The sequence below is a fragment of the Brienomyrus brachyistius genome, chromosome 13 (genome assembly GCF_023856365.1).
Source record: "Brienomyrus brachyistius isolate T26 chromosome 13, BBRACH_0.4, whole genome shotgun sequence".
NCBI classification, from domain to species: domain Eukaryota; kingdom Metazoa; phylum Chordata; class Actinopteri; order Osteoglossiformes; family Mormyridae; genus Brienomyrus; species Brienomyrus brachyistius.
The window spans coordinates 18,682,814-18,826,992 of record NC_064545.1 but is presented as its reverse complement, the minus strand read 5'-3'; the positions used below and the strand labels follow the sequence as shown (position 1 = coordinate 18,826,992).

General features: G+C 42.7%; 1 long non-coding RNA gene across 1 annotated transcript; it reads right to left on the bottom strand.

The window, feature by feature from the left end:
* Positions 1-79,410: 79,410 nt before the first annotated feature.
* Positions 79,411-124,270, bottom strand: LOC125706342 (uncharacterized). The gene is made up of 4 exons (XR_007381976.1): positions 124,180-124,270; positions 101,365-101,414; positions 86,548-86,633; positions 79,411-80,552 (listed from the first exon to the last, which is right to left on the bottom strand). It is a non-coding gene; the product is annotated as an uncharacterized LOC125706342 (long non-coding RNA).
* Between the last annotated feature and the right edge of the window lie 19,909 nt (positions 124,271-144,179).

Below are 144,179 nucleotides of genomic sequence, written 5' to 3'. Positions count from 1 at the left end.
GCGGCGAATTAATCTGTAGCCCAACCCACATGCGGCAGCAGAAAGAACATCAACTTTCTCTCATCCTCTCCTGCTCTTTTTTAGGAGAAAGGCTTAAGATCCACCTCCGTCTATCCCCCCACTGAACCTCCGCCGCCTTGGCATGACGGCTGGCATGCCGCATGACCCGCCGGCCCTCTGCCATTCACCCCCGATCCAGCCCATTACATGCATTGCCTGTGTCCCGGTCATTCTTACATCTTTACATCCAAGCGGAGCGTGAGGTCATTACGGTGTGGGGCAGTGAGCTGAGCTGAGGCGCAGGTGCCTTTCCACACTGGAAACAGGAAATCGGATCGCTGAAGTGCTATCATTCATAGGAGAAGACACCCACGGGCACCCATAACAGTGCAAATTACTGCCCATATATAACCCATGATAGAATGAGTACAATATGCAGGGGAATGAGACAAATCCAGTTAGGCAGAACCAAAATCGGCAGGCGGAAGATATGGTCAGTGTCACTGGTCCAGTGAGGTCCAAAGTCAGGGGATTCAGTCCTACAGGTATGCAAGGAACAGGAAGCGAGCATACCGGGAAGGTCTGAGGGGAACTGCAACTAGGGCGGGCTGGGACAGGGGAGAAGAACAGAGAGAGGGCAAGATGGAGGACACATGTGAAGATCTCAGCGAGTGGGCCTTTAATGAGAGTGGCACAGGTGTGTCTGATTGCCTGGTGGCTCGCAGTGCATTCTCCTCACTCACAGCTGCTGTAATTGTATCAGCTGTGGCTGTATGCCACAATCTGACTACACTGCAGTTAGTGTAAGATGCCTGCCACTGAGATTAAAAAACAAAGGAAAAAAATAAAAATTACTTATTATTCTTCTTATTATTGTTAATAATGTTAATAATTATTTTTGGGGGGTGGAGGGCAGGTGGCACCTTGTGAATCCTGTTCCTTCTTTCGTCTTTACTATTGAAATGTAATTTTTTAAGGAGGTGAAGCCACTTTACAGTTTCCAGTTAATCCCAGAAAATGGAGAAAATCAAACAGACCTGCACTGCATTCATTCAAAACATTTTGTGTCTAGCAGCAGAAAAAAATGTTTTCTGGACAAACTGAAGGCCCCGGCAGCCCCCACCTTGTTGCAAACCTGTACACAATGGCACTTGACAAATGATGAATGATGCAAACCCAGTCTTACACAGCGGTTCCATTAAGACTGTGCTTTTGTTTCTCCAGTCAAAGTGTTACTCAGTTTCAGCAATTTGTGTTTAATAAAAAATACCAGCTTCTGTACCAATCAAATATCTTCACATCTGAATAGTACAGAAGTCCCTTTGGCAGAAGATTTGGTAAATGCTTAATTATTTCTGAATCTAGAAACATCCACATATTCTGAAAGCTGTACTACATGACGTGACGTAATGTCAACTATCAGTATCAGTGATTAATACTAATATCTCAGTACTTACGAGCAGCTGGTCTGGTTTTTCCACTAGTCTGGCAGTTTTTAATTGCAAAGTTCGTTTTCCATCAGATATAGGTGTTTTGTACACATAATGTTTGTAAAACCCCATCTAATGATATCTGTAATCTGACCTCTGCCTTAATCATAAAACGCTGGAGTTTATAAATCCTAATCCTTATCTCCTTCTTCTCCTGATCTAATCTTCTGATATTTTTTTGCAGCAACTGTGTGTGTGTGTCTCTGTGTGTGTTTGTGTCTGTGCATGTGATCCAGGTATACATTACATTGTGAGGACCAAATGCCCCCCCCAATGTGATAATAACCTGTTATTTTGACAGTGTGGGAATCATTTTTTGGTCCCCACAAGGGGAAATTCAATTTTATAAAAATGCGACTGCATTCAAAGAACTAAAAAAGTCTTGTATTTTGTTTGGTTACTTATTGGTTAGGGCTTGGTAGGGGTTAAGGTTGTCACTGTTGCGATTATGGTTTTTCCCATAGAAATGAATCGGCGGTCTACAAATATATGTGGACTGCGTGTGTGTGTATGTTTCTAGTCTTGTGTTTTTGTCTTCAGTGGATAAGAGGACAAAGTAATCATATTATTTTCTTTTTCATATGAATAATTTATCATTATAATTTAGGTACATAGGTATATATCAAATATGCTATGAAAAACTGCAGCAGGCATTTTGACTTTTATATTTGCTTTAATATTTCTTCTGGCAGTCACTTAGTTTGTAGTGTGACTGGTAATAAATCATTCTTGGATTGCATTCATGCTCATTTGAGGTAGAACTTAAAAGAGACCAACATTCCTGTTCTGCTCCTTGTGTGTCCATGACTATAACAATTGAGATTTTTCTATATTAATGCAGACAGGGTCACCAGCGTTATATATAAATGTTTGATATTTGTCTGAGCTGAGAGGACTGGATGCTACAGAGATTCAATGGAGGTCAGGGCATACAGGAACCGAGCTGGAGGAGAACTGTGTGATTCCTGTACATTAAAAGCTCTTTGATCACATATTATAGTCTGTGGTTCTAAGCTGGGCTGCTAACATTGTATCCAACCTATTCCCTTAACATTGACAAGAGTGTGAAAATAAAATAGATTTTAACACATCCTCCTGATGACTTCCTGCCTGAAATATCCAGCACGCATGTCATTTATATAAGCAAGTTAAATCTGAAGTGCCAATACATTATTAATGTCTCTCTGCCATATGAACACGCAGTCCTGTAGCACAGAGATGTTCTCACCACAACAGTTTCATTATTTAATTTGAGATCCAGATAAAAAACAAAAAAAATTTAAAATTAGCCCCAACTGTCTCCATTTAACAGTGGACAGTAAATAACAGCTGTTGAGCAGTTAGGGGTTTTACCGCCTAGATATAAATGCTTTCCTCATTCCTCCCTACATTAGAGCCTGAAGATAAAACAAGGACTTAGGACTTTTGTAATGTTTTGGCTCCCCCCCCCCAAAGGACCAAAAGCGATATTCTCAGCAGTACAGTAAAGCATTCCTTGGAGGTTGGAGCAACAGATGCATGAGCAGGATGACACAGAGGATGGGAAAGAGAGTAACAACATAAATCAAATAAAACAGCCGAGTGTGTACTCAGTTTGTGAATAGCATAGTGAAAAGTGGCTGATGGAGATGCACAGGTCTCTGACCCCCGCAGACCATCTCCTGCGTCTGAATTATCGGCCGCGACACCCCACCTGACCCTGCGGGCCATACTGCCTCCATGTATCTGATGTGCCATCGGAGCACACTTCATTCAGATGCATGATGTTCCAGGAGCAGACCTGTGGAATTCCCGTCCATCTATCTTCCACGTCTTTATCCAGCACAGCCCTGCAGTGAAGCTTGAACCTACCCAGGAAACACAGGGCATGATGAAAGGTCATTATTATCAATACTGATTAATTCAACTCATTCGAGGTCCAGCCCATTTTATTATCATGTGTGTATAGTGCAATGGAAGTCCTATTTCAATGCTTCCTATAAGCTATATGGCCGGAAAACTGCAAGAAAATATGAAACAATAAGATTGGTTGCCTATAACAATAGATAACACAACAAGACAAGCACTTAGAGTGTATTTGTACCATTAATGGTAGAATCTGGGTGGTGTGTAGAATCTACATTATTATCCTGTACCCACGTCTGGTCGTGGTTCAAATTTCATGACCGGCAGAATAGTCATTTCACGGTGATATGATGGGACAACCTCCTAAACTCCATTTGCTCCAGAAACTTGCTGACCTTGTTCTCTGAACTTATATGGCACTTTGGATAAAAGCCTCTGATAGATAAATGTAATAAAATGGCACAGTGCGTTTGGGGTGCAACCAGTCTTTAGGGGCCTGAATGCTGCCATTCTCAAAATCTTGTTAATATTTGAAAAGATTGCAAAATGTTTTGATATATCTGTAAACTAGCCAAAGACTTTGCCGAAGCTCCTCTTCTAAGTGGTAGAAGTTCTGGTCTCCCTGGGCAAACTGCCATGGATGCGGAAGTACTGTGCCAACTATGCTAACATACATTACCAACTGTGCTAGCACTGGGCATTATATCTGCCTCTCAGGATTTATATCTGCCTTTCAGACATTATATCTGCCTCTCAACCATTATATTTGCCTCTCAGCCATTATATCTGACACTCAGCCATTATGTCTGCCTCTCAGCCATTATATCTCACACTCAGCCATTATAACTGCCTTTCAGCCATTACATCTGCCTCTCAACCATTATATCTGCCTCTCAGCCGTTACATCTGCCTCTCAGTCTTTCAGCCATTGCATCTGCCTCTCAGCATCTCAGTCATTAATAGTTGCCTCTCAGCCATTATATCTGCCTCTCAGCCATTATATCTGCTTCTCAGCCATTATAGCTGCCTCTCAGTCACAGGAACATGGATCTACAGTAGATTTCTGGCTGTTACTGTGCCTTTTTGGGGGCCCCGGGCTGGGGGTGAACGTGACGAGGCCAACCCGCCACTTGCTCGGGGGCATTGATGGCTCCCCGCTAATCTGCCTGTTGCCGGCATTGGTCCCGTATTCTCAAGTCTCTGCTTTGCAGCTGTTAACCTCGCTGCCATGTCCGACAAGGACCTGTTTTTATCCCAGAACCAGCCCCCCCCCCCCCCACAACTCCCACCACTGCCGGATCCTCACAAAAGAAATGTCACAAGCTGTGATTTCTCCCCCGCACTTGCTCATTTGGGCTGACCTTCTCCTTTCCTTCTTTGGCTGGGAAGGTGAGGAATTAGGGGAATGGGGAGGAAATTGTAAAAACTTAATATCTGAGCTGAAGGTTGAAGGTCGCTGTGACTAACGGAGAAATAAAGCAATGTATCTGTGGAAGACAGGGCTGCAATCAGCGCCCGCAGAAAACTCAGGGAAAACGGTCAGTGTGAATCCTATCATAAGCTACACATGGCAATTAATTCAGAATTAAGCTTTTTAAAGACCCAATGAACTTCACTGCTAATGTATTACACATATTTTCCACTATATATGCAAAAGAATATCCTTGTTCTTATGACTCAACATATTTTACAGAGACACGTTTATTGAGACACGATTACAATATATTCTGACTGCTAGCTTGAGGGGATTGGAATCACTTGAAGGGATTGCAGAAAAGGGACTTTACCGCTTGAACGGAGCAGGGGGAAAGTGTTATCATGGTAGCCACAGCCTTGGCATAGGCCTAGCAAGTACCAAGTATGAAGGGTGTAAACCGAGGGCCCTTTACTATTCAATTCATTGCCGAACAAAGGCCAATTTGTCGTTTTAATCAGTGTTAGCCAATAGGAGAATAGCATTTAATTATTGCTAGCTATCTATATTTTTATTCAGAGAATGATTGATACACACAAATCCATTCCATATTTTAATTATAATCTTATTTCCTGGTGTATCCTTATGTGAATTCACAAAGCGTGATATATCAGCATCTAATGCATGCTCATGAGTACATGCTTTGTTTACCGAAATTCCACATTCGTCCACATATGGCAATAAAAATTAGTTTTATTCAGTTAAGAATCTCTGGGTTACAGGTAACACAGCCAAAAATCATACTTTGTGTGCACGGTGCATTTCGGCAGTGGTTAGTACTGTCGCCTCACACCTCTGGGACCTGGGTTCATGGGTATGGAGTTAGCATGTTCTCCTTGTGTCATCGTGGGGTTTTCCCTGGGTACTCTGGCTTTCCCCCACAGTCCAAAAACATGCTAATTGGAGCTTCTAAATTGATCATAGGTGTGACTGGTGTACCCTGCAGTGGGTTGGCACCGCATCCTGGATTGTTCCCTGCCTTGTGCCCATTGGCTCCAGACCCCCCATGACCCTGCATCAAACAAGCAGTTACAAGATGTATGGAGATAAAATAGGTTGGAGGTGTTAAAGATGGTCCACGTCTGTGAAGGCTGTGTGAGACTCACAGCTTAAGCTGCCTGCTTGTACTGCCAGTTCAAGTGATTAGTAGCACAAAACAGACTTGTTTAATTTAGGAGGTGCATGTTTGATGCATGCATCTAATTAAATGGCAAGCAAATAGTAAGTTCTGCAAACTTCTCCCTGAATGCTGTGTTTGACTAGGATTTTAAGGTACTGGATATTAAAACCAAAAACACAGTGACTGCCATTTTCAGACAGACTAAAGGTCATTTCAGGCAGCCTTACGATCTTAAATCGTATCATTGCAAACGGTTATCTTATAACAAATGATACTCTACCTCTTTAGGAGGTTTTAACGACAGCATGGAATTCTACGGCACCTTCAGAAGAGCAGTAAATTAGTATATGAATAAAGAGAAGAGCAACATAACAAGGCTCCAGAAGTCTGCATGGTTAACAATGCGCTTGTCTTGTTGCTTTATGAAACATAACACTTGTAAAGTCCAGCCAACACTAAAATCTGTACTATATACAGCATGAAGAGCTTTTCTTCTGTGCTGCCAAACACTTTGAAGGTAATGTGGGCTCAATAAATGCTACCACTGGATGTACCGCAGAGGATCCCTTAACACATCTGTAGGTTCTGTTTATGACAAAGGTGCTGGATAAGGCTGACGCCATGCACAACATTCGCTGTCTTCTTCCTGTTTTATTTGCATGAATTGTCTCATGCAACGTTTTAACATTAATATCTACCTGTTCCTTGAAAATGAGAATTTCTATGTGACACTCTTGAATATGTTACAGGGAAATTTCCTTTGAATTCACTTACCTTTTCGACACGGAGCCCATATTAAGGATGCTTTCACCTCTTTGTCTGTAGGGAATACCAGGGGTAACTCTGCCAATTATGAATTCCTTTGTTGTAATATTTGTACCTGCAAAAGCATATACCCAAAAGCTGAATGCACAATATAAATGATTTTACAGTTTCTCATTAAATTTAAAATTTGAAAGTGTTTTTTTTCTTGTGGATAAAATTCTGAAGTCGTAGTAAATGGAATTGTGCTGGACGGGTTATGTTAGGCTCAGGGGTGGAACCTGCTACTAGCCTAGTTCAGTAAAAAATGTATTTTGACATGCAGCTTTTAAACTAATCTGCAGCTCAGTGTTGAACATCTTATGCTCGCTTTGTGGTGCTGGGCTGTGTTTGACTGAGCTGGGCTGTGTTTGACCTGTGTTGGACTGTGTTTGACCTGTGTTTGACCTGTGTTGGATGGCGTTAGACTGTGCTAGAAGCACTGGACTGTGTTAGACAGTACACCGAGGAGCTTACACTTACTAAGCAGACAATCTGGCCTCTCAGATGAGCCCAGTGAGTTTTTTTTCAATGTCATATGTAAACCTTTACAAGAGTCTAGCTGTACCAGGTCCTAGGATCAGCTATAGCCGCTCTGCTCAGCCAATCATATGGCAGCTCACGACCGGGGGCGGGGTCAGTCTGATACTGTGACATTTTAGGCGTGTTTAGGGTGTTTCTCAATAATAAGAATGCAATGATCATACTTGTGTTTATGGCAACAGGGCTGGGCGTGTGTCATAAGCAGCATCGCAGTCGGCAGGGTTACGCCACATACTGGTGAGACGAAGCTGCTCACTTAATAATGAATAATGTGAAAATTAGCCTGCTTGATCTTCAAAAAGCCAGACGCTTTATCGCAAACTGTCTTTGAAACTCTGAATTAATATATCATCTGCACGCAACTCAAAACTGACACTCGCCAGTTCCCACTCAATAATGATGCTTAATAAATGAAATTGCACTACGATTCTGTTTAAGTAGATAACACTGCTCATTTTCAGTAAAGAGTCCATTCTTAGCTTGAACGTTACACAGTCAAATGGAAAAATCCAGAAGGATTCCGTGGTAAGCAGTGGTCTTTAACACAGATGCATATATGTTACCTTAATTTCACGGACAAGTACCTTTATCCATCAATATGCATGAAGAATGTGAAAAGCAAATGGCCGAAGAAATTTAGACTGTTTTTAATTATGTCAGCTGTGACATTATTCATTTCACAGGTGTACTTGTCCAGAGAGACTTGCATGACAGTTAAGATGGCAGGGCGGGAGGGGGGTGGGGGTAATTAAGCTTTCTGACCTGGATATTATTTGTGTGACCCGCTTGATAAACGAAGACGAGGACAAATGTTGATGTGTGTAGGCGTACTGCTGTGAGCGGATGACTTTGGGGACACTGTGGAAGTTCCTTAGCAACCAAAGGTGAGGGCATGGCAACCTGACAGGATCATTCCCTTGGTAGCCGGAGCGAGTGAATGGCAGACGGTGTCAGTACTGTAAACGCCAGTCTCCCCAGGCCTCATCAAGACAGGCACTGATCACAGAAATGGATGTTGCTATAGTAACGGTCCTGTCAGTTTTCTACATTCCCTGTCTGATGGGAGGTTCTCTCACCTCAAAGCCCGAAACAGTTTATCTGTTTTTATTTTTTTTCATTACTCCCAGTGGAATATTAAGGTTTCAGTTTTTTTTTCCTCAGTACGACCAGTATAAAAATAGTCCTTTGTTTCGATGACAATAGGTGCTTAGCAAGCAAAGGTAAACCATGCGATAAACTGTACAAAACAGACGTTAAACAAAGTCAGCTGGCAGATCGGGGTCTTCTGAGTTGCATTTCTTGAGGAATAAGTTCCTTGCCTCTGGTTTTCGTATATAAATTTCTGCCACTGTTTAAATTTTTCCAGTTTCCATAACTTATCCTTACCGTCTGCAAAATGACTTAAGATTCATTCAATCAGATATACTGTAATTATATTAAAAGTCATTCACATCATTTTTTAAGAGGGAATTTGAGCTTATTATTATCTTATTATTCAATATGTAATTGTATCCTATTTTATGCTAGCTGGATGAAAGAAATTGTAAACTCATTTTACAAACTTTTTTTTAACTTACAGAGAAGTCTCCAATAATGTTATTGAATCTTTCCATTTCAAGCAGAATTACATTATTATTGCATAATGTTGCTGCCAAATACCTTTGAAGGGCACGGCCTTTTTGTATATTATAGACATGGCTGCTGAAGCTCACTGAGTGGCGTGTCTCCCCTGCTCTGATCGACAGCCACCCAGGTGGGTCTCCATAATGAAACGTCTTCTCCAGCATGGACTGAACGCGGACAGAAAAAGGCTCGCCATCCATCTGTCCATCCATCCACCCACTTCCCATAGCCCTCATTATTGAATCAGGGTTTGCAGAAAGTCCAGAGTCATATAAGAAAATGCAGGGCCTGAAGCAGGGTGTCTGACAGAATTCCTATCCGCCTGCAGTCAAGGGTGGGTGGCAGTGGATATGTCCAGGCTGTCTTGGGATTAAGGAGACAGTGGCTTTTCCTGACCGCTGAATCATCCATCCCCAGTTTCCCCAGTTTATGCATGAACTGGCATGTCCAGTTCTTTCAGGGTCATTTGCTTGCACGCTATTGGATTTGTGGGTTAAGAAAAACTGATATAAACAAGCGTTCCACACGGACAACTTTGATGATGTCATGTTTGTCACAGGTATATTAAAAATGTATGAGAGCTGTTCAGCGGTGCGACGCTAATTGCTACCAATGGACCTCAAGTTGACAACTATTTGATTTCCCCAGAGCATGATGTAGAACTAATTGCTCACCGCCTAACTTTTTTTATCTGCATCTGTTTGCATGTCCTCTGTACAGCCCAACCCTCTGCTGTGACCATTGACACCCATCATAACACCAGGTTTCCAGTTCAGGTCCCAGAAGAGGTAACTTTGGCAGAGCCCAAGCCCTTTCATTTCAACTGCTTCATTACACATCCAGCTGTAAAAAGCAAAAAAACGCCTAAAAGGTTGTCACACTGATGGTCCATAAGCGTTAATCTGTGGTATGGAGATAATTTCTGAAAAAAAGCCATCTGTTAAACACCTCATTTAAATAAAACGTTGAGGTGGTGGGAGTTTAGAGCTAAATAAACAAAAATGCACATTTTTAGGCATCGTTCGCTGGCAAATTTCAGATTTTATCGTCACATACTTAGAAACCTCAAAACTGTACTATATGGTTATCATCAAGCTGGAATTTGCAGTGTGCTTGGTTTTGATTTAAACATACTTTATTTTAGTTAGTTGGGTTACTACATGAGTGAAAGAAACTTTATATACTGCAGCGTATCCCAATTCAGTCCTCGGAACCCACAGACAGTCCTGGTTTTTGGTCCTGGGGGCTGGAAGGGAGTAAAAATGTGGGCTGTCTGAGGGTCCTTGTGGATCGGATTGGGAAACACTGGACTCCACTGAGCTGTAAGGTTCTAAGAGCTGCAAGAATCTTCTGCTAAAGCAGCCTTGATAGAAGAGTGAAGAGGAGCCGTGTCTGTGATCACGTCATCAGTGTGAAGTACTCTTTAAATAGTTTTAATCTCTTTTTATTGTTCCGTCACAGATGAAAAAACGTCTTGTGTGACACATACTTGAGAGGAGACAACAGCAATTAAGCTGTAGAGGAGGTCTTTGCTTATTTCTTCCGGATTCTCGGTGGAGGATGAAGGGTAATGTGTTGTTAATACCAGGAAATAACAAACATCAGTCATGGATGGGGCTCTTCTCACCACGACACATTTCTGGTACTTTGCTGGTAATTATACCCCGGAGAGTCGCCCAAAATGGCGAAGGAGTCTGCAAGCCGCAAGACGGATGACGGACCAATTAGAGAGTTGCTTCAGCACAGACGGTGCTAAGCATGCCCCCCCCCCCCCCCCCAATGCACCGCCCCCCACACCACCAACAGCCTCGCCACCTCTGAACTCCCTCGGCAGACAGTCAGCTGCTCTCTGCCTATGTGTTCCCAAAAAAATGTACTTAATCGTTAGAGACAACAATCGTTGGATAGGCTTCTATAAACTTAAGCAACAGTTCTTTCTTTCCATGTACATAAATGCAAACGTGTGTATGTGTATGTACAGGCTCTTGCATCCTGGGTTGCTGGGCCTTTCGATCACATCATACGGAGAAGCCCGTCTCGCACTGAACTGCAGTTGCCCTGGCGGCTGGCCGGCTCGGCGCCTAATTAAATGGCAAAAACAGCACATATATTTGCTTACTCCTTCTGCTTCCTGATTATCAAACCGCATTTACTTAATTTGATTCTGCTTATCTGCACAATGGCAGCGATTTATCAGGGTCTATCGAGTGGAGTGGGCCTCTTGTTTAATGTTTAATAGTGAAGTAAATCGCTGGAATGCCCCCCCCCAGCTCACTCTGTTAGTCTTTCATTGCATTCCGATAAGCCTAATCATCCCTCGCACTGGGAAAAAGAATTGAGGAGGTGATCCTAAGATTTGGTGATCATCACAGATATAGTACCTAAGTGTGGAACGTGTAAAGGTCTATCACACCATTAGATACATCCGAAAACGGCAACTACCAAGAAAGATTACAGCACTCTCAGCCTTAACAGGCGGTGTAGGCACATTTAAAACTAATTTTAAAAGAAGAGTGACCATTTGGGACTTTTAATTTGTTTGCCACCAATTAGAATTCGAAATCAAATTACGAATGGGCAACGATTTATTTTCGTTAAAACTCGTCAGATTTTTAGACACCAAGAAAATAAATAAAACCATCAAAGGCATCGAAAAACCCAATGCACATTAAAGTTTATTAGCCTTAATGCTATAAAATCTTTACGAAGTGCAACAAACATTAAAAGTAGATGCAAGTGTGTGTCTGTCTGTCGGTGTGTGATGAATGCTATTTATGTCTACTCAAATTAGTTATTTAAATTATTTAAAATAAATTATTAATGGCTTAGTCCTTTATGCATAATTTGATGAGGTGGAGCAGATGTCCACGAGTAGTGGGGGGAAAGTGATGATTTAATCGTCTTCATCATCCTGAAATTCCAAGGCCATATTAAAAACCAAAAGGTGGATCTCTCTCTCTCTCTTTCTCTCTCTATATATAGAATTCTGTCCTTCCTGAGACACTGATTATGAAAACAACAAAATCATCTAAAATGCCCATTTTTCTCCAGCAGGAAGTTGCAGAAAAAATCACTTAAGCTGCTATAAAATTGCCAAATCATAAATTGCTGAAGGAAACATTTTTCCCCCCAGACGTCTGGTGAGTAGTGGGCCCCACGTTGTACTCTCCCTCAGTGATGTGTGAAATTGTTCCAAGCACAATAGTTCCCCTGCAGATCATTTCAGCCCAGTGGGCCAGCTTACCTTGGCAGAGTCCATCGGCAGTGTCACCTGGGCCTCCTCACCTGCCCTCTCTGACTAGATTGTTGCACTAAATCCTTCCCAGCTTGAGGACAAAGCGACATTAAGGGCTGTCATTGGCAGCATTTATTGACACAGTGAGGGGACACTAAAGTTTGTGACAAATTGACCATCTGGTCATATTTACTAACTGAAGCCAACTTGCTTGGGGCAAGCATGCTCCCAGACCCAGTGGACCGGCAGAAAGGTCCCTCCTTTTGACTTCTTCAGCAGAGAAGCTGCGAGAACAGCTGCTGTGGGTCATATACAAAGGCTTTTGTCTGGATCTGAAGGGGTGACTAGTCAATGTCTGTGTCACTGATTTACAGACAAATAACCTTTCACTGAAAACAAGGGCTGGTATCTATTAGCCAGAGTAGATCGAAGTGCTGGTTTCCCTACCGCAGACTGAAATGATAGGGTGCTAGACACTTAGCCACACCCTCTGTGTCAGTCCACCAACCAGAAGGTCACATCCGTCATTGAAAAGCATTTGATTGGTGAGAGTAATAGCAGCTGAAAATATCAGTGACAGCATGCTGTGGACTTCTAAATTAAATCATGAATTGAGTTGCTATTTGTTTTTCGGTCGAACATTGCCAGAACATTTGTACAGCTTTTTATGCACTTTTTATGTGGCTTGCACATAAGGTTGACTATATTTATCTAAGGTACAAGAGCAGGCCTTTCTAGGGGATTTAAGATAAGCGCCCTTTTCTGAACCATCATATGAAATTACATTGTTGCTTCATCGCATTCGGCTTGAACACCCACTCATCTTAGACCATCTACATTGTTTTTAGGCTTTTTCCTTGATGTTCTATAAAATGTATTTTTTTTCCGTAGCCTTTAGCTAAAGTATGCTGTTAATTAAAAACTGTAATTAGAGCCTGTCATGTTCATGGACACAAGTTTGCAGTGGGAACATTGCATGTAAACCTTTAAATGTTAATCTCTATTTAAATCTGAACATAAGCTGTAATGTAAAATGTTTCCCGAAATCTCACATCCCTTCTCCAGTTACTGAAGTGGTATTACTGTGCATCCATTGGCTGAATGTTTAAACCCAGTAATTTGTCGCTCTGCTGTCAATGAAACTTGCTAAACCGTAGGCGTTGCTGTATAATATCCAGCCTGCGTCCCGAAACCCTATGTGCGTGCACTTTGGAAGATATTAGATTATACGCCTATGCACCCCCAACTCCCCCCCCCCACCTGTGTACTCTGCAGCGCTTCTACACTTGTGTACCAGCTGGATGTGCAAAAGCTTTTAAACTCACACCTAGTGATAGTGGCGACAAGCATGCTGCTCCCTGAATCCCCTGTTCCCCTCCCAGCTCCATTCCTGCAACATCCCATCCATCAGAGCACCAGAGCAGCTGCAAACCGGTCATGTATCATCTGACCTTGTCTGCGAAGGATTAAAATTCTGTCCACTCACGCACGCTAATCGGGTTGCTAGCTTTGTCATTTCACCACAGGCCTTCTAAGACCAGTGTTTCTCAACCCGGTCCTTGGGGACCCCCCATAAGGGGCTGGGAGGGAGAAAAACTGTGGACTTTTTGGCAGGAAGGAGCAAAAATGTGAACGTAGATGATAGGAATTATCCATAGGCCAGACCATCCCATTGGACAACGCTTTCTGTTGGACCTTCGAAGAATGCAGCCAACAAAGGCTATACCTCCATAGACCTTGTCCTTCAAAGGATGCATCCATGAAATCCAGACAAAGCCTATTTGAGTACTACACGCAGAGTCATTGCTGTATCTAAGGCCACTTAAAAAAAAAATATTGGTTCTCGTCCCCTCCCGACCCGCCGAAATGCCTCCGACCCGAATTTTTTTTTTAATTTTATTTCGTAAAAATCGCATGGAAAACGCCCAAGAATGACGAAATTTGAATTTCCCGCGCATTCCACATCGTCGATTCGGAACCACTCGGGAACCCTCGGCGCAGATGCCGTTTTCCAGCCATTTTGTTTGCACTTATTTTGAGTGGGGAAATTCTCAGATGTTTTAGGTCTTTTTCTCCATGCCATGGCCTTTATGGTGGCCAGTATCGCCCAGGAAGGGAGAAGGGTGCTCCTGAAGGACTGGTACGGTGTCAAGATCGGCCACGATGTCTCGCTAGCCGATTTTTACACTGAATTCACTGATGGTGTGTACGACAACATTCGGCTACCGGACAGGGCCCGACTGTCATTTGTCAGAGTTCGTGTTGGTGAGTTAGCAATGTTTTTATGAAATCATAACTTTATTTAGATCATTCATCAATTATGAGATGTATCATTCGACATGATGGCAGAGGATCAGGATGGGATGCTTTTTTTAATAAATATGAAGCCGATGATTGATAATTTTTTTCGAACCATCTTTAAGTCATCCCTGCATTTTCTGGGTCAATCTTGATCACGTGATATTTTCTGATGATCTGATTGGCTAGTGAATTTGTGTTTACAAAACATTGCCATGTGCGTTTCCTTATTTGGATCACGTTAGTGTTTTCTCTGTGTTCTATTGGTTCCTGGTGTTTCAACATGTTTTAATACACTTTCTTTCTAGATATATATTTTAAAATCTTGGTTGTTGATTTAGAATGGGAATGAAAAACAGAATATTGGTTTCAAATAGTATCATTTTTATATTCACGAATGAAACATCAGCATAAAGTATCCAAATCCATAGTTGGGAAGGCATTTATGAGATACACATGGATCAAGGAATTTACATTCTTGTATTTTCTTACATGTAATATATTTGAAACGCAACAAACTGGAAGAACTGAGGAGGCGTACTAAGTAGGTCTGCTCTCTTCGGTATGTATTTTCAAATATGTATTTTCTTATATATCTGAAAGTCCAAACAGTCAATTTTGTAGAAGAAAAAAAAAATTTTTTAATCCCTCCCCCCATACCCACCCCCCTCCAAAAAAAAGGACGAGAACCAATTTTTTTTTTAAGTGGCCTAAGATGGCATTTCTACATCCAAGTCTCTCCATTTTGAGAATAAACTCAAAATGTCCTTTCTGCTGGTGGAATGAGCTCACGCTGTCCATGTGGTTGAAGGACAAATAGCTAAGGTCTTTGAAGTTTGTTTAATGATGCCGATATTTACTGAACATGTAGACCAGGCAGTGTATTTACGCCTGTACAAAGAAATTAGCCAACATACTTGTCTTACTTTCCAGCCTTGTGCCCTATGCTCCCTTGGAGAGGGTCCAGCCCCACCGGCCAACACGAAACACGATAAGTGGTTAGAAGATGGATGATTGGATGGATTTTTCTTACTTTCCCTACAAGAGGACACACGAGTGCTATCTATATTTTCTTCTTTTGTTCTGTTGTTGAATTAAATATCAGAAAATTCTCAGTAGAATGAGAGGGCTCAATTTCACTTCAAGCACCTGAGGACATCTTGAAAGGAATTGAACCCTGCATCACTTTCTACTTCTGGCCTTCAGAAGTAATATATCTCAGTTTGAATCTACATTGCATTTCGAATATCCCTGAAACCATATCCAGGAAAAGTACACAGAAGACAGATCCTGATTCAGTGCCTTGTCACAGAAAGCCTTGAGCCTCATCCAAGATGCACAGGGCACAGGTCAGGGGAGAATGGGATGCAGGTATAAACTCACTTACTATTGGCAGCTTAGAGATACCTTTGTACCTTACTGCATGTTTTCAGGAGAAACCAGAGAGGACCTGGAGGAAACACACTCAACACAGAAGGAGAAGTAAATCTCCAACCCCATGGGCATGAGCCTACAACATCAGCTACTGAGCCACAGCGTCGCTCTACAGATTAAACATGTGAACCAAACAATATATATTCAGAGATAAAAGCTTAGGTCTCATATAGGGCTTTGTATTATGCCATGCCTGGAAAATAAAGCAGACTTACAGTACCAACTGCCCAAGTCTGCCACAAAATGGGGAGCCCACCTTGAATCAGTAATGGATTTCTAGGGACATGGGATATAAGGTGTACCTTAAACGGTGTACCTGAATTAGTGTACCTGAAACAGTGTACCTGAAACAGTGTACCTGAATTGGTGTACCTGAAATGGTGTACCTGAATTGGTGTACCTGAAATGATGTACCTGAATTAGTACTCCTGTGTACACAGTGTATATATCACTTCCTCACTTGAGAACATGGTGTTTCATACCATGAACCAGCTACTTTATTTCGAACATATAGTGCAGTGTGTTGTAGTGAATCAGGGCTCTGTTTAAAATGACGTATTTGCAATGCTTATGATTTCAAATTATGAGAACTGTTTATTGTGGGATTTTCCTTGACTGCAGTAATCATTCATATTCAGATAAACAGAAGCAAGCCTGGCCTGCATTACCATACATTAAAACTACTCATTAGCTTTATTTAAAACAAACAGGCTGGCTGGATGTTGGGATATTGTCAGGCTATTATGTAAATACTCAGAATATGAGATGGCATGACGTGGAGTTTTCCTGATTCATGTTCCCAGAAGTCCTGGGTCATGGGTAACATCAGATCTTCAAACGTAGATCATATGGTCCAGTTCTGAATAAACCTGTCAGTGCCCCTATTTCTGTTAAATTTGACAATTCAATGGTGTTATAAATGTTGCTCAATTGTAGAGCAGCACTTTTTAATTCGAAAGGAATAAGACTGGGGAGAGCAGTTGGCTGCGAAATCTACTAAGTGTTTTTCCACTTGGAGGCTTTCAGCATGTCATTGTATGTGATGGGACTACACAAAAGCTGGTTTTTGTTCCCTAAGAGCATACCAATAGACTTGGTACCAGGGCTGGAAGCATCCATCCTGCTGTTCTTAGGATCAATGGGGTAAGTAATTTCAAATGGAGGCACCTACTACATGTGAGACAATGTTATAATGTTACCTATAACCAACCCCAAGTAGAACTCATCGAGGCTGAACACAAGCTGAAGCTGAGCTCAATGCAGCTCTCAGAAACACCTAAAACTGAAGGCTGCTCACATCACAAAACAATCATTTAATACTTTATCATCACTATTAATCTTCGAGGTGTCACTTTCTTGACTTTTTAGCAATACTCTCACTTTTACTGTAGGTTGGACCAGGGGACAGAAGAAGAGATGTTCCTCCAAACTCGTAGTGAACGGGAAGTCATTTGTATATCCTAATATGCACAATGTGTAAAAGAAAAACAGCCATTTACTATAGGTGAAAGCCTGATGGCTTTCTTGTACAATTAAAGTAATGTACAGCAGGTGGCGAATGGGGTAGTCAATTATCAAGATTCCTGCTGTTGGTGTATCACGCACCAGAGGCCTCATGGCATGTCACAACAGCAATTATTACCTAGATAATGTTCACATTATATTCCATTCTTATTAAATATCACGGTGTTTTATATTTCATATAAAAAAAGGGTTAAATATAATGTGACTATGCAGCTTTATTACAAAGCATCCATGCCTGAGTATTTGTATGTATACATGCATTATTATTAATTTATATATATTGTAGTTATTAGCAGTATTATTGTTGTTGTCACTGTTATTATTACTTGTTTGTTTGCTTATTTGTTTGTTTATTATTTTCTTATCCTCAACTTTTGCCAGCAGCCACTGGGTAGTTCGTGTCTCGAGCCAGCACCTAAGGTTATTAGCTTGGTACTTTGCGGGGGAACATGAGCAGTTCCCATCATCGCGACCTTTTCACCGCTCCTCACAATGTAATAGCAGGTAGCTATCTGTTGCTGTTACCATATTTTCTTTCTGCAGAAAAAAACCTTGCCTGAACAGGAGGCAAATATGTGACGTTCGGTGGAAAGTAGGGCCCTACTTCAGGATCTGAGGCATCCACTTCAGGTTTATGAACTTCAGAAACCCCTGCAGCCACTTAACATTCTGAGATTTAGCCCATTCCTTTTCTGCCTCAACTTTTACCTTCTTCATTTGAACACCTTGAGAATTTGTGGCATAATCAATTACCTGGGTTTCAGTCTTATGGAATTCACATTCCTCTGACTTCACAAAGGAATTGCTAGCTAGGAGCTTCTGCAAGACCATGCTCTTCAAAAATCAGATGAACAGATTAAAATGTCACCAATAAAGATGATAACAAATTCCCTGGGATATTCATCTGAAAACTCATTGATAAATGCCTGCAATGCAGAAGGCGCAATGGCAAGACCATATAGCATAACTAAATATCCATAATGTCCGATTTTTGCATGAAAAATGGTCATCTACTCATCTCCTTCAAGGATCCAAATTAGATTGTACACACTTCTTACAGTAAGTCTAACTTTTTGACGAACTCAGTTTTTTGAGAGGTGCAGGAAGCAGGGGCAGTTGGGTTATGGTACTTATTGCCTAAAGCCACCATCTTTCTTCTCTGTAAAGAAGAAACTTACAGAAGTATTTATGGCAAGAGGGAAATATGATGACTGCGTATAGTAGGGACTGAGGCATGCGAGGCTGTAATTAATAATAATAATATTTGTTTGTAGTAGTGGTGTTGCTGTTGTTGTTGTTGTTACAGAAATGTATTTTCCATATGGGACTGGGAAGTGCAAGTAAAGTCCAGTTCACTTATTGAAATATAGTTCTTTTTAGTCGGTTCTGAAGGGAACACATAGTTATAAACGTGAAGGTCTGAGTTTAGGCACACGAGTGAGTGCTCTTAATCGTACCTGTCATCACAGTGATTCATTTGAAGCTGAACTTGCAAGTGGGAAATAAAAGAAAAGTTTTACTAAAAGGTATCAAGCAAAGACGACACATTCTGCCTGCAGAAGTGACTCATTCGTCTTTGTTTTCTTAAATCCAAAATGCTTCCTCAAAATCCCAAAGCTTTTGTTGCACACTGGCAGCAAATAAAAGCCTATTGACTCATATACAAAATTATGAGAGACAATCAGTTTATAAATTTACAGACATTCTGGAAACAATTTATTCAGCTGCTGGAGTATTTTGTGTTGCTTGTGGAGGTATTCTGACAGATTCATCCATAAGTGGACATGTCACCATGAATTTGCATACATCATTAAATTCAAATATAATTCTTATACATAAAATGGCCAAAACCTAACACCTAACCCCAACCTATCCCAAACCCCCTAACCCTAACTTCTGCCCTAATGCAACCCAAGAATAATATAAGAAGCATTGGAGGCGGGAGGGGGTGAATATTGATGACAACAGTGGAAAGGAAATAAACCGTCACATGGTAAAGAGTGAACATTCATTCATGATATTTCAATAATAATATAGGTATGTGCCAGCAACCTGGATCATATAATACAGGGGTGGGAGGTGGGAACTTAGGAATTCATGCATTGGAATATAAACAGATACATAAAACAGATGGAATGAAGGGAAGAAAAAAAAACAGAATAAACCCAACACAGGGAAAACAAAACAGTGGTTGGGCTGTAGATTAAAACAAAAGTATTACAGATGAATAGGTGGATAGGCTCTTGCCGAAACATCACCCCCATCTTACAGGATAAATGTCATATGGTCATATGGTCTCCTTTGTCATAAACAGTGGGGGTCTGAACTGATCATGTAGGAGGACAAACAAGCCATACATGTCAACCTTCATGGTTCCTTTAGACAAGTCATCAACATTATTACCCCGACACTCTATCCATCACCACAGAGGCTTCTCTACTTTCGGGACAACAGAAGGCTAAAAGTAAACCGCAGAATTGCATTCTGGGTAAGTAAATTACGAAATAATCAAGCATGGATTTGGTATGAATCTGAGCCCGTTGTTTAATCTTTACGTTCAGCTTGTAACAAACTGGCAGCAGATTATTCACAATGTAGGTGTCTAGTGATCATCAAAGTAATGTACCGTATCAGACTGGGTCTAAGGAATGGTATTCCTGCAGCGGAATGCTATTCATGTGGAAGGTTATTTCTGTTAACATCATATTTATATGGCCTGTTTGGGGGGGCGGGTTATATATCTAACTAAAGGTGGTACTAATGTAAAATCATGCCTTCAGGATACTTGTCTTTACACACCCCCCAGATTTCACACACTCTTCCCATGTTTGAGCGTATTCTGGTTCCAGATGTCCCCCTCAGTCTGAAGATGCACTCCATCGATGGATCACCGCCTCGGAGAAGGAAGCAGCGTGCGAGAGTCTGTTTAGGCAGTACATCTTAGTGACAGCACTTGGATAAGTGGTTATTGAAAGAGGAAGAATGGATATGAAAAAATAAAGGTTGAGAGGCAACTTTTAAACTTACCGTAAGCTTTTTGCTGTCATAGATTTGGGAAAGTGAAGCTTCAGCCCATTGTACTATAGATATCTCAAGGTTCAATCGAAATATTTTTGCTACAAACATGAACCATGAATCCAGTAGCCATAGCACAGCAGCCAATCACATGCATGTTAGTGCATTACATACTAACAGGGTGGCTTGGAGGATCACTAAGCAGCACTGTGGCCTCAACACCTGCAAGCTATAACTCTCTGCTGCAAAAGCATCTTTGGAACATTATTGCATGATTGGTTAATAACCACATTAATGTCACCATCCATTTCATGAAAGAAGACCTACCCCATTACGTCCACCTTCTACAGAGGTACCACTGAGTATGTTCTCACAAACTGCATTATGGCCTGGTTCTAAGACCACCAGTCCCTCAAGTGGATCACTAAATCCGCAGATTTCCAGGACCTTCCTGCCTTCCTTGCCTGACATCTACAAAGGACACTACATCGAAGGGGCTTCTGGCATGATCAGAGACCTGTCCCACCACTGCTGTTTGGTAGGTGGTCCTACAACCTCAAAGACAGAACATTGAGGCTTAAAACAGGTTGTTCACCAGCCGCGCACTCTGGCTCCTCCCAGTGTGAGACGGGGTCTGCTAAAAGAACTCACTGTCCCCCACTCTATACTGGACTCACAGCACTGGCATTAAGATCCATTTTATCTGTTTATACTATTGTTCATTCAGTTCCTTTTGTTCTTTTGCACAATCATTCTCACTTAATCAGTTTTTTTATGGTATTTTTTTGTTGAGTTCCTGTCTGTATTTTAGTTTATCTTACATTCGTGTTCTGTTTATTTTTTTACTAATGAGAAATGAGTTGACAAAGTTCCTTTGACCTCACCATCCATCCGTCCGTCTGTCTATCCAAATGTTTGTCTTAATGTGGCTGCAGGGAAAATAAGGAGGAGCTGAGATTACTTAGTTCCGTTCACACAGAAATAACATTTTCTAAAAAAAACATCGAAAACATCCTAAACAGTTATGCAAAGTTATAAATGGTATCACCTTTTCTGCTCGTAACTGATATATGGATATTCGGTAAAGTAATATTAAAAGTATTTTTTTCCAGTCTTGCTTCTATTAGATAGCATCCATCGTCTAATTGCTTGCCCTGGTCAAAGTTAAGGGGTGGGTGGAGCCCATCCGAGGCAGCAAAGCACATGAGGTTGTGATACACCCTGGATGAGATGCTAGTCCATCATAAATCACACTCCCACCCACTCTATAAACGCAATTATCAAGTGTTCTGAGTAGAGGTGAGTACTTCAGATCCAGAGAGTAAGTCCAGACCCAAATTTTGTTTCAACCAACCAGTTGAGTACTCTGTGACTGTCACTCTTTATACTCAGTTGGTTAGTTGAAAGTCTTGCTCTGGACTTTTACTCTCTGGACCTGAATTACCCACCTCTGATTCCGGGGCAAACAGTGAAATTCTTAGACTGCAGGTGCAGGTTGGCGCATTGGGACATACAAACTGTAGTGCAATGCGAGATATGACGGTGCGAGACAAAGTAGCACAATATTGGAATGAAGCAATAACGGGTCTCATATGTCAGCTGAAAACACTTTTAATGACGGTTAATCAATTACAGAAATAATAATAAACAAAAATAGAAGTCAGAGTGTATATTAAAAGTACAGTGAACTAAATGAATTTCCCCAAGATCAATAAATCCTATCTCATCTTATCTCATACTATAGTATGTTTGTTGTTTATTGTGAAATATCACGTTATTCCAAAAATGTAACTAGTCTATAGTTATCTTTTATATCCGTGTGTGCATAACCAACTGGTTTTCACTCTTAATCGCTTTATGGTTTTAATTAGACAAGAGACTGGTTCACCTGGTGTTTTCAGGCGCAAAACAGGTGTTAATTAAAACATTCGCTGAATATTTTAGGGCCTAATTTTTATTGAACTTTTGTCCAAAGCGTCAGACGAGTAAGGCAAACAGCACATTATAAGCATATGTGCTGTGGGTTCTAAAGAAACCCAATTTTTTACAGCTTGTGGTCTTGCCTCTTCCAGCCACCAAAACCTGTTCACACAGAATGCCGAGCTAGATGACCTGACAAGCTTCTTAAGCCTGGTGCAGAATATGGTGGGAACAGGGTGAGAATTCATTCTGTTAATCATATGATTAAGGTACGGGTGTCAAGGTGATAGATCATGAACACCTAACTGGTTAAAGATTATTATTATAGCTCTGGAATCATTCTTATATCTTATATCTTTATACGTTTGAGTAGCGTCCGCTTTTGATAGGAATGTGTTTTTAACATATGGACTTCCTGCTGTATGTTTCAGCTACAAAGGATTAGCTGAATAGGTTGCTAAGCAGGCTGATCAGATAATCCAAGTCAAGGAGACATTTTGAGCTACTTCAGGATTTACGAACTACTTTAGGACTGAAAGACTCCTAAGTTCTGCTAAATAGTTCAGTGCTTTGACTGGTTTGTATCCTTGACTGAAAGACTCACCCAGCTGTTTCACATTCACATTAGTGACATACGAATGATTGTAGGAGACTGACCAATCAGCACACAGCAAGATCTCAGGGCTTAAGTGAAATCCAGGTCCTTTAGATCGAAATGGTAGTTTACAAATCCTGTCCTAGCTCAAAGCGTCCCTCCCTGACATGGATTGATAAATGAGCCGCAAATGCAGGTTGATGTTAGTTGCCTCGGGAAAAACACGCTTTAAATAGCTAAACGATGCAGGGAAAGGCAGTCGAGCAGCTGCTTAACTATAGTTACAGTAAGTTATAGCCAACTTGTTAAGCAGCCTGAGTAAATAAAGTAGGACAGTCAGACTGACTTGGTCTGTTTGAAGTGGGAGAAATACGAATGTTATGGATTTTTCTGTCAAACTCAAACTGGGGAGGGAAGTCAGGGGAAAAAATAGATTTAATGCTACATTCAGATGTGCAAAGTCTATACAGCAATGTTAGTGTCTGCCTGTGGGAACGCAGGGAAGGCCTCGCTATGCTTACACAGTCAATATTTTTGAATAATACATTTCACTGCATAAATATTTTCAGCTGAATGTGGAAGGCGGCAGAGAAATCCACGGGTTCGTAATTTGCGAGATGCCTTTATTGGCCCTTTGAAATGGGATTGTGCTCAGATAGGACAACAGCACAGGGTGAACAAGCCGGAGGGTTGAGGATGCTTTGAAGGAACGTAAGTAACACGGTGCATCGAGATCAAATTGGATGCGGGTATCGCAATTCAGCAGAGAGCAGCGTTTCTCTTCAGGTTTAGGTAAACAATCAGCCGTCAGCATTGTGGTTGTCTGTCCAATGTGCCGCCCTTTTCCTGGTAATAGGAGGATCGATGTCCCATTGGTATCCGACCCGCCGGACGGAAATGCAGACTTCAGGAAAGCTTCTCACTGAGACCTGGCCTGTGAAAGATAACAGACAGAGCAAAGCTGCATGCAGTAGTCATGGCCTGTAACTATTTTCACTCTACTCTTCTGATCGGACCATTAGTGCTTTTTTGAGATTTCGTTGTTAAAGAGTTGTTCCTAATGAGTCAGGTCTTTTTTGCACGCACACATTTTTGCTTGGACATCTAATTGTGTTTGTGTCTTGTTCCCTACCCTCCATTTCAGCACTCAGTGGCATTTAACCTAAAAGCATGTGTGTGTCACACAAAAGGCAAACAAGCAGCAATGAAGAATCGTCTGAATCAATATTGATCCCCGCCACCCCCTTTGTTTAGTTGTTTCATAGCAAGTTGGGTGGGTGGAAATTATATAATGGAGACACAGAAATGGAGGAAGTATGTAATGTCCCATGGGATGCCTTCAGGCAGGGCTCCTATAAACTTGCCACCATTAGATGACACGATCCGACCCGGACTGCCGAGCTGGATTCAGGAATAGGTAAACCAGGCAGCTGTCAAGGGCTCCTGGCACAAGGAGGCCCAGACTAAGCTGTGAAAGTACAAATCCAGACCTCGTTGCAATTTTCTTTCAACCAACCAGTTGAGTATAAAGAGTCACAGAGTACTCAACTGGTTGGTTGGAATAGAATCTTGGACTGGATTTTTACTTTCTGGACATGAACTACCCACATCTGAAAAAATATTTGCTTTATATACAAGGCCGATTCTAGCAATATTCCAAATAGGCAGGTGCCTAAGGCCCCTGAATTACCTGTGATGCGGAGGAAGTGACATGACAATCAGTTTTCTGGGTGAGGGAGGAGGCTCCCAAGTAAAGCTTTGCCTAGAGACCCTGAAAAGGCAGAGCTGGCCCAGCCGCCAACAGGGCAATTAACACATTTTGTAGCGTGTTTGAGATGCATTTCCAGGAAGACACACAAGGCATAAGAGGAGACGCGTGCGTAACTCATGGCAGCGAGGCATTTTCTCTCAAGTGCTTTTCACACAATCACATCCTTTCCTGGATTTTAGACATTTTTGTTGCACTAGGCCACTGTTCCTTAACACTCTTTGGAAACTTGTTATTTTTCGTATTTCACAGTATTTCTAATTGTGGGTTTCATTCTTTTGCACATTATCCTTTATTTTTTATACATCATTCGGTACCCTTCCAATGCCCTTTGCACATCATTCTGTACCCTTCCAATGCCCTTTGCACATCATTCGGTACCCTTCCATTGCCCTTTGCACATCATTCAGTACCCTTCCAGTGCCCTTTGCACATCATTCGGTACCCTTCGAATGCCCATTGCACATCATTCGGTAACCTTCGAGTGCCCTTTGCACATCATTCTGTACCCTTCCAATGCCCATTGCACATCATTAAGAACACTTCCAATGCCCTGTGCACATCGTTCGATACCTTTCGAGAGCCCTTTGCACATCATTCAGTACCCTTTCGAGAGCCCTTTGCACATCATTCAGTACCCTTCCAGTGCCCTTTGCACATCATTCAGTACCCTTCCAGTGCCCTTTGCACATCATTCAGTACCCTTCCAGTGCCCTTTGCACATCATTCTGTACCCTTCATTGCCATTTGCACATCATTCGGTACCCTTCCAGTGCCCTTTGCACATCATTCGGTACCCTTCGAGTGCCCTTTGCACATCATTCTGTACCCTTCCAATGCCCATTGCACATCATTAACAACACTTCCAATGCCCTGTGCACATCATTCGGTACCTTTCGAGAGCCCTTTGCACATCATTCTGTACCCTTACAGTGCCCTTTGCACATCATTAACAACACTTCCAATGCCCTGTGCACATTATTCGGAACACTTCCAATCTTAAATAACATTGCAGTTTTGACTGTATATTTGCACATCTTTTGACGATCTCGCCATATACTCCTGGTTCCAAATATGTTCCAGAGACCTACATTTCCACTGATAGATTCTTATGCATTGGTGACATTTCAACACTGAGGTCACCCCCCCCCCCCCATATAATCTCCCAGTGAGCTGTACAGAGTAGGAGATGACTGTAGGTTGATCTGTCACAAAAGGGATCAGGTTATAATGAAATCTGTGTTACATAATGCCAGAGTTGCACGGGTTTGCACCTTTTACAATCAATCCTTGGGTTTTGTATTAATATTATTTCTTTAACCAGCATCACGGAAGTGAATTGTGCTGAAGAATTTAGAGTGCAGGAAGTGAGAGACTGTGAGGATACATGCCGCCAAAAGGGAGATAAAAACGCAGGAAAGCACATCAATGTTATTAAATGTATTAAGGGAGTAATCCGCCATATTTAAATAATAATTACTTAGATATATTAATATATATATATATATATATATATATATATATATATATATATATATATATATATTGAAATTTATGCACAATTCCCTTTTAACCATAAGATTAACATGGTTGTACTGTGGTATAGGAGTCCCTATTACGGTTTTATGGTGTCAAGTGTGTTGTATTAGCAAAAAGTCAAATGTGAAGCAGGTTCAATGTCCAGTTCAACTTGATACCATGATGTCAGAGTACATGTGAATCTGTCAGATCCTCTTTCATCCATTTCTTTTCAGCCTAGTAAATGCAGCCAGACTATATCCAGTGGCAGGAAATTACTATTATTGTCTCTTTGCTTTAGGTGATGTTTTTAGAGTTCTGCTGCATCATGGTGCCATATGCATTTGTTTAAAAAAAGCACGTTAAAAACATAGAGAACGTCATCCTTGTTCCACACGTCTGTGGCATAGCCTGTCTTTCTTTCAACATGTTCTTGGTGCAGGTTTCCCAGAAAGTTAAATTGGATCACATGGAATTTCCAGGGATGCCCACAAACGAGCAAACTATGCGTTTGGCCAAGTGAATGTGTCTGTCATACCAGAAGGACATTGGTTCAGATCTTAGATACCTCATACCATGAACTTCTCCAGGTACCACCTTGGTAGACTTTAGTCAGAATTATGGTCCCAGCTATTGTCTCATCCACAATGATGTCCAGAGGAGATAGCAAGTGAGCCCACTTTGGAATTTAAGAGACCCCGACTTGTACATAGTCTGTTAATTGGCGATTAAAATGACTTGACATTTTTCTTGTTCCTTTGAAGCGCTTGAACAACCACCTACATGAAATTTATTTAAACCTGAAGTCTGAGGCCAGAAATAAGTAGTCGAATATTTATGCTTCAGGAGTGTGCAGAAAAGACCGGGATCCAGGGCTCAGGGGGCTGAGGGTTGTTTTTTGATAATGTAGACAAACGCCTGTGTAAGACCTAAGGAATGTACTAGGCGGAGGTGATGTTTTTAGTCATGCTGTATCATGGTGACATATGCATGTTTAAAAAGACACAAACACATGTAATATTCGTGTTTCTCCCTTCAGGGAGGAATGTAGCTTAGTGATGGTATAACTGAGGTCTTAACACTCATAAAGTGCGGCTATCTTCATCATTTTTGTCATCATTGTGTATTATTAAGGAGTCCTAGAGTATGGCGTTAATTTATTTTCTATGTGATAATACAATGTAAGCGAGATATAACTATGGTAACCATGTACCCCGTCATCACTGGGCTATATGGAATTTGTTACCAACTTTCCTGGGCGCATAATCTGTTATAAAAATCTTACTAATGTAAAACACTATGCAATATGCCTCTGTATCAGGTGATTGGTTGGCAGGCTCTAGTCTTTGGCCCAGAGGAAATCCTCAAACCAGCCGGTCCACTGGGTTATCTGTGAAAAGCAGGACGGTGCACATTTTACACAGAGGATTCCACTCAGCAGTTAATTCCCAGAAGTGTTCAATGTGTGAAATGCACCCGTGTTTTCATTTAGACAGTGTGTTTGGCAGTGCGTTCATTTATAAACCAAGTCATTCGTAGGCTGTCTATTGCACAAGGTCAGTGGGTCTGTCTGTGTGAATAATCGTCCAGTAGGAGCAAAATGTAGTCAGACCCAACTACTGTTTGATAGACCACTACCAAATGGAAGCCTAATCCTTAAGCAGAAAAAGGCATTAAGCAAAATGGTCCAAAGAGTAAATTTCCACTTATTGATGTGGCTACAATCTGTAATCAGTCCCTCATCATTTTATATTTTCATAAGGCTTCCAGCACAGTGCATTATAAGAGGTATGGCCTCGGTGAGCACACAACACTTATTTTGTGCTGAAATTTTCCACTGCCATCCTGACCTGGTGCGTAGCCTGAAGCTTGGAACGGACTCGCATTTACTGGAAGGCCAGCCCACTGCACTGGAGCCGGGGGGGAGCTTATTATCACAGGACTTGTAATCAGACAGTCACTTGTGCAGCACGTTCAGATACTGCCTCTTAGTAAGGTCATCCACCCCCACCCCCCCACATCGGCCCTGAGGTGACGAAGCAGATGTTTGGGCCCAAGCCCTGTCAGCTTTAGGTTGCCAGACAGCAAGTCTCTCTGACGATGGCCGTCCTCCTGGTGTCCTTCTCAGTGGCGGCCTATGTCCAGACACAGGCCACCTAAATGAAGGCCTGCCTATGGAAAAATAGCACCTGGTACGTGTCTTAATATGTGGGGACGAGACATGTGACACTGGCACATACTGTATGGGGGGGGGACTACAAATAATACAAAAAAACAACAACTATACATATATTTGTATAGCAGATGTGTTTATCTACAAGGCAGGAACAGACATTTCCTGAAGTAGCTGGAGGTCAATGGTCTTGCTTAGTGGCCCAATGGTGAAAAATCTGTCATCTACACGATTTACTCTGGTGATCTTCCAGTTACAGGAACAACAGCCTAATTATCTGAACGACACACCACTCCTGCTTCTTCCATTTTCATCATTATTATTATTATTATTATTATTATTAGTAGTAGTAGTAGTAGTATTGTTATTGTTGTTCTGTTTTGTTGTGATTAAAAGTAATCAATTAATTAATTATAATGATAATATTAATAATAATAAAACCAATAATATTAATAAAGTAAAAGGATTCTGAAAGTAAATATGAAAAGATAATAAATGAAATAACTTCTGTGTCTGTGTGCTTTCGATTTCCATTACTCTTCATACCAAATTAATATTTTGGGTATCACAGGAAACTTCATCTGTGCTATAATAACTGTTAGCCCACATCTGAAAGGCTTTGATTTCGACAAATAACAGCTGACATATGACATCTTGCCTGCTGACACGTGTCAGAAATCTCCCTGAAAGATGGACCGGGATGTGCTTAAATGACACTATGGTGATTTGTTTGAAAGCATCGCTCTGCGTATGTCATGTCACACTTTCACGAACCTAACAAATGCAAAAAGAAAAACCTATTTAGCGCCTTTCTATGTTAATTGGCCTAATGAGGGAAGTTTCCACAGTTTCTTGCAAAGAATGTTTATTAATAAACTTTCTCACATATAATGTGACAGACTGTGATTCTGACCTGTTAATGTCCATTCTTTGCTCCACTTCCTGTGGTGCTGGGTCAGACGGTGCCGTGTTTTTTCATAAGAATCTAAGACCACCTGAGAAATATGCAGGTCAATTTGTACTTACAACCATGGGCAAAAAATAAGGTTAATAACAGAAAAGAGACTTAGGGGGACAAGAAAAAAAATTCAAATCCATTAGAGGTCAGTAGCTCTCTCGCCGAGGGACACGCCTAGACTGGAGAAGCGCTCGGCGCTGACCTCGGGGTGATTCTCGATGACACTGCAGCGTCCTGCTTCCCTGCTTTTCTCCTCATGTTGTATTGTCCCCACATCGCTCTCCTTTTATTCCAGTCTCCAAAGACCTACTGAACAGTAGGCCTCCTTTCATGATACATCAATAACTTCTGCACGTTCACAAATTGACTAACCTGACTGGGTCTAATTTTACTTTTAAGGATGTATGTCAAAATTACTGTTGTACAGTTGTTAGTAAGGGGCATCAGGTTAGCTGGCGATTAGATGCAAAAGCTCTTAAGCTATGTAACCAGAAAGCCAGCAAAGAAGGGGTCCAGGGAATGGTGCACATTCTCTGTCAAGCAAACCTTCTGCAGAACATTGGTGGGGCTCTGGACTGTTTCACTGCTAGGCTGGAGGTCCGCTGAAACCTGGACCAAGAGTGCATGATCTAAGGTTGACATCAAGTCATTCCTCCTCAGAGTTTAGTTGAATGCTACAGCCTGCAAAAATGTTTGATAAAGGATTCATTAATTCTTACAATGATGAAGACTAAAATGACAGACTTTGGGGGGGGTAAGCTTTCCATTGAAGCACACCTGCAATCAACGCGTTTAATGAATTACTCACAATGGCACAGAGGCACCTTCCACTCAGCTAACAAGTTCACCTTGATCTTTTTTATCACAGCTGTGTTTTGCAAACGTGTGCTGCTTTTTAAAAATGATACTGCATCGCATAAAACACAAGGCATGGCTGTGTATGATAATGAGATTTTAATATCAGATTTAAAATATCGGATAAACTTGTGAAACTATCTTGCCATATTTACACCTTTCTAAAATGTACTAAATGGTGCACTGCAAGAGCAAGATACAAAAAGAGAATCATTAATACAGCATCATCATACATCTGCTTCTTTGGAAACTGTGTGTGTGTGTGTGTGTGTGTGTGTGTGTGTGTGTGTGTGTGTGTGTATGTGTGTGTGTGTGTGTGCGTGTGTGTGTGTGGATTATGTTTATATTACATCGTGGGACCAAATATACCCCACAATGTAATACAAACCTGTTATTTTGACAATGTGGGGACCATTCTTCAGGTCTCATATTTTGTTTGGTTACTTATGGTTAAGGTTAGGGCTGGGTGGGGCTTAAGGTCGTCATGTTGGGATTAGAGTTTTCCCCATAGTAATGAATGGAGAGTCCCCACAAAGATATAATTACAAACCTGTGTGTGTGTGTGTGTGTGTGTGTGCGTGTGTGTTTGTGTGTGTGCTGGCCTGAGACTATAGTTCTTGTATATATCCAGTGTGGATTGCTAGCGTGAGCTCAGTATACAAGGGCAGAAACAGCTTTTAAGTAAGATTATTACTGTATAAATAATCCATCCATCCATCCATTTTCCAAACTGCTTATCCTACTGGGTCCGGAGCCTATCCCGGAAGCAATGGGCACGAGGCAGGGAACAACCCAGGATGGGGGGCCAGCCCATCGCAGGGCACTGTATCAATAATATGGTATATTATTAGTACAAAAACGTAGTCTGTTTTGTTCGTGAGATCTCTGTAAGCATACGTGGGAAACCAACCACTACTGATTCAAGTTTAAAATAGTTTGATTCTGTGTCAAGAGAAGCTTGGATTCCCTATGACCTTGGAATCATTTATTAAAGACTGTTTCAACATGTCATCAAATCTGCAAAATAAACATTTTGAGAGGGAAAATGGAAACGCATTTGTATTCTGTTCTTTCTAAATTCAATTTAAAATTTCTCCTGAAAATACACTATATGCATAACTTATTTAACTGAATTTATGAACTCCATTTCCTTCAAATAGTGCAAAGCATACAATGGTTTTCACAAGGTCCATTCCTCAACTCTTCTTAATTCCCAATATGCATTCAAATATTTATTTCCTGCCTTGGCTTTTTGTGTTTCTTTCTTTAGCACATTGACATATTTATAAATCTATATTATTATTTACATTGGTTTATTTAGCAGATGCTTTGTCCAAAGTGCTGCGTTTCCAGTAAATGGCCTGTAACAAAGTTAAGTAGCACTGGAGTAACTGCTATACAGGTCATGATGCGAAGAACGCAACAAGGAATTCATAATAGAGCTACTCTGATCAGCACAAGAGACCACAGCAGGTCAGTGGTTGGAAGGTTTTAAAGTGGTTCCAGAAGTTATAGGAGGATTCTGATGACCACCAAGAAGGAGGAGGATCTCCATGTCATGATAGCTGGCTATTTCTATAAATCTGTCAGATCAAGGCACCCAGTTTTATTGTCATACAGGTACCATTTGACGGACAGTGGCTGGAACGAAAGCTTAGCAGAGCACTTCTTCATTGGAATTCTGTCCAATAAACAGCGCTGATATGCGCTATGATCATTTCGTTTAATTACTTCATTACTTTAGTCTTACTAAAAAAAATCTTTAAATATATTGCTGCAATTCAGCCAAAAGTAATTCATACGTATGCAGATTATCCAAAAAAAGGGGATCATTTTGGAAATAGGAAGCTGCCTGCTTTCCTGTAATTCACTAACAATGCAGTAACTGCCAGTTCGCCAAAATAAACAAACAGGTAAACAAACAAAAAAAGAAAGAAATAGACAAATAAATAAGCAAACAAAAAAAAAATCTTGTTTCTAACTCTAAAAGTTAATCATTGCAGGGAACAATTTTCATAGCGTTACCAAGTGTTTGGTAACACTTGACAAATAGTAGTAACTCAATTAATACCGAAACACAAATCATGAACAAATACAGTAGCTACTTGAGATAAAAGGTGCATCATAATTCATTAATGACGAGCAAACATGAGATCAGTATTTAAATTTGGAATTCATTATTTGTCCCTTCAGTACATCACAAAGGTTCACAGAATAAACAGATAGTAGTAACAAATAGTAACTGCTTGAGATAAAACATGCGTCACGATTCATTAATGATGAGTTAACATGAGATCAGTATGTAACTAAGACTTAGCCTGTGGTCAATTAATACATAAAGAATAGCATAATACTATAGTATTTGATCCCCATGAAGTACAGTGTAACCCATTTGTTTTGTATGTTCATATTGAATTACTTTGTTTAGTTATATGTTTGTATGGGTTTTTCTCTCCCACTTCCTCCCGCAGTTCAAGGGCATGTGATTCAGTGAATGGTTGTCTCTGAATTGGCCACAGTGTGTGATTGTGTGTTGGATTGTAATCCTGTCCTTCTGCATGTGCTTTCTGCATAGGGCTGGAGTTTGATGTTTGCGCTTCTGGGGGGCATCTTGCATCTTATGTGTTAATGTATGTATCTGAGGCACACATAGCCTGTCATTTTGTCTACCTATAGGGTACCAACAAACCACTTGTGCAAACGTGCAAAGTGACAGAGAAGAGCGTGTGCAGAGCGTGTGCAGAGCAAGTGCAATTTCCCCTGCCCATCCCTAAACCTGCCCACACTCCAGGTGCTCCATGACTTAAAAAGAGAAATGGAAACTTTGAGTTAATGACCTTAATTAAATTACCTCGTAATTACTCTTTATTTTTGGAACAAGCTGTTAGGGGTGTAAGTTGGACTGTAAATAAGTGTATATACCTAAGGTTGTGAACCAAAGGGTTCAGTAACCATGCCAACTTACTCACTTCAGTGTGAGGAATGTGTATTTTTAATTGCTGGACACGAATGACTGTAGAGTGATTCGTAAAGATCAATTCGGAGCATTAGTAATGGTGTTTGCACCTAAGTGCTCGTTAAGAATTCTGTCCTTTGGGTCATTATACATTGATCTGTGCCATTAGCATCACTGCCAGTTCGGTTCCCTCAGTCCATCGCAGAAAGTCACTCTCACGAGTGATCAAATACTGACCCGCGGGTCTTCTGGCCCACCGAAGGGTCAGTATGTCTGGCCTCGTCTATGGTTGTCAGAGGGTCTATTTAGAAGCAGGCAGTAATGCGGGTTAGGATGTGGGCTGGTGAGCAAAGGAAGATCTCCGACAGAAATCTGCTTACCTGGATGGACTCAGGAAATATCAACGCTTATAAGTATGGATCTGCAAAAGGATCTGATAAAGTTTCATTGGTTGAAATTGTGGGGGAAAATGATATGTCATTGTAAGACAAGTTGGTTCATGTTTATTTTCTTCTTAAAAAGGATTTAGGAAAAGCTTATATTTCATTTATTTGATTGTTTACCTGTTTGTTACCTGCCATGACCTCTAAACTGTACATATTTTGTTTTCAAGATGCTAATTAATTACCTACTCTATGAATACATCGGAACTATTAATTGCAAACTCTGATTTAGCTTCCATCCGTATCCTAATGGGAATGTGTTGTTTCATCATAAGAGGCAGGAATCTGCATTCCCTCACCACCTCCTGTTGCCTGTTAGCAACTGTCTAATGAGTCTTAGTTATTAAATTGGGTGAGTTGCATGGTACAGTACAGCCAGCCTGAGCTGGTTGAGTCTGGCAGCCCCTTTGTATAATTAGAGGCTTTCTTTTGAAAACGGAGCCTGCTGTGGGATCCGTTGAATGACATCAGGCCGATATAATCACCAGTTATGTTTTTTTTTGTTTTTCTACCCTCTGCTTTTTTCTCCAGTTATTTCTTAACGAAACAATGTAAAATGAGCTTGCTGCTATTTTAGAATCTTTCATATGTCAAATTCACAGTTTGTCAACCTTTAATTTTAACAGTGCATTCCCACTTGCAATGAGTATGAACTCCTGTTTTGTCTTAGGCCACCTGGAGATTTCACATTGCATTCAAAAAAGCAATGTACTGTATCAGCAACACAAGAGAAAAAGGTAGCTAGATATTCAGGTAACACTTTACTTAAAGCAGTCATCATAAAGCATTATAGATACCTTCATAGTGCATTATAATGCATTCTTAAAGTATTACAAACATGGCTGTAACATTTTATTATAAAGCAACACATTATAGCCATGTTTATTGTCTATTATGCATGCTATATGAAGCTCTCATCTATAATGCACTATATATACATTCATAATGTATTATAATTGCAAATGTGAGGTATCACTAATGCATTATACGTGAGTGCTTTAAATAAAGTGTTACTGATATTTTTTGAGGACCACATCCACAACACAAATGATTTTTTTTTTGTCATGGTTAAGGACAGAAGACGCCTTTCACACCATAAAGCCAGTGAATTTATTAAAGACAGTTTTTTTACCCCTTTCAAGAACATAAAATGTTTCCAAGAATTTCTGATGAAACGTATTTACCTGACCTGAACATTTCAGTAAATTTGACAACTCAGGTCCCCAAAGGTTTTATTTTCCTGAGGCATTTTCCCTACCTCGTCTTTAAATGCTAGATACTCATAACTGCATAAACTGCAAGTATTTGCTTACAATTTCTATTCGTAGTGACATTCCTTATTTTACATTTATTAAATGTTTCTGTCAATCACACTGACATGATTAAATACAGAAATTTACAAAAAAAAATGTTTTGTGACTCTTCTGTACTACAGTGGCTCGATATTTACCTCAAAAAGTGATAATTTAATACATGCAGGCTATCTGTTCATACCAGGCCAAATTATTTCAAAGTGTTAGTCAATAGAGAAAAAATTGTCGACAACAACAGACAATGCTAAAATAATGAATAGCAGTTCCGGGAACCAATATGTAATTATGAGGAGTTGCTTCCATATGTTATAACAAATCAAATTAGCAAGTTCACCTTCAAGTTCCGTCCCTCCCAGCGTCCAGCAGCACAAGTGAAGTTCCTGGATTTCCAGAGAGCGCCGTAAACCACAGCTTGCTTATCGGACGATATTGCTGATGCGTATTTTTTTCCCTTCCGGAAGACTCTTACTCCAGTGGCCAGTCATAAATCCGTGGTTCAGGGAGAGGCATAATTATTTCCCATAAAAAAAGGTCTGACAGTTCACATATCTCCATCTCCTCGGGCGTCAAAGAGGCTGTGAAGGGCATCTATACAGAGATGGTCAGAAATAAAGGCCTCAGCCCCTTTTTAAAGAGTGGTGTGGGGAAAAGGGGCTTAGTAAATGTACTCGGGCTTATTGCAAAGCCTCTCTCCATAAGTTAAAAAAATAAAAATGGTATATGGCCAGCCTTGGAGGAAACACACACTGTCAACATATACTGAGAAAGCTCATTTCAAAACCCCATCACTAGATGCTGCCCCCTATAGGACGCAGTGGCAATAACCCCCCCCCAAATTGTTTGCTTTCTGCTGTAAACATTAGATCTCACTGCATAATAATGTGTTGACTACATTAACATAATAACAAAGGCGGGTGCATCTAAAAGTGATGTTCCAGCCTTGCGATCATGCGACTCCTCTCCCCGTTGTGTATGCGCGGCTAGCAAACAGCCACTGACTGACATCGCTTCTTAAACTAATCGCCATGACTCCCCACGACTGACGAGCCACGACCCCTCATTGCCCCGGCCACCAGAAGCTGTACCAGGAGGTCACGGCGAACCTGCCACAGCACAAGGCGAATATGCAGATCGCTGTTCACCCCCCACTGGTCCCGGGCTTCGAAGTATGACTGAGATGGACGACAGCTTTCTGAGGCTGACTGATTCAGGTCGAAGGCGCTGAGGCGGAGCGTGTGAGGAAACGGAGATTAATACGTGCATTAATATCTGCAACTGCAGAAACATCAGGAAAAACTGGGCACCACCAATTCTCTCCCCCCACCCCGCAAATAAATGCAGTAAATACATGAACAAATCTCCTATTATTATTTAGTATAGTGTTTGAGTGTATATAGTATGTAATTATTCACAGCAAATCTGCCAGGGCATCATATTATGATGCATTGCATGTCTAACAAACTTGTATAAAACTGGTTTTAATGAGATCCCATGCGTTACGATGTGTAACATATAAAGTGAATCTGTGATTAATCTTGACTGGCTTTCCCGTTCAGCTAATAGATTGTGCCTTGGGAGCCGGGCAGCTCGGTGCGTGGGTTCTCCCGGCCCCCTCCTCAAAGATCCAAGGACCCCCGGCCGGAGCCTGGGCATTTCCGCGGACACGAACACTCTAGCCAGCGGACTCCTCCGACTGGGATGGGTGCAGAGAGATGCACGAGTTACCGGCAGCTCTCTGGGAGTTGGCAACATGGCGCTCCATGTTATGCCAGCGTTACTAATACGGGGCTAAAAATACAGCCTGGCTAAAGTGTTCTGCCAAGCCCAGCGGAGGGGCGCTCCGGACCCCCAGTGGAGAGGCTCGCTGCCCAAACACCAGCGGCCGCTCAGTCAAGAGCCGGATGTAGCATTTTGTACTCAAAAGGCACGACCCACAATGCTTAGCAGCTTCGGGGAAGTTGGGAGTTATGATGGACGTCTGTGTCATGTGAGCAACATAGAAGCATCATGAAATCGCCATGAGAGCCGCCCATCCATACTTTTTACAGTAAGTGTTTATTCGCTGCAGGGTCATGGTCAGTTTGGGGAGCATCCAGGAAGTGCCCCGGACAGGACGTACAGATAGGGGACATCCGGGATGATCCTGAATCCAGCGATTGCGTATTCAAAGTGAAATAACCACAAAAAGAAAACATAAAATATTGCCGAAAATCACTGCAAAGTATCCTTGAAGATCAATTGTAGCTGAAGTCCAGTATAAGGGCCCAGACCGTGGCAGGGCTGGAATGGCAGATTAGCAAGGGGACAGCTAAGCTAAAGGGCAGCTGGGTGAAGATAGCAGCATGACAGTCCAAACACAGCAGCATGGCTGAATACGGCAGCATAGAAGGCCTTTGCTGTCAATGTGCAGGCAAAACAGAATTCCAGACAGATATATATAAAATATGTATAATCAGGAGCATGAATAAATATGAGACATTAAGTAAGGCCTTAATGATATGAACAGTGTTATATCAGAGTGGCTCAGCAGGTTAAGGGGCAGGGGCTGTGATCCGAAAGCTCAAATCCCTGGATTGGCTGAATGATGTCATCATCAGCCCTCTGCCAAGGGCTCAAGGGATTGGCTGATTCTCTCTGGATAAAAATGTATGCTAAATAAAAAAAATGTAAATGCATAATAAAGTTAAATATAATGAGTATGAAATATGTTTACTATATAGATATATATAGTTTAGTCAATATCCAGATCTGAATCTCTAAGATCTTCTTGGGCAGACATGGTTCATTTTACTTCTGCTGTCTCACCTCTGGGGGGCGCCGTGCCACGAGCAGCTCCACGCTGATTAAGAGGGATGACAGCCTCATGCTTCGGTAATGAGCTCTGCCGCTTATTTATCTGATTACAGGCTTGATTAATAACTCGTTGGGATAATAATACCCCCCCCCCCACCCCTCCAGCCAGTGACAAAATCAGAGGGGACAAGTGATACTGATCCATTTGGAGGAGGGGGGGCAGGAGTTACATTCAATTATTAAGCAGATGCTCCAGAGCGATGCAGAAGTGGAGAAAACTTAGACTCAGAGAAGAGGGTCAGGCAGCCCTGGAGCAGATTAGGTTAATGGTCCTGCTCAAGGGTACAATAGTCATATGACTACACAGCTGGCCATGGAACTTGAACCCACAACCATCTGAATATGGGCACTGATCCATAAACCCTGAGTGACGTACCAACAGTCTGAGAAAGGTACCCTTTTAGGTATTAAAGTTTCACTGCCGAAAGCCAATTTTAACCAGTAGTTAACATGTTTACATATGAAGTTGCATCACCCAGTTACACTTAAAATATTGTGCTTTAGTAGTGTATATATTTTGTTCTACAACCTTATTTATCTGTCTATGTATGTGGTTGTTTATGTGCCTGTGTGTCTGTTTGAGAAACATGAACAAAGCACCCTCCTGGGGAGCCTCCTGGGGGTGTTTGAACCCACAGCCCTGTTGTTTACATGCGCAGATCCGCCCCCCCGTGACCTGTGAAGTGAGAGAGGGTGAGCTCACGCCCTGCAGGTCCCCCGTCAGAAGCGGCCTGGCCGTCACCCACGGATCCTGCAGCCGCTGTTCTTACACGCAGGCAGCGAGTTTGCCTCACGATTGCGTCACCCGTCCAGCTTTTAACTCTCTCATGATGGGGGACGAAAGAGCCACTTCTCGCAGATGCAGGAATAAACCAGGGGCGTTTCGCAGGGAGGAAGCAACCTGCCAGTGCTGAGCACGGGGGCCTGGCCTCTCTCTCCCTTTTCCCTCCCCTTCGCTGGTTATTTTCCTCGTTTTCTGACCGATGACTGCGTGTCTCATATGAGTGCCATTTTAACCGAGCCAAGGTGGCGTGATTGCGGATGAAAAGGAAATTTAATTAGGTGCTTAAATATTCAATTAGCACGTCCATTACTTAAAACGGGCAGCCCTGTGATGCCTCTGAATGGGGGCCAGGGGCTGCGCTGTGGAGATAGCGTGTGCCATTTGTTCTCCCGGGCATGCGGGGGGGGAGGTAGGAGACAGGGGATGGGGTGCAGGCTCGCTCGGTTAACGGACCTCAACTTTGTTCTACGGCCAGGAGCACTTTGGATTTTGGAGCCTGTGTACGTGTGTGTTTATGAAAAGCAAATGGCCAAACAATCTTCTGCCTTATGATACACGGTCTCATTTCACCTGACTACAAAATACTCAATTGACACGAATATCTAAGCAATATGGATGAGATGGTTAATATGTTCAGGACCACAGAAATTCAGCACGTAGCACTGTGACCTCAGACCTTCACAGCACAGTGTTTAATTCTTGCCATGTTTCACGATCATACAAGCCGGGCTGGCATTCCCCCTTTCCCATTTAAACTAAATAAATATGTCAGTATAGCAATCCCCCCAGAACATTCTCATAAAGCTGAGTGAAGAGTCATAAATACTCATATAAGATTGAAAAAAAACACATATTCTGCAGCCAGCATGACAGTGAGAATGGAAAGGCGATATCTTAGGTCTGTCCCTGAATGTGAGACCCACATGTCCTAAGGGGGGAGGAGCCCATTCATTCATCTGATCTCGGTTCTCGTCCAGGTGCCCTCAGAGCCAATAATCTGGCATTCCCATATTTAGGACAGAAGTCATCAAAGTTTTCTGACCTCCAGCACCACACATGCAGAAATATCCGTGGACATGTAAGTGTGTATGATTAGCCAACTACACCGTCCAGCTCTGCCCTGGTGGCATGTGGCTGTTGTCGGTGTCACCTCTGAACCGTTTATGGGCACAGGGCTAGATTTCCATCCATCACAATCGATTACTGCCGGACTGTGGGGATGTTCGCTCCATCACATGGTGGATCCGGAAGCCCAGGTAATTAGTCTAGTCCTCCTTGGGACCACATAAGTCCGAGAAGGAGTCTGTCACCATGGGCTCTTTATTAGATTTCCAGGCAAACTTGTCAGGCTATGCTGTAAAAACACACAAATCACAGGGGTACAACAAATTAAGCAGAACATGTCTGCGCAGCCTGTCAGGTATCTGTTAATTGACAGGATTCCTTTAGGTTCTGTTCGGCTGGAACAAACGCAGAAACTCATGCGTACTGTAGAGGAATCAGAGGGAGCAGTGAGTTTAATAACACAATGGCAGCCTTCTGAACAGTCATACACGTTAACTGTTCTACACTTTTACTCTGGTAGACAACCATGTTTATACAGAAGCGTTTCTGGCTGGCAGCTACAGCTACAGCCACCCTGCGCCGCAAATCTGCAGAGGTGAAAAGTTCAGGTCCAGAAAGTACAAATCCAGACCAAGATTTTGTTTCCACCAACCAGTTGGGTACTCGATAGCTGTAACTATTTATGCTACCCTGGTTGGGTGAAACAAAATCTTGGTCTGGATTTGTACTTTCTCTGTTATAAAAGCACAAGGCTGCCTGCTTTTATTTCCTGATAACTGTATCGTTATTGTTGTTGCTCATTTCCGGCAATAATGCTTGTGTCATTTACAAGGAGATTATCGAGAAAACAATATGAAGTACTGTATGTACTCCTTAAAGCATTATTCTGACAATTTTCTTGCTTCCTGTGTAGCTTCCTGTTCAGATGAAGAATTTTGTAGCCCCAAACACGCACTGCGATCAGTAACCACAGACCTTGGTTAGAAATATGTCTCATTGTCAGCGAACCAGATTACCAGTTTTCTCTGAGACTTCTCTGTGACAAAGACCATTGGTTTTCAAGCAGCCTGTCAAATTGGCAGCTCTTCCCATGCAGCTCATAGTCCAGACGCATGTCTTGCATATCAGTGAGACATAAGAGAGATGTATATATGTGAGTATATAAGTAGGTCAGCTTTCCTGTGCTTGCTTTTTCTGTAGACGGGAGCAAAATGCAGGCTAAGGAGTGTCTGTAGTGGTGTTAAAAGCCACTTTGCATGCCACGGTTTTGAGGTAGTGGGATTTCAACAGAATTGGTGTCATTCAGGGTTAATGTGACTCTATCAACAAGCCAATAAAATCTGAAGGATCATGGGACATGTAAAACAGTCTTAAAAAAAAACATCCAACCATGCGTGTCATTCAGCAAACTCCAGCAAATATACGACAGATTGTCCCATAGCCTCAGAGTTTGGGGATCTCCTGATTTCCTGAATGGAGTATTAGCTTTTAAGACCTCCTAGAATGACAGACTGCTAAGTGCCCACTTGTACTTATGACTGACCCATGGCAGATCATCTAAACATCTCCGTTGCTGTTCTAAGAATCCCAGCTGAATCGTACAGCAATGCATGGGTTCCTCTCAAACTTACAGCCCCGCGATTCAAACGGAATGTAAACCAGCAAAAATGCCCCATTTCATTTGCTGTTTTGCAGGTTTCTTTTTCAAGGCTTACGAAAATCTCATGCATGCTTCCACTATGTCGTGCTGCCATATGAAAGACATTTATTTATACATAACATGCCTTCTGTAGAGCTATAGATGATGGTGGACAACAGTTGGATAGGACCATGGTCAAGGCCATGGACCTGCACACCAGACACTGCAGATCAAGTGCAGTCCTTCTGTTGGACCCTAAAACATACCACGTCTCTTTAATTGCTTCACTGAAACTAACCAACTGTCCGAAAAAGGGTGAAGCTGGTGAAATGTGTCCATAAAACAAGATAAAAGCCACCGGTTATAACAAACACAAAACAATAATGCACTAGCTTTACTGCGTGATCACTAAACCCAAACAATGATTCCGTTTTGCTCATGAAAAGACACCGTGGTCTCAGGGTTCAGGCTATAACTTTCCTTCCATGTATTTCTAGATGTCAGACAATAAGTTTCTGTTGCCCCAGGCAACCATTATTTTGGGGCCCTTTATTATAGATTTCTGAGAGATGTGTGTGTGTGATTGTGTGTATGTGTGTGTGTGTGTGTGTGTGTGTGTGTGTGTTTTTCACTCCCTCTCCCTCTATCACATTGTAGACAATCATGACCCATCTCTGTAAAGATCAAAGCTCCTTGGAAAGAATCTATTGTCTTCTTCCAGAGGATTAGGTGATGCTGAGTGTCACTGCCAAAAGCAAATCGAGGCCGAACACAAACGAGACCTGCCACGTGTCGTCACGGAGATGAAACGTTTTTATTTTTTTCTTCCCCCCACAACGTCTCACCCCCGGTATCAGTTCACCCATCCCAATAAAAAGGAAAGACCTGTTCAGAGAATGTTAGCATTTCAGATCTTATGCAATGTCCCCGCAAACCAGGGGCATTTCTCTGCAACCACACCTTTGTGTCTTCAGCAGCCTCAAGGCTGTCAAGCCCTTCCAAGGCTGTTTATTAATAAGGAATGTCATATAGGACCATGGAATACAGAGAGAAATGTTTCATGACCTCTCTGTTCTGGAAGCACCTCAGCTCGCCTTCATTGCTCTATGTCCATTGAGAGCTCTTTGGGTTGCGCTTTGTCTTCTCAATTGAATAGTTGTCCTATTAATAACTTGCAGTTTTTCAGCACTTTCATATAGCTCTTGCTCCAATACTGCTTACACTTGTCACTGACCATGCATGGGAATCTCACCATAGCTGCACTTATACCTACTTGACTCCTTGATAGTTGTGTGTTAGCAAGGTGCTGTTCACCTCACTTGTACCTCTCTTTGGACAAAAGTGTCTGTAAATAAATAAAAGTAAATGTAAACTATTCTTTGCCATCCTTTTCCATGGTCCCATACTCAAAAAATAATAGGACATCAGTCACAATGTGTGGACTGATATTACATTTCTGCATTTAGCAGTGACATATAAGTGAGGAATGCTAGGAATCAAAGGGTCAGCAAGCATCTAAGGGCTCAAGGGCACAACAGCGATACGTTTCTACTGTCAGCCATCGGATTTTAACCCACGTCCTTCCACGCACAGATGCCCAGCACACTGAGCTACCTACCACTGATACAAAGATTTTGTAAAGCTCGTCTTTTTATACTCGACATTTAAGCTGAATGCTCTTTATTACACCTCCTTCCAAACAATGACATCCACACCAAAGAATAATGAAAAGTGGGAGAACCTGAAATGCTAATAAACCGGTGAGCCTACTGACTGGTAAGCAGTAATCAAGACTGCGATTGAAGGCACTTCAGCGGCATTGCTGATGAGCCCATGCCCACAGACATCCTGTAATCAAGGGCCTGTAACACTGATAAAGGTACGGGGTTAGGAGCACGTGCTTGTGTTTCACATTAAAGTCACATAGTTGTCGTTGTCTGGTGTATTTTACTGGCTCTTCAAATTGAATGCTAAATCATATGACAGATCAAACTGCAGGTTAAATCGGTCTGCACGGCTAAACTGTCCATCGAGGCAGCGTTTTAATTGTCGATCTTAATGGCAGTGATGCTTTCTGAGGAGACCTTTTAAGTTTGTTAAGGCGGCGCGTGGTGGAAGCAGAGATCCACGAAGCGACTCCGACAAGACAAGGTTTTATTAACAAAATGGAACATCAAGACAGAAACAGAAGACAAACCAGGAACAGTCTGAGGAACAAACCAAGAACAAGCACAATACTAACAAGACACAATGCAGGACAGGTGAGAACCATAGCCAAATCAACCAATCACTAAGGGCACGGAGCAACAAGGAACAGGTGGAATGAATTACAATTCCCAGCACTGAATTACAAATACCAGTGATTCGGAAACAGTAACAACACAGAGAGCTTATACATAGGACAGGGTCAGATTGGCGGCAATCCTGGCTCAGTTGTTGCCAGTTTTTACGCTCTAGCTGGTATAGCTATCTGAAGCTGAAATTATTTGATATGAGGCAATCCTGTGATTGTACTTTACTAAGGATGGACCTCAGTGCTCATCCTTACCTCTGTGTGTGAAGTTTGCCTGATAGCCCAGGTTTGTGCCAGGTGTTCCTATCTCCTCAAGTAGACCATGACTAGGCATTAATGCAGGCTGCTGTAGCGGCTGGGTATGGGCTCTGTGATGGGCTGGCCTCAAAATCAGCACATCCCCTGAGCTTCCGGGGACGCGCTGCAGGCTCCCTGTCACCCTGCACTGGGCAAGCTGTTATGGAAAATGGATGGGAGGGGTGTTAAACACGAATGCCGTGGAGCTTATCCAGTCAGGCATCTGTGCCCATATCCTGCAGGTCGTGGGTTCAAATTCCTTGGCTGGTAATGTAATTCTTCTCACTGTTGAGCCACAGAGCAAGGCCCTTACCCCAAACTCTCGCAGGGATGCTGGCTGACCCTCAATTCTGACCCTTTCTTGGTTTATGTGTAACTTTATACAGAAGCATTTGCTAGATTTATAAATTAATTTTTAGATGGGGAAAAAGATGGACATAAAGCACCTGACTGGCTGTTAAACGGTACAAGGCCACCTGAAGAGCAGCTGGCCAGGCGTAACGGGGGCGTCTCTCAAAAGACACAGGGTTATACGGGATTAGCGATTGCTGCGTGTTTATACACTAACTCCCTGTTTGCAACACCTCTCCTAGAAATTGAAAGTAGAAAGTGTCTTTTTCATAGACTCTGTACTTGGCTGCCATTGTTTCCGCACACCAGCTAACACAAGAAGTGGTTGTTCACTGGGGTGCGTTTTTAACCACACCCCCCCCCCATTGCATATGCACGTGTGGGCAGCACTCAATCATCCAAACGGCCTGGCGATTGACTTTATAAACGCCATGTATTTGTTTTGCAGGCAGCTTGTCCTGACGCACCGTCAATAGCGACGCTCTTTGCGCGAAGCTCCTTGGTTGGGGTTCAAGCCTGGTGCTTTTATGAGTCTCCATTTTTGCACATTTGTGTGTGTGTGTGTTTCTGTGAAACCGGGTCTGCCCTAGCATCTTGATCAGGCTGTAGACGGCCATGTGTGATCTTTTTGGATGGATGGAAGGAAGGAAACGATTGTTTTTTTTTTCTTCACTCATTTTTAAATAGTGGATGCGTATGTGTGCCTTCTGTGATTTGCATTTTCCCTCCCTTATTGTCTGTGTAGTTTGCACCATGGACAATACTGCTATTAATAATTCCACCATTCGTCACTCTCTCAGAGACCCTAAGCAGACCCTAAGACCCCCCCAAAGCATCTCCTATTACATTTCTCCAAGTCCAGTAACGGTGTCAGACATACGGTGCTCATAGAGGCCTCGGCAGTCGCTGGACTGGCCGTGAACCTATCTAAAGCCTCCCAGATTGAATGAAGACATCTCCATTCAGGCAACGGGGTTGATCTCTCAAAGTGGGTCATGCTAAACCAACTGTAAAATGAAATCCACTGTTCCGGACACTTCTCTGAGACCCCGGTCCTACGTGTCCGGTCAGCCTTGATGTGGTGCACGCAGACTGTCGGACGGCATTGATGATTACAGGAAAATAAGACCCAGCCATCTGAGGTGTGGGACCTTCACATTGCATTAGCCCATCCAGCAGTACAGGGCGTAATTACACTGCCTCACAGACCCTTTGTTCTCTCAAGTATGCAAATTAATGGCAGAGATTCAAAGTTCAAAGAAAGTTGAACCTGTGCACTGCTTAAAGAGTGTTTTTGTAATTTTTACAAACACTAGCCTTACTAAAAAAAATTTTTGAAGCAAATTTTTCTTTGATGCCATCCATCATGGTTCACCGTGGCTTTGGAGACCAATGCATTACTTACATTGCATGCATACTGGATATTCATCTCTGCAAGTGTGAACCAACTCCATCTAGCTTTGCAACTAGTGTTCAAGGTGTGAAAACAGACATCATGAACACATTATGGGCATATCAAGCATTTTAAGATTTTATAAATGAGTTTATAAAATATTGCACAGACATGTCCTATACCCTCCGTATGTGACAAGATAAAACTGTCACCCCTTCATAAGTAAATCACAGAAGGCGTCTCCAATATTTTTTTGCTGACCTCAGCTTCTGGGAAATTATCCCTGGAAGAAAAACCCCAATGAATGTTTCACAGCACCAGTTATGGTTTGGAAAAAACATTATTTAAAAATCAGAGTTTTCCAGCCCAGTTACTTTGGGGCACCCCACGCGCACGGTGGAGGTCTTTGTATTATTTTTTGCTCCATGCTGTTGGAGACACACTTTGGCCCCCATAATAACTAGATGTCAATTCCACATCATCAATCACAGTAACTTTCATCCAGCAATCTATTTCCGTGTTGATCTGGAATGTCATCCTCAGAGGGAAACTAATGTCCCCTGCTGACCCCATAAATAATTACTGCTCCTAAATATATTCTGCTTATCCTCTGAAGATGGATTAATTTTAAGGGCTGTGTTGGTGTCCCTGGGCTTCTTAACACGTGACTCAGTGGAAATCACTGGTGTTCTGAAGACCGCTACTGGCTATTTGAGTTTTGCTAAACCCTGTGGGTGAGAGTTGACATTGACACTAGTTTGTGTAGAGGGTTTGCATGGACGTTAACCAGCCGAAACGGTTCATTGGTTGGTGATAGAAATACAGGCATAGCATGTTCCCCCATCACACCGTAGTACTGGGCAAATTGGACCAAAGCTACTCATTGGGTAGGATCACATTATTTTTTCAGTGTCTCTGTCTTCAGGGGCAGAGTTGGGACATGGATACTGTGGCAGATTCATGGGGCCCAGTACAGAAATACAGGCACCCCCTGGGTTAAGAATATTTGACTTACATTGCTTATGCTTTTGAATGCACTACTGTAAAGTCTATCATATAAAGAAACTTAGACTAAATACAACGGTGCATAATAATGACCTTACGCACTACGTTGTGACACTTGTGAGAACATTGCACGGCTACAGTAACGCAAGTAGTTAATTGTATTATTATTACTTGCATTATTATTATTGTTATGTACTGTATTATTTTTTCGACTTGACTCAAATTCGGCCTAAAGACAGAGTTAGAGAACAGATCTTGTTCGTAAACCTGGTCACTGCCTGTACAGTATGTAGCACTATTTTTAAGGAGGGGGGTCAAGGTGATGTTCTAGAATTTTTGGCTATGGCCCTGTCTATAACAAATTCTTCTATAGATTAGGCAAAAAAAAAAAAAAGAATCGATACTCTTGATAAAATCGATATTCTTCTGCCTGTAATGCCTCTACAAGCCCTCACCCCTGAGAATCACATCCATCCAGTAATCCTGGTGATTCATGACTTGGCAGGACAGACAGTATGTGTCTTTTTACCTGACTTTTTAGTCCTGAAATCCATCCATCCATCCATCGACCCATCCATCTTCCAACAACGGATCGGGGACAGGGTTTACTCACTCAGCAGACTGCAAGGCTGGGGTACATCCTGTTTGTGTACTCCACAGAGGTCTGCAACTCTGTACTGTTAAGAGCTGATTAATTTTAGATTTATTTGTAAGATATTCTAAGTTACTTTATATGTTGATACATCTAATACATATTAAAAATCAAACAAGATCTTGAGAAGCTTCCTGTTGGTGCACCAGTAGAGCTCCATGTAGGTTCTCCAGTACGGAGGTGACACCATGGAGCCCAGAGACCACAAACCAGCTGGCCTCGGCTCGGCCCCCATCTACCCATCACTGTCCAGTGACACTGCCTATCAGGGCATCCCTGTCTCAGGACTGAGGACGTTCTCCTTCAGGTCCACCATATCACTCACTGAAACCCACAGCACAGGAGACAGAGGGCAGCCGGCGGTTGACGGAACTGTGTGCTGCTTGTCCCTGTCAGCCCGCAGTCTCACTGGGACCCACAGAAAACACAGGATTTCGATTCCAAAGCTTGGCTCTTGACAGACTTCAAAGTAAACTAGTTTAAATCAATTCTTTCAATAGTCCTAGACTGGCGATTTTCCCTCCTATTTTCTTTCACTCATGTTATTTTAGGCTCAAATTATTATAAAGTTGTTTTTGTCGTTATAAATCGTCCCTATTGCCTTCACCAGAAGATGCTTTTATAAAATTGATGGCTGGATGTTATATATTGTATCTGATCTGCTGAAGTAATCTTCACTTGATCAATTTTATTAATTAGCCTCAAATGTCACCCTTTCCTTTGTGTTTTTACTCAGCATCGCATTAATATTCAGAGCAAAGCAGCAGAATCAAAGGGCTGCTCTTTGCCAGTGTCCCAGCTTTTCATGCACCTTTGTTGTCCCAGTAGCAAACAAATGCATTTGTTTATTGTCACCAAACTTAGACCCGTCACTCAATAAAAAAAACATGTACATATGTACAAAAACACTGTCCTTCCACAGCACCTTCAAGTGATGGTAATCAGGTCTGAGTACAGAAGCCTGTGGTACCAGTATAGTACCAGTAGACAGCCAACAGAATCAGGGTGGAAGCTCTGGAAAAGGATCCTGCCCATTTTGGAGTTCCACAGCTATAAGTACGGTCAGCATCATGGGCAGCAACCAGATCCAGTCAAAACTGGGTTAATCCCCATCCTCAGCCTAGGGCAGTTTAAACTGGGAAGTGTGGGGGGTAATGGAAGCCTGGTGTGGAACACTTTTCATGTTCTGAAGAAAGACAGTCGTCCTGCCGGTGATCTGCAGTGTCACCTGTCTCACGTCTGCATGTTCGCATCACTGAGGCTGCCTGAGTGCTGATAACTTGAAGGGGAAGGAGGAAGTCGCACTACAGGGACAGGACCTCAGGGCCTTCGAGTCGGCCTCAAGCCTCCTGACAGCAAGGAGCTGGGGATTAAGCTGGCAGGCCCGGCCATGTTAGAGTACCGACAGCGAAGCCCATCCAGGGGCTGAATGCTCAGCAGTGGAGTGCTGTTCTGCTTTCCAGAACAGTCTGCAGCACATTGAAACAGGCACTCAAATTTTCTTTGAAACGGATTCACGCTTCCACTTCTTGCTTGTGATTGGTCCCGGGTGAATAGATTAGGCAAAAAAAGGGCGAATCTATTGGCAAATTACAGGGACCAGATGCACAATACAGGGATGGGCATTTTTATTCCTACAACATCAAATAATTTCAGAAAATTAATGCTGATTAATACCAATATTGATCATTCCCTCATTAATTGCTACTTTTGTATATATATGTGTTTTATTAGAAACCATTTCTTTTTTTTTTCAAACTACTATTTTGGTTGCATACTTCATTTGAACATATTTTGCTTTTTTAATGAATTCGAGTTCTAGTTTAATGGGCTTTATCTGGCTGTGAGCTGAAAGCCGTGGATTCTCTGAATGGCCTCTTAGCTTGTGCTCCCTTTTTGAAATTAATACTAGCAATCAGACCTTCCTGAAATAAAATATTTAAAATAGCTAAATAACTTGCACGAACATGTTCTAGTTTGTTAGCAGCCAAACCACCTGCAGTTCAGACTAAGTAATCCATCTGAGCAGGTTTAGGCCTGACCAAAATGGGAAAGCTGGGTTGCTGCTGGAAGAGGTGCTGGTGTGGTTAGCAGTTTAGTCCGTCCTGTGGTCTGTGTGGATCCCAATGACCCAGTGCAGTGTGGGGGGCACTGTGCTGTAAAAATGGTGCTGTCCTTCAGATGAGATGTACAACCAAGGTCCTGACTCTCTGAGATCATAAAAGGTCCCAGGGCATCATTTGAAAGAGTAGGGGGGTACCCCAAAGTCCTGGTTAAAATTGCCCCCTTTGGCCCTGTCAAATCTGGCCACCTAATTGGTGAATTCTCTCATGCCCTTCTCCACCTTAGTTACTGTGTGGTGAAAGTACTGGTGCCGAATGACGGCTGTCACATCATCCAGGTGGGGGCTACACAGTGGTAGGGGTTGAAATGGGTCCCAATTGGTTCTGTAAAGTGCTTTGGGTGTCTTGAAAAGTGCTACATAAGTGTAACATCCGTTCATAGTTTAAATCCTGACAGTCACGAATTGCCAACCAAACACAAACCAATTTCCAAAAGTTTTACTTACACTAATAAACTCAAACTGTAAACAAACTTGTGTTCACAAACATGCTAATACGGGATTCCCTTGGCATTACAAACGTTCTGGAGACTTCTGCCCTTGCCCTTTTGAAAGCTCTACCCCTTGTCAAGAATCGATATAAATCTTGTCTCAAACGATTTAGTGACGATGACATTTTATCAGCTTTTTTCACCACACATCCGGTCTTCAAACAGCAAATAAAAGTGCCTCACCTATGTTTAATTGTAGTTACATCAGCTTACTCCCATTCCTGGCTTTGTATTCCAAGTTTAAAAAGTCCCCCCCCCCCCACACTGGCCATCTATGCCAGCCAGGAGAGTGACCCAGTACCATGATACTATGAAACAGTCCAGCTTAGAACACATTCGGACTTCTTATGTGTTATTGAACTCCATTTTTTCTGGGCTATTCATTCCTTTTCATTTTATGGAGCTCTAGGTTATTGCGTGGCTGAGATGTCTGTTATAAAGGAGGGTCAGTAGACTTCATGTTGCTGTTCTTCCGTATACCAAAGAGTTATATCCTGAATGCTGTGAATCATGTGTATATGCAGCGCCCATGCTGAAATCTACAAGTGAAAACTGATGACATCATGTATACCATATTTACGGAGGTATTTTCAGGGCACAAGGTTGAGATCCATCAGGGTGCAAAACAGATGCTTACAATTAACATATAATGTTGCTCTTATTTCTACTTTTCTTTTAAAAAAAAAGACACGTATATGGATGAAAAGGTTGTAAAACGTCATCAAATGTAACCTTACTGAAACCTTACATATTTCAATATTTCAGTTTTTCCAGCATTTAACTAGAATTGACACTGAGGATAGCATAACTGCCACATGATTTTTTTCCCCCCAGGTAGTCAGTGCAGTTTTCCAGCATGTTACTCTGCAAATATTTGTTGCAATTCCTCCCTAGAGTAAATCTTAGCTCAAGGACAACGTTTACTCAAGGCTGTACTGCAATAAATTAGCGTCTATGTCTAGTTTGTTGTATATCAAATAAAACATCGATAATGGAGGGTAATTTTGAATTTCCTCACCAGGAAATGATAAACGTATTAACTGTGGGCTTATCAAAACTCATTTCCCTTATAATGACCACTTCCTCCTTAATTTAGTATATAAATATATTTGAGCCAGTTCTGTTAGGCAGAGCTGGGTCCTTTCGGTCAAACTTGATATGCAAAGGGGACAATGAATATCAGCTGTATAATGAATTGTATTTATCCAGTTGAATGCCTGCCAGAAAATGGAGATTGCTTTTATTACATGTTTATTTCCACCTGTAATGTCAGTTGATCAGAATATGGTTCTTTACGTTGCCCGTATTCCCTGATAAATTGGAAGGTTATGAGTAACGTTCCAATCACATTAACATTTTCATTTAATGGGCTGTTAGATCCTGAATATAGGAGTAATTAAAAGGGAAAAAAATGACAAAACATCCATCAGCTCTGGAGAACATCCAGATGCAGTTTACCTGGTCAGGAAGATAATTAGCATCTAGTACTCCTGTGGGTGTCTTCCAGTACCCTGCATGGAACTCTCAAGAAGGCACCCGTCTCTGGACTGGTGTCGGTTTGTGTCAGAGACTATCTGAGACTTACCTCTCTGGTGCCAGAAATGTGAGGATCTTAATCAGGAATTGCACTGGAGAGTGGAGGATCCTATGCGTAAAAAGGCCATACTCCCACTGAAAGAAGAAAAGCTCCGAGAGGAAGTTAGAGGTGTATACCCTTTCACGGTGTTGCCATCACTGGCTGAGGAATCCAGTTCAATTTATTTCTGCGCATCGTAATTCCCAGCACAGTGGTGCCGAAGCTTTTAATGGAAATTGGACAGAGCGGCATCGTGCATCGACAGTTAATCTTAAAAGCAAGAATTTGATGAAAAGGGAATGGAAAAAAAACACTTTGGTAGTAATAAGAGAGAGGAAAATCCCTCTGGGCGCAGCCAATTTGCTGCTTAACACTGCAAGTTTTACTGTATACAGTTCGAAAATAAGTATATCGGCGTTATTTACAGTACATGGCAAAGCTTGCGATTCACACGATGCCTTTGGCTTTACCGCATTCCGCAGCCATGAACCAGTGCCTGTGCTGTTTGATCTTCCCCCATGTTCTATTTGAGTCGGGTTTAAAGCGAGATAAAACATTCTTTAGTGAGGTAAAAGGGCTCTGTGTTCCCCAAGCAGTCAGCATACAGATGCAAAGATTTAGCCCTGAATGGTTCCAGTTACAAGCTGGATTCATGACATTACGTTAAGCTCTCCCCCTTCCCTTATTGCATTTTATAAAATAAATTACTTTTACTCTTTGATTTTTTTTTTTCCCTTAATAAAATCTGACCAAAAATGTATTCATATTAGTGGTATTACAGAGAAATTTCCAGGAAGAATTAAATCTGTCAAGCTGCAAATCTTAAATGAAAACAATATGGTGCAATAACCTTTGCATAGTGTGCAACTTTTACAATAATCTGTGAAAACAGAGATGGAGCGTAAGGAGAAATGTGAGTTTGGACATTAGCGGATGCAGGTGCACAGGAATATGATAAACAGTGTCTTGCAGGGTTTAGTCTGGAGTGGAAACTCGCTCAATTAGCCGACATCTTGTTTGTTTGTTTGGGTTTTAACAATCAATCTTCTGGCTGATTTAAATACATATTTTATAATATGCCAACCTCCTTTAGAGAAAAGGCTGGAGTTTGCTACAACAGGGGGTGTCACATGCCAGACCTTATGGAGAGTCCCAGAGGGGGCTGATTGGTTTGGGGGGGTCTGTATTTCCTGTGTACCAGAGATGAGGCTTTGCTCACTTGAACGGGTCCCACAAGGCATAACAGGGACATAAGATACTGCCATTTGGTCCCCACAAGGTAAGGTATACCCCGACCACATGCACACAAAGACACACACACACACACACACACAGTAACATTATCTGTGATTGTGTTGTTTGCCTCAACAAAGAATACATTTGTCAAATAAAATAATTTTGTTTCTCTCAGCCTAGGTCTTAGTCTTAAATTTCACAAAAGAAAAATATAAACATGAAAATGAAAGTGTCATACACTTATTTCTGTGTTTATAGTATTATGATGTGTCACAATATAAGATTTCAAGATTGACTACAACATTAGGAACCATCCTCCATGATGTATAACAGCAATCCATAGCCCAGTAGTCACGCTCACACTTGTTATCCATTGATCAGAGATTCCCGCTCCTTAGCCACACTGCCACCTGCTGGCCAAATATTATGCACAGCAACATATATTGAGTAATTGAGAAATAATGGATTTGTTAGGGGTTTCTGCTTGAAGCTAACAGTAGTTGACCCTTAGCACTAATGTGTTTGTAGTAGGGTCTTCCTACATACATGACCCGTGAAAAGGAAGACGCCTGCTCCTCTCACCACACATCAGGCCCCAGAAGAGACGCCCCCAACCATATACCTGCCCACCCAGCAAGCACATCTCAGCTCAGACCTCTGAAACAGAAACCACCACTTTCACAATACAGGATCTCTTCCTGTCAGTCTGTCACATTCCAGCAAATAATATTACTGCAAATTCTTTCGGCAATTAAAAAGTGATTACAATATATGAATGCTTAAAAAGGAGATTAACATTTTGTTATTGCAACATTGAAATGGAAAAATCGAAATGACTGCATTTTTTTTGGCATATACACAAGGAATATTTAATTATTAATACTGAAGCAAATGTAACAAAAAGGGTTATAGCAGCCGATTAATTACTTTTTGTGTCCTTCAGATTAAGGCCTTTGAAGATGTTTTTGTAGTTATTTAATTGAAGAAAAAGTTAAGTTTGCAAAATGTTTTGCATCTCTCTGTCTCTCTTTCCGATGTGTGCGCATGTAGCCATGAGGCAGTCTGTTTGGGTGGCCCACCTAAGATGTCGGTATCGCTTCCCTCCTGATCGATCTTTCATCATTCTCTGTTTGAGATTCCATGCATTATGCAGAAGAGGCTTCCTGGCAGGGTGGGGTCAGACCGTGCAGTGGCCAGTTGTAAATGCAGGTGCATTTCAATTATTTACGGGGGCCACTGAGAGTCCAAGGCATCTGAGGAGTTCTCTCCTTTGGAGGAGATTTTTATGAAGTACGGTTTGGTATCATGCTTTGGTTTTTCCCCACCAAGTGCATGACTGGAAATGGGGGGGTGGGGTTTTAGAAAAAGATAAGAATTGTGATGAATGGAGGGCTTGAACCAGTCCGATCTCCCTCTTATATATCACTGTTCTGAAACAATGCCATGGCGGGGAGAGGTGATTCAGTCTGACCAACTTCAGTGGAAAATGAATCGGCGCTTCCCTGAGGGAGGAAATTGTGAGATGTGAAGCTGACTTCATAGGGGCGACTCTCACGATGTCAGACCGGTCCAGGGGCGACTCTCACGATGTCAGACCGGTCCAGGGGCGACTCTCACGATGCCGGACCGGTCCAGGGGCGACTCTCACGATGTCAGACCGGTCCAGGGGCGACTCTCACGATGTCGGACCGGTCCAGGAAGGAGCCAAACCTCCCTCATTGCCCAGTGGCCCAGGAAGCATGTATGAGAGCTCATCACTTTATATTGTTTGTTTGTTTTTTGTTTATGCTAAGAAACAATTCAGCACTGGTCACAGGGGCATTAAGGGACAAGGAGGAGTCTCACTAAACATCACTGGCAAAGACAGATCTTACCATTTTACGAAATGAATGACAGTTCTGATTCATTAATACCAACACAATACGTGGAAGTCGTTACAGTACCCAGTACTGCAGAGGGGGCTGGTCATGAAACAAAAAACAGGAGGAGGAAGTCATCAGATACAGAGTGGCAACAGACTCTCGATCAATGACAGGAAATTAGACAAAGCCTTATAATGACCTTGGCTTGAGAGATTGATGTGGCAGAAGTTAGATTAGGATGATAATGGTGGTCTGAAGCCTCACTGTCTTTCACAGGATGAATAGAGACTCTGCCAAGCGCTGCAAGGAACCGAGAACTAATGAGAGTGAGGGGCTTTCGCAGGCGTCCCAGAGTTTGACAAGTATTCACGGGCCATCAGAACTTTCTAGGAAACAACATAGGTTTGAATTCCTTAATTAGTCGCTCCTACTGTAAGTCGAATATGCAACTAGTGAGTGTCCCGTTACGGGAATGATGCATGCCCATGGTTATGAGAGTGTAGGTTTCAGATTTCTTAATATGTTACAACAAGCCTCATTCTAAGATGTTACATTCTCTGACCTGCTAGAATGAGTGTGCAACCTCCTGTTAGAGGGAAGTCCATATGGGAGGGTCTGTATTTCACGGACAGCAAACCTCACATGCCTCATGCTTAAGGGGATTGTCCATGTGGCCCAGAGGATGGAGAGACGGGGTCACATGACATCTCGTGCTTTTCTTCTTATTCAGATTAAGCACAATAAATAACTAGGGTGAAGCCGCATGTATAGTGGAGCTGATTTCGTTGAAGACTCAGACTTCACTCCCATGAGCTCTCAGCCAGATGATTGTGTTCTTTGGGGTAGGATTTTAATTGCACGGAAAATGACATTCCAGGCCCAAACTGTAAAAGACCAAAATGAAAAATCCTCCACGTAGTTTTTGCTAGACTGGAAAACATTAAGTAAAATTATTTTGCATGCCTTTCCTGCTTTTCTACTGGGTGGATTTGATGATTGTAGGCAAGACATGATTTTAATGTTTTCAAATTATAGTTAAATGATCTCACCAGTAGGTCTCATTCTTGTATTTTAGCGGGTATAATTTTAAATTCTCTTGTTATGGAAACCTCAGTCTTTCGTACTTTATGTCTGGAATAAGGAAATTGTTCTGGGAGAAGTAGACAGCAATATAGCAATACCAAACAAACAAACAAACAATCATAACCCTCACAAAACCCAAACTGTAATGACCATCTAAAAAGTGTGATAGCAGCATGTGGACTGACCAGTGCTTTTGGGGGAGAGGTGTTTGGGTCCAGACTTCAATATTCCTGAGATTAGTGGTATGAGCTACAGAACAGGCATGTAAGGCTATTAGATCCAATGACAGTTTTTTTGTTTTTTTTAATTTTATAACCCTGCACTGAGATCCATAAATCTCCCCTTTCCTGCCAGAAGCATGGTAGAGCTTGTGTGGGATCATTTACTTGAGCAATTTTTAGTTCCTTCTAAGGAAAGCCTCATAACATCTCAGTAAACTCACAGTACTACATGAACCAAGCAAAATCTTGGCTGCGTGGAGACTAGTGCTGCAAACCATTCTTATAAATGGACAGAAAGAAACATGAAAGCAATGAGGATTTCATCAGTGAACATAAGTGGAGCTTGAAGCTGGATCTGTGTAATGGTTTAGAGTAAGGGTGAGCAGAAATTCAGACCTTATCCAGAAAGGGCCGTTGGGTATGAAGGTTTTCCATGCAACTCCCTAATTAGATTACTAATTAGAGGACAGATTGGATGAAGAGTCCTCGCACCTGGGTTTGAACAGCTGACCTAAAGGTTATCCCAAAAACCTGCAAACACACCAGCCCTTTGCGGATACGATTGCCCAGCCCTGGTTCATAGGATCCAGATGGACTGGTAAAGATAGTAAGATAGTACGGACAGCTGTGGTCCATAGAGAATGTGCAGCAAAGCTGCGAGTTACAAGATGGTGGGAGCATATGGAGACCATATGAAAGCCCAAGTCATTTTGGATTAAAGACCAACCCAGGCGGGTCTCAAAAAAGTGCCCTGAATTGCAGGGTGACTCTCATAGCCATGCTATAGTATATAGATTATGCATGATAAGTGATCAAGTCAAACCAGTGGAACTACATGCGCTTTTATTTGTTTTTGAAATGCTTAATTAGCAGAGGAAATAAATTCCATTTTCAACTGAAAAAAATGACATTCTGTATTATTTCAGGAAAACAGGGCAGAATTCTGAAGAATTCTCATCTACACTGTCAAGCTTCCAGGATGCAGTTTGACAGACTCAGCCAGACAGACTTTGTCTCTCTTTTCTTCTCAGCATTTCCTTCTGACCTTGTGCAGCTTCATTTTACTGTGTGTCTGAGAGAGTCCAGCATAACAAACACCCCAGCTAAGAGCAACTCCCACATCAATCACAAAACGATTCTGCTCTCAGTTGTCTGACTACGGGGAGCGGTTCTTTAAACAAACGTCTTCACTCTTCTGAATATTCCCTTTCTTTATTGGAAGAGGAACACAGCATCTCATTCTTTTTATATCGTAGAAAACTTTTGCAGAAACTGTTTACTGAAGATGTATTGTTATAAAAAGTTTTATTTGGACCAAGGATGGAAATAGTGCTCAGTGACATGAACAGTATTTTTTAGGAATTATTTTCAGTTGTTATCCCTCTTTTAAAACTATTAAAAAAGTCATTTAGCACATCTGAACCAGTACGGATTTTTCATTGAATTCGGGCTTCATTATTATTTTGGCAGATGATATTTGCACCCAGTTGTCAGTAGCCAACAATGCTATTTTCACCCAGGGTGAATAGCTAATGTGGCTATTTGCAACCAGGTGTGTATATAAAGTACTGGAGGTGTTATTTGCACTCAGATTTATATAGCAGGCAGGTGCTATTTGCTCCCAGGTGTATATATATATATAGCAGGTGCTATTTGCACTCAGGTGTATACAGCAGGAAGGTGCAATTTGGACCCAGTTGCATACAGCAGACAGGTGATATTTGCATTTTGTCAAGAGGAAGAGGGAAGCAGATTCCACAAAAAATCCCATGCCAAATGCTATTGAGTCCACGTAGTTCTTTTTATTTCAGCCCCCAAAAAACTAATATTCCTCCCCAAGGTGCTAAGCATTAGAGGGGAATTCTCCCCCATTGTGAGAAATAAATTGCAAGCCCTGTAGCTAGTGCTAGTGCTAGTTAGCAAGATTACGGTTTGCCTTCGGCTAACTCACTATTGCAAGGTCAAGGGTACATTTTGTGTTTAATGGATCCTACCTTTCAAATCCGCCCCTCACTTTGGCACCTTCTGCCACTGAAGTGACATGCAACCATGCAAGACACACAGTGTTTACGTTTTTACGGAGAGAGAAGGTTGGGGTAAAAATAACCAAGTAGATGCTGTGTGACTCTTCACCCGGATTCAAACAGACACTTCGTGTTGTTTTTTAATACAAGACATTAACAACAACTTGTGTGACATACATAAACAATTTAGGATCTTTAGATGTATAATATACAGTTTGTGTCTTATGATGCAAGGGGATGCTGTATCAACACAAACATGGTGTGCATGTAGTTACATAGTTAAATTTAGTTTTCAGTCTTTCTTAAACCAGGGATCCCAAATGAAAATAACCTTGCAACTAAAGTATTATAATATAAGTAACTTAGAACTGGGGGTGCTTTAATAGTTCTGTCTCTGGGGGGTCATACAGATATAACTGGATGATTATCACAATTGAGGGCATTTCATTCACAGTATAGCATTAATTTTGAATTTGTTTCATGAACAATGTTGTTCGGTTTTTGCAATTTTGAAAAAGGCACGTCGCTTTTCCCGAAACGGGCTTTCTGTGAACAAAAAAAGCACAAAATGACAAAGGTGAACTGGAGGACTGGGAGCACAGCGATGGTGATTCTGATTAATCCCGTTAATGGAAGTGTTTAATCAAAGCCATGAGAGTTGGGTGGTCTGTTGCTGCTCGTTGAATAACTGGCTGGGGAGCAGCTTAATTTTTAACGTGCCCTTGCCACTTCTTTCTAGAAATATTGCTGCTGGGAGGGAAGCAGGGCTTTCTGCTGCCATATGAACTTAAAACAATGTTGGACACACCAGGAAAGAATCGATTATTTATGGAAAAGAAACTGATAACGCAAGCTAAAATAGGTTTGATAAGAAAACATCCTAAATTGATTATGAATTTGTTTATTTTCATTTATTGCTGCAAGAAGGGACAGAATGGTGTAGTGAAGATGTGATTTTCTGAAAGCAATGGCAGTTCCTGTTGGATGGTGTGTTCCTGAGTGAGATTGGAATCTATGCATGGATACTGAAGGTTGTGGGTTCACATCGCATGGCTGGAAGCATAATGTTGGGGCTTTAAACACCACAGCTCCAGGCTGACTATGTTTTGGATGACTTTGGTCTTTGACTCCAAGCCTTCCTGACATTTACATTACTTTGGACAAAAGTGTCTGCTACATAAATAAGTATAATAGCATTTGGGCTATCGGTATTGGTAATCGTTAGACAAAGACCTTCCGATTAATGAAGTCACATTGAGCAAACTGTGTCATAGTGTTCCATGGACCAGCGGACAAAACTAATCTAACAGGCAGTCAAGCTACCAGCTTTCAGTCCCATGAGCTTTGAGTCTAAGCATCCATCCTTCTTAGACACAAGACGTTTAATTGGTGGTGTTAATGACCGATCTGCTGAAAATGGGGAGATATTACAGTTTTATTCCTTTTAAATAACTTTTTCTTATTAATTTCAAATATGACCTTACTTATTCAGTGTCTGACCCTAGCAGAGATTTCTTCGACTAATGAGAGGTGTACAGGGCAGTTGATTCCTCTATAGTTCCGCATGTGCTTGGTCCCAGAAAAATCTTCTTACGATCTTTTTTTCGTGTATTTTCATGTTCACTTCTGAACCCATGGGCATATCATGAGTTATTGGAAGCATCCTTATAGGGGACCTCAAATCATACTATCAAAAAACAAACAAATCAGCTCTAGCACCCAAGATCATATCTCTCACTTCATGGAGAAGTGCAAAGACTCTGCCCCCTGTTACAAGCAGAAAACCACTCTAGTGCTGTCAGGAAACCATGCTATCCATGCAGTCAATGATCCTTACCCCGCTGAGTCCTTGTACTGAAGTTTGCTTTAGGATGCAACTCCACCACAGCATGAGTCAGGGTGTTACAGTCCAACTCTGCTGAGTGTGTCCATTATTATAAGGAGAAACAAACTGTCCACCTCTGACACATCACCCCCTCCAGATTCAATCAATTCAGGCCTACCATCCCAGAGAGTTACGTGACATGTCTGTGTGCTCATCTGGACTGCACTGACTGCAATAATCAATCACCACTCCCCCCCCCCCCCCCCCCCCCCCCCCCCGCCAAGCAGCTGGATGTCACAGGCGAAAAATAGGCACAGGGAGGTGACCTGAGAAACCAGAAGGTGACATATTTGATGTTGGTAAATAAACATTGTTTGACACGCCTGCATGTTGACTGTAGCACCACATCCGATGGAGATCAATCACAGGAAGAACCGGAAGCCATGGAATCTATTTATGGGTTTGGTCAATATGAGTTTAATAGACTACAGAAGGCTCTTTACAAACAGAGCTAAGCTATGTTTTCCCGCTATATTGAGAAGAGCGGTGATGTTTGGGCATTAAACCGCAACATCAAGCTCTGGAAAAGCTAGTGGACATAAAAAAAACACATCATTTGGTGCCAACACAGCAGCGCACATTTCACCTGTGAGATGTAATAATAGATGCACAATGGATCCATCGGCATCATTCTTCATGCCTGTGACATTTGTAGATTCTTCAAAAAAAAAAAAAAAAAAGTCGAACGCTGAAATCAGGGAGGTGTGTTTAATCAAGGAATAACTAATTAATTGCGGTTTAAATATGCCTTTGTTTGTCATTCTTCTCCTTGAAAAGAAAGTGAACTCGATGGGAGGGAAGAAAAAAAAAAGATGGCAAAGATCTCAAGATAACTGCCTCGAGTGATTCGGGATTTATTAATATCCAGAGTAATTAAGGCAGCTGGAGGCCCTGTACAATTACGAGCCTTTCTGATTGAGCTGGAGTCAAGGAGGGGAAGACACGCCGTAAAGCCGTCTCTTAAAAATCATCTCAGCTGTGATAATGCGATTATTCAGATGGAGGGCATGCCGAATGAGCGCATGCGAACTCGGGGGGGGATCTGAACTCAACATTTAAGAAAAACACGCATTAACAAAACTCTGATCCTGATCCTGCAAGGCTTTGACAGTGCTGCTATGTGCAGTAACACCATGTCTTTTCTGGTGACATAAAAATTAAATTTTGCCCAGAAGGAAATAAGCAGCACAGAGAGGAAGCCTGTATGTCAGAATCATCATTATAAGCATTTGAGTCCCATTCTCTCACCTCTTCGCACAGGGACCCAAATAGTGCGTCTTATTAACGGAGCTTAAATAATGTAGTGGAACCAGTGACTGGGCAACTAGTTACTGGGAAACTAATGCAGCAGCTGCAGTCTAGGAGTATGGAAGTAACATACCCAGTGCGGTGAATGGCTGTACTCCTTATTAGCCTGGCAGCGCTGAAGCCACAATTAGCTACAGTACTTAGTAGTAAGGTTTCCAAGAATGTGAGTACCCGCTACAAGATTAGCAGAGCTAACGATCCGTTAGCAACGGTGGCAGTGTAGTGGAAATGATTAGCTTATTAGCTGAGAAATGCTAATGACATAGCGGTGAGAGACAGCGCAGATAGCCGGATGGCATTCGTTTCTCGATGGCTACATGGGAGTATTCTATAGCTGGAGGCAGTGGAGAAAGGCGGAGACATCAAGCAGGGGGCGTGTCCCTTATTCTGATTGGTGGAGGGGCTATGTCCATATATGGTATCATACATACTTATGTCACGTGTTGCTATTAAACATTAATAGAATAAAAACACATTACATGTCATTATTTATGTGTTACTTTTAATTCCATTAAGGAATAATGAAACATATAGCGGGATGAATGCAAGCTAGCGCATAAACGTCCAGCAGGGGTCCGTCCGGCCGTAGCCACGGGTTGTTAGGAGTAAGCACAAGCGCTACGGCGTATTTTAAAAGAAGAAAGCACCAAAATGTTTTAAAGAAGAACAATTTTTGCGTTATTTGGCAAGATAGGGGAAAAAAACATATATATGAAAAACAGAGCAAACAAGCATAGTCAGCGTGTGGCACTGTAGACTATGCCTCTTTATCTGTGGTCAGGTGGTTGCTGATTCAAGCCCAGCCGTGGCCAAAGACATAGGTGTTACATGTGTGTGATTCCTTTATTTGGCAAGATTGGGGGAAAAAAGGACATATATACGAAAAACAGCACACAAGCAGGGCTGCCGAGTGGTGCTGCAGGCTAAGCCTCTATATCTGTGATCAGAAGGTTGCTGGTTCCAGCCCAGCCTTGGCAAAAGTGATAAGTGCTATGTGTGTGTAAATCCTTTATTTGGCAAGATAGGGGAAAAAAAGACATATATACGAAAAACTAAATACAAGTAGCGATGGAGAGTGGTGCTGCAGGCTAAGCCTCTGCATCTGTGATCAGAAGGTTGCTGGTTCGAATCCAGCCTTGGCAGAGTAGCCGCATAGATGGTGGAGGGGCCACAGAGATAGAGGAGAGGCAACAGAGATGAGGAGGGGCACCGAGAGATAGGTGGGAGTGTGAATCGCAAAAAAATACTAGTATTTCATTTTTCAAAAAAAAATTGTTACAGGGCAGGCTCCTGTTCCTGCTCTCCTTCTCACTCACTCACTCACTCTTTCTCTCACACTCACACTTTCTCACTCACTCTTTCTCTCACACACACGCACACACCCTGTAACCACTCTGCTGAGGGAGGATTCGAACCACCAACCTCAACTCTCCGATCACCAGCACAGCAACTTAGCCCACTGAGCCACTCACCAGTCGCTTTCAGGTTTGGTCTTTTCGTAATTTTGACTCTCAAACACGTACGCGAACGATAAAAGATGCTACTCTGCCAAAGCTCGAAGCGGGCACCTCTTGATTGCGGCAACAGAGGCAGAGAGCCCGCCCTGTAACAATTTTTTTTGAAAAATGAAATACTAGTATTTTTTTTTGCGATTCACACTATCTCTCGGTGGCCCCTCCACCATCTATGCAGCTACTCTGCCAAGGCTGGATTCGAACCAGCAACCTTCTGATCACAGATGCAGAGGCTTAGCCTGCAGCACCACTCTCCATCACTACTTGTATATAGTTTTTCGTATATACGTCTTTTTTTCCCCTATCTTGCCAAATAAAGGGTTTACACACACATAGCACTTATCACTTCTGCCAAGGCTGGGCTTGAACCAGCAACCTTCTGATCACAGATATAGAGGCTTAGCCTGCGGCGCCACTCGGCAGCCCTGCTTGTGTGCTGTTTTTCGTATATATGTCCTTTTTTCCCCCCAATCTTGCCAAATAAAGGAATCACAACCATGTAGCACCTATGTCTTTGGCCATGAACCAGCCACCTTCTGATCACAGATGCTTAGCCTGCAGCACCACTCTCCATCGCTACTTGTATATAGTTTTTCGTATATATATGTATTTTGTTCCCCTATCTTGCCAAATAAAGGGTTTACACACACATAGCACTTACCACTTCCGCCAAGGCTAGGCTTGAACCAGCAACCTTCTGATCACAGATACAGAGGCTTAGCCTGCGGCGCCACTCGGCAGCCCTGCTTGTGTGCTGTTTTTTGTATATATGTCCTTTTTTCCCCCAATCTTGCCAAATAAAGGAATCACAACCATGTAGCACCTATGTCTTTCGCCACGGCTGGGCTTGAACCAGCCACCTTCTGATCACAGATACAGAGGCTTAGTCTGCAGTGCCACACGCTGACTATGCTTGTTTACTCTGTTTTTCATATATATGTTTTTTTCCACTATCTTGCCAAATAACGCTAAAATTTTTCTTCTTTAAAACATTTTGCTGCTTTCTTCTTTTAAAATACGCCGTAGCGCTTGTGCTTACTCCTAACAACCCGTGGCTTCGGCCGGACGGACGCCTGCTGGACGTTTATGCGCTAGCTTGCATTCATATGTTTCATTATTCCTTAACATAATTATAAGTAACATGAATAAATACATGTAATGTGTTTTTATTATATTAAAGTTTAATGGCAACATGAGGCATAAGCATGTATGATACCAGCTATGGACATAATCCCTCGACCAATCATAATAAGGGAAACGCACCACTTCTTATGACATCAGCAGCGGAGCCAAATTAAGCTCCGCCCCTTGTACCAGGTAGCATCTCTGCCGCTTATATGCCATTGGTGCTTTGGAAGTCACACATCCAGTCAGCAGACATTTTTAGATGGACCTGAAGACCAGACATGTGGACTATGAGGAACACATTACCTTCCACTTCCCCAAGGCAAACAAAGTGTGGCACTTTTACAAATACTGTGTGCTATTGTATAACACAGCCCTCCACTATCGATAAAAGAAACACTCATTAAAAAATCAGTTAAACTATGCTGAAAATGTTGAGGCTAGGTGGGTAGGATGGGTTGGATTTTAGATTTTGTAATTTTATCAAAGAAAATAGCACATACTTATTGAAGATGTTCTCAGGTCAAAGCAGTACATTTCACGGGTCATCACTGAGTGTTCAATCAGCCACTGCAAACTGAATATGCTTATTATCTAACTCTTTGGTAAGCTTGCGACTGAATGTGAAGGAATAGGTTGATCATAAAGCTGCATGGTCACATGACCAGGTGTCAGAGCTCGGCCACTCTTTAAAGACAACTGGTTTAAACTGACTTTGGATGCCTCCATTCATGGCCACAGGCGGGCAGTGATTAAAGGAAGTGAGCTCATGAAGAAAAGGTTAATTCGTGGAACAGAATTCCTGTTAACAAGGGACTGATGTCAAACACTTGCGTAGGCTTGTACAAATGGGGACATCAAAAAGTAAAATGTGCCCCAAACAGAAGTATCTACTACCCAAATAAAAACATGTTCGCACTGGTTCACATGTGTGCCTCTCTTTCTGTAGGGGGGTACCTGTCCACACCATTCCATCTGCTGATTTGTACTCATTATCAGCGAGCGCTTGTTGGGATTCACACCCCCAACTGTGAATGAGGTTTTCTCTACTCCACCCCCCCCCCATCCCTACTCATCCCAAGGCCAGCTGCACATTTATCTTTGTTGCAGTATTTCTTCTTTCCCCTGGCTCAAAAAACTAAGATGAAAGACTTTGTCTGCATTGCGTGAAGTGGGACTGGGCTCTAGGGTCCTCCCCCCTCCCCCCAGTCTCTGCAGACAAACAAATCACGGCCCGCATTGCCACCTGTATCATGCAGGGCCTCCTGCCATGGGAGAGGCCTCCCACAGTGGGCGGAGTCTTCTTAACCGTCATGATGACGACAGGCAGATTTTTAAAATATAAAATGCATGCGAGGATTAAAGGCGTTGGATGACTGCAAGTATCGTGGGTCACTCACTCCTCCTGTTTTGCCATCAAAGAGGAATTAGGACCACAGTAGATTTCCTCATCAATCAAGTCTCCAAAGTCCATAACCTGGATTTTGAAACAAGGGTGGGGAAGCTGGAAGATGCCTTTTCAGCAAGGCATTCGAAAAATTGCAGGATGTAATTCTTCAGCCTGGCTGTTATCAGGACACCATCCCTTCAGAGATATTATAGAGATTTACCCATTATATCCTGAGGTGCCTGAAAGGGGCCACCACCCCATCTGACTCCTGGATGTCCATCAGTAGCATCTACACAGATGCCCTGGAGACTGCCTGGATCAGTTCCTATGCTTAGCCTTTAGACTCTCCAGCGAGTCACCCTATGGTAACCAACTGTCTGAATGGGCGACAACCACTTAGCTACATCCACAGAACATTCATTCATTTATTGTGCGATGCCCACTGTGCAGAATTATTTTTTTCTGAGCCGTTACTATAGAATTCTGTCCAGGGCTTCCTCTGACATTCCTTGCACTGTTACTGACATCTGTTATTTACTGTTTCTGTCTATTAATGTCCAAATGTATTTTGCTGTGTACATGTGAGCAACCATAAATCTGCAGTCTGCTTTTGTATCTATCTATCTATCTATCTATCTATCTATCTATCTATCTATCTATCTATCTATCTATCTATCTATCTATCCACTTGAATTTTCCCCTGTTTCCATGATGGGGCCTTGGCTGGTCCTTCGATAGTCCTTAGCTGGCCCCTGCTGGGTCCTGGGTGGGACCTTGACTATAATGAGATCTCCCACGATGATGTAATGAACAAGGGGGCCGGCATTATCCTCCCCTTACCTCTCTGTGTGTAAAGTATTTGCAATGATTTATCCATCCACCAGGGAGAGCAGTGATTATGAAAGCTGAAGTGACTTACCTGAAATCAGGTACAATACCTGAAAATGAAAATTAAACAGATTTGAAGCCCATCGAGCTTGTTTGGCACATGATGAAATACTTTATCCGCAAGGAGGCCAAGCCAGGTACAAAGCAGCAGCGTGTCCAATAGAGTTATTTTGTTAGAGGAGAGTGACCCAAGACATGTGTAACAGACTAATTACAGGCCTAAAGAAAGTAATAAGGTTGATTGTGGAGAATAAAGGTGGACAGAGTGGAAAATGAAAATAAAAGTCTTTCTGTCTGGCTAACTGTCTGAAAGGCTGCTGATGGCTGCATATTCACGGGGGGGGCAGTCACAATGACAATGTGAATGTGTCATTAACTTCTCTGCTTGGCCACAATGAAAAGACATATGATTGCAAGGGATCAAGACGAGGTTGTTTTCTTAACCTAAGAACACTGAACCAGTGGTCAAGCAGGGTGGTGGTAGTATCCTGCTGTTTTGCTGACAGTACTGTACATTACTACACTGCACAAAGAGGATGGAATGATGAAGTAGCACTAGATAGATAGATTGGGAATTTTTTGTCATAGTACCAGACTCAAAAAGAGGAACATAAAAGAAACATAGCATAATAAGTATTTATTGTGACCCTTTGGAGTCTGAGGCCTCTCACCCAGTAGTCTGATATGCCTTGACATTTTACAGTTTTTCTGAATTGCTAAAACACATTTCCTAAAATGTCCTCTCCTTTAATCAAACCACTAAGCACAAACCCTAAAATTCAAGCTAAACTCACAAAAAAATTAAAACACTACCAGTCAAAATAGTTGTTGGCATGTAAATTAGAAACTGTAAGACTATAATAAAAAAAAAGTATGGTCGTCTACCAAAAAAAATTGTATACTGTACAGTTATGACTGATAACGAATATGTAACATTTGCCGTATTCAGTACTCCAGAAAAGTTACTGTAAAGAACAAAGCCAAAAAATAAACAAATGAGAGGCATATTACAGTAAAATGTTGTGCAGCTGCCAAGCCAGAGTCACAGAAAGAAAGAATCCTCTGTGTAACCCATTTGTACCTTGACATCGAAATTCAGCTCCTATTCACCTATGGCACATATTCAGTTATGGTCACCTTTTGGCTTCTTCAAATGTTTAGAAATGTGTGTGAACAGTTTTGAGTCATTGTGATTAAATGACTACTGTGTGCTGGCTGCGCTTAACCTCTGCGGCCTGTGTTTTCTATTTTGCATCAAAGTTCACCATAGCTCAAAATGTGTTTTGATGAATGAGAATGTGTTTCGAGTTTTGCAAAAAGGGTGACTGAGATCTGCAAATTGTGTCTAACTAGGTGAGCATGGTTTAAAGTTTTGCCGACTGACTGATTCAATAAATGACTTTTAGCAATTGGCATTCAGTTTTGTTCCCAATATGATTTTTAATATTTCAGCAATTCAGAAAAACTGTTAAATATTTCACTTATCTAAACAACATTTATCCCAAAGTGTTACAAATGATTTTATTCAGCACAAACTCAGCACCAATAATCTGAGATAATTTTGAATGTGCTTATTCTATTTTGTTAAAATCTACTTTAAACATACACTTTTCAAAAACCTATTTTCAGTGGTGCTGACAGATTGTAAAAAAATCACATTATAAATATTTCTAGCCAAGACTTTTGAGCTCTGAAGCTTATAGACATAGGGGCTGGCTACACAAAGGTGAACGACACATTCAAAGAATTGTATGAGGTTTGATTACTAAAGTGTTACAACTTTGAAGTGACTCTGGAGTCACCACACCTTTGCATACTGTCAATGGCCCATCAGTCTGGACTGTCTGTCACTGCTCCTCACACTAATCAGTTTGGAAAGGCAGTGTGAATTTTACAGTTTTTTTCAATTGCTAAGACAGATACTGCAATACTGAAGTTGCTTTCTCAAAACTCTTCATACATGTAGTCACCACAACATTAGCTTATGTGGGCTAAACTGTTAAGCATTTTGCTTTGCTTTCATACAAAATGCAATCAATAACTAAATGCTAAATGTAGTGTGTGTCTGTCTGCCTGCCTGCCTGCCTTTCTGCCTGTCTGTCTGTCTGCCTGCCTTTCTGCCTGTCTGTCTGTCTGCCTGCCTTTCTGCCTGTCTGTCTGTCTGCCTGTCTGTCTGTCAGCTATTCCCTCTGGCCCTTTCACAGCTCCCCATTCTGACCCTTTCATGTGCTCATTGCTCTTCCCACCTCGCTGCAATTCTGTGATGTCTTTTATCTTTTTAAATTTTACTGGAAACAGTGTCCCTCCATACAAAATGTTACTTACAGGTTTCTTATAGTCTCTCATGTTGCCTAAAATCATCTCCATAGTTATTTCTGTGACTTGCTAGGACATAATTCAGGCGTGCTGCAGAAATATGACAGCGCGTATAATCAGATTTCTATATCCTGTCACTCTGTCCAGGATGAGTTGGAAGATGGATGGATGGATGATTCCTTTATGACTTACAGCTCTGTATTGCAAACCATTCTGATCTTACCATCACCCAACATCACCCCTTGCATCATCACATGTGGGCAGCCAGTCCTACTTCCTTCTGCAAAACCCTGTCATACCCCATGTCAGTTTACTTTTGCAAGCACAGGCGTCTGGAGTTCATCACTGATTAAGACGGTGAAGAGGTCAGAGCGCTTATTTACATAAACTAAATCTCTGCCTTTAATGAAGATAAGTTATAAAATCATTTTTGGGTATATCCCATCTGTTTGCTCGTCCTTTCATTTCTTGAAATTTAAGTGCCTTTAATTGCCCTGGACATCTGATTGGTCAAATAAATATGAAACCAATGTGCCGATTATTTCTTTTCTTAAATTACGAACAAGGATGAAATGGATACCTTTCATAAACCAAATTTAAGTCCTTGCTCCTCGTATGGAGATTTGAACCACGAGGGATGGATTCCTATTGGGTTAAATTCCCTCTATGATCTCGAGCGACATGGCAAAGCATTTCTGTTAATGTGTAGAAGAAGCTGTCTTTAATGTGTCACTGGCCTGTCTGTTCCATCCAGACATAAGCACATTAATAAATAATTCCCAACAGGCCATATCACAGTTAAATGCAGTTGTTAGGAATGATGGTAAAGCAGCTTTGCATATTAAGCAATATTTATCCAAAATTTTAACATATGAATACATACCTACATAGACCAATCACATTACAGTTTCTAATTATACTATTTAATATACCTGACCGTGTATGATATAACCATGAATATGTTAAATGATAAAATGTGTAACGTAGTATAACATATACATTTTTCTCCTGACTTTGGGGGCTTCTATAGTTTAGTCTCTGTGATTTCTTGCTGCCATTTGTAAACACAGAAAATATGACAGGAAGCTGTCGACATAATGAGCAGCCAATTCCTCCTAGAACCCCTATTTGTAATAAAAATGGAAATTGTTTTTAGCATTGCTATTCAGGCAAGCACGGCCGGGATATTCTGTGCTAATTACAGGTGTAAAATCAAAGCAGCGACATTGATATGACCGGTGAATGAATTCTTATTGAACAGTGGCTGATGCCACGAATAGAATTAAATACCAGCATTTATCGGCGACATGACTGCACTCTTTAGGGAAGTGTGTCATCCTCTATCGAATGCAGTTGTGATTTTGTACTCTCAGGCATAAATTACTGTGTTTATGGGCAGCGCTGAAAGAGGCATTCATCAGGAATCTTTGTTCTAATTTACGTGCAGGTAACAAAAGGGAAATGCATGTTATTGCCGGGAAATGTCAGTGAGTAATAGCAAATAGCAGCTTCTCAACCATCGAGGTATGTGGCTTAATCAAAGCTCTGTCACTCTCCTCAGAAGTACAGTTCTGTAAACATTTGGCCTCATTACAGATGCCTGTGAATCTTGGCTTGCTGAGATAAGTAAATTACATATGTGTCGGTGACTTAATTTTGGGAAATATTTTTATTTATCAAAAATGTTGATGCTGAATGGGAAATTAAATGTGGGCATACTATAGCTGAAATATTACATTACCTTGCGACTGAGTAGATTATTGTATCCCAGTGGCTCACGTAATTAATATTGTAGCACTTTTCCCCAATTATGCAGCTGGATAATCGCTGCAAAATGAAATCTGCTGAGCGGGAGCTACCATTCTCATTACTTAAATTAGTTTAGCGTTGTGGATCCAGCAACTGATAGTCAACAATCCCAAGGCTACTGTGTCACTTGTGGCTGTTGGTTGACTGGGCAAACAAGGAACCAGCTTTCTTCATTTTTTAATGTGAACGCTCAGTCTGTCCCACCAAAGCAGCTACTCTTGTTTATATAGCATGTAGAGTGTGTCATACAGCAGTATGGATTGTGATGCATTATTACAGCTTGAGTACTGCATAATACACCTATGCCTTCTTCTAAATGATGCAGTTTGCCGTAGACTCTTATTTCGTTTTGGGCCATTCCTTTCAAATTTATTACATAACCCTGTGGACTGAATAACTGAAAACCTTCTGTGTTTGAGTTTTGAGAGCACAACAGGAATCCTCTTTAGAATCATGCGGTACATTAAAGTTTGCAAACCCGCCAACTCTTTATAGATCACAGGCACAAATACTGTCCTGGGGCAATTTGTGTCACAGAACTCCAGACCAAAAAAGGGATTTGAAGGAGATTGACCTGTTAGACACCGGCCTCTCGTCGCAAATTGCCTGGTGGATTGGGTTTTAAAGGAATGAAAGAGATCACACATGAGACTGACCTGAACGCGAGAGAGGGATTTAGCGATCTCAAATCTGAGCCGATCTCCCCGCGTCCTGTGGTCATCTGACCACACGGAGCAGCGTTTTTTTTCTTACTGTGCTTATGCCCCAGATCTCAGAAAGGAGGCTCCTCTTTCTCACCACTTTGACTTTCCTGCATATGGCTTCACTTAGAGTGATCACGAGAACTCAAAAAAGCACACGCACTGCCATAGTGTGAACTTCCGTTTGTGGCTGGAATAACTGAAGTGTCCGTAGAACCTTTCCAAGGGTCTCTTCTACACACATACTGTAGGAAAACCAGATCCGCCTTCCATAATCTTTACTCCTGTAAGTCTCACAGTGACCAGTCTGAAGCTTGTCTGTGTTGACTCAAAGGTAACCCTGAATCTGCAGTTAAATCCCAGCTCTTATGTAATAGCTTTTCCTTATAGAGCTTATCAGCCAAGCAGCAATAAGGCCCCGGTATCAGTTTCAACCACTCAATTTCTGACAACTGTAAGAAATATTAGGCAATAAAAACCAGCCAAATCATTATATATCCAACCGGCATCCCATCCAAGGAACACGCCAACCTTGTGCCAGCAATTTCAGGGTGTTCCGAAAAAAATACGGAATGTAGATGGAAATGTAGTTCATGAGGACTTCCTGGGGAGTGCTTGCAGCCAGGAGTTCTCGCATTCCACTTTGGCTCTGTGCTCTGCTACTACAAACAGCGATGACGGAACATCCCATTAAGTCAATCCGACATGTTCACTTCCTGTTCATTTACACTTAAGCAACCCAGAAAGTTATTTTTAATGTTTTAGGGGCTGTACGTCACAGCGGGAAAATCGAAACAGTCCGCGTCAAGCGCGGCAGCAGCAGTCTCGTTAAGGATAAAGGCCTTCTTAACTGTAGAAGTTTTGCATCCAGCAGTAACGGATAACATCCCGTCCGCTCTGTCGATATTGTGAGTCGATAGTCTGTTCTGACATGCATTTTCAGTTTTTTTAAACGATTTTTCTCTGCAGCGGACTAATACGGAATCGTTTGAGGAGTGTTGCTTGATTTCTCATGCCTTTGATTGCATGTAATACAATATGCTAGTCACATCCTAAATAACTTCCCTATTACCACACACCTGAAGTAGTAGCAGCTTAAATACGTAACGCTTTCCTGTGTCATTCACCTGGACTTGCTCAGACCTATAACAGATAACTTTATGACTTAATCATAGATAAATGATGACCTTTATTTGGAGGTCATCCTCTTGAATGACACGCGCTCATTAATGGAAATGCAGCCTCTCTGACCACCTGGCATTTAATCCACCTACGATGCAGTTAATAATTCGAACCTTCTTCATCTTATTTACCAGCTCTTCACCGGGATTCCGTAGGTCAGCTGCCTGAGACTGGCATCCTACAGGACAGTGCGCACACACATCCTCCATCAAAAGTCTATTATTGTTTTGTTAATTGGATGCATCATTCTCATATCTACTTTTCTTCCGAAAGCAGATGAATATCGATGCAATTTCGGCCTCTATTTATTTGACCGTAGTTTTTCTTCAGCGACATGTAGAGTATTCTATAAGCTGTACAGATAATGAGCTGTTTTTACACATTTCGAACAATTTAGCTCGGGGAATTGGATGTAATGAAAGCACTTTAATGTTTGAGTTGGATGACCCTGCCTGAATCATGCTGTGGTTATTCACTGTCAGGATGACTGCCAAGTGACAGGGCTACCAAAAAGTGGACACCACGGATCCTGAGAACTGTTCCGAAAGACATTCGCTAGTTTTTTTCCCCTCTTTGTTTTATTTTGTTTTTATTGCAAGACCTGACTGTTCGATACACTGGTCCAAGTCTCTCTAGGGCTTATGGTTAATCAATGTGTTAACAGACTGGCCATAATTAACTGTATTTAGAGCTGAGAGGCATAGTGATCATAAACTCATTCATACATCAGAATATCCACGTCCTGGTGATCATCTACTCTGTAATTCACATGACAAATTGTTTGAAGATGTTTTGCAGCTCAAATAGTGTCAAACCATTTATACAAACAAGCAAACAAACAAAGATGCTCTATTTGCTATTTGCACAATAAGTACAGGTACATTGGAATGCTTCTCTTTGCCAACCCCATCTTGTTCTCCATAGCTTGGGGGTCGCAGTGCAGGGTCAGCCAGCATGCAGAGCCCCCAAAGCTGGGGGTTAAGGGTCTTGCTCAAGGGCCCACGGACATGTGACAGTTCTGCTGAGGCCGGGGCTCGAACCGATCTTCTGATCATAGACACAGAGACTTAGTCTGCTAATATGGCGACATTGGTCAACCATGACTCCATAGCCCTCTCTGTTTTCATCTCCCTCTCAATATTTCCATATTATATGACGTTCTTTGCTTCATGATCTTCTCCTTCTCCATCCATCCATCCATCCATCCAACAGTGAATGACCAGTTCAGAATGACTTATTTTCATGTAATAAAAAAGAGGGACTCTGCGTGTCGGAACAGTGGTCCCGTACTTGGACCACTGTGATTTGCAGTTAGAGTACAGCTCCCCCTGCTGTCATGATCTGCACAATGGCCGCAAGGCTGTTCTTCTGTAGCAGAGGACTCCTGCCTGGCCAGGCGCGGATCCCGCTGCCCCTACCTGATCGCTGGTGACCCCTGTGGGTTCTCGCTCCTTCCTCCCGTTGAGCTTTCCGCTCACATGAAAAGCAGACGGCCCACACAGCCCAGGCGCCCTGCCAGGAGCTATTGAACTGTTCAGCCATCGAGTGGCAGGTGAGCTCTGGACTAAATGCTTGTTTCAAGTCACTGCTACCTTCCATGTAATTAGTGTGTTCAGCCTTTTTCCTTCTCCCATTCACGAATCACACCTGTCTCTTTCTCTAGCTGAGTTCTGCACCTGGCTTAGCTGCAAGCCCACTGTGTCCTCACGCCCCCCCAACCCCCCCCATGTGAGGCTCCCCAAAGAGGGCCTCAAAGTTCTAAAGAATTTTGGTGCCTCTGAAACAACAGTTGTGGTCCTTTCTGGCAAACTCCTCCTATACCTGTCCTGTCCCTTTAAAATTTGTTTCCGAGAGTCCAGCATCAGTGCGTGGTACTCTTCAGCTAAACGCCGGCCATCTCTGGGAGCCTGCCATCCTTCCAGATGGAGGCTGGCACTTCCTGGTGCTCAGCTGGGCTGTTGTAAGGCAAAGCCAGTAACAGTTCACCCTTAAAATCTCTAAACAGTGTTTATAGGATTTGCAAACTCTTACTCATATTCAGTAGATGTCTAGGTCACCTATGGTTTCTTCTTTGTGTTTTATACACACTACAATACGTGATTTATAATGTTTTGTAGCCATTTATATGTGCATAAACAATCTGCAGCCAGCCTGTATAAACTCTAACCCATTTATATATTGTATCTGGTTGATGTGATTAAGGTAAACTTGCAATGGTGATGTACTGTTCACACCATCCGTGTGTTTAATCATTATTCATGAAAGCAGCTTGTTTACCTGTTTTTACTTTTGTGGTATTGTATCTTCCACACAACTAGCCACAGAGAGAGAATAAAAATTTACCCTAAAGGTTTTTTGTTATTATTATTAAAGATCAAATGAAAAAATATTCAAAAGAGGTTAAGGAGAACAAAGCTCAGTGAGTTTAGGGATCTCCGCCTGGAAGGTTGTGGGTTCAAGTCCCGCGGCCTACGCAACAGCCATATTGCTGTTGGTCCCTCGGCCTTTTACTTCAACCTCATACACTAACAGCATTTTCCAGACGTAACCGCATGGCTTTGCACTGCAGGAGGAAACCAGATTCCCCAAAGGAAACCCAAACCATGTGGGCTGAACATGCAATCTCTACACACACGCTGTGTTTCCTACCTTGGAGGCGTGAGGCAGCGGCCCACCCCACACGTCCTGCCGTGCAAATAATATATATGAATTATTAAAAACATTTCCTCTTTTTCGCAATTCTGGTGGCGGTTTCAGCTTTTTCACGCTCCGTGAGAATTTGGCTATACTTGCATAGTTTAAGATACCTTTTAAACAGCTGGAATCCCACTCACACTTATAGATGACCTCCTTTAACTGGGTACGAGTTGAGATGTACATTTTCCAAAACCTTTAAGTGAGATAATTCCAGCATAATAAATGTGCAGTAAAGAGCTCGATATCAAGTCTTTTGGGAAGCAGCTCTGGAGCCGTGTGTGTTTAGCACGTAGCAGATATTAGTGTGACAGAGGTCACACCAGGCACCGAATCTACGGGGCTTGTGACTCATTGAAGAGGATGTTCAAATGATCGTTCTGTCCCCTTTTTTCAATGTGTAGCAATCCGTGAAAGTGCCGTTTGTTGGTTTGCTTTGCCACCCCCCCCCCCCACCCCCGAATCCCTGACTCTAAGCAGATTGTCTAAAATGGATGTGCAATTAATCATACAGGATTACAATTTACAGAATTTGTTTGAATTTTACAATGTAATTTTTAATTTGGTGACGAAAGCAACAGCACTGAGGGTAGATTAATCGTGGTTCAATGTTGATGATTTGGTCTTTTTTTCCCCTTAAAACTATATAAATTTCAACATATATAATTACACCAGTACAAAGTGCTTTAGATTAATTATCTCAGAGTACTGGAGTCTGTCCCTGACATAGAAATCTGTCAGGCCAGAGAGGCATACGCCCCCTTGTGGCTGAGTCAGGACACAAACGATCGCGGTTTAACGAGCCAATACGAAAGCCACAGCCAATTAAACTACCCCTCAGCTTCATACAGTACTCATCTAACAATTAACCCACTGTGAAGGAGTTAATATTTCATGTCGTGGTAGATCATTATCCATCCTTCCAATTCCTTCACTTGGAGACCAGCCTGGCCACTTTGGGGTAATGTGACTTTGGCATGGTACCCCCACTGCCTGGCCTGATGTATACGATCAACGGCATGTGCCCCAACATACTCATCCCATACTGTATGTTTACTTAAAGGCAAAAGCGTGACACTCCATCTATCAGGCCTGCGGAGGGGGAAGCGGAAAATGGATTATTTGCTCAATAAAAACGTCTTGAGTTTGGCTGGCCCACTTACACTAGAGATTAGAGGCAGTGATCCCAGTCACAGTGGGGGCGGAATTGTAGAAAGACGTGGATATGGGACATGTCGAAGGACGGGACCGATGCCCCCTACAGGTCACTGGGTGAATCTCCAACCCAGTGATCGTTATCCGTGACACGCTTTTATCTGACGGCCCACATGAAAAACAGATCAGCCGATGCACTCACACAATACCAAATATCATCCAACCTCTAATCAATGCATCTCCCGTGCCTCTACGCTCAACCCATAATGAGCCATCATTAATTTCCAGCAAAGAGCTGCCCATAACAATCATAATAATTAAGGGCTCCATCGGTGTAATTTCGCCGTAATGAGGTGGGTGGCCACCACTGGGAGATGACAGAAGCCACGTTACCACCCCGTGATTCACCTACGATGGTTATTTTATTCAACTGACAACTGGAACTTGCGAATTTCAGTTCATTAATTGATGTATTTGTAGATACCTTCACAATATTTATATATGGCTATTTTATAAAAATATAACACTAAAAGTGAACCGATTACAGTTACGCAGTTGATGTACAAGTGCCCTGTGGCCAGTCTTGCACCATTCTTTATTAAATCGTGCCACACACTAAAGATTCCCAAGTGCATATCCTGCTTGCATCAGAGGCAAACGGTACCCATTTGTAGAGAAACTCGCCAGTGAGGTTCTACTGTATGCCGACGCAATCGTTATTCTCTCTGCCATACGTTCTGGAGTCCTGTCTGCACAATGAAGAGCCCCAGAGCTCACGGCGAGTGGATGTGGAACTGGAAGACATGCAGCACCAGAGGAAAACTGATGGAGGGCTTCATGTTAGGTTGCCGCTGTCCATGGTGCTGACTGGCTGCGTCTGTCCTGGGGCTTAGGCAGCACACAAAGAAACAATGTAAGGAAAGCAGCCCAGGTTCTTATTACCCTCCAAAGGCCTCGCACAGTCAGACTTTACTAGAATAAAATACCTTATTAATTGAATATTTTATGCTCTCTCTGGATAGAGCCATTGTGGTGTACTGACCAGAACGGTACCATAACGTACAAACAGAATGTACAGGAATAACAAAATAACGGAATTTTTTTGTGGGGGCTCATACTACAAACAAAAAGATATATATTAAGACATATCTTTATTTAGCAAATGCATAATTTAAAAGGGAATGACTCACATTTTTGTTCCTAGTTTCGCAAATAGGAGAAAAAATAAAAAAACTGGATTAACTGTTGGTAACAATTGGAAACATCAATAATTATACACAGTTACTTCTGGCCCGTGGTCAGAAGCATGAAGCTCTGTGCAATATGAGGCAGAGAAATAGGATCCTTTCTGGAGTTAGCAGGAATTAGATGAAGGAACGGGACTGAGCAGGAACAGAGTAGCAGCGAAAGACCTCAGCTGGTGGAATAAAAACACAATGAAAAGCAAATGTAGGTGAGGACAGGACAGCATCTATACATGCTGTGTAACTCTGGCGGCTGCAGCGGCGTTTCAGGCTGGGTCGCAAGGCAGGAAACGAAACACAGCAGGAAACAGGCGAGATTAATCAACACCCAAAGCCCTGGTGCCCCTGGTAATTGTCTCGAGACTGGCAGAGGCCATGCCCCCCCCCTCCCCCCCAGCATGGCACAGAGATGCAGCAGTATGCAAATTACTTTACCACTCCACCTCCCTCTCACTCATATTCTCACACCAATACATGCAGGTGTATGTCGACATGCAACTGGGCATTTATTGTAATAATGTGTGTGTCTGTGTGGGCCGGGGGGGGTGTATTGTATTTAAAGAGTGTGCCTACGATGTGGTAAAACCTGTTACTTTTTAGCCTGTGGGGACATTTTTCAGGTCCCCACAATATAAACCTCACTTTAATATAAATCAGTGAATGTAACTTAAATAACCAAAAGTCTTTTTTACCAATGGTTAAGGTTAGGGCTGGGTAGGGGTTAGGATTGGGTTTATGCCCATAGAAATGAATAGAGGGTCCCCACAATGACAGGAATAGTAGAGGTGTGTGTGTGTGTCTGTCTATAAGTGTGTCTTTGTATAAGTGAGTGTGTATGTATAAAAGTGTGCATATGCGTGTGTGTGATTGTGTATGCGTGTGTGTATGATTCAGTGTGTATGTGAGAATGCGTGTGTGCAAGTGTGTTTATATCTTCCCAGTTTCCCCAGTCCAGCACAGAAACGCCCCCAACAACACGCGAGCTCAGCTACACGTGGCCACTGATTCGTAGCTTCCAGACCGTACCATTTGTGTTTCCGGGGGTGAAATCTTAACTCCATGTCAGTAACACACGCCCCCCCCCCCCTTTGGATTTGCATACAAAGAGATGGGCACCCTGCTTTCTCTCTACATTAGGAGACGGCACAAGCGGCCAACATTCAATCCTGAGATTTGCTAGACATGTAATTTTGACTTGGGGGGTACTGCACCGTTGTTAAACGTATATGTAGTTTCTTAATTGGATTACTGCACCCCTGCCAAATTATTACAATTATTATTTATTGTCACTCACCAGCATTTGCCTTGAAAATGTTTCAGGCAAAGATTTAAGTCTGTGGAGCAGTTACCAGAATGCAAGAGTAGTATAATGAAATTGCTGTATCAGACCATTTCATTATTTATGAAATACTTCCTTCATTAACAGCACCCCCTTTTCCAGACGGTCCTTTTATTCCTGGCTGAGCAGTTTCTGAGGGGGGGGGGGGTTGGGGGTATGTGAGCAGGGCCTGTATTGAGGCTGGAGAACCATCCTATTGTGCCGCTTAAAGAGGAGGACGGTTCGTCTCCATTATGATGCCATTATTGGTTCTGAATGATGTCAGAGGGAGCCGTTGGTGACCTTGGCCTAGATACAAGGCTGTTAAGCAATGCCGGTGCCCTCAATTCATCCCCATATTGGAAAGTGTGCCTCCAGAAATGGTATATGAGCTGCTAAGCCGGCGTTCGCTACTCGTGGTCGACGTACTGAATGTATGAGAGATGGGCAGGGGTGAAGATCTAATGTCTTCGATAAGGGCCGGATGGCTGGGTCAGAGCATGTCTGAATGCAGAGCGCACCATGTGCTTACTGTTTGCACGTGACCATAAAACCACATGTAGCTTAATCCATATTTTAATACCTGAAATGATACATCTGTGTAGATTATACAGAGACAAAGAAGACTGCCTGTGTGTCCGTGTTTGACAATAACATACAAATGGCTAGACAAAGTAATGCTTTTACCCTTGGTGCCTTACAAACAAGGATATAAGATGTACAAACAGATGAAAGCAGATAATGGGTGAGTCACATGATCTGTCTGGAATGAGATCAAGGGTTTTGAATTCCTCTCTCTTCTCCTATCACTGCTCCCAGATTGATGGACATTCCCGTTACTGTGCTAATCCCAGCTTCTGAAAGATCCTCTGATTTAATTTTATGGTAACATGAGCTGTGTGTATGCAGAAGTATTTATAAAAACGCAAGTTTGTGGATGACAGATTTTTTTTTCTTATTTAAACTATTAACCCATTGAAAATCCTTTCTACTTTATTTTCATAGTTAGAAAATGTTATTTCTGTTCCCCTCATTATTAATTTGTGTATAAAAGGAGTTTGTGTATAATGAGACAATGTATTATTAACAAAATGTTATACAAAGAAGAATATTGTGTTTTTCAGGCTATGAAATAAAGGATAGTGTTCAGTAAGGAGGATGCAAATAATTAAAATTAATAGCAGACATTTTAATGAATATACATCGTTTACCTGTTTTTACTGTTTTTTCTCAATTGTTTATACATAGAATTCATAAGATTTTGTCCCGAAATTTCCGTAGGCACAGCAAATATTTGAAAAGTAATCCTTCATAAACTACAATTTTACCAAAGAATGACATCTTACATAACAGGTTTCTGAATAACTGTAATAATAATAATTCTTCGCATGCTTGTTAACATGGTGCACTCTACATCAGTCAGAGTGACCGTCCTGTTTCTACGTCTAGGTATGACCAACATTACAGCTTTGTGTGAGACGTAATACGGATGCTGAAATACAAAATAATTACTTTCACTGAAGATTTACTCCAGATTAGAGTTCTATACATAATGTATTCTATATTTGCATCAAGCTAAATGGAAAAGCATTAAGCGAAATCATAGTAAGTTAATAATGAACCTTTGTGTGGAAAACCAGACTCTTTCATCTATCACAGCTCTCCCACGGGAAGCGAGTACTGGATGGAAAATGAGTAAAGCAATGAGATGGGATAAAAACTGCATTTCTGTCATTCTCCGTGCTCTTGTGCAAGACGGCAAAGAACACATACAAACACAGGAGACATATTGCATGGATAGCAGTAACTAAGAAGAAGGGAATGTGGATGTACAGGAGACATTCCCTTTCCCCCTTAGACACATTCAGCCTGTTCAGAGACACTAATGCCAAACAGGCCCAGCATGTTAAGAAAAGCACAAGGCCACGAAAATACTGCACGAACGTTACCCAGTTCCGCTCCTGTCTCCCCGGTGCGGTGCTTATTCTCATCAACGTCACACCTGATGTGTCCCTTTCACTGTGACTTGTGAGGTGTGTCCACCCCCGCAGTCTTCTGCGGCAGAGTCCTTGTGGACTGCAGACGTAGCCCTGGGCAAAGTCATCTAATCGTGGGCCTGGAGTTCCGTCGTCCTTCCATCACCAGCCAGACATGGGCTGCAGACTGTTCCATCAACTGAAGCAGAGCGGAGAGGATTGCTATAATGCCCCCAAAAACTCAATGTCTGTCAGATCAACCCCCCACCCGCTTTTTGAAGAGATGGCTGATGTTAGAGGCTCTTCTTGCTTGAATGTGGGCGACATTATAATTCTCAGATATTTTAACGTGTTTCTGCCCAGTCTTCACGCCGATCTGGCATGTCAGTAGTACGCCTCTGTCTGGTTAGTTTCCACTTTTCCTGGACTTCAGGGAAGTTTCGAAAGACCGTTGTTTACACACCCAAAGGCACACGAGGTCCTCATGGACTGACGCCCGCTACGTTTCTCCTCAGTAGATATCTCCATATCGTCAAACATCTACATTTCACCGTGCAACGAGAAAAGTCATTAAAAAGCAGGTTTCTACTCAACACCCCAGTGTAGCGATGTCTCAGCTCTAACCCTCTATCTCGGAACCCCCCCCCCCCCCCCCCCCCCCAGAGCTTGCATGTGGGTTTAGTTTAGGTTTCCTTCAGAACTCTGTAGGTCTTGACAAGGCTCACCGTGTTTATGTTTTGGATTACTTCCTCTTGGCTGTATGACAGCTCCATGAATCTCTTGTAATTATGAAGAATTGTATGCTATGAGCACAGCAAACATTGTCTGATTCTGCTGCATAATCAAGACCTTTCTTCTGCTACCATTAGTAGGATATTACTAGACATTTAATGTAAACTAAGGCTCAACCAAGGCGAGAGATATTCTAGTGCTACATGCTAAATGTTCAATGAACTTTACTGAACTTTACTGATCAGTTCTGTGCAGTGGTCGGGAGGGTTCTGCTAACCTGCTAACTAGTGAAGCTAACTTATTCATTAGCAGATTAGCGTCACGGCTAACTTTGAAAACCGATTAGCTTCCACCAAATTTGGTTCCATTAACTGTAAATCCACTAATTTTTCCACAAGTAAAGTGAATAAAGCTTAACAATCAAAAACGTTTATAACCCTAAAACTTGTTTGGTTTAAGCTAGTCTGGGCTAAATGTAAGTGAACAAAGATAAAGTCCATTTAAACTGTGGTACCCTGAACTAAGCAGAGAATAGGGGCCTATTTCACTAAACTGGATTTAAGGTACCCTAGTTTAAATCGACTTTATCTTTGTTCACATTCGCCCATACTACCTTAAATCTATCAAGTTATCTGGCTCAGCAAGAAATGCTGCTTCTTGATACAAGAAACCAACTGCATTTTCCCAGAGTTTTATTGACAGAGCTATAGACCAAAAACGAGCGGAGACCCTCCTTTCTAGTTTTGGGTAAACGGCGCCAAAAAGCTTCACTGAGGGCAAAATGTCAGAATGGGCCACTTGCAAAATTGGACTCCTCAGATGTAAACATTTATAACTTGCAAACAGAATATCATAGATAGAAAATTCCAAGACTGATGTATTGCAGAGACTCTCTACAATATCTAACGATACCCAATTGGGTACAGTAAGTCCTTAATATCCCCTAGTAACCACTCTTGTTCGACAGGTGGGACATCAGTGTTAAGGGATTCAGGGCGAAAAACCAAACTAAAGCTAAATTCATATAATAAAAATTAACGGTTATCATTAGCTTCCACTGACATACCATGAAACAAGATAGATTTTGTGCAAAACTTTAAAATAGACAACACGAAAGGCAATAACAAACAAATTAATTATTCCATGGAACCGTGGAAGCTACATCCCTATCTAACTGTCTTCATTAGGCGATGAATAATGACATTAATTTTCTGTTTACTGCTGACCAATATGCTCAAATGTCAATGACAAATGCATTAAATATGTCTTAGCCTGAGCAATATAGCAGTAATGCTCTGCTGTTGGTGTGCCCCCTAATGGCACAGTCGACACATTGAACTTTTAAATGCACTTTTAAATTTTGTTGCTGTGGAAACAACGATGACAATAAAGCATCTGAATATGAATCTTAATCTGACTGATTCAGGGGATTTGGGATAGAGGGTCCAGGCTTTTCAGGGCAGTGGGATATGTGAGGGAATGAGGGCAGCGAACAACATCATCAAAACAGGGACAAACCAACGTATGGGAGCGGCAAGTTGGCATCTGAGTACCATGTTATAGTGTATATAATTCATAGCAATGCATCATAATATAACAATAGGCAGGCACATAAAACAACATGTGTAATGGGTCATGATGAGTACATTAAATGTTTATCGTCCTGAAAAATGTTCCGTATACACTGTACGTAAAAGCAGTGTTTCCCAATCCGGTCCACAGGGACCTGCAGAGAGTCCAGGTTTTTGCTCCCTCCCAGCTCCCAGTAAGAAGCAAAAATGTGGATTGTTTGGCAGGGAGCTCAGAGGGAGCAAAAATGTGGATTCTCGAGAACCGGGTTAGGAAACATTGCGCTAAAGGATAAAGCTAGCTTAGCACTTGTTTACTATATCACCATTCCCTTACATTAACCTAAACACAGGGCTTCCACCTGGGCACGCACGGCTCTGAATGGGGAGGTGGTGAAGACAAGCTCTGACAAGCAGCAGGACATGCCTCCCTGTTATTTTAATGCTAATTAATCCATGCTCCTCTGTCGGAGGGAACAGTTGGATTTTCACATAATGAATGCTGCCACTGTCCCTCTCACATCATGCATGCAAACACACACCGGCCTCAGACATTCTCCCTGAACACCTTCAGCCCTGCCTTGTCGAAGTCAGTGCTGCGCAACAGCCCAGCCGTAACAAACACAGCCCCCCAGGCACGGAGCCACCACCGCTCAAATATTGTAATGTCACTAATACACCCCCAGTTCCTAGGTTTGTTTGGTGACTGATCAATGTGATTAACACTACATCTTGCTAGACACTGCCGCTGTGTTTTTTAGTCATAATTTAAGCATTTAATCTGGGCCAGTAAGACATGAAATTATGTCAACATATTTTGAATAATGTTCCTTGTCTTTTTTTAATACCTCAGAAATTAACCATCCTTTGAAAATAAGCAGCAGGTGAGATAAGTTATCGATGGCACTGGAGGGGGGGCACTAGGGGGCAGGGTGGGGGGGGGGGGCTTTACAAGCGAAAAGTTTTGAAGAGGATCCCAGAAAAATGTGCAAAAAAAAACTCCCTGATTGAATGGACTGGGCCGCTCTGCTCATCCCTCCAAGCATTTATATTACTTGCTAGTAGTCTCAGCCCAGACCCCATGAAGGGATTTAACTTGAGCTTCTTGCAGCCACTTTATCAATAGGTAAAGGAGCTGAGGCTAGTCTCACCAGCTCAAAAAGCTCATTTTCTGGCACTAAAGTGAATGTTCCAGAACAACTCTGTGCTCCACTCCATACGCTCAGATGCTGACGTTCTTTGGCACGTATGCAAGAAGTACAACAATGCGGCCCTCTTATGCTGCCCAGGATGCTCGTCCGTCACAGGGCACACACTCCGGGGCAATTTGGAAACACATATTCACCAAATTGACTACTTTTTTTTTTTTTTTGGACAGGAACTGGGAGCCCCAAAGCAAAACGTCACAAACACGAAAAGAATGTGCAGCTGGGGGATTGATCCCACAACCCTGAACTACGATTTCAGTGCGACCTGCTGAGCCGCAAGGCCTCCCAAGCCAGCCTTGACGCTTTAATTATGATTACCCCCCCAATGTGCTCCAGCAACACACAAAACACACTTTAGTGAAGGAAATATATGTAGAAATTATTTTCGAAACATGCAGACCTTCTGTTGCAGTGAGAGACCTTAACCCCAGCCCAACCCTCACATTACTATAAAATTACTGTACTATACCAGGCTGGTATGGTAAGTGAGCTGACCCTATAAACATTACAACAAAGGCAAGGACCTGAAGTCTTGATTAATATGATTATGTGCTAGAGCAGCAGTTTATGGCTTCGTTTGCTTTCGATTGACAGCACTGGCTCGAATCCAGCTGTCACTAGTGTCCTGGATGCAGTGAAGGCTGAAGAAAATGTCTGAGTGCATTCAGTGTTAATCCAAAGCTCATCCCTGATGACCTCTCTGCAGCAGAACATGTCTGTTTACCTGCACAGACTCAGTTACGAAGGAATATTCCAGACAAGATGCTTCATTCAGACCCATTGCCGCAAGCGTAGAAAATCAAACATGAAGCCACGACTGTCATAGGATGCTAACCTTGCAATAAACCAGGTTGCGAAATATCTTCCCTGCTAGATATTCCACGGTCAACTGTAAGTGGAATTATTGCAAAATGGAAGCGTTCTGGAGCGACAGAAACTGTGGCAGACCACTTAAAGTAACAGAGCGGCTCGCCGTGTGCCGAGGTGCACAGTGCGTAAGAGTCGCCAACGCTCTGTTGGTTCACTAACTGCAGAGGTCCAAACTTCCTCTGGCATTAACCTCAGCACAAAATCTGCGTACTGGGAGCTTCATGGAATGAGCAGCTGTATGCAAGCCTCACATCACCAAGCGCAATGCCAAGCGTCAGATGGACACCGCCACTGGACTCTGGAGCAGTGGAAAGACATTCTGTGGAGTGACCACTCACGTTTTTCTGTCTGGCAGTCTGAAGGAGGAGTCTGGGTTTGGTGGATGCCAGGAGAACATTGCCTGTCTGAATGCACCAAATGTAAAGTTTGGTGGAGGAGGGATAATGGTATGGGGTTGTTTTTCAGGAACTGGGCCAGGCCCCTTAGTTCCAGTGAAGGGAACTTTTAATGCTTCAACGTACCAAGGCATTTTGGACAACTCTATGCTTCCAACTTTGTGGAGACAGTTTGTAGAAGGCCCTTTCCTGTTCCAGCATAACTGTACCCCAATGCACAAATCAAGGTCCATACTGTAAAGAGATGGTCGGGTGAGTTTGGTGTGGTAGAGCCCTGACCTCAATCCCATCTAGGATGAACCAGAACAGAGATTGTGAGCCAGGCCTTCAACATCCAACATCCAACTCCAACATCCGTGCCTGACCTCACAAATGCTCTTCTAGGTACATGGGCAAAACTTCCTACAGAAACAATCCAAAATCATGTGGAAAGCATGTGTGTGTGTGTGTGTGTGTGTGTGTATTTATATAATGTACACACAAATACACCCTCAATTCCTGACATTATAAGACATTATTGCAAAGCAAAAAGAGGTTGACATGAAACGTAAACAACTATTCATTTGAATTAATGTACAAATTAATGTGATCTGTGATTTTTTTCCTCAATGCTAACTTTGAAAAGGAAATTAAATATACATTTTATTGCTGCAGTTTCCTATTTGATACTGTATACTCAGGCCGCTTAAGACAAGGACGTGAATTTGACCTCCGGTCCAGCAGGCAGTTTTCTTAAACATCGTGGTACTGTACAAGGGCTCCGTTCCTTAAGTCGTCACACTGGGTGCTGTGTGGGCACCGAAACATCCACACACACACACACACACACACACACGCACACACACACACACACGTAAGAACAGTAGGCTTATACTGACTAATTAACATAAAGTAACAAAAAAGAGGAACTGCAAGCATGGACCAAAAATAACAGAAGTTGTGCAAGCACCCGAACTGTTCGCCTAAGACTCCATCCACCTTCCCCAAGTACGCCCTATCAATTTCAATCAGGCACCATTCAAAAACACCCTCAGTAGCCCCAGCTACAGACTGTAGCGGAATAAAACAAGCCTGCTTAAATAACCCTCACTTACTGGGTCATCCATGGTGAGTTTTGGAGGGCTTTGGGCACTCAAGCAGAACCAGGGATTTTGAACAAATCAGAGACTGATTTTTTTTTTTTTGGTGGGGGGGGGGGGGGGGTAGAGAAAGGATGGGACAAAAAAAAAAAAAAAAAGACTAAGCACACATTTAAACACTGCTGTTTCCATGGAGATGCTAAAAGGAAAAAAAAAACATTTGCACATGGCATAAAGATGAAGGGCTTCTGCCAGTAATACATATCAGGCAGTTATACACAGAAGCGAAAGCAGTGAGGGACCAGGTGGAACTAATCAGCACATATAAGTCTCATGACTCACCCTCTGAAGATGGACATCCTGCAGGCAATCAGGTGCCCAGGAAACACAAACTGGCCAATACGCTGGAAAATCACAATTTCACATTCCTAGAAGGCAACACAGATAGCCATCAAAACCTAGAAATCTAATACAGTGGATTTCCATGTATTATTACACTCTGAGAATCTCAAATGTGTAAAGATATTCAGATTAATGCAACTGCAAGTAATTTAATGATGTATTCCCATTACAAATCAATAATCAATGAAATACAATCATTTTAGCTGCATTGTTGAGTTAAGAAACCCATTGGACGATGTGTCTCTTTTATTTTCCTGCATCACAAGAAGTTTGTAAGAAACTGTCATTAAACTCTTGCATCCTTGTGTGTGTGTGTGTGTGTGCGTGTGTGTGTGTGTGCGGAAGGATGACATCTTCCCTGAGACACATGGTGCCCTTAGCTAATCCCCAAAGACAGAGAACCACTTCCTTCATTATTGTTCCCCAAGCACCAGTTAAAGTAATTTCTCTTGCATGGCCTTTGAAGGGCTTGAAAACCTATTTCCATCCTATTCGCCATCACGAGAAATAAGAAACTCCAGCTTTGGCGTACTTGAAAGTTTTTTTTTCCATTCATCCATCCATCCATCCATCCATCAATCTGTCCATTTATCCAGAAATCCATCCATTCATCCATCCTCTAATGCTTGAATTTTACATTTTAATATTAATATTTGTCAGTCATGAAATGTTTTAATGTGAGAAATTAAGTATAAAACCAAAACCAGCAAGTATAAAATTATTTGTGATAATAAATATCCAAGTGAATCCAAACAGTACTACATTGTCTCATCCAATCAGGCGTCTGGATATTGACTGCATCAGATGAGCCTCCCTAGTATCTCAGCTGACCGCCTCTCATAATCACTTTAATCATACACCTGTAAGCAGTTTCCATGATGCCACACACACACACACACAAACACACACACACAGATTCCCATCTGAAAGTATTTTGTATAATAAGGCTGTACACTGCGGTTAATTTTTTTCTTATTTTCTGAATAGCACATGGCTTTTCATGGATACACAATCCAAGAAAGATATATAAATTGCAAACAGGCTTTAGAGAAAAACAAAATTAACGCAGAGTGGTCCTAAGGGGTCAATCTACATTTTCAATGACTAAACATAGAGTAATTATTTACACTTATTGCCAGTCAGATAGCATGACCTAGTAATATTACGTTTAGCAGAAGAGATAAATAGATTCAGAGTGGCATACAGACGCATATTTCCATGACACCTGCACTCATATCCATGCGTGAAACAAAACAAATTGCCTCTAGGGCTCTGGTGTACTTGATTTGGTGTGATTTCCCAGCTGAACCCAGAAAACTCACCTCCCACATACAACCGGCATTTTCAGCTATATAAATGACTGCTGTGTGCAGTTGTAATCACATGCAAACAATCAGACGTGTCATCAGGTATCTTCAGACCCCGGATTACAAGGGTGCCTTAATTATAAACGTGCCCCCTCATGTGGAAGCCAATCAGTCCATGGCTGCGACGTGGTCGCATGGCTCCCGATCCCTCTCTGATTTCTGCACGCCACTAGTTATTCGGTTCTGGCCCCAACTCTGAATTACCTCCAAGCCAACTGATTGACTACAACATATGTTTCACCTTCTAATTCTCGTCCCTGGGTAAGGGCGGCTGTGACGAGTTGGCGCCCTGTCCTGGTTTACTGACTACTGAGTGCCCGTAGCTTCCAAGAGAGGTTCTGGATATGCATGACACTGCACAGGAGAAGCAGGGATGAAACATGGATGGATGGATGGATGGATGGATGGACGGATGGATGGATTGATTGATTCATGGATGGATTAGAGCAGAAGGTAAATGACATGATGGATTTAAACTGGGAACAAAGTTAAGGAGATCAGGGATAATTATAGAACAGGATCCATTCTTCAATACAATAGTCTTCCTGCGTAACTTAGATTTGCCCCCAACACCACTGATGTTTAGCAAACTAGTGAGACTTAACATTGAATGGAAAAGGAATGTCAATTTTTTTCCCTTTGTGTGATTTTTTTTTACATTTTATAAAAATGACAAAAACTCATTGTCCCTGGCCTGTCCTATTATTGTCAAAGCTGTGTAATACCAGTAATTCCTTTAGTGCCGTGTTGGTTTTTAATATGTGAGATTTGATTATGAAAATCCCAAGATGTGCTTCTGAAATGAAAGATTCATTTTATTTTTGACAGAATGAGAGAGGCGTGTGCCCACTTGGTAACTCAGATTCCGTATTTATTTAGTTTTTAACTGTCAGGCTTTTCCATTTCCCTCACAGCGAGGACCATCCGACAAAAGGAAAAGCGGGATACTGGAAGCAGGGCCATGAAAGGCCAGCTGTTCCGGCATCCCGGCCTCTGGGTGCGAGTGGGATGATTGCGTGCGAGAGTCAGACAGTCCATGCAGCCATGTTTGTTCACACTGATGCACAAAATTAGAAAAGGGAGTGTGAAGGAAGTTGGCAACTCCCCCAACAGCTTCGGTATCCTGGGAAAGAATCTGACTGCTTCCTCTTGCTTATATTCCGATTTCATGGTAAATGCATGTCTCCAGTCTGCTCACTTTACAGGTGTCAGGCCGAAGACGATTGGTAAAATTAATGGTTTGCCTTGGTCACTAAAATCTACGGAGCCTCCCCTCTCCACCACATCAATAATATTTCCCCTTCCTTGGCCCCTAGGAATCTACCAAGAGGGACCTATCAGTAGGGTTGCTGGGATCCCCATGATACTTATTTCTGGCTACAGGCCTTGCAGCTACCACTAGTCTATGTTGATATCAATAACATAGTCATTTATTCTCCCTGGCGTGAGACGTGAATATCACTTTTGGCTTCCCTGCAGCAGAGAATTACCGTGCGCTAGCCAGCTGTGCCAAGCTGGTCATCCTCACTGCATCCCGTGCTAAGGAGTAGATACAATAAATCAAGATTGTGATATTGTAGTTACTGCAGAACATAACAGGATAAACAGAGATGCCAGCAGAATCATTCTGTCTCACTCCATATTTGTCACAACATGCTGTGATCATGAGATATAGGCCCTCAGAGTTAGAGTCGAGTCGTTGAGTGACAAACGTCTGGAAAATCACTAATTGATTTAAACATTTATTTTAAAATGTACGCTTTAGCCAGATGCCATAAATACCTCTAAACTGCTTCATATGTTATTCCTTTTATTTATTTATTACGGTACCAAATGAGGTCATGTTTTAGTACACCAGCAGGTGGCATAGTGGTTATGGAAGCATGTTCTGAGTTTGAATCACTTAAGGGAGACCTGGGTCTGGCAACCTGGTAAAAATTATCTACTGTATATGACGTGTCACATGGACTCAAGAAATAGCAAGCTTCTGTATAGATAAAGAGAGCCAGGTGTTTCAGACTCTATCTCGGGCTGTTTTATTTACTAAAACATCTCCCCTCAACCATAAAAGATGCAAGCGACCTAAGCCTTACAAACAGCCGTAAACAAGCTAACAGACTACGATGCACCACCAAACTGACGGTCTGCAGCCCTGCCTCATTCCGACTCCTGACATCTGAGAGGCTCCTGGCACGGCGAGAGAATCTCTGCTGAGTCATCCACTGTGAACCGGGCGTGCACAACCCACCCCCCTCCTCCCTTCCCGTGAGTATTCAAAAGTGTTGCATAGTTTAAAGCGAAAGATTAGCCTGATGCTTCCTACATATCGTATACAGGGAAATGCTACATTTCTACATTGTAGAAAAGCTAAATTGATAGAAAAACATCTCACAACATGCCAACATAATGAAGCAATCTATATAATAATGCTTTCTGATTGGAGAAATGTGTCTAGTCCTGTGACTAGAGTCCTGTGCTACTGAACTTGTCTGCCTGTGCACTTCATTTACGCTCAGATGAAGACAGTAGGATTAAATAGTGAAAAATAAAAGGCAGCAATGACCACAAGTCGTGGCACTGTGAACAAAGGCAACGAAATAAAGGCTTTTTCACTGTTAATTTAGGAATACAACTACTCCAGCGTCTGTTATCCTTTTAAATTACAGCTTTTATGGAGCAGTAGAATCAACACAATAAGCTAGTGTTTCAAGTTAGCACCCTAGGTGGAATTCGGGTCCATTACAGGGCACAAACACAACAGATCATTAAGAGACATGTAATTGAGGTAGTAAAGCAGGGCACCCAGAGGAAACTAATGCAAACACAGAAAGAACATGTAAACTCCACACAAAAACCAGGCTGGGAACCAAAGCCATAATCTTGAATGTGTGAGGACCAAGTGTTATACTTGATCATACAATGCTAACCTTAGCATTAGCATACAATGCTAATCTTAGCATTAGCCATTTCATGCCACACCAGCTAGATAACCCTTGAGCTTTTCATATCACCTCGGATCCGTGGCAAAATTGGATAATAGAATCCTGAATGTCTTTTAATGCAGACTATATATGATTTTATAAAGTTACACGTCAGTGTCCAAACTGACTACCTTAACTCTGTAAAAACCCCAGGGACAGTCCTTATTCATGTTGCGTCTAGTACGATTACCCACTGATGCATAATTCTAACTTCATCTTCTGAAATTTTCTATCAGTCTGTGTATGTTTGTATAACAAATATTCAGGAAATGAGTCACATTGCTTGTTCAACCATAATAGAATTTAGACGCTTTACATAGTTTTATGGAAACTGACCCAAGGTTTAACAAAATCCTCGCCATCCCTAGATCGCAAATTAGACTAAATACAATAGTCAAACTGCTGCCAGCATGCACCTGAACTGGAATTAACATTTTTACAAATGACTGCAATTTGCCAAACCTATCCAATCCCTCCTCTGCAAATGTCATCCGAGTCCTGCTACGGCTAGTGGTGCAGCTAAGAGAACCACATACTGTTATCTGTGTGGGTTCCGCTACACAGCTACCTGCTATGGGTGACATAAACCCCTGGCGCCTTTGGGAGGCAGATTAATGGAGATTCATAAAGTTGGGCTAAAAAGCGCAGGCCAAGAGAAGCTTAGGTTTAGAGTTTGATGGGAATTTGCTTATTGATTTGTGCCATTAGATGCTTTCCATCAAGGCTTTTGCCCAGTACTCCCTAATCTCAGAAAATTATCAGCCACTTCAAAGAAACATTGCCATTTCGTGCAGATAGAAAGGATCCATTTAAGTGGCCCCTAGCTGGGCATCTAAAAGGTTTTCATCCTTACAGTGTTTGCAAAGCTCTGCCAGGACAGTGCCACCTAGAGGCCCTTGCTATGATCTCTTCCATTATACACATATAGGTAGGAGGAAGCAGAGTTTATCAACGATAAAACACCAGGAAAGTTTGTAATTTACAGAATGGCTTCGTATTTCTTGAGCCCATGTAACACGGTATATAAATAGACTTTACCAGCTTGTTATGTTATATGGGACCCTGGCCTCCCTTAAGCGATTCAAGCCTGCAACCTGCTTCCATAACTACTACGCCACTTGCTGGCACACAACGAGATGACCTCTCTTAGTACCCAAATAAAGGCAGAATAAGAGGAATAGTGAATGAAGCAGTTTAGAGGTATTTATGGCAGCTGGGTAAAAGCTAAATGAGACTGATTTTTAAATAAATTTTAATCAATTAATCATTTTCCAGACATTTGTCACCCATAGAACGGTGTGGGCCCTGTATCTCACCTTGGGAGACATTCAGGATGGATTTGCAATCTATCAAGTGACGTGCTTAAAATCAGCAGGTTCGTACCCAGGGCCTTACCCAGTCACACCCATAACAGCGGCTTGATTTTCATGAGCTTGAACATCATGCTTTTTAAATATAAAAAATACTTAATCATGATTACACTTTTTTTTTTGCAATCGCGAACAAGCAGCCCTGGAAGCATTAAGTAAAATGTTGCTGGTGGTGTAGCATTAGTGAGAAAACAAGCCATGAATTTCATAGGACATGGTCATCGAAAACAATGGAAAATGATCCACAGTTTAATCCACGTGGCTGCTGTGTTAACTGCGAGCTTATGTGTGGAGAGTATTGAAAAAGTTACTTCATTTTACTTCACATTATGGAGAAAAACTTGCATGAAATAAAAAAAACACTTTACTTGAAGAGGCACAGATAACATACACACTCTTACTCAATGTATTAATTACTCAGAAACTAGTTAGTTTCATGTACTAGTCCCATGTTCATTCATGTATTTCATACTGTTACTATGGTAGTTGAATAGTAACTGAGTTACTAAGTTACTTGTGCCCCCTCATGTAAAATGTTACCAACATTCGTAAGATGTTTCAGCCTAGTACACTCAGAATTCATTAAGAGTTTGTTTATCACTGCAGGTGAGGTGGGTCTGACGTCTGACATGCTGCCTTTTGAGGACTTTCTCACACTCCACCTTGACGTTTCTCTGGCAGCCGTCCGACGGCCACGTTTGTTCCCTGGCCTGTGTTAGGTCTTCGTACAGCAGAGAATGATCTCCCACAAAAGAACACAGTGACAGGTCAGAAGCAACCTGACGGGGCACATAAAAAGGGGACTGAAGCGCACGGATGTCACTGACGGTCATGGGAAGATGCTGTCCAGATCCTTGCAATTTCTCAAATTTGTGCCTGATAGTTAGCTGCTGATTAGATGCACAGCAGAAGTGAATGCTCCGTTGCTATGGTTACAGTGTTTGCATTGTGTCGACTGCACAGAAAGTGCTCAGAGCATTACTTTTTTTATTTTAAAAAGCTACTTGTGAACATGGCCTTTCTGGGAATGATTTCATTCGTACTAATATTACAGTACCGATATAGCTCCTCCACCGACACAGTAACTCAAAATGCTTACAGTCACATTAGCTACATGATATTAAGTCAGTTGCTGGGTTAAGAACATGAAACATTTACATTTGCTTATTTGATTGTTTGGCTGACACTTTGAGAAATTAACATTTGGAAATAGTGCCTATTAATCTCAATTATAATTTATTGAATCGTGATTTATATAGGGGGGGCGGCATAGTGGAGCAGTGGTTAGCACCGTTGCCTCACACCTCTGGGACCCGGGTTTGAGTCTCCGCCTGGGTCACATGTGTGTGGAGTTTGCATGTTCTCCCCATGTCATCGTGGGGTTTCCTCCGGGTACTCCGGTTTCCCCCTGCAGTCCAAAAACATGCTGAGGCTAATTGGAGTTGCTAAATTGCCCATAGGAGTGCATGTGTGAGTGAATGGTGTGTGAGTGTGCCCTGTGATAGGCTGCCCCCCCCCATCCTGCCTCATGCCCATTGCTTCCGGGATAGGCTCCGGACCCCCCGTGACCCAGTAGGATAAGCGATTTGGAAAATGGATGGATGGATTTATATAGGAAAAATAACTACCAGAATGTTTTAAGCATAGTACTTAACTAGCTCAGCACTCACAATGCTAGTTAGGTCAACCTAAATTGCTATAACATGACTACAGGTAGTCAGGTATACTAGCTGTCATTTTCCCAAACAGCAAAACCATGTTGAATTGCTCCATTAATATTGAGCGTAATTGGGACGAAGCAAATCTTAACTCTATTTAACACCGCTTCAGTGAGAAATGACAAAAGGGAGATATTAACAGCAATTAATGTGCCAAATATCAGAATAAAACATATAAACAATATATAAACTGGAGGATATTATATTGTACAAAAGTAGGCAAAAAAGATGATGCTTAAATGATCTTCATGTAGGTGCAAAACTATGCCAGTTTTGTCTGTCAAAGCGTCAGCTTAGCTATTTCAAAACTTCTGCTAAAGTCACCCCAGAATTTGCAACATCCACCCGATATACATACATATTTGCATTTGTTCATTTGATCTAATTAAGTGAGCTGGTGCTGAAATCTAACAAACACATGGATTGGCTGAGGTGCCTCTGAGGAGAGGATTACTAACTGAAGACGTGTTCATCTAGCCATCCAACAAGATCAGTAACCTTGTGGAGAAGAGAAGAAATTTATTTTAATTTTGTTAGTATTGTGTTACTATTAATTTGCTTATGTTCTAATATCAAATTGATATTTATTTCTGCACTTACTACCCAGATTAATACCTTCAAAGGTTTTCTTCAACCGACTTTTGCACAGTACTGTATTGCGACAGAAACAATCACGTAACGTAAATGTCAGTGTCCCCAGTGGTACTGTAGCTCTGTCCATTACTATTGGGAATTTAGAGACAGCAGTTCACCGATCTTTTTGGAGAAAACCCCCCACGAAGACACAAGGCACACAAAAGCTGCCCCGTCACAGAGGGGGTGGGGGGTTCGGGGTTCCAAGCCCGCAGCTCTGCAGATATGACACTACAGTATTTTCCACCAAGTTGCCTCGCCACCATTTAAAAAAATATATACGCGTATAACCTTGTTGTTCTTTTTGTGCTAAAGGGGCACTCTGTAATCATGTTGTGTTCATTTATGAGGCTGGGATATGAGGTCTTAGGGAGAGGAGAAATGTGCAGGACAGCACAGTTCAAACAAACTGCTTCATTACAGGAAAATATGTGAACACAAAAGGTCATTTTTCACACAAAAACCTTGTCAGAGCCTAAAAACTCAATTGTAAACAGAGCAAAGCTGAGTACTTTCATAACACACATGGATGAATTCACTTATCTGAATCTTCTTACAGTAGCTTTTTTTACAACTGCAAACAAGCATTTATCCATAATAAAGTGACATTTAAAAAATTGTCATACAGTTAACACAACATTGATCTCTGTGGACTAAACTATGTCTCATTTTCATTGCTGTGACACAAAATACATTCAATAACCGCTCATTTTTTTCTCGCTGAAAACATTACATATTTAGTGGCAATGTTGAACATTCTTGCATAATGTTTTCAAAACTGTTGAAAAGATCATCTAAACTGAATTACTACAGTTTGTGGCTTTTCTACATTCTTATTGAAATGTATGGAAATTCTAAATAAAACATTTTGTTCCAACAAACTAGTTATGTAATTTTTTTCTTTCTGGACATGAAATGTCCACCTCTGGGGAGAGGAAAGAGAGACAGAAACACATTTCTGTCACACAAAAGACCGACAGTAAGTGCCCCAGGCAAGAGAGCAACACATGCAGCCTTATCTAAGGATGGGGTAATGCCACACAAAGCAGTCTTAGGTCCACACAGCACAGTTCCTAATTGTGTTAATCTGTGTTGTTGTATGACCTCATGCAGTATCTCACCGCTCAGCATGTCCCAGGATGCCATTGGAATGGTACAAGCATCACCTCCATGACCAAACGTCTCTACCTAGACGCCTAGATGTTTCTCCTGAGGACTGCCATGTTTGGATTAAGCCTGCTCCACAATCTGCAGAGTGACTTCACCATTGCACCTTTGAGCAAGGCCTTTAACCCCCCAAGTGACTGTGCTTTCTCAAAAATTGATACCACTTTTATCAGGGTTCAAATCCCATCTCCTCTGTTTTTGTTTTTTGTTCCCTAGTGTTTCGTTGTATGAGTTTTTCTAGTTCCTGTGTCTTGATTTGTATTTGGTTTTGGTTAAAATTCTTTGTGCCCGTGCCTGTGTTTCTACCTGTCGGTTATTCCCCTAGTGTAGATTCTGTTTTCTTCTTTCTGTCAGTCTTAGTTTTTCCCCTCCCAGTTCCCTGAGTTAATTAGTTCCACCTGTTGCCTGTTCTTGTACCTTCCCTTGTATGTTTCCCTGATTGTTCCTTGTCCCACCCCTTCCCCTATTGGTTAATTGTCTGTCTCACTCCTGCTGTCTCGTTACCCATTTCAGCTTTCCTATTTAAGTTCCTTCCTGAGTCACGTTCTCCAGTGGTTCATTGTTGGTTGAAGTTTTGTTGTAGATGTATGTAGTTGATGCTCTGTTATTTGTAGCCTACCTGCCCTTTGTTGACTTGACCTGTCTGGAAATTAGTTTTGCTTATCCCTTTTAATTCTGACCCCTTGAAGTCTGTTTTTGTTTGTAGTTTTTTTGTTAAATAAACCCTTTCTGTCCCGGTGAGCCGAAAGTGGGTCACCCACATCTCCGTTCAGCCTGCATCGTGCCTCATCCTCACACGAAACCCGCCTGGACCCGTGACAACTTTGGATAAAAGCGGTTTTATTATTTTATTACTTTAATACATGTAAATAAAGATGATGGTAATTAAAGCATATTGCAACGTATTTGACTAATTTCTGTGTACTTTAGTGTATTTGTGAGATCAAAAGGGTGTTCTTTCCATCCCTGGAATGGTACAAGTGTGTGACAAAGTATTCCTGTTGGGTGGTGATGTTCACCAGCCAGTGTTTGTTTTGAGGCATGCATGAAGCGTTGGGCTGAGCTGCACATCAGTCTTGCAAACAGTGCAAAGAGTTTCGGAAAAGTAACTTCAGCACTGAGAAATGATTGTTAGCGGTTGTAAAAATTGTAAATGCCATAAAGGCGATGAATCCAGGCAAGAAGGGTCACTGACAGGTAACCATGGGAACATGAGCATTACTCTGCATCCCTAGACCACAGGATGTTTCTGGCGGAGGTGCATGTGGAGGCTCGGGTATGTGATTTACTGTACCGAGGCCACCTGGTCACTCACAGTATTTATTTCACCTTGTCGCCTTCGCCTCTCCTCTAAATTCTCCACCAATTTTCCTTCACCTTGAGAGTTCATACGCCACCCCTGTACTGAGTCGCAGACCTGGGCCGTGTTCTGCCCCCCATAATGTATCTCTCATTTCAGATAGCGCTGCGTCTCATCTTATACGTACCTCGTAGCTGGAAGGGACCCCAATTAATGGTTACAAATACATAATCAATTCCTCTCTCTCCTGTTTTATCAATTACACATTTCTTATCAATTGTATTCCTAAACTGCTCTGTGTTTCAATTACATTCTGATATATATGCATTTTACTGCCATTAATTTCATTATACATGAAATTAGTGGAAATTTATGGTACTTTGCATAAATTACACACAGTTAAACGTTACCATTGCCGCCAACATTAAATACAATAATAATTTAATGCATTGTACATTTGCTCACATGCCCCTTGTAGACACTTTCGGCAGTGGACAGGGGTCAGCATGGGCACACAGCCTCATACACAGCAAGCTGTGATGCATTGTGTGTCCTGACACCTTTCTATCATCACCAGCATTAAACCTTTTAGCAATCTGTGCTACAATAGCTCTCCTATGAGATTGGATCAGACGGCCTAGCCTTCGCGCATCAATGAGCCTTCGGCACCCATGACACCATTGCCAGTTCATCGGGGGGCTCCTCCTTGGACCTTTCTTGGTAGGTACTGACCATTGCATGCTGGGAACACTCCACAAGACCTGAAGTTTTGGAGGTGCTCTGACCCAGTCGTCTAGCCATCTCAATTTGCCCCTGTCAGAGTTGCACAGACCCTTATACTTGCCCATTTTTTCTGCTTTCAACAAATCAAATTTAAGAATTGACAGTTCAATGGCTGAATATATACTGTCACCCTTTTCAAGTCTTATTGTAATGAGATAATCAATGTTATTCCTTTCATCGGTGAGTGGTTTTAATGTTATGGCTGATGAGTGCAGGCATGGAGTACCTACCATTGCTGTGGTGTCAAACGAAATTGAAACGTGCATCTTATGTTTGACTCATAACTTCCTTTTCTCTTACTACATAGCAACCACTCACACATAAACCTCAGCTTTCAGCTGAAACTGCCAGTCCTTGAACATATTTATGGCAAAAGGGCGAAACTAAAAATTTACGATAGCTGAATGTGGAACATGCAGGCTTTGTAAGTGGAGGGGCGTAGAACACAAGGAAGTGGGGGAGGGGGGTGAAGTTGCAGAGCAATGAAATGAATTGTGGCCCAGAGCCATATACAATATAAGTGGCTACACCCTAAGCAACAGGGTTGATCAGACAGTATAGCTCCGACTGTGGTAATCCACTGTATCAAAAAATATATATTTCCATTGAAGAAAAAAAAAAAGATTATGTAATATTAGCATAGATGCAAAGGAATGGTAACACCATAAAACCTAACAAGAATTTGTTCTGTTCTCCAGAAAGTCAATGACATCTTCTTGGATGGCTAGATGAACACCACACCGCTTCAGCTCCCAAACCTCTCCTCAGGGGCACCTCAGCCATCCCAAGTCTTCATTAAATTTCATTATAGCTCACTAAATTAACTTAATTAGTTAAATAACTTAATGAGGTATTGAATAGTCAAACTCAATGGGCTAGTGAGACTATAGCACAGCAGTTACTTGGCCATCGCTTCCAGTACAGCTGGACCTTCTTCTCCTCAGACCTCTAGGGATAAAGGTTATGCTGATTTTTGGCTCTGCTTTAGTTCTTAATGGAATTCATGAATTAATTATTTAGACATTAAGCAGCACACCTCTGTTACACATAAAAGGCAATATTGTTATTATTGAGAAATGGGATTGTGGGCCCTACATTAGCCTAGTTAGTGAGCAGCGTCTCTCCTTCACTCCGTCCTTCGTTCGTATTAAATCAGAGAAGCAGGATTCCGGGCTGTAGCAATGCTACGGAAAATTCGTCTGATAACCTGGATGCTGTGCACATTGCTCACTCTCGTGATTGTGGTGTCTGTCAGAATGTTCCAGACTTACTTTGGAGGCAGCAGCTATGTATTATTCACTATGTGTCATAGATGTGTTTTCTTGTAGCTTAAAACATGTAAACCGTGCATTCTGCCACATGCGGTAGGGGTACTTCTATTAAAATGATTATCTAGAAAAGATTAAGCTTATCTTTGCTAATCAGTAGTAAGAAAGCAGGATGTCTAATTTTGCGGAATAGATGAACTTTGATCAGGAGTGTAAGACTAGGGCAAACATGGACTAGGCTAGGCTAATCAGGCTAGGAGGCCAGGAGCTCTTAATGGGAGCAGTCCATAGCTGTTAAGAATTAGTGTTAAGTCACTGATTCTTCACAACGAGGGAACTAACAGAACCAGTTGTATCAGCCAGGCACTAAAGGTGTGACGATGGGTTAAGGAGACCAGTTGTTGGGGCGTGGCTATGGTATGGGCGTGGCTGTGGTGTGGGCGTGGCTGCATTGTGGGCGTGGCTGTGGGTGGGGTGTGTGGCTACTTCGTGCGGGCGTGGCTGCATTTTGGGCGTGGCTGTGGTGTGGGTGTGTGGCTACTTCGTGCGGGCGTGGCTGCATTGTGGGCGTGGCTGTGGTGGGGGGTGTGGCTGTGATGTGGGGGGCATGGCTGTGGTATGCGGGCGTGGCTGCAGTGCTGGGCGTGGCTGTGGGGTGGGGTGTGTGGCTACTTCGTGTGGGCGTGGCTGTGGTGTGGGTGTGTGGCTACTTCGTGTGGGCGTGGCTGTGGTGTGGGTGTGTGGCTACTTCGTGTGGGCGTGGCTGCATTGTGGGCGTGGCTGTGGTGGGGGGTGTGGCTGTGATGTGGGGGGCATGGCTGTGGTATGCGGGCGTGGCTGCAGTGCTGGGCGTGGCTGTGGGGTGGGGTGTGTGGCTACTTCGTGTGGGCGTGGCTGTGGTGTGGGTGTGTGGCTACTTCGTGTGGGCGTGGCTGTGGTGTGGGTGTGTGGCTACTTTGTGTGGGCGTGGCTGCATTGTGGGCGTGGCTGTGGTGGGGGGTGTGGCTGTGATGTGGGGGGCATGGCTGTGGTATGCGGGCGTGGCTGCAGTGCTGGGCGTGGCTGCGATATAGGCGTATGGCTGTGAGGTAGGTGTGAAACTGCAATGAGGGTGCATGATTGTGGTGTGGCAGCTGAATCCAACCTCACATTTACTAGAGACCAATGATGAAGAATCACTCAGTTTTTCCAACACATTACCTTACTGTGTAGCTATTTGATTGGTTGATTGACAGCATGAAAATATGGGGAAATAGGTCATAAACACTCTGGACAGATATAATTCTGACATTGTTACCGCAGGTGTAAAAACCGGTGTAAGAAAGTCCACAGAGAGAAATTAAATTTGGTGCCAAGTCGAGCTGTACACACTGCAGATGCCAGCACCTGTTTCAATCAGGCAGTGAGGCAGTAGGTTGCATTATGAGTAAAGATGTGGATAAGGTTGTAGGTGTCAAGGTCAGAAAAATTCCTCACTTCATCTGCTCAAAATTGGCTTTAATAAATAGTTCCTAGAGTATAAATGGAACTGGCATCTAGTTCAGAGTGCTGCATTTTCTTAGATAGACTTCAGGCAACCCTGTAACAGGTAGGAGAATGGATGGATGGATGGATGGATGGATGGATGGATGGATGGATGGATGGATGGATGGAAAATAGACTATAACTGATTCACGTCACTAGACAAACTGTTTACCAAACAACAAAACTTACAGTAATCCTTTCACACCTGTCCATCCATCTGCTTTCGATATAGCATGTCTAATATGAGGTATCTGAAATATCCTGTCACTCTCATAGGAATGAAGGACAATATAAAGCATATCGATTAATCTGCCCAGCATACTGTATATGGTGAGAGGTGTAACCTGCCCAGCTTTAGCAATACCAGCTGAATTTTCTACTTGCAGAATTTATATCCTTGTTACAAAATTTCTATTGAAACTTTTCATTCAAGCCCTTTTTCTTGCACACAGCAGCAGTAAACTACTGTGCACTCTGCATTGTTTATCACTAATGATGCATCTCAGCACCTCTCCCAACAGTGGCAATCCAGACTTTGTGACATTCGTCCCGCATGGGGAAGCGGGGTGTTCGGCTGCCGGTGACTGAGTGAGGAGACAGCGAGGCCACAGGGGAACAGAGATATCCCGTTTAAACAAGGCCTTACCTGCGGGGCAGGTTTTCCAGTAGAGGGTCCATGCTGTCAGTGTGTGCTTCCTGAAATTGCAGCAGAACAGGTAAAATGTCAAACTATGTCACACCACAGCGAGAACGCGACACGCATGTCAGAAGAAATATTTCCTGGGGCGACAGAATATTTTTGGCCCGCTATGGAGTACTTGTGAAATAATCTTGTGTACCCGGAATTGGTGATTCCCATTAGAGCTGTTTGATCTTTCAAAACTTTGACATTTCCCAGTTTGATTTTCTTTCACATTCAGGGCCATCAAACCATCACTTACTGCCGTCATGTCCTGCCTTTGGCACTCACCCAAACCTCTAGGCAGAGTCAAAGGTCAGTGCCCACATAATAAAATTCATGCATTGCTGTGCTGAGGTTTAAATTACGTTGCGGACGTGAATATTCCTTACAAAAATCCCAGTGTAATCGTAGACACAGACACAGCACTCTTTCAAAATGTGCTTCATGTTTCACAATAATGTATAAGCTATAAATTCTATACTAAAGCATTAAACAGGCAACCAAAATGCTGTGAAACTGATTAAGGAATGTGCTTCGTCAGTTTATTCTTAATGAATTGTTTCTAGCATATAAAGGGAATTATTTTTTAAAAGGAGACAATGCTTTCAGGCATTTAAAGGGACAGAAGGTTCCTTTTATTGTTTCCTGTTTTGTTCTGCCAGGTGTCCACAGTGTGTCTGCAGATCTTCCTGCTCTTGTTGTGCATCAGTCCAGTGATCGTTGTACCTCCTGTGTCTGTCCCTGACTCAAACACCTGCTTCTCTCCCCTGCTTACGCTCCTTCATTTTCTTATTCGCTTCCCATGTCACACTAATCTCACCACATCCAATTACCCCTGAAAGTAAAAATCCCATCTCTCGACAAACCTGTGATTCCCAGTCCATTTCTCGTGTCACCTGGTCCAGTGTGCCATCTGGTCTCAAAGGATTCTCGCACTTCTTTAAGAGCTAGAGGTCTAGTCCCTTCCGGCTTGCGACTCCCTGCATTCGTCCCGACTACGATTTCGGCTTGTGGACTTGGCTTTGGTTGATCTCGGCTTCATAAGCAAAACACCAGTCTCCTGAATAACGGGGTCTGCCTCTTGTTTGCTCTCCCAGCGTCACACAAGAATTAAAGTTCATGCATTACACAGTTAGTTAGAATGAGGCTTTTAGAGACTTATCGTTGATTCAAGTCATTGACTCTTGGTTTAACTTCTATGCAGTTTTCTTGTGATTTTTTCTTTCTGTCCTGCTTCCATCCTCTCATCCCATCATGCTGTTCTGCCATTCACAGCATCATTCAAGGACTGACATATTGCATGGTGCAATTTTCCGATATTAAGCAAGAGGAACTGTAACGGAGCGAGAGCGGCACGCTTGAAGGGGCCGGCCGTTAGCTGAATGGTGTGTAATGCTGGTTCACCAAGTCCACAGGTGTCATTTCAATTCTCTTCTCAGCCATTTCCCAGTTCAACCACCAGCCATCATACTGACCTGTCTCTCAGAGGAATGATTTAGGTGAGCCATCGAACTAAATGAAGATCTCCTACCATTTCTCATACCATATGAGTGCATCTTTCCACAGTATCTCAGAAACATTTTGATGGATTGTGCATATTGTCATTTTGAGGTATATGGACATCAAAAACCTAGATATTTTACTTTGACACAAATATTTCACAATATTGTGTCTTTGTCACTTTTATCTACACCACTCAACTTTTATCTGTCTAAGAGTGACATAGACATCAGCTGTGTGTTTACACAGAGAATGTGGTTGAACTTCTGTGAACCTAAGGTGTCGTCCAAAACAAGGTTTCGGTTAAGTTTGAGAACTGAGATTAATTGCAAAAAACCATGGTCCAGTAGACTTAGTACCTAAAGTAATCCCAACAATTTAGCTGCCCTAGTACTTGTATCACCAGCACCATGCATCTGGGTTTGTCTATGGGGTAAGATCACTTCTAACAATAAAAAACAGTGAATATTTCCTTGGGGAAGCTGAAGACTTAGCTCTACTCAGTGGTGGAGTACATCAGCTGTCAGTGTGCACCTCCTGAATAAGGTGGTTAAGTCTGGCGCCTCAACAACACCAGGAGCATGAAAAAGCTCAATCCTTCTCCAAAACATTGCCTCGGATGCTACCTGCAGCTATCCACCACTGGCAACCGGCCATCCACTTTTGTGCTTTAAAAAATATACAAAGACACAGAACAGCTGCATTTTTGCATCCTAAACTGAAAAACCTGGAGCTGCTCTTCAGACATAGACACATGGGAAAAGTCAACAAGTGGAGGAGAGCTGGGGTGGCTGGCTAAATAAAGCCGAGCGACAGGGGAAATCCGAAGCGGTTTATAGTGTATATGGGGTGAAGGTGAGTGGGAGGCATGCAACAAAAAGTTCATTAATAAAAAAAAGTCTGACTGATTTGATATATATAATTGCCATGTCGCATGGATTGTCAGATCCATGTTAAATTTAACGACAAAGCGCATATGAACATGGATATTCCATGTCCTAATTTACTTGTAAACTTAATTATGGAACATGAATTGGCGATAAAATCTGTGCCACAAAAGTAATGCATGTGACTTGGAGTTGATGATGCGGACGGTTGTTGTTGGCAGTCTTGTTATTTTTTAATGACGTTCTTTAACTGGGGCCTCGAAGATTATGTTGACGGACTGCGGTAGGTGGACAAGCCGCTCTCAGAACTGGGTACGTTTTCAGTGACCACAAGACTCTGGGAATGTGGCTGAGAATCTCTTCCCAGGAAATTCTGGATGATGTACCCCTGGAGGTAGCTATTACATTTGTATCTGAGGAAAAAGTAAGCCAGGCTGAGCTCCTTGATACAGCTGCGTGGCAGGAAGGAGGGTGCCCCGCAAAACTCTCACTGAATGCACTATTTACCCCTCCAAACCCTAATAGCCCAGCACGAGCAACTTGTACCATTCTGCTCAATAAATTCGACATTTGATCCTTAGCGAGTGGTGAGCGACCCGTCGGGGCACATTGTGCTTAATCCGAACTGCTGAGCTACCAGAACCTTCTGCGGAAGAGGTGAGGTTTGAAACTGCGAGCTCTCTGCAGTACAGCCAACCCGGAAAATAAAGCGCACCAGCCTACCGACGTCCACGGCTCCAGCTAGCATATCGGGCTCAGAGTCACAGCGTGGCGCCTGCCCAGTTGTCATATGGATCTAATTTTTCCTTTACTATGCTTATGGGCGAGGCTTTCTAGAGTCAACAGCACCAGTGTGAAAACAAACAGATGTGTGCGAATTATCGCGTTAATGATAAGCTAGCCCTTAAGTCACTAACAGTCCAGCTCGCTGAGCTACTGTAGCACTGCTGACAAAGACGGACATTTGCTGTCTTTCATGCACAAAGGCTAAAGTGCCTGAGAGAGACACAATGCTGCTTAAGGCCATCGTCAGCTGCACAGGGGAAATGAAGGGAGGGCAGGATAAAAATGGGAAGGTTGTGGCTTTTCTACAGGAGGACTTCGGTGTAAGCGATATAAATACTCCCATCTGCAGAACTGAGAGATAGCAGTAGCAAAGCACTTTAGCCGCATGTTCCCTGCAGGCGGACGGAACCCCGCATCGCTAATCTGCGGGTCACTGTGATAGCACAGGCTCTAGTCTGCACTGACATGAGCAGTGCGGCTTGGTATGGTAACGACTCCATGCCTCACTGGGTTCACGCGTGATACGCGTGTCTCTGGGTGCCTGAACAGTAGGAGACAGGGTTATATCAGGTGTTTGTGTTTGATTGCTAATTAGACATGGTTCTGTTTTTTCATCTCCTGAACAGTGCCTGCTATTCAGGAGATAACTTCCGAACTTGTCCTGGTCACTAAGTGGGGGATAAATGCGGAACACAATCCAGGAATTTAGTTTCTGCTCTTGCATCCCAAATACCAACATCTCATTGTCTTGGTTCCCTTGTACTGATCCCCAAAAAGCTTTTTTGTCATCATTTCATTAATCCCTTGTTCTCCCCCATCCCCAAAACACGTGGTTCTGTTTGGACCCAAACTGAGTAATGTCTGATGCTATGGTGAATTCTTTAGTGAAAGACCTCCATGAATGACGTTCCATCACAGCACCAGAGCTTCAATCATGGGAAGTTGCACCTTCGTACAAAGCAGGATCTCCGCTGCCTGACGGAGACGTCAACAAAGCCTCAAATGTGTCCTATTTATGCTTTAAATTTAACATCTACAGTTAAGCGAAAACAAGAATGCTGGTGATATGAGTATTCGCCGTCTTCAGTATTGTATTCCGTGAAGATTACTATGATGTTTCATATGTAATGCTGAATGTACCACTATGACCAGTACAAGGAAGAGATTTACAACAGTGCACATTTGAGAAGACAGTATCTATTTTGCAATAGTCACCTTGTGTCTCCCAACCCTGCATCAAGGACATAAATACTTCAAGATCAATTCAATATATGACAATGTTGCAGACAACATGAAAAGACATTTCAGATCGATGATTCTGCAGTGAACTCACCTCAACGCCTTTTCTTATCTTTGCTTCAGTGTTGGTGTTTGTGTGCTGTGGCCAATACCAGACTGGTGTATTTTAAGGTAAGAGTTCTTGTCACTAGTAAAGTTTTTTTTAAAAAAAGGAAAATAATAAACATTATTTCAAAATAATAATAATGCAAAGCACAAGAATTTTAAGCATTTTAACCGAATAAGAAGGGATAGATATTGCAGGAATCGTGACGCCATTGTCGTGTACGTAGTTTTCACTAAAATAAGTGCAGTGTGTCACTCGTGCATATTTGCAGTTTCATCTCTCACGTTTTTTTTTGGAATAAATCAAATATTTCCTGCGTTTTGCTGAATGGATTTCTGTGAAAATATCTAAAATATTAAAGTAAAGATTTATTATATTCAAATTATATATAAAAATGCACACAAAAAAATAGATGAAAATCAGAGTTCACCACTCTTGTTGTTTTTCAAAGCTAATGTTATAATTTGTGACTAGTTTCTTTGATTACGATTGATATAAAATTCTTCGTATGATACAGATCCCCTGGGCCCAAACCAGGCCCGCTGTGGTATAAAAGGCTTAAGAACTTCCGCTAGTTGCTACAGTAGCTGCAGTTTTGATAGTTTTTAAATAGAACTGATGGTTCTGCACTGATGTCACCCAGATGGTCACATGGTCTTCCCTACAATAGTGACCTTTCCTACATGAATTGCTCATTAAGTCCCATTATTTCCATTAAGCTCTCTGTTTGGCATCACTGCCATGTAGCCCAAGGTAAGAACCTCAATCAAGGCAGAGAAAGGTTTTAACAATAGATCCTTCCACTTAGAGCACAGGCTGCCCCCCATCTTAGTCACTCTTTTCAGTCGAGACAGAGGGAGGTAGATGGAACAGCCAGTGCAGTTAGGGTCCTGCTGTTGAGCTCACCGAAAATCCACAGAAATTCCCAAAGAAAAGTATCAATCTTTATCAAAGGTTACACAATGTGATAATGTGTGCTAAGCATACTATATAAATACTGATTAAGAAGACTTTGAACTGAAGGAAGACGTCCCTTTGCAGCCGTGCTAACACATATAGAAAATGTATGCTAACATATGCAGACAAGACGCCGTCACTTACTGAGAATGCCTGACTTACTTACGCATTCTGGCATCAGATCCCCAGCCTATATGGGAAAGGTATGCAGAATAGGGTCTTTCTTAACTCTGTTTTCGTAATTAATCTGTATGCTAATCAGCGCGGCGAATAAACAGGGGGGTACCACTTGTGTCGCTCGAGCTGATTATTTAAGTCGCGTTGAAGCTCAGAGTGAGCAAGTGTACCAGAGGGTAAAAAAGCGTAGCACAGCTGGAAATGCATAGTCAAACACATCTTTCTGGGGATCTAGTGTGTGTGTGGGGGGGGGGGTCTTTTTATTGCTTTGCCTTATTTACATCGGGAAAGGGAGAAATGAATAACCTGCTTCTGGGAAAGGCGTAAACACGACAGCGCTCTGAGCAAAAAAACTAAAGAAAGCTATCGAAGGCCCCGCTCTTATTCTGCAGCGTGAAAGGTCCTGGTTTTGATTGATTCCGTGGCAAAGGGACTACATGAAACAGGGGCTCCGAAAAGCCCCTAGTGAGAGAGTTAGAGCCCATTAATCCCTGCCTTAGTGCTGGCAACGCTGTCCCCGTATCATACACACCCTGCGTTTGGGTTCTCTGGCCCTGCTGCACAGTGGCTGGCCTGTTTGCGAGGACTCCGAAATGTACCGACTCAGCATCATATTCCTTCGGCCCAATACGACAAACTCCTTCCATCCCTGTACCCACTCTGCGAAATATCAATAGAGTAGTGACATATATTCAATGTAATTCCAGCTCCTTAAATGCGTCTAATCTACCCCCCGGTGAGGCTTCAGAATCCCCACATTGAGAATCAAGCCACCCAAATGGAGCCGCTTCGGTAGTGGGGATTTAAACCAACGCCCATGTGAGATTCATCTGTCAATTGCATGTGAGATGCCATTGATTGTTCACTGTGAACGTCGAGTTCTTCAGTTGCGCTCAGTTCAAGGGTTCACAGGAGAACTGCTGCTGGCAGCGTAGTTTTTCCGCTGACACCCCCCCCCACACACACACACACACACACACACACACACACACACACACACTCATGAATTTCACCTCAAACTGACTGAGCGAAGCCAGGGTATTGCCAAGCCATTCCTCTACCCTGCACTCCCAACCGGCTCCCGCAGGGAGGGAGGCTGTCGCTTAAACAGACCCCCTCGCAACCGCAACAAATACACAACAAAGACAAAAACACCATATTATCTAATTGGCTAAGCTGGGAGATTTTGAAGTGACTGGATTGCTAGCAGATTCTCACGGCTACGGCCAGAAAAGTTGGACACCAAAACAATGGTGCGGGGCCACAACAGGAAACCAACAACGGCACGGGGCCACAACAGGAAACCAACAACGGCACGGGGCCACAACAGGAAACCAACAACGGCACGGGGTCACAACAGGAAAACAACAACGGCACGGGGTCACAACAGGAAAACAACAACGGCACAGGGCCACAACAGGAAACCAACAACGGCACGGGGCCACAACAGGAAACCAACAACGGCACGGGGCCACAACAGGAAACCAACAACGGCACGGGGCCACAACAGGAAACCAACAACGGCACGGGGCCACAACAGGAAACCAACAACGGCACGGGGCCACAACAGGAAACCAACAACGGCACGGGGCCACAACAGGAAAACAACAATGGCACGGGGCCACAACAGGAAAACAACAACGGCACGGGGCCACAACAGGAAAACAACAACGGCACGGGGCCACAACAGGAAACCAACAACGGCACGGGGCCACAACAGGAAACCAACAACGGCACGGGGCCACAACAGGAAACCAACAACGGCACGGGGCCACAACAGGAAACCAACAACGGCACGGGGCCACAACAGGAAACCAACAACGGCACGGGGCCACAACAGGAAACCAACAACGGCACGGGGCCACAACAGGAAACCAACAACGGCACGGGGCCACAACAGGAAAACAACAATGGCACGGGGCCACAACAGGAAAACAACAACGGCACGGGGCCACAACAGGAAAACAACAACGGCACGGGGCCACAACAGGAAACCAACAACGGCACGGGGCCACAACAGGAAAACAACAACGGCACGGGGCCACAACAGGAAACCAACAACGGCACGGGGCCACAACAGGAAAACAACAATGGCACAGGGTCACAACAGGAAACCAACAATGGCACAGGGCCACAACAGGAAACCAACAACGGCACAGGGCCACAACAGGAAAATAACGGCACAGGGCCACAACAGGAAAATAACGGCACAAGGCCACAATAGGACGTGCTGAGGCAGAACATTCATATATTTTTAAAATAAGGTGTGACTTTTATGAGCAGAAGCTAATAGCTCTCAAAACCATAAACAAAAGTTGTCACAGTTTACAAGCCCTCGTGGCAAAGTGAGAATTGAAGTGATACGTTTCGGTTTATTTCCTGTGTAATATGCTCACTCCTTTCTCCTTTAGCTCACTGCAATCAGGGTCGCCAGCTTCGGTCAGCGGGCTGGCATCAGATTTTCAATTCAAGACAAGTCTGTACGCACATATACGCGCATTTACATGTATGTAACAATTTTACTACCTTGTAAATAGTCTGTAGGGCTTGCAAACTACCACAAATGCTTGTGAAGTAGCAAAATTTACGTTTATGATAGAATATAGATTTGCCGCAAGATTTCTCGCACAAGTGTGAGAGTCTGAAAGTGCGAGTGTTGCATCAGATGTGCGACATTCGGCAACCCTGCTTCCGTTCCAGCAGCGTAACTAGGGTGCTTCATCTTTGAGCTCCGTCTTTCCATGGGCAGGCATTTATCCCAGTTACAGGCTTCATTATTTTACAATAAAGTGAGAGTGGAAGAATCCACCACAGGGAATAGTACTCCCAGTCTCCAGGATCCTCTGCCTTTCATTTTCCAAACTAAGAGAATTACCATCTACCTTTTAGGGACGACTGTGCTCTTTGTGATCAGGGATCTCCAAGAAATGCAGTTTTTTTTTTTTTTTTTACTTATTCTAGGGCAGCTTTGAAGGAGGAAGGACAAGAAACTATACCAACTAATGCATGCATTTTTGGGCTTTAATAAAAAAGATACTTGCAGTGCCGTTTGGATGGTAAAGTGCCTCGGCGATAAGTGGCTCCTTATAATGCTCCAAAAAAATTGTTTTAAAAAAGTTTTTAAGTTTCTCCCACAGGCAAAATTTCCCATCCCCCTGCATAAGAGAGATTTAATGCTGGATGCTGTCACTGTGATCACTGTGTAACATCACAGGTCACATGACAGCTCCATACATCTATCTTGCCCAGATTGACATTTCAAAGACTTCTAGCTCTCCCGCCTTTGCATTTTGACCTATATTAAATGACCTAAACAAAACAGCTATATGAGATTAGTCTTCTGCAAACTTGACAGTGGACAACTTGCAAGGTTCTGACTTGCACTCTCCCAAACGTAGACAGGATGCAGCACCACACATGAACAGCTGCTGATATACCGGATAAGGCAGGACCAGTCGTTTAAGGCTGAGATTTATGATGATTCACAGTGCTGGGCGATACATGACCTTGTTCTATCGATTATTTAACTCTAACTTTTGGGGCGGAGCAAAATTACCGTATGAATAAATTCTACAGACATTCGAATTTAGCACAAGTATTTGCATAATGCTGGTTATTCAATAAAATACAACGCTTTTCTCACAGCTGGTGTGAAAGTGAGCGTGCCCTGTGATGGGAAGACGCTCCATCCTGCCTTAGTTTCCTGTAGCCTCTGGAATAGGCTCCGGACCCCCATGACCCTTAATAGGAGAAGCGGCTACAGAAAATGGATGGATGGACTGATTGATTTTCACAGCTGACTGTCCTGCCGTCACTCAGCCACTGAAAGTCTTACGACCATCAGAAATGATTTCTTGGTAACAGCCTGGAAGTCGGCGCCTAATGAGCTGTGCTCTGATGAAACGGACCTTTTGGTTCCTGCAAGAAATAGCATCCTGGTAATCCATGGCAACCCGAGTCAAGAGGCTCGTGGGGACCAGCCCCCCCGATACCGTGCTGTCCTGCGCTGCCCTTGGTGTGCCACAACGGAAGCAAATGCCTGCTCATGGCAGCTCGCAGAAGCATCTGGAAGGGTGAGATCAATCCACCTCATCTCTGAGGGTGAGTTCCAGGTTCCTGTGGCCCAGCATACATCCACCTCCTCACACAAACCACTGTAACATTGTGGAAGGGCAGTCAGTTGTATGTAGTCCATACAACCCCTTAATATAGTGAGAGAACACTCTAGAAAGTAGAATGATAAATATGTGATTTTATTTCCCATAAGAACACTTAACGCTATTACTCACTCAGCGCACTTAAAAAACAAAGACAACAAACAAACCCTCCACATTGCATTCATTATTCTGCTGGCTGTTCAGCTGCAACATAGTAAAAGAATCATTTCTGAAGATCCCACGTGCTCTGGGATTCCAACATTACACGCCATCCTCGGAAGGATGAGATTCCCACAGTGTGCTGGCGACTGTTACCAGGAGAGGCTTCATATATATTACAGCAGACCATAATACCCTGACCCAGGGTTGCCAGCTCTCACACATCCGGCGCGACACTCACACTTTCTCACTCTCGCGCTCATGCAAGAAATCTTACAGCAAATCTACATTATTCCATTATATACCTAAAATTGGCTACATCAACAGCGTTGGGGTAGTTTGCAAACCAAAGTAATGAAACTGTTACATACATCTAAATGCGTGTGCATGTTTGTGCCGTAGGGTGACCACCCGATCCATCTCAGGGGAGACACTATGAGCCAGGACAGGGTCTGTAAACTATCATTTCAATTAAAAAGACCTGGATTTCACTTTAGTATCGAGTTCTTGTTGTGTGCCGATTGGTCAGTCCCCCATAATTACACATGTCTCTAATGTTAATGTCAAATGGATGGATGAGTCTTTCAATCACGGCAGTCAAAGCACAAGAACCATTGGATTATTTAGCCAAGCACAGGAGCCGTACGGTTTTAAAGTAGCTTGTAAAAGTAGCTCGGAGTGCCACCTGACATGGATTAGGCAGCCACCCTGTCGTGCAGACTTGTCTCACACTGAAAATCTCACTCCAGCTTGCTGACCAAAGTCAGCAGTCCTGCTGACCCTTCCTGAGAGATACCTGGCTGGAGTTTCGTAGGGTAGAAGAAGCATGTCTGTCCTCCCTTCCCCACATTCTGTGGCGAGTATCGATTCAGCTTTCTGGAGGAGGGCCATCTAGTCAAGTCTCTTAGGAACAAAATCGCCTCTTCTGACTCATTTTCTGCTGTTATTATGGCAATTACACTATTAGGTCCGATTATAGGGTGCCACAGTGGCTCCACTGCAGCCCCACTGCACAGGATAGGATCCAGGCCCTCCTGTGACCCTGATGAGGTTAAGCGACTAGGAGATGGATGGGTGCTTCCCTTTTGGCTAGTGAGGACCTGCATTGTCTGGCATGACCCCAGTATTTATCATGCCACTGGGGAATCCTCTCTCACTTGGTGAAGCAGAGGACCTGCTCATGTGGATCCTTTCCCTAACAAGCTGTGCCGTGATATTTCACGTTAAGGGAACGAGAGCAGCTTCATCCTTATGCTGCATATATTACCCTTTAAAATTGTTAGGGCCAACTAAACAGTCCCAACCAGTTGGTAAGTAAGTCTGTTTTTGTTTTGGGAGAAAACCAGATGAAGTTAAGCAATTAGGCATTTTCTCTTCTGCATAACAAGAGCCTTCACAGACTGGAGTTCTCCCAGCACTGAATAAATGCTCTGTGTGAGCTTGTGCCCTGAGAATGTGCCCAGACAGGAAGAAAAATCAAGTTTGTTTAATATGTTTTCCAATGTTTCCAGGTATACATATTGTTGTAAGTAAGTCACAGAGATGCAGCGTAGATTAATCTTCAATCCTGACACAAGTTTTATTTCATAACAAAAAAATATGACAGAAAATCTACTTCATAGTTGCTATAACTGTGACCTTTATTAGATCATGTTTCACCCTTAACAAAAGGAATCTCTTGACGGGTGGGATGATGACAGAGGCAGTACCCTGTGCGCTGCCTTTCGATGTCGGTGTGTATATGAGGAGGGATACATTCCGGAACTTTCGGTTTCCCTAGATTCAGCATCATAGAAATTCAAGGAAAATGGGAGACCTGACTGGCATCAGGAAGTGTCTTCGATTACAAGTATACTGAGTCAGTTTAAACATGAAACTCATTTGGGGTCTAATAAATCATTTACTGAGTTGTTTAATTTCTCTTGGGTTTACTTACTTTAATCCACGGACAGACGCTCTTGCCAGACTGAGAACTTTATCCATTAGCATGTCAGATTGTGGCACAGGGCTCATTCTCTCATTTTCATTAACAAACAGTCTGCAAACCTTCTTCCAGGATGTCAAAGAAGCACCGAGCATCACCGCAATGAAGACTATCGGAACATCACACCAACTTTTTTCTTTCCAAGTCATCTCCTTCCTTTGCTTTAAACATAGCTGTGGCTCCATGGGTAGCACTGTGGCCTCGCACCTCCAGGGTGCCCCCCCCCACAAGTCCAAAGACAAGCAGTTTATGTAGGTTGCAGTTTCTATGTCACACACAGAGTGGAACTGCCTAAACTGGGAAAGGATCTGGATTCACCACAACCCTCCAGCGGATAAGAGGTTATGAAATACAGACGCATGTAGGTAGATATTTGGGTATTTTGAAAGGATGTACAATTGGGTATTGAGTTCCGTTTTCTCTCGGAACTGGTAAACATAGACCCTAATATCCAACCTTATACCTATTTTTAGTCCTTTGAAATCGACGACAAGGTCCTTTTAACATTTTTGTTTGTACCCCAGGATGGCTGTATGTCACCCTCCCCCCGCCAAGCTTGCCGAATTTGTTAAATCCACCTCAGGTCCTACCTCCCAATAAACCCTATGAATCCCTCATCCCATTTCCGTGTCGAATAGCTGTGCTTGCTGCTCAGCCCGCAGCCATCCTTACAGATGTTTCCACAGGGGAAGCTTATCTCAGATCGGCCAGAGTAACAGAGAAGGCGATGTAAGGAACAAGGATGAGAGCGATTGGTGCCCCCGGGTGTCACGTTAACGGCAAACGACGGCGCCAACTGGGAATGTGCGAATCTGTTTTATTTGTCAGTTTAATCCAGCGGGCCTGAGCTGCAGCTTTGAAGACTGAAAAACCGAGTAGATGTGGCGGCATGCGACAACTCTGGCGTTTGGCAAAACAAAAGGGATTTAATCGAACTTAAACCAACAAGAACTGGAAATGAAGAAGATCGCGAGGGATCGAATCGAGAAGGCGAGACCGAGGACGGACACGGGCGGACAGAGGGAACGACGTGAATGACCAGACTAGTGACGATGAGACAAACTGGTTAAATACAAAGACTAACGAGGGGTAATACTCAACAGGTGGAGACAGGAGGGAGGAGACAGGAAGGTCAGGCAGATGTGGTGGGCAGGACGTGACAGTAGAGTTACTAAAAAAATGAAAACATATGGAAACATAAAGTGTTATTTAAAAGTCAGCTCCGTTTTGATCCAATATGGAATTAATTTGCTGGAGGAAACTCTCGTTCTTCATTTAATTTATAGATATCCAGTCTATCTTGTCAACATGTTACTTCAACTATAAATGAAGTGTTTTGCTTATAATATTCAATTTGTACACTCAGTTTAATTTGTGTCCCGTAATATTTTAATTAATTACTTACAAAGGACAGAGTAGAAGGGGTAATTACGGCACGTGTTTTAGCAGCAGATTTGCATGTATTAGTGTACCTTTAATGATTAACATCCACTAGCACACTGACTCAGTTAGCGCACATTCCCACACGGATGCTGGTTTGTCTCGGGGCTCAGGCGGGTTGTGAAGGGATTTTACGGCGACGGAGGGGGCGTTTTAGCGAAAATGCTGTTTGAGCCGAGTAGGGGGGCCACGGGAATGAAAATCCAGCATTCACCTTTCCCTTTAGGAAGCCGTTTTTGTTACTTTGTCAGCTCTACACTGAATGTATTCACTCTAAAGATTATTCCTCTCAGCAATTATCCACACGAACCTTAATGCAGAGCATATCATCCCTCCATCCATCTGTCTTGGAGTCAGGGACACTTTGCGTGCATTTCCAGCACGTTACAGGGCACACAGGCAAACACTACAGCCAGTATTGAGACGCCAGTTCACTCAACCTCATGTTGGAGAGAACAAAAGGACCTGGAAGGAACCCACAGACATGGGAGAACGTGCAAACTCCACACTAGCGATTGAAGTGGGCCACTACTTACCACCTGCATCTTTCATAATCTGTCAGAAGCCTACTGAACAACAAGGGGAGGGCATGCAGGGCTGCCAACGGTCACACATGTGCGTGGCAGTCTCGCTTCCAGACTCTCACGCTCTTGCAAGAAATCTTACGGAAAACCCGAATTATTCCATTATAAACCTATTATTAGCTATATAAAAAAATGCTTGGGTAGTTTGCAAACCCTACAGACTATTTACAAGGTAATAAAAGTGTTACATACATGTAAATGTGTGTGTGTGTGCATGTAGACTTGAAAGTCTCACTCCAGCCAGCTGACCAAAGTTGGCAAATCTGGTACCTGTGTTTTCCCAATTTGAAGTACTACTCCACAGGGCCCGGGACAGAATTTGGACCTACAGCCATGGATGTATAAAGTTACAGTGAGGCTACAGTGCGATGACAGTGAGACTACAGTAAGGCTACAGTGAGGCTACAGTGCGACGACAGTTAGGCTACAGTGATGCCCAATGCACCACTGCCACTTCAACGTTTTATGCCTGTTCTGTTTTGTAAAACCCTCACTGCACTTTATTGTGTTATTTCTCACATACATCACATAGATATTAAACAACACAAGCTTATTTTTTTTTCTTTAACCATTATTACTAACACCTGGAAAGGTTATTGAGATGTATGGCGCTGTAATGGAAGCAGTCATGCAGAGCAGCTGTTGTTGTGTGTTTATTTGAATGTTTATTGTTTAATTAATAAAGCCATTGTTTAATTAGTAAAGTCACTGGTGCTACTGATGTATTCAGCTCTTTTAACCTACCAGCAAATTAATGTCACAGTAGAGAATATACATTCCATTGCTAAAAGGGTTTAATTAAACAAAGCGGTCTTCAATTTAAGCCCTTTTATTTGTGAGCTCTAATGAAAGTTCCTTTGTGTTTGTGTGCCCAGTGTGTGTGTGTGTGGGGGGGGGGGGGGGGGGGGACATACGCATGGATTAATGAATATGGAGGAGAAACACATTACAGAATATCCTACATGCAGGAAAGGACTGAAAACAAAAATCAGCCCAGAAAATTACATCTCAGGGTAAGGAAGCTTAGATTATTTTACACTCTGGGGATAATACTGTACTTGGGATCCTGAATTTAATATGAATCTGCAACTTGAATTTGAAGTCAGTAATTCTGGATTAAGCACTGATATGTTCTGAGTGAGATTGTACGGTGGCAGAGCTTTCGTGTGAGACGGTACAGAAAGGAAGGATCGGAAGGTTCATTCCCATCTCGGGGGAGGGCAGAGACCTGGCGGGAATGAAGGCGGGTGAGTTTTCACCAGGAGGTGGATTGGCATCATCACAGGAGGGGGCTCAGGTGTAATGAATCCCCGAGCGCAATCCCTGTCACCGGTCATTGCCTCGAAGATACCCCAAGATGTCACATTTTCAACACTTCATGTGTGACAGTGTGTAGGACTGGGTAGTAAACAGTCCAGGGTCTTTCGAACAGCACCGTTTCTCGAATGTCATTCATCCGCGCATCGTGTTGATGAAAAGAGCGAGGTGAATCGAAGTCTGCCCGGCCGAGCGGCTTGTTAAACGCCGTCGCGCTTAGCGTAGCGCCGCGGCTCGGCCCATTTCATTTGTCTGTGAAAGAGGGAGCCAGGGTTTAAATGCAAATATGTGTTATGAGCTGACATGATTCAGCACAATGGCTGGGAAACGTGACACGCATCCATTCTTCCGCACTGCTGCCTCGACGCACATGGTAAATTCAAACCAGCTGCAGTGGAATTTCATTGTATAATTCGCCACCGGGGGCAATATGGCCATGAATGTATGTAACTCCGGTTACTAATCACCCCATACTGAGCTGTAAGAACCCTGATGGCACCAAGATGGTGGAATTTTCCATGTTTGAATAAATTTTGAAGGTCTAATTATCAGTATGACTCTTATTACAGGTATGACTTCCTAATTAAATAAGAACTGGAATATGTTTTAAAATGCTACATCTAAAGCAGTAAAGCTTTGAGAAAAGTGAACCTCCATCTTCATCTAATACAAAAAACACACAGAACATTGTATCTTTTACCAAACAATTACCAAACTGCTTTATACAGTTTTCACGGTTGTACAAAAACAATAGCATTGAATGGTCAGGGTAAGTAAGAGACATTTTCAAAACACCATTTCAAAACACCACAAGACATAAAAAGGCACACAGAAAAATCACACATGCACAAAAAAAACAATTGGCTCATAGATTAATGGGCAGAAACACCCCATGTAAATACCAACAATTTACGGTTCACTTACTGCACTGTGCAGTGATCTAGAAATGACATAAGCAGTGGAAGAGTTACATCTACCTAGATGACTAGCTAATTAACGTCAGTCAGAAAATAGTTTGCTAGTTGTGTTCAAAAGATGTGACATGGAGATGGAAAAGGCTGTTGTGTTGGTGTTTGTAGCTCTATAGCAAATCGTGAAGCACGGCGTAATTTGTCCAGGCAAAACTACAAACTGAGCTGGTCTGCAGTACCTTGCTGGCTAATGTCAGCTAACATTAATGTAAGTTCATACCGCAGCTTCACAGTATGTCTGCGCTAGCACATTGATTACATGGCTTCCCAAGCAGACACGTGAGATTTATTTTAACAGTTTTAGGCTAATGCACCTATATGTCCATGGAGAAACGACAGATACAATTCAGTTACCTTCTCATACATCTTAGCACATTTACTCGGCTAGCAATGGTAAACAGCTAAAGATAGATAACCTTGTTTACTGCTGCTACAATGTGAGTCATGAATGTCACAATGTGATTGATGATGTGTAGCGTTATTGGTAGAAGACATGAATGTTGAGGGATAGGGGAGGGGATTAAGAGATGCGATCTAACGGAAGAAACTCATCCATTGGCCAGATTATTCTGGCTGCAACTTTAATGCCATGTTATTCAGTGTCAAGGTAGGCATGTTAGAGGTTGACTGAATAACTAATATTTCCGTTACATTTTTACAAAATATCGGGGAGGCACGTGCCTACGTAAATTGATCGGCACAATGCCACTTGTTAGGGTTGGTTATTTCTGTTGTCTGTATTTTATACTGTACGTGACTGTGAGTATGTGCCTCGCATACATTAATGAAATGGATTTTATGTTTCGTCAGTGTCGATTACGGTTCTTGGATGTTGTATGGTCATTGTCGTGCTGATTTTTCCTTTTGTTTTTAATGTGGTTATTCTACAGCATCCATTTACACCAAGTGAAGGTGAAGTTAGTGTTCTCTTGATGGAGAATCTCTTTGATGCAGCTTGTGAACATTCATCAGGCTTCCTTGTGCTCATCCGGTCCACTGGAGCGCCTTCCCCTGCTGGACGCAGCAGCCGTGGATACGAGCAGAATAGCAAACCTTCACGTGACCTTCCTACCTTTTTGAAAAACATGAGATGGCTTTTGATGTGGGGGAAAAAAAAAAAAGAGCCAGACCAAAATGGCTTTTCTAAACCTGACAGGGTTTAATTACCATTTACGTGGGACGGGAAAAATCCCAGAATGCAAGTGGCATCAGCCTGAAGCTTTGGCACGTCATGCGTTACGGCATGGGCAAGGAATGACTGAGAGGAGGTAAGCATGAAAATAATTAAATAATTAGACGTTGCAGAGATGCAGTGGAGAGATGGGCTAGTGCATTTTTGCAGGCTTCTTGGGTAGGGGGGGGGGGGGGGGGGGGTGGTGACCACAAAGTAGAGTCTCGCTTGGCAGTTTTCTGGGGCTGTGAGATGCAGTGACCTTCCTCAGTGCAATCCAATCCTCTCAGCTTCAAGAGTGCAGCTACAGAACAGCACTGTACCAGTACTGTGTTAACTCACTCATGTAAGGCGATTAATCGCGTCATGGAGGTAGTGAGTAAAACTCCACAGAAAAACACTTTTAAAACAAACTCTCGCATTTCTGGTGTTGAGGAGCTTCAGATGAATTTGCACCTGAGTGACTGACCGCAGCTCATTACATGCCCATGGTCTTGTCATCGCGTGTTCCTGCTATAAGCCTGGAAATGGCCATATGTCACCCTGGGCTTGAACACCTACAAAAACAACTGGAGTGTAGTTCCTTCATTTTGGGAACACTGTAAAACCGAAAGGTTTCACTAATGTGGAAGAGAAGGTTCAGTCAGCAGTAACTCTCTCTCCACCCAGATGGATATTTCATAAATACGGTACAATGGCACTAATTGTGTCACATGACCAGGGTGCTCAAGCTTGTTAGCCAACGTAGAAGAAATTCTTCACCAAACTCAGGACCCAGCAAGAAGCGGAAAAGCCTGCATTTTTTCATTTTGCATATTCATATGTCTTTCCAATGCTTTATTTTGGGTGACGATGCATTTATGGAGGACTGTAGGTCTGCTTTTCACATCCCTTTGGATGACTGTCATCTCATTTGCCCAGAGGCTTCTGACACCAGTGACTTGGACTTTTGTCCTTGTCCCTGCAGGGATTTTTGAAGTTGCATATATGTTTTTCCATTGTGCTTCCAGCTGGTGCATCAGTTGTGTGCTCCGAGTCCTTTGTGTTCTGTATTCTAACACTTTTGAGCCCCTAAGTCATTGGTTCTTGCACTTAATGTCTAAGGCAACACCTGTCCTAGAAGCTAGGCCAAATATAGGGAATGTGTACCTAGAGAAAGAAAGAATCTCAATGGGAAAGAATGCTTCTCAGACTAACCTTTGCCTGAGGATGACACTAAACCACACCCCATGAAACAAAGCAGCTTTGCCCAGATCAAGAACTTTAATAGCCTTGTATTAGGTTTAAAGAATATCAGAGAATATCAGGGTCCCACTGCACAAGTCTCATCATATCCACATATCTATAGACTATGTACCCACATGCAGGGAAAGTCAATATGGGGGAGAACAGAATGTATCCGTCCGCAGACCTATTTATATACTACAAATATGCTCCTGCTCTCTCCACATATTCTGCTTCTGAATCTAACATGGCAATTATTTGCAGGTGTTCAGAATTCACCAACTAAAGCAACAATTTGGATTTCACTCCTGAAAAATATTTCAAAGTGAACCTCCTACAGTCATTCAGTTATTAATAATGGATTATATGGTTGAGTCAATATTTTCATACAGAACTTCTACATAAAGACACAGGACACTCGTTTGCCACATCACCTGCTGCAAATTGACATCGCTTCACACAGCACCCGACCACACAACATATCCAGAACTTTTTCGACTTCCCAAAATCCAGTTCTCTCACAGTGAGGCAGTTTTTTATTGCACCACATAGGGTATCTCAGTTAGCTTAACTTTATCTCAGGCAAAGATGGCTGATTAGGAGGCGTGGGCTTGAGGGGCTGGCTGTGATGGGACACCGCTGAGGTGTCTCCTAGGGTTGCTGGAGGCCAGGACAACACTCGTTTCTACTTGTACGGCAGCCTGGCCCTTCAGAGGTGTTGCCTGTTCACTGAGTGTAGTGCAGCTGACATTTATGGCCTGGCTGTGTTTTTGCTTACCTAGTCTACTCTTCCTGCCTGAATCGCCTCACCTGCCCATCTGTCTGCCTAACTGACTACCAGTCTGCTCCATAATTCATCTGCATACCTATGCTGTCGCACCATCTGCCTGAATATGCCTGCCTGAATATATGTGAACTTATTCTACTCTGTGCAGGCCGGAGGAAGACAGCCTTCCCCTTGAGTCTAGTTGCTCCCAAAGTTTCCTCTCTTGAAAGAAGTTGTTTGCTGCCACTATCAGGCCCGGAACTGTGTGCTCTGTTCTTTGTGACAATGTTCCTTGTTAAAAACTCTAGATAAAACAAATTGAAATTAACTGAGGGTAACGCTTTCCATTAAGTGCACCTTCATAATGCATTTATACAGCATTCATAAAATATTCATAAGCAGCATGCAAGTATACCTTAATATGAAGGTGCATTTAATTTTCTGTGATTGCATTATAAATGCATTATGAAGATGCACTTAATGAAAAGCATTACAGAAATGAGTTTTGTGTCACCTTTTAGATTAAGAGTTCAGACTGTTATATGTAGTCAGTGTTTAAAACCATAACAATTAATAATAGTGACTTGACTCTGTAAATGAATAAGCAGTTATGTAAAATGGGTAGGTGAATATAAACTAACAAAATAATGTTAGTATGTAAATATTTTCAGCATTTAACTGGGTTTATGACCTCTCATTGTATGGTACATACAGTTAGCGTCTTTTATGACCCATAAACCTCTGTTAAAGTTATAAAATAATTTTATAAAAGTGGAAAAGAAATGGAGGAACTGTGAAAAAAATGCAATGACCCTATTAAAAAGAGGTCAGAAGACAAAGTTGGTTAAGACAGCCTTGTTTTCCCAGAATGCACTCTGGTACACATTCTCCAGTACCTGCTATTGTAATACTGTTGATTGCTTTTTTATTACTTTTGTAATACTGTCAGTTACTTTTTTTAGGTCTTATTAATTCATTCCTTCTACTTGATTTTTAAAGGTTAGCTGCTCCATGATTGAGCTCCCCAACCCCCAATGGCCAACAGGACCTAGAGGGTGCCTAGAGAATCAGCTGTAGATATTCAGATAAGCATCTTTCCTGTAAGAGTCTCTCTGGTGTTGCCAGTTTTTACAGCAACATTTGGGTGTTCCTGTTTCCATGGTTACAGTGACAGCCAGTAAAGTTGTGTATATATTACACTGTGTCCCCCATTCCCTTGGATCCCCCCTCTCTTGTGGGCCCCCTAGCTTATCTCCCCCCGTAGACAGTCTGACGAATGGCAGCTGCTCCTCACCAGGACATCCCTGGATGATGTAGTCACACGTCAACTCTGACGGGTTTGACTTTCCAGGTCACGGCTAATGGGACGTCAGTAAATTCAGCATGGGCAGACCGCTTTTATCAGTGTCCCTCTGTTCCTCACAGAGAATGAACGCCCCAGGGGTGCATTACAGCCCAGCATGGTTTCAAAAGACTGGGTAACACTGCAGATTAGCCATTAGAAAAAAAACATTCTAAAACAAAAGGTTTTTGGAGAAAATATATCAAAGAAGGGGTAGTGATGTAGTTTTCCTCCTGCACTGCAAAAGCTAGGTGAATGCCCCTAATTTTTTATTGCGTGTGTGTGTGTGTGGAGTGGCTTGCAGGGAGCCAATGAACAGCCCTTGTAACGCTTTGCAGAAATCAGATCAATTATGTTAATTTGTCTCAAACCATGAGCGCTGTCACTATCGGCACCCTCGCCTAGTCGGCAACTTTCACCACCCACCCCCAACATGGCCCCCCCATCCCAGATTATTTCCATTTGTAGAAGTAGCACTCACTGTAAATTAGGTTGCACCCCTGACCTGAAATAATTAAGAAGCCCAGTCCAGACAATTAGGTGAAGAGTCACCAACAGGATAGAGGCTTTGATTAAGTTATGTTTCCCTCATGAGGTTCCCCACAGAGCAGACAGCATCAGTTCCTTGGATTCCTTTAGGGTTTTTCTGGTGGAGTGAGTCCTGCTTCTCAAATTTGTTTACGTATGTGGAATCTGTGAAGGATAGCAGCAGTGTGAAGGCGTATGACCCATGTCTTCAACGCTGAGGCATTGCTATTACGCCACATAGCGAAAGTCTGGCTTGTTTTTTTTTTGCCATGAAAACAAAAATTTCAAAGATATCTTAAGCTAGTGAAATTCTACGCAGAGACAAAATAGAGATCCTTTTTTTTTTTTAGACATTTTTAATCCACAAAGGCGAAGTTATTAAGAAGCGGTCTTTTGAAGTGTTAATTTTCATGAAAATATCAAAGTCTGATAAAGAAAAAAAGAAAATATGCCGTCCTTAAATGCAAACGCGGAGATTCAGTGAGCGCTGACGCATGAGTGCCAAACAGCAGTGAATTAGCTTGCGAGCCCCAAACAGGCAGCTGTACTCTCTGTAAGCGTATACCTGGAATGCAGTTCGAACCTTGCATGAGCGCTGAGGGCCTGCTCACTGCAACATCTCCAGGCATTTCCAAACATTCCTGTTTATAACCACTTTTTGAAATCTTTATATGATTATATTGCCAACAAACATTGTATGTAATGTGATGTATACCTTCCAAGAAACCCTTTCACACAATTCAAAATTGACCCAAACATCAAAACAGGTTAACAGAAAAAACTCAGTATGCCAATGGCCAATACCCAGATTCCCTACAGTTATAGCAGACGGTACTAATCTAGGGTCAAACCCAGACCATAAAAACAACAGAGGTGGCAGTTTCAGGCCCAGAACGTAAAAATCCAGACTAGGATTTTGTTTCAACCAACCAGTTGAGTACTATGTGACTGACTCTTTTTGCAAAACAACGATTAAATGTCTGATTTTTATGAGTTTTTGCAATGGAGGAGTCCAAGCTTATGAAATACTTATGTAACAAGCCAAGCACCTGCATTCAAAGTATTTCAAACATTTCATCCACGCTTTGTAGAATAAACATGCTGGAAATATCTTGCTTTTTTTTTTTTAAATAACTCCATTTCAAAATGCCTTTTGAATGCTATTTTAGATCCTTTCCACTGATACTGTGTCCACGACCTTTGTGATTGCAGCTCTACAGGAGACAGATTAGCTGGGATGTTTTGAGGTCTTGAACATTTTGACAGAGCAAAGATCACTAAAGGAAACTGATACTTGAGGCACAGAGAGCATCTCCAGTCAGTTGTTACATTAAAGACCAGTCATCTATAATTTGTAAGTCTACATACTTATGTGTTTAGGCTTGATTAGTCAGTGCATAAAGGGAATCCTATTTCATAAAATGTAAAGAGAGTCTCTAAAAAGGATCCTTGACTATGTATGAAAGAAATATAGATATACTTACAATATATTGTACACCACAGATATATTGTAGACCGTAGTTTCACACCAATATGGTGTAGAACAGGAGTAGATGTAGATTATCCAGAAAGGGCCGTTGGGTATGCCGGTTTTCACTGCAACTCCCTAATTAGATTAGTAATTAGAGGACTGATTAGCTGAAGAGTCCTCACACCTGGGTTTGAACAGCTGACCTAAAGGTTACCCCAAAAACTTGCAAACACACCGGCCCTTTGTGGATATGACTGCCCACCCCTAGTGTAGAAGGTGACATTTGCCAGGAATGAATGTTGAAAGTAGGGTATGAGATTTTAATCTGATACACTTTTTGTTAAATTCAGCAAATTTCTCCTCACGCTCGGCTGGCTGTCCATTCAGTGTGTGCGCTGAAGAAGGTTGGAGTTTCCACACAGCCACAGCACAGTAAACGTGGAAATAAAAAAAGTGTCTTGGACCCAGCCACACAACAACACAACACAGTCTCCCCTCCTCCTGTCCTGTGTAACGAGCAGGAACACCCCCTGCAGCTGATTGGCTGGAACTGTGTCCTGTGACTTTATTTTTAATTTTGGATTAAAATCACATACCTTTCTGAGGATGAGTGATTCAGTGAAGGTGCAGCTTAGAAGACCCGACTGGATGTTGTGTTTGGTCTGTGCACATCACTGAAGCTGCTCCAATATCCAGGAAGGAGGCTGAATGAAAAACCCATGTATACACTCTACAGCCCAGCCCTAACCAGTATGAAAACAGAGTGCTTGCTGACCCAGCCAGACACTTGCTGGCACCTTCCTTATTCTCAGCCCTTGCTTTCATGTCAAATGTTTATGGTTCTCAATTTTTCTGAAAGAAAACCAAGCTTTTTAACTGCTTATTAAGCAGGCAAAACGTTAAACAAGATGTATCGATGAGATGGTTTCCAGCAGCACCTTTTATCCTGATCAGAAAACATTTTTCTCCTTTGTCAGAGACATTATCTGTTTAAGAAAGTACAGATGGGTATTTCTGATTTATAATTTCACCATGCAGGATAGATTTCCGTTGTGCAGTATTAGAGCAAACTGAACTGGAATTTGTGAAACAGAATCGCCATCAGACCTCAGCTGAGACGTGGTGTAACACAAACGTCATTATCCTCAAACGCAGAGACAAACGAAACACCCTGCAACGCAAAGGCATCGCATCCATGGTGCCGCAGCTGTGCAGCCTGACAGACTCCCCTATATCGGATAAGCAGTACGGATGATGAATGGTGGTGCAGGACAACATGTTTGGGAAATATTAATCTCTGCAGAGGGCGACTTCCCTTCAGTGGCTGTAGCCCTTAAAGAGATGGGGTGTTCAAATTCCATCGCAACTCTCCCTGTTCTCCAGATACATGTATGGCGTTGTTAGCTACTCTGTGATTGCCAATGTGCCCTGTGATGGACTGGCATCTCATCCAGGGCAGGGTGTACCCATCCTTGCTCCCCCTTCCCCTCCCCACAATCCTGGGTTAAGCAGTTGTTGGGTAACACTCTATCTATCCATCCATCCATCCATCCATCCATTTTCCAAACTGCTTATCTTTCTGGGTCGCGGAGGGTCCGGAGCCTATCCCGGAACATGCAAACTCCACACACATGTAACCCAGGTGGAGACTCGAACCCGGGTCCCAGAGGTGTGAGGCAACAGTGCTTAACCACTGCACCACCATGCCACCCCCCATCAGAACCTATAGGGTTAAAATATTTTCAATTATATCAAATAATCCATGCATCCATTTGCATTGGCCACCTGGGCAATACAAGGCAGGGGACACCCTGGGCAATTTATAGACACAAATTCACCTAACAACACGTCTTTGGAATGCAGGAAGAATCCGCATTTCGAAGAAACCCACATGAAGAGTGGAGGAAAACCTCCAAACACACACACACACACACACACAGCTATAAATGGGAATCGGATTGTCCAAGTAGAACAAGACAAAGTACAAAAGATGATGGTTGTCATATATTGACAGCATATGGATATTGGAGGGAGGCAGAAAGAGAACCTGTTTCATCATTTTTCATTATAGCCTCATTAGGTGTTTGCATTTTGTGGAATTACTTCAGGGGCAACGCATGATGGTAAATCCATTTTATCTCATTCATTGTGGTTTGCAGATGAGTATCCTTCAAAATAGCTCTGCGGAGTCATTGTATTGCATGATCCGATTTTGCCCTTAGTGTGCTCATCACCATCACACAGCTGTGTCGAGGGCGGTTCGTGATGAGTACGTGCGTAATTGGCCTCTTTAAAAGCAGTGCCACAGCGTTCGCTCACTCAACTACCCAGCTATTTTGCACAAGCCCTCTTCATCACGAGAGTCCCGAATGCTTTACGCAGTCTCACGGAAGCATGACTCTGAAGTCCCAACCAGCCAGAAAGGAACATTAAACACTGTGAGTCGAATCGCCCAACTGGAAAAAATGACACAAGATAATTTTGAAAAATCCTTTAAACGCTTTGCTCCGTTACTTTCTCGTTAAGGTGGCCGCCCTTTCCTCAAGATGCCACAAAAGGTGGACAGAATACTTTGAAATTAGACCCTGGTGTTTAAATGTCATCCTGTCTTGAGTATATTCTATGCTGACACGCAGAGCTTTTTTTTTGTTGAGCTTTATAACTCTTTTATGTCCATGCAATAACATTAATGTTCTCTTCAGGCAAGGACACAAAGATCACTTACTCACATTTTCAAAACATCTTCTAGGAGGCCCAGATACACCCGCTCTATATTCTATTCCATGGTCGATAACACACATGTTGTATTTGCAGTGTTTTGCCTGTTTCACTCACCTATATCAATTGTTTGTTGTACCCAATAAGATCTGCGGCATCCATCAGGCGACATCCAGATGTCTAGTAATACCTGACAACTGGTATACAAACAAAAGCCTTGTTGTCATATTCTATATCTTATTTTTTTCACATATCCTGATGTCATGCGGAGGAAGAAGAGACTGATGCAGGTACCAAGTAAGACTGGATGTTGTTGGAATGAGTGGTGTCTCTCCTGACTGAAATGACCTGGCTTATCTCCTGCGTGTACCTCAAGTCCTTACTATGAAAGTTTTTATGTTGCGGATGCTCTGCATTACTTCTAAAAACTTTGCTAAATTTCTGATGGAGTTAAACTTTTCCTGACTGGCCGTGACTGTGGTGGGTATTTTTAAATGGTCTAATTATGTCCCCCAGGGTTACTCCACACTGCATTAACTGCAGTTATTTGATGGTGTTGATGGAGTCGATTGGGGCGTTTCCTCATGTCCTCTCTTATCTCAGCTTTGAGACTCCTGCTAAAAGGACCTTTATCATGCGCGATGCGGTCACTAAATCGCTATCGGCAAACCTTCGTACTGTCTGGATTCTCACTGGTGTTTCACGTCTTCTCCAGCCCCTGTGAAATGCTGCCATTCTTGCGCATTTCTTCATCAAAGCCCTTGGTTAATGTTAACACCACAGACACTATCGCCCACAGAAGAATGTCAGGAAATCCTTCACGACCGTCTTGTAAAATGACTCCCCGTGCATTGTTGTGGTGACTTTCCAGATGCGATTCACCTGATTTACTATTCTCTATGCATGACTCCCATAGGTGTTTTTTGTTGCCATGGTGAACAAACTTGCAGTCTTGCACTGATATTTCATATTTGCGTAATTATGCCCAAACGACTTTGTGTTTAAGAACAGCATTGCTCTAAATAAAAACCATAGTCAAAAGTATGCTATTGCTGTTCTGATCTCTGTCCTGTTGTCCTCTGAGTTCTTCTGTTTGTCGCTAGAAATATGCGTTTTCTATTCATTATCTTGCTATAAACGGACACCAAATAATTGGAGGAGAGGCACTGAAGAAGTGTCCACAAATTTAGCCTTCCAAGGCCGCAGTGTTCTGATGAACTCTCATATAAAGCATTTCCCTGTTGGTATCGACGCCCAATCCCAATCCCTCTGTCCACCTCTCACCAATGGCAGCTATTCATCATCACCTTCATGTGTTCATCAGCAAATGATAATTCAGTAAATACTGCCTTCACACGGGGTGAATGGCAGGGGACAAATAAAACATGATTCACCATTGGTTGCTTGCGTGGCCAATAAGCATCAAGAATTTTGCTCTTATTGATTTGCCAGGGATCCCAAACATGGTGCTTAATGCCTAAATTAAACCTTAAAACATTTAACAACTCCGTGATGTGAAAGAGTTAAACTAATCAGTTGTCTTTGTTAGGGTGACCATACATCCTCTTTTTTCTTGGACTCTTTTTTGGCATCTATGCCTGAAATGACTTTGTTTCATGTTGACATTTCCTTTCTACTGTATCATCAGAATACTTTCTATGTATAAATGCTTTGCTTTGATGCTGCTCCTTGCATCCTGCCTCCATTGTGCTCTTTTTCCCAAAACAAAATACAGTCACCCTATCTTCGTATGAAGCGTCAGATAAGTGCGCGCAGTAATAAATAAAGATAACGCACTTTTCTGTTATGGCTCCAGTGATCGTTCTTTGCATCTTATTCTGCATGATAATGAAGCGCGGATTTTTTTCGTTTGTTTTTGTCTGTGCTGTTTGTTTGGTGATTACTGGTTTGGCCAAATTAGCGATGGACTTTCAGGTTTCCCTTCTGACCTGGAACAAATGTATCCTTTGATAATCATCTTAGATGGAGCCTGGGATCTTTGCATTATTGGCTCTTTGTGGAATGTTTCGTATTTGAATGACATTCCAATTACGTGCAACATGCTAAAGCTGATTATTCACAGTCCAATGGGGAGCCGATACAATAGATATTATTTGTATAAAGTCACGTTGGAAGTGTGGCAGTGCTTTGAATTATTGCTTGTTTTCATCTGTTATATTTCATGATCCCAGACTAAAACATATCAGATTAATCTATTTACTTTTTTTGAATTAGAATATTTCTAAGACACTATCTTAATGATTCTGTTATAATACCCCATACATGTTATTTGCCTAAGCACTATTTACCAACACAGAGACTATATCTTTTTGTCTGTACCTACATCTCAAATAATATGACAAATAATATGACAAAACTACCATTAGCAAATCAAGCTGCCTTTTTGCTTTTCAGAAATGCTTTATTGTAGTAAATTCTCTCCTGATTCTTGCTGTAGTCCCATAAAAAGCGGATCTCTTTTCGGCCGCATATTTGAAAACCTTGTGGAATATGATCATGTGATCAGATTTTGGACTCCTATTTGTCTTTAAATGAATCCCACATTGCTTCCTACCACAGTACAAATTCTGCAGACCACAAATTACGGCAACTCTGGAATCCCTACCTTCGAGAACAATGAGGGAATATCTGGTGTCGATTATCCACCCGTCCATCCATCCATCCATCCATCCATCTTTCCCAAAACTGCTTATTCAATAGAGTTGTAGGCTTGTCTCAAAAATGTATGACATTTATATAGTGCGATTCATATCCTGAGGGATATCCAGATTATTTTATAGGGGAGTGTGATGCTAGTAGGCACCACAATGTGCAACGAATAGGCTTTTTACATGCTGATGTGAGGAATTATTTAGCTGTGTTTTCAGGGTATCAAAACAGCTCTGGGACTGCCTGCTCTCCATGTGCTGAGAACTGGTCTGCGGAACAATGTGCAGGGTGGTAGGAGGTAAGGGAGCTGAGGTTTTCCAGCCCTGGTGAGAGAAGGGGGGAGGGGCAAACTATGGTGGGGCAGGGGCCCAGATGTGTGTAGGAGTGTGTCTGTGCATGAGTGCGTACCTCAGAAAGAAGAGTCAGCTCCTGTCTGTCGCTACAATCATTCAGAACTGCCGGCAGGTTGAAGTCTCATAACTTTGCTCTGGTTCTTGCCCAGTTGCGCATTTTGAGCATGGAAATAACCTGCTATCTTGAAGACAAAGTCAAAGAAGGAGGCCTTTTCTTCATAGTTGGCTGAGCCCGATAGCCACAGTCAACTGTGCATTACAGCTGAGACTTTACCGGAACCGAAACAGCGCCACCGTGTGTTTCACGATGGTCCAGATGACACCGGTGTATGGAGGATAGCACAGCCCCATCTATTAGCCATTAACACAGTAACGGAATGGTACTGCGATATGGGGCATTCCTGCCCCCGGCTGGACCCCCCCCCCCCTTCTCTGAGCAGACAGCAGCCATGACCGATGAGCCCCAACCATCCACCTTCACCTGCAGGGATCCCACACTCTCCCTCATCGCCAGATTGTGTTCCCCTGCCTGTGCTGCAGGTTCCAGCCGCCGCACTCACACTGTCCCCATAGGAGATCAGTAACAGCCCGCAGCTTTACCAACAGTCCTGTCATTGTCTGCGTAATGTCCGGGTGTTGGGGTTAGGGTGCTGGTGTTTGTTGGGGACTTTTCCACAAAGTATTTATGCGTAAACCTTCGGTCTTTTGTATCAGCGTTTCACGGTGCTTAAATTGCTTTGACAGATTGTGTCCCTTTCTTTGCCGCTGTGTGGCGGCGTGTTCTGTGTGGGCTTCTTGGTGGCACCCCAGTACTCCCAGAACATTCAGGAAGATGAATCTATCTCTAGAGTAACCTTAGCCTGTGTTTGTGTACTCTGTGAAGTGCTGGTATCTCATCCAGCAGATTCCCTGCCTTGTACCCAGTCCGCCTTGGGGCAGAAGCTCCAGACTCAGCCTGACCTGAACTAAATAAAAGGTAATGGAAGTTGAATGGATAATTATTTAATTCTACCGTTTGTTTAAGATGGATTAGGCTTATCATAAAGAAACGGATCCACTGAGCAGGAATATTCAGTTTAATGCATCAGTGAGTTCAAACCTTTAACAGTCTGTGCAGGAAGGAAAATAACTAGTAAGTTGAAAGATATCTAACAAATGGAAATGATAGCTTATCACTTCAGAGACACTCGGGGTCTGTCAGGACGAATCTGGGAGGCATTTCTGGATGAGATTTCATCTATGCAGTTCAAAGACAGTGCCCCCTGAAACATATCTGAAAGGCCATTTACTCAAAGTACCCTTTTCAGAAGCAAACTTTTCACCTGCACTTCGTTCCTCCACATAGGTATGTTCAGCAGTACAGAACGGGCATGAGTGAGACGGATCTCTGCAGAGTGCAGCCTTTGCTGTTCGTCTACATGCAGCTTTGAGACTGACAATATGGACAAGAGGCGAGTCAATGAAGAATCAATGGAATTAATCAAAACAGTGACCCGAACCACGCTGGGAAATGGAGTGAAATAAACGATTAGGCACACATGTACAGCACCGTAACCTTATACTTAAAAATATCAATCAAACCCTGAAACGAAGGAACAGTATATTTTTAATCTGAGCTGAGTTCATTATCAAAATAATTTTTTCTGCTGAAGAAGGAGGAACGGGAAGATACTTAAACTCCAAAACGATCATAGATTGAATGAGAGGTGGGGTGTAGGCTTTCAGGGGGAGGGGTGAAACCCAGAGCTTAAAAATCAGTTACTGTTTATCAGCGGAGAGCCGTGTTTTCCCTAGGTAGCATATCATCGCGAGGCACTTACAGGGGAGAGCTGACATTCAGCCCTTATGTTTATCTTGAGTAGATTTCCGGTCTTTAATTAGAGCCAGACTGCTGTTTAGCGGTTCTGTTCCTCCAGTCAGCTGTTTTTTTTTTTTAAAGTTCCCCCATTCCAGCCTCCACTGGTACCCCGTGTATCTGTCCACTGTCCCGGAGGAACAGAACTTTTTACAGACCATTATGTTACTTTGGGATTGGCAAGTAATTCAAATTTTTTGCCATGTGGTGCTCAGGCCAGAAACTGCTCTTCCGCAACCTTTAACCAGTGAGATATTAATTTGTTCTGTGTTCTTTTTTGTATGAACTTGCTTTTTTTTTGTTTGCCTGTTTAGTGTAGCCAACAAAGATTTTTTCATTTTCATCTGCCAGAGAGTAATATTATACAGTGTGTGGTTGATAATGGTGGGGTCACCTAGGGGTTACGGGATGTCACAGGCCAGCGGAGAATTTGCAGTGTATTGATGCAGTATTTGCAGTGCAATGATGTGAATGTAGTGAGAGTGGCATCCTGTGCCCCCCCCCCACCCACCGGGGACCCTTCTCACAACACTTTTCTTTTTGATATATGTATCATCATGCTTTGGATGGCTGCCCATGTCACATGCTGTGACCCTGCCCCCGCATTATCAGTTACTTTGATGCACAGATTATACGTCCCTCTTACCCATCTGTTACTGCAGTGTTCCCCAACCCAGTCCTCAGGGGCCCCCCCGACGGTCCACGTTTTTTTTCCCTCCCAGCTTCTTGCCAGACAGTCCACACTTTTGCTCCCTACTGGGAGCTGGGAGGGAGCAAAAATGCGGACTGTCTGTGGGTCGCATAGGACCGGGTTGGGAAACGCTGCTACTGTGTTTTGTGGAATGGCCGGTTTCGCTTTGAAGCCTCATAGTAAAAGTTTGAGCAGAGCACTTTACAATTCCCACAATCACTCTCTAACCAGCCTGTTGACATTTCCCAAATTACACTGAAGGTTCCAGCCCCGAGCCACCTTTCCCGCTCACTCCACCGTTTGACATTTCACTGCCGTCTGAGCGGAACTTGGTCCCCCCACTTGTTCCTCTATCTCCAAACCCCAATTCCCGAGCCCCTGTCAGTCTCCTCATTACTTCCTGTGGTTACCCAGGTGGCCCTGGGACTATTGCTGATTCCCCTGCCTCGGCCCGTGACATTTCGCCCTCTGTGACAAGGGGGCAGCCAGCTGAAAAGGCACGCCTTTTGTTTTGCCTTGTCTAGTCGTACTTGGGATGCAGTTCAGGACAGGTTTTGGAGGCAATTATGTCGCTCGAGTCTTTCAATGAACAATCATCATTCAATGGATGTGTGCTTAGGAGAACTGATCGGAATAAATGACAGCCCGAAAGGGGTTTTTAAGCAGTGAATCATAAGAAGCAATGATTGCTGTCACATTTTTCTTCGAGTCCCGCATTTTTATTCAAATTTTTGTCAATTAACAATCTTATATTTTGTTCTCAGTTTCCCTTTCATCACAACCACTACTGCTGTTAATGTAATTACAGCATGTCACTGCACCATAATCACCTTTTTATTAAGTTAGAGTATAATTAATCCTTCTCTATGAGAGGGCAGAGTCTCATGGGAAAGCAACGAAGGGATGGGATCACTATCTAGACGGTTACACACAGGACAATCCAGGTAATAGGCTTACCAGACTGGCCTTGAGTGACCTCAAAGAGCGTCGCTGAAATCACACCACATCCTCAAGGTCTCGCGCTAGAACGTCAACCCCATGTGTCCAAACGCGTTCGGAGTGGTCAGTTCAAATGCATGCATTGAGATCTTAACACACTGGCTGCACCTCACAAGGAGCGAGTGATTTACAATACATCAGGACCGAATCCCAAGTGTAATGGAAAGTCCAGACCCATTACCAGCATTGATCTTCAGCTGGAAAGTAAACAAGCCAGAAATATAATAAAAGCCTTTCGAAAAAAGAAGAAACTAAATCTTGGCAGCCATAACCTCCCCTTCATGAAATATACCCTACCGGCACCTTCCATCAGCTTTCATAAGACCGTTAGACAATAATCATCTCTTTCAGAAGCGCAGTGAAGCAGCTTTTCATGCTCTGGCTTTTCGAGAGACTCAGGAAACTGTACTTGTGGTAAAAATATCCAGATACATCTATCCATACATTCATCCACTTACTGTATGTGTTACAGGACTGGCAGCCAACCAGATACAGGACCAAATGAAATACTTTGGGGGAATACTGACCTCGCGGCATGGTGGCGCAGTGGTTAGCACTGTTGCCTCACACCTCTGGTACCTGGGTTCGAATCTCCGCCTGGGTCACATGTGTGTGGAGTTTGCATGTTCTCCCCATGTCGTCGTGGGGTTTCCTCCGGGTACTCCGGTTTCCCCCCACAGTCCAAAAACATGCTGAGGCTAATTGGAGTTGCAAAATTGCCCGTAGGTGTGTATGTGTGGGTGAATGGTGTGTGAGTGTGCCCTGCGATGGGCTGGCCCCCCATCCTGGGTTGTTCCCAGCCTCGTGCCCATTGCTTCCGGGATAGGCTCCGGACCCCCCGCGACCCAATAGGATAAGCGGTTTGGAAAATGGATGGATGGATGGAATACTGACCTCATTACTGCACACTGTTACGCACACCTTGCCCACGAATCCCTACGGTCAAAACCGAAAGTGAACAAGAAAGCAAGTCCGACCATGTGAAAAGATCCGCAGATGGCAGGGCAGTATTATCAGGACACAAAAGAGATTTAACATGAATTTTTCTGTGAGATGTTCACAGCTATAAACAGTTTAATACGAAGAAAGCGAATAATCTTAAATAAAAATCATTTTGAAAAGGGATGGCTTTAAACGCCAATGAGGGTAGTATAATAGCACATCTTTCACCTTTTCATCTCGCTATATGCGCCTTCATTTCAGCAGATCTGGTATGCAGCTATCTCTCCTTTAGAAGTCAGAGAACTTTCCGGGCCTCGTTCCTTTTTTGGAAGTTGTCTGCGAGCCAGAGGCTGCCGAACAGCTCTGTCTGGCTGGAGCTAAACTTCTGCACACGCCTCAGTCTGCTGCCCCTGTCCTGACACCCATCTTCAAAGTACTTCAAAGTGCCCCCACCACACCTCTGGGACAAAGACTGCGGGCGAGATGACCCACATATACCTAGCAAGGGTCTTTACTCAATTTGAGTCTTGTATTTACCCGGATATTTCCCAGCAGTATAGTAGCCCTGTTTAGTCACGCCTGTAATTTCACAGGTTGACAGCTACATGTTTGGATTCGGGCTGAAAACCGCAGAAGATGCGTGATTTGCATAAATTCTGTAATTTTTTTTTCCTTATACATGTTTTTGCAGGCAGGTGAATCTGATGAAACAATAAAACAAACTAATAATTAATACCAGTCCTTTGTGCAGGCTGATGGATTACGGCCCACACATGTTTATTGTTGTCCGTGTTGCGCTATGGTTTTCAAAGACGAATCGTGCTTTTCCAGAATCTAGTTCACTATCTGTTGCGGGACTGGCTGGTCTCCCACCATCATGCCCTCCTCTGCGTGATCCTGAGCAATAATCACCCACCACCAGTCAATGTGTTTAAGCTGACCTTCATCGACGCCCCCTTGATGTTTGGCTTTTCTGACATGGTGTGTTGTTCTCCTAGCCTACCATACAGGCTTTTGAATCTACACCCCAGTCTACACCCCAAGACCAGCGAAGATTCAAGCCTCATTAAGGATTCGCTGCTGATTGAAAAGCTCAGCTGAGACCTCTGTTGTCTGCCAGGCCTGATTTCACTGCGGATGCATCTCTCATCTTTCCCCATACAGAAGAATAAAGTGCAAACCTTTTTTTTTTGCTGATAGGAAAATATGTTTTTGTCAGGTCTATAAACACACCAACTCCGCACACCAGCAACACACTTCCAGTGCCTTCAGTCTGCCTCTGTACCTTAAGCTTTTCCCAGCAGGTGCCGATATAATGTCCAGCCCCCAGGAGGACACTTACCCACTGGGACATCACGGCCAACTCCTCTTCTCCTCACTCACTTCTCCTAGCTAATGTTGCCCCTTCCAGGGTCCTGCCATGAGTGGGAAGCCAATTAAAATGGGGGGGGGGGGGGGTAGTCGATGACAGATATAAATCTTTCTCTGCGTAAATGTGATAGAATAGAGATACTTTTATCCCTGCGAGGCAGTTCTCTTTTTGCCTTCCCCATCTTGTTCTCCATGACACACATGTAGGTGAGAGCAAGTTTGGGATCACAGAGCAGGGTCAGCCAACGTGCAGCGGCCCTAGAGCTGGGGGTTAAGGGCCTTGCTCAAGGGCCCACAGACATGTGACTATTCTGCTGAGGCCGGGGCTCAAACCAGTAACCTAGCCCTCGCAGCACAGGGAACAAGGTTGGGGTCCACCCTGGGTGGGAATTATCCAGAAGAGACCCTCATGGAACATCTCGTGTCCATGACTTATTCCTGTATTTAATTACAGCTTGTCTAGTTCTTGGTGCATCCCGAACATATGCTTTTGGAAATACCTTATTTCTTCTGTGAATACATTTTGAAACCACTGGAAGGGGGAATTACAAGCTTTAAATTCTGACAAATCACTTAGTCTGAATATACATATGGAAATTCGGAAAGAACAGAATTCACGTCTGTGGTATGAGCTTACGTACCTGCGGGTTATGGAGGAGGATCTTTGGATGATAGGGTGGTCTGACTCAATGATTCATGGGTATTTTTATTCATTGCCTGCGTGAGCAGACCACTGCAGTAACACCTTCGGCTGCATTTATTGTACATACTGCATGCACATACACATTTAGCCAAAATTTCCCTAGCGAGAGCTAGTCCTCCTGTTTGACTATGTCTCATTCATATAAGTGGTTGTCAAATTATATTTAATGCTTTCAGCGAACCCTACAACCAAGCTTTCATGTGAATAATGGTTGCCAGAATGTTGAAGCTTAGCATTTGTGAACGCTGACATAACGTTATTAAGGTGGCTTTGAGGTACTGGTATCTTTCCTGAATAGCATCCTGGAGCAGCTGATCAATCTTACTCTTTAGCATGCTCTTCTCCTGTGGTCCTGTGTAACCTTCCCTCTATAGCCATCACCTCCAGACTCAATCCGTCTCCCACTGTAGTTGTATTAGAGAAATTATAATGGATTCTGTCCTACAGAGCTGAATTACATATTCGAAACCAGAGGCTGCCTCTCAAAACAATTTGGTTGTAAAACATTATATGGGGGCAAACATTTACTGTGCAAAGCTGCTTGCAATTCATTGTCTGTTTTGCTCAGTCACTGCTGTCAGACAGGTCAGAGTGGCGAAAAGCATTCATAATTTTGTTTTTGGTTCGTCTTTTGATTTCTGTTTTGCCTTTTTCACACTTAAACCTGTGTCCTTCATTTACTTCCTTATAGCCTTAAGGGATTTCTTTTTCGTCAGGGTGCCTCATTCCGCTAAATCCAGCATATCTCATAATTGGATTCACATGTAAATATAAATTCCTTTTAAAAATATAAAAAGGTCTGGGGGGAAGGGGGCTAAACAGAAGAGAATGACATGAGACAGTCTTCCTGTGGTTGGTCGCTTGTCTTCCATTATGGTGGCTTGGGCGAGCCCCAGTCTGGGTCGCTGCCCTAGTGCCTACCTCACTGCTCCCTGCATCCCTGAGATTATCCAGTCAGTAAAGCGTCTGCTACACCACCATGGGTTAACGTCTGTAAGAGCAGCCAGATAAGCGTCAGCGAGACACAGACACCGGGAGACAAAGCCCAACGCGTACAGCCCACTTCCAACCTTTCCTGTCACGTCTTCACACATGGCGGCTGCTGCCTCTCACCTTTGACCCCTCCTCAGCGCATTATCCTAGCAGCCAGGATTCCTACTAAAGTCCAAGGACGTGCAGCCTTGTTCTCATTACAGTCAGCCATGCAGATTTAACGTCATAAATTTTGCATCTTTAAAAATATTAACGCCTTGCATTTCATATTATAGCTGCTTTCTACTTTACACAACTAGCATTGCCCATTAGTATTGACATGTTAGCCAATATTATTATTATTATTATTTTTAGCACATTGGTACACGATGCAGTTATGTATAATTAGAACCGTCCGTGGGAGTCGAGTTATGCAATGGTCCCGTATTTCAAATGGAGTTCGGAGTGAGATACGATTATAAGGCAAATTCCATTTTAATACTCGCATGTACGAGTACCATATCATCGTCATCATTTTCTTCACTTCATAACGCAGAAACTTCAGTGAAAAAAATGTATATTAGCTGCAATAATAACACAGACTTCTCTCCAAAATAAATGAATATGGGGGCAAGGACAGACGCCGTCGTTTATATTCATATTATGTAAATTTTGTCGACGAGGAGGCTGAAAAATCAAAAAAAGTGAACAAAAAAAACTACAGTCATGTGATGTGAAAGTCATGTGACGGTCATGTCATGTGACAGTCATGTGACAGTCATGTGATGCCCGCTTGGTGGGGGGGCGGTGGAGCGTTTCACACTTTGGGTTCCCTTTGTCTTACAGCAGAATGTAATGAAGTTGAAAAGTTGTAATGGAGCCGCTAACCCTCCCCACCTCCCTGCCCATGAATTCACAAGTTCGGCGGAGGTCAATCCATCAAACCGTTTGCATGTCATGCTGTCTGCATAAATCAAGTTACACATGCTTCCTTTGACCAAGATCATCAGGCATAGATCTGCCCAAATGTACAGTAGGGGCTACTTTTCTTCAGTAGGGGAGAGCGGTATGTCTGAGAATGGAAGATCTCTGTAAGGTACAGAAATACATGAGCAGAAAGGTAAATTCCAGCAGCAGACCAAGATAACTGTGCTTTAATAAGACATGTTTACTGTGAACAGTGGAAATGGCTGCCTCACGAGTCTGACGCATAATTACTTTGAATTGTTTTCACCATCTGTGTTATTCTTATTTAACTTCTTAATTTCCTCCAATATTCAATGATGGTTTTTCATTGGATTAGATAATGTTTCCAGAATGTTATGTTTTTCTTTCTCCTATGTAGGGAGTAATCACGGAATGTTCTAGTACCCTCAATTAACACCATTCATGTTTCGATGAAAACTTCATCATGTTCTAATTAGACGATGTTATGAATGTTTATATCGTGGCGTTCCCAGTTGCTCATATTATCAATATTGTCACTATCCTCTAATCTCCATGTGAGAGGTTAGGCTCCTCAATGTGGCCGAAGGCCTGTATTGTCCTCGACTTCCAGACTTGATAGGGTGACAGTAGGGTGTCATTTTCTCAAGTTAAATGTTGACCTCTATAGGTGTTTAAAGCCGCTGTTTCAGCCCAGCCAAGAGGCCTGAGACGCTAACACGAGCCCAGGGGTTTTCTGTCGGGGGCCTTGGCCTGTCTCTGTAGAATAAATCAGTGTTTTTCCCCTCCTGCCAGGGAAACCTCCCACATTTGTTTTTATTAACCTCTTGCCATCAAAAGAGGGCCCCCAGAAAGTCATATATTGCTTATGGCTTTCCACTTCTGCTTATATTAAAGGGCTTTTTAGCAGCGTTGAACATGGAGATCTGTAAAAACACAACTTCAACTTCGTTAAATTATCCCGCTGCTGTACCTCTGAATAAGAGATGTGCCCCTGGATTGGCCCAGAAAAATTCCCCAGTTACATAAATGGTTAAAATCATCTGCTGTTAGCCAAACGATTAATAGATAATGAGCCTGGTTTAAATTAATATAGATTTAAAAAAGAAAAGTTCAAAAGTTTATCACTTATTTGTATGAATTTTTAATTTTTGTATTGTCATTCTGCTGGTTACAGTACGAGTAGGCAAGCTGGGTGCACTAGCTTTTTACCATACTTTGTACTAAATTAACCAGACTTTTCCAGAATATTTACACAAAGCATGTAAGTATGATTGGGCCGTTTAATTACGTGTCTCCATGGGAACCTTGAGTTCTTCATTCCCCACATCCAGATTTTTGCTCTCAGGATTTCTCAGCTCTGGATGTGGGGACTCAAGGCCGTCCCTGTTACGCGCTCATCGTCGGGCGGGAGGGGGGTTTGATCCACAAACAATTTGCATCCCGCGGACAGCGAGGGATGGGGGCACGGGCTCACCAAGGGCCGGCCAAGCCAGGCACCTGCACACGCAGATGGCTGCCTGGCTCTCCGCGTGATGCATGTTCTCCGCAGCTGCCGGTGACAGCCTGGCGGAATTCTGGGCTACTGGCGCTAAATCAGATTAGCCTGTCTGCTTTACACCCCCCTCCGTGCCTGGTATCAGAGGAGACACCTGTCGTGTAATTCTAATGCTGGGAGACTGCTCACAATGAAGCCCCTGGACCTCAGGGCTGCCTCCCAACCTGGAGTCGGGTGGCTCAGTGGGTGGCTCACTCAACAAAACAAGCCAACCCTGACTGGAGCCCTGGCCTTGGATCAGGCACCAGCTGGGCACCACCCAGGATCCTCAACAGGTCCATGGTGAAGCCTTTCCCAGAGGAGCTTCCAATCCCTTCAACGGGCGCTTCAAAAGTTACAGAATCTTCACTGTACTTCTGAGTTGCAGAATTACTCATTCGTCCCTCTTCGCGACTGCTTAACCATGTGATATATCATGAGATACAGACCCCAGACACCTTGTCCTAACATTAATGTTATTTCACATCAGCACACTGTTTTATAGGGCATGCCTAATGTAGCTGAATGGTTAAATGATTTGATCAAAAGGTGCAGCTGAAATTTTTAGTTTTCAGTCCATCTCCTTGGAGGAAAGAAACCAAAAGGTGAAAGCGGAGACCTTCAGATCTTCACCGATCATTAGGAACCACTCAGTCATTCTGGAAACTGCTTTTCAGATTTTTCAGATGTTCTCATGCCGGGAATATCAGGTCCTTTAACTGAACAGAAACGAAGTAGCCCCTCCAGTGCCCCCCCACCCCACCACCCCCTGCTTCCGGTAAACAGGGAGACGCGTTACTTATTCAGTAGATAAGACAGGCAGTACCAGTGCTTCATCTTGTTAATCACAGACAGATAACGGCAAAGCCACGGGCAAAACAATTTATCTTTTCTTCTGTATTCTCATTTAGGAGTAACTTCAGCAAGCCGAAGCATCTCAGCGTGCCACACTGTCCCTCGCTGACTGCAGCTAGCTACGCTGTTTTGGCTATTAAAGATTAATTCAGCAGAAAAAATGGTTTATTAAGGTGCTGCTCCTCACTTTGCAGGAGGGTGCAAACAGGGAGCCTGCAGAGATGTCAGAGGAACAAAAAAAATTCGACACACAGAAGAGGAGAGACACACCTCCAGTCCGACATATCTACCCACCAAGCGAACATTTTATAAAAACATCGGCAGTTCCATGAGTCCATGACATTCTTCCAGAAAGAGAACTGTAAGCAGAAAGCCATGACATGTTCACAATAACATTTTTAAAGACACATAAATGTTCTCGATTAATTTTTTTGTCTTCTTTTCACACCGCAAATGTCCTACTTGGGACTCCGGCTGAATTCAGGATCCTGTTCTCTTACTTACTTAATAAAAGAACTTATTGAAGCTCATTTCATTCCACATTCACGTCACACAAAATAATCCATCTTCCAAGTGGAATTCAATATTCCCCTTTGTCAAACTTAATCCAGTGGCTTCTGAAAACATCGAAAGTGATTTTTTCCCCCCTCCTTATACCTTTAAGTTACTTCCCCCTTTGAATAATAACTATATGCTAGTTGGCGAAAAGTCTTTGCAGTGACTTTTACAAATGCACAGACCCATTACGACACCCCTGCCTTTACTGCCATACGGCTGATGTACACGGCTAGTGGGATCCGTAACCCTAACCCTAACCCTACCTTTAGAGAGAGTCTAGGGAAGCAGGTAAACCAGATTTTCCTTCAGAAATTTTGCCCACCAGCTGAAATTATCTGAGCGATCATCTAATGGGGCTGAATGGCCATCTAAGGGGAGCTTTCCGGCTGACGATGGTGCATCACATGTCATCAGAAGGGGTCTATGTCCTTGTTTCAAGAAGTTTGTTTCAAGTTCTCACATAGAGAAAAAACTGCCCTTGTATTCATACCTTTCCGGGCCTTCAAACCCCTAAAGATTGATTTTTAAAAGTATTTTTATATCGCTTCTCCCACAGCCAATTACATTAGGAATTTGGGATTATCAGAATCGGGTTCAGATCCCATTTTTGAAGCAGTTTATTCATTCCGCTGTAAAGACCAATATGTTAATACCTGTTTATTAATACATTTACAGAATCACCTGGGGCTGTGGAACAGATTTGTGCATCAGGTTAAAAAAAATAAACTGCAAATAAATCTTGGTCATGATGGAGCAGGAACAGACCCCAGTGTGCTGGGTCTCACACACGACCGGCATGGATTCCACACAGCCCGCTCTCTCAGCCTCGTACACATTTACACACATAAAAATTCTTCCCATGCCTTCTTCATTCTCATTTATTTTTCATCAATCATCAATCAAGACTAATAATCAGAAAAAACAGATAGTGGGTGAGTAAATAGCAGCTTTGTATTGCGACGCAGCTCTCCCTAATAACCACGTCACCTCTGACTGCAACAATAACTGCAAGCAGATGCTTCCTGTAGTTATTGATTTGTGTCTTTCTGCATCTTGTAGAAATTTCCGCACCCTTCACCCAAAAGCCCTTCAATTCCGCCACATTTACAGGGGTATAGGGTTAGGGTATAGGGTTAGGGTACAGGGTTAGGGTATAGGGTTAGGGTATAGGGTTAGGGTACAGGGTTAGGGTACAGGGTTATGGTACAGGGTTATGGTATAGGGTTAGGGTATAGGGTTAAGGTATAGGGTTAGGGTATAGGGTTAGGGTACAGGGTTAGGGAACAGGGTTAGGGTATAGGGTTAGGGTATAGGGTTAGGGTATAGGGTATCAGCTGCTTCTCCTCTCTCCATTCACAGCGTGTCTCCAGGGATAGAAAACTGCCTTGATCCTATAGAAGATGTGTCTTGCAATGTTGTCTTGCTGCATGTTCTCCGGCAGGTTTCTCTGGTCGTTCCTCAGATCCTGATGTAGCAGAACATCCCCAATCCATGACATTACAATACGCTTTTGGTTTTTTGACTGTTGGTATCAGTTTATAATGTGGAGAATGTTATTCTATATTGTAATTAGATGCTTGTTGTGTACAGAATCTATATAATGAATGTACATAATTTGTAGATTAGTAGTTCTGAGTTTTTCATCTAATACTTGGTGACATTTCTGGTGTTTCTTTAATTCAAAAATAGTAACAATGAAGAATGAAATGATTTCAATGCTGTATATGAAACCATATTTTTTGTGAATGATGGTCAATATCGACATATGAATTTACTCTTGAGAAGATTGTAAATTGAATTTTTATATGTCCCTAATTGTGACATACTGCAGTAATAAATGACTGAAGACTGGATTCACATGAATTCGCTTATTTAAATATAAGATATGGCACCAAGAGAAATGAGAGGCAGCTATCTGAGTCCTATTCACTGTTCACTGCTGCTATGGAGTCTACAGTGTTGGGTGACATTATTTTAAGCTGCATATCTGCAGCCTCCCATTCTGCACCCTTGAGCTAAATAGGAGTCAGAATTCTGCTGCGTTTGAGTTTGACGCATCAGATGCACGATACTGTGCAAAAGTTTTATGGAGTCAAAGAAAATGATGTTCAAATGATCTTCATGTTGGTTTAAGTCTAGGATTAAATGTCCGTCATTTCAAAACCTCACCTAAGGTCACCCCAGTATTTACAGTAACCATGCAATACACCCACCTCATATGCTTACACTTAATACTTCGTTTACTTTTTTTGTAAATTTAATTAATAATTTATTAAGTGAGCTTGTGATAAATTCTAACTAATACATGAAATGGCCACCCTGACCAGACCTCCACCAGGCCTCCCTGACCGAGCTCCACCAGACCACCCTGACCGAACTCCACCAGACCACCCTGACCAGACCTCCACCAGACCACCCTGACCGAGCTCCACCAGACCACCCTGACCAGACCTCCACCAGGCCTCCCTGACCGAGCTCCACCAGACCACCCTGACCGAGCTCCACCAGACCACCCTGACCAGACCTCCACCAGACCACCCTGACCGGACCTCCACCAGACCACCCTGACCGGACCTCCACCAGACCACCCTGACCGGAGCTCCACCAGGCCTCCCTGACCGAGCTCCACCAGGCCACCCTAACCAGACCTCCACCAGGCCTCCCTGACCGAGCTCCACCAGACCACCCTGACCAGACCCCCACCAGGCCTCCCTGACCGAGCTCCACCAGACCACCCTGACCAGACCTCCACCAGACCACCCTGACCAGACGTCCACCAGACCACCCTGACCGGAGCTCCACCAGACCACCCTGACCAGACCTCCACCAGGCCTCCCTGACCGG